The sequence below is a fragment of the Chrysemys picta genome, chromosome 3 (assembly GCF_011386835.1).
Source record: "Chrysemys picta bellii isolate R12L10 chromosome 3, ASM1138683v2, whole genome shotgun sequence".
Classification (NCBI taxonomy): domain Eukaryota; kingdom Metazoa; phylum Chordata; order Testudines; family Emydidae; genus Chrysemys; species Chrysemys picta.
The window spans coordinates 150,154,023-150,298,201 of NC_088793.1; the positions used below are offsets into that span (position 1 = coordinate 150,154,023).

The following is a 144,179-nucleotide window of genomic DNA, read 5'->3' on the forward strand; positions in this document are numbered from 1 at the left end:
ACTGAATGCAAATGAGGATTTGCTAATTAACACAGATCTGAACTGGATTTCCAGATATTGATCCACGACCTGATCTCAGAAGGATCAGCAGAGTTTATATCCCTCAGGCATATATATAGGCAAGACCAAACCACCAGATTAAGAACTGCTTTCCTTACAAAGCATAGCTGTCTTGAGTTTTACTCTGTTCTAATTTGAATGTTAGAGATTTTACATTACATGCCACTTTTCCAATACAAACACCTATAACTGCTTTCCATTTGTTTCTTAACAGAAGACATTAACTTATCTATTGTCAGTGCAAAACTGAAGCGATACCCTCCTCCCATCATAAATCTTAAGAATTTTGAACTAACTCAATATTCCACTCAAGAGGGAAAATATTGCATCTGCCCAAAAGACTTCAATTATTAGATCATATTTCTCAAATAAAACTAGGAAAGGACCACCTCATCTTTCATTTGGATATTTTGATCAATCTTCTGTATCACTTTTCCCAGCACAGCACAATGCATCATCTCTAATGCTTCAGTTGGAGCTCCTCAATAAAGTTATTCTTCTTCCCCTTACAATAATTCTGATGTGGGAGATTAAGTTAAATTTCTAACATTAATAAATCTAACAATAATTGCAGTGAAGCTCTAACAGAAATACCTACTCCCACCCCTTTAGAGATGTCTTTCATCACTGCCTCCCAAAAGATGTTAATTATTGGACAGGTTCCTTACCATTTGTAGGAAAACACCCTCAGTTGTACCATGGTGATTTAAGATACCTGGATTTGTGCAGTATTCTGAAATTGGATAAGGGTTACTTGATGGACATAATAAAATGTAGCTGTTAGTATTTAATGTTTATAAACAATCCTTTTAACTAAGTCAAAACATGTCATCTTTTCTTACACCATCTTCCACATCACTTTCCTATTTTCTCCGTATTTTCCTAAAGGATATCCATTATCCAACAATAAATACTCATAAAATTCCTTTCTCTTTCAAATAACTCATTTATGTAGTCTAAATGCTGACAAATGGAAAAAAATTTACTGTTTCTCCAGCAACACATACCTTATTTGAAAATTAATTTAATTGTAGAGATCCCCTTTTTTCCTAGCTGATGAAAAGATTTTTTTTCTCCAAGTACATGCCACATATATCTCCAAGACCAACCAATACCACATTTATCACATGAGAAATTTTATCAGTATATCTGGAAAACTGGATTATTCCAAAGTGATCTTTTGATGGATATTTTAATTTATTTTAAATGTGTATATACAACAGCAATTGTTTTGTTATTTATAATTTATTAATTTATGTATGTTTATATTGCAGTAGCACTGAGAAGAATCTGGGCCCCATTATGCAAACAATATTCAGAGTTTCCTTGTGAATTCGATTAGTTTTTGAATGCTCTATTCCTTTTCTTTAAAGTAAACCATAGAATCATAGAATATCAGGGTTGGAAGGGACCTCAGGAGGTCATCTAGTCAAACCCCCTGCTCAAAGCAGGACCAATCCCCAACTAAATCAATCTAAATAATCACACCAAACTTGGCTGAGTCGATAATGGTTTCTGCTTCTTCAAGTGATTGCACCCATGTCCACTTCAGGAATGTGTGTGCTCAGAGCACCAAAGCCAGAGATCTTTTTCCCAAATTGGTACCTATTGGGGCGGCACATGCGCCCTCCACACGCTCATCCTGTTAGCCAATAGTATAAAGAGGTGGAGCTGCCCTGACCCTCCCTCAGTTTGTTCTCACCGCCCAGGGACAATAGTTGGAACCTGTGTGCTTACTCGCTCAATCTGTCTTTTCTTCTCTTAGAGAAACTTTATAAAACTTAGTAAATAGTTAGATTAGTTGTTTTAGTGTTAGTTTGGATACCAGTACTCACTTTTTATAATTTTTTGTTTTGATTGTTGGAGTTGTACTTAGCATCATCGACCTTTGATACCGGGGCATACCTAAGTCCCTGGGCTTTATGCACTGTTCTGGTTGTAATAAGTCTGTGCCAGTCAATTACCTTCATTTCCATTGTTTGAAGTGTTTGGGTGAGGGCACATTTGAGATAGGTGTCCAATTTGCAGGGGATTCAAGACTAGGACCAAAAAATTTAGAGAGATGAGCCTTCATCATATACAGATGGAAGCTACCTTGTGACCTCCCTCAGACCTAGCTGCTCAGCGTGCAGACCCATGGGCTCTGCTCCATGAGGGAGCATGTCTGTGGACATTGCTGTTTCCCCATGTCTGAGGGATTCAGAAAGGAGGCATCATTCTTCCTCCACAATACTGCACAAGAGAGAGAAAGAAGTCAAAGAGATCTTCCTCGTCAACAACCCTTGATCCCCAGTGGGTCCTTCCATGAGTAAGTCATGTACAGGAGTAAGGGGCCCAACTCTAGCTAGGTGCTCCCCAGTATCACATACTTCCTCGGCTGCTCAGATAGAGTAGTTCTCTCCAGCACTGTCCTCAGTACCATTGAGACTATCTCCTTTGCCAGGGCTATCTATGACATCATCACTCCAGTATGTGGCATATGGCGCTCTTGATACCGACAACCCTGGAAGCATATGCAGCAGCTAAAGACTTACTTTGCCTTTTAGTCCCAGACTCCCTGATTATACAGGAGGTCAAGTTATCAGTTCCAGCTACTTCTTCAAAAACTCCAGTACTGTTTACATGTCAGTACCAACAATGAGCAAGACCTATGTGCAGGTGCAACCTAATTGTTTGGTACCCTCCCTGGATAAGCCTCTGATGCTTCTCTCTGTACCCACCACATCTGATTACAGATCTCTATCGCCAACCTGTTCTACATAGCCTGGCACTGCACCTCCATAGCCCTCTGACTATCCCTACTCTTCTTTGGAGTCAGAGTTGGGATTGTACACAACCCAGTCCTGTTATAGGAGGTCTCATAATTCACCATCCCCCTTGTGGAGATCTAGATCTCGGTACCAACGCTCTCTCAGGAGCAAGTCTAGAGACAAGGGCCCATAGGATATTTTTAACTGGGGTCCAGTACCTTATCAGTGGACATTCTGGAACCCATGTGGGGCATGTCACCAGCTTCCCATGTTTCCCGGGTACCTCGCTTGGCTAAGTTCCCGCTGAGAAAAGGAGGGATGCGGATTGAGTCCCAGAGCTCTTATGGCCAGATCCAGGCCCAGCTGACCGAGCCTCATTACACCCACCTGTTCAGGACCTTCCTATGAAGCACCCCTGAATTCATCTTCATCCTCTCTGGAACAGGTAAAACTGTCATTTTCAAGTCAGGATGAGTATAAGACATACTGTAAAGGGGTGAGCTACCCTTATGCACCTCGCCATGGCCAAGTGTGGCCCTGTCTCCTCAGAGAATATCCTTCTGGATTACATCCTGTATCTTCTTATGCTATGACACTGCTAAGGTTTCCTCCAACGGACAGCGCTTCAGAACATTCTACAAGAACACACGCATTCTGGGTCAGGTGATATCAGTGATGTTTTCAGGGCTGTAACCTGGTCATTGGTACATACTTTCACTAACAATGTGCTATCTCCCAAGCCTCAAGAGGTGATGCCAGATTTGGGAGAGCTGTCTTGCAGTCCTTGTTTAGGTAGATTCTGAAACCCTCCATCTTGTCAAACTGCTTGGGAGCCACCTGAAGGGGAATGGACATGTGCAGCACATCTCACAGAACAACAGTTACAGCACAGGTTTTTTCTGTCTTCTCAGTCAATGCAAACAGAAGAGGTAATGATAAAAAATTCAGACAGAATAGGTAGGAAAGTTAGATCACCCTTCTGCTAGGTAACTAAACTCTCAAGTCTGCAAAGACTTATACATTGGGACTACTCATGTACGTAAAGTTCAGTTTGTGCCTGAGATTTTGTAGGATCAGAACCGTAGGTCAGGATACAAGTATAACTCCAGTCGTTCATATAATAAACCAGTTTATCACATATACTATAAAAAATTCAGAGCTAACACAGCTATAATGTGATGGCCGCCAACTGAAGACGCCCAATCCAGCCAACGCAAGGACAGGGTTTCTGAACAGAGGGAGATTTGTTTTTACAAGGTGAAGGGGAAACAGCAGGGTCTAAAATAATAATTTATTCTGATGTTTTACAATAAAACGACCGCCCTGGTTAATTAAACGACCCGCCTGGCTTTGCTATGCTCCACCCACGAACCCCACTCTTTGGCTGCGCGCTGGGGAGCCCACGCTAATAAAACCAAGCGGGCCTCCCCAGGCTATTGGATGGACTCGCGGTCTGAGTCCACTGCGCCCCTCCCCTTCATTCAGTAGAGTCAGAGCCAGCCAGACCCCGCTCCGCTCTCAGGCGTGGAGACTCGCGAGCTAAGGGGCGCTGGGGACGCGTGGGCTGGGGGAAGCGGTGCACGCTGTCCTGACAAGCACCGCTGCACAACCTGGGCCGAGAGGCGAGCTACGGGCTCGCCCCCCGCCCCCGGGCTCGCCCCAGGAAAGGCTCCCCCCGCTCCCGCTCCAGCAGCCGCTCAAGTTCAATCAAACTCTGCCGCGCCCCCTGCGGAGCCCGCCCCCCTGCCAGGAGCGCTCTGCCGTGCGGCGGGCCGGGGCTCACTCTGCAGGCGCGCCGCTCCTGTCGCCTGTTCCCCGGCGGCTCCCTGCAGCGGTCCTCCCCCCGCCCTCGCCCCGGCCCGGCCCGGCCCGGCTGGCTGCTGCGGGACATGAGCTTCTCCTCGGCGTCGGCTCCTTTCGCCTTCGCTTTCGTGTTGTTCCTGGCCGCGGGGCAGTCGGTCCCCAGGAGACAGGTGAGTCCGTCCGCGCCCCGGGCAAGGCGCCCCCACCGGCTGGGGCAGGGTGCGCGGGGTTCGCTGGGGGCTGCGGGGGCTCTCGGCGCTCACACGCCCGCTCCCTGCCCCGGGTATTCGGGGACCCAGCTCCTGAGGGAGTCGCTTAGTTAGTTTCTTCCCAGTTGCTTTTGTGGTCCCAGCCTCGGAGCGGCGACTTGCTGGGGGGGATGTGGTGTGTCAGTGGGAACGGGCTGGTGGGGGGCTCTGCTTTCAGTCTGATCCCTTTGCTAAACTGCCTGAGAGTACACAAGGAGTCAAGGGTCCTGCCCTGCATATGGCACCTGATTCCAGCCCAGGGCTGGCCCTAGACCAAATGATGCTTCCCCCTGCCCCATTTGTTAAACTTTTAAATACCTTATTTGTATTGCATTTGTAGCCCATTTCATGACTTTGATGCATGATTTACATGCATATTTTATCTCTGTCATATAAGATGATACATTTCCTTTTTGTCGCTAACAACAAAAACAGCTCCCCGAGCCCAGTGCCCCCACGCGCAGCACCCCAGATGGTCGCCTGCCACTAAATCCAACCCTGTCCCAGCTGCTTGGTGCCTCCTGATTCAAGAGAAGCCACAGTCAAGCCACTTCGTTTCCTTCAGCCGTTGGATGGCAAGGAGACCTGACCCCTCAGCTTCTTAGCTCAGTTCTGTCTTATTCATCACTCCCTTGGTTTGTCCAGAGCTGCCTTTCCATCAAGTTTTGTACATTCTTCCTTGTGACCGTGTGCATTGGGATGTGCCTGGGCTCACTGTCCACAGACCTAAGCATGGCTACTAAGGAATGACTGGGAGGAGGATGGGAAGGTGTGTGTGGAATATTCTGCTCTGTTATCCAGTGGAGGAAAACTTTTAGCTGTCTCGTGGCGCTTGTCTAGCAAATTGGACTTGAAATAATTAAATAAATTGTAATTTGCACCTCTAGTTATTTTGGTGCTAGTCTCCATGTGGACACTCTTATTTCCGATTAAGAATGCCAGCCCTATTTCAGTGTAACTTAAGTAGGTAACAAAATTGATTTAAATTATATTTAGACTTGGAAGGATAATTTTTTATCATCTGTGGTGTTCTAGCCATGTTGGTCCCAGGATATTAGGACTAGTCCACACTGGCAATGATAAAGCACTGCTGCGGCAGCGCTTTACCATGGCTTGTGTAGTTGTGGGAGAGTGCTGGGAGAGGGCTCTCCCAGCGCTCTAAAAAAATCACCTCCATGAGGGGCGTAGCTCCCAGTGCTGGTGCACTGTCTACACTGGCGCTTTACAGCGCTGAAACTTGCTGTGCTCAAGGGGGGAGTTTTTTCACACCCCTGAGCGAGAAAGTTGTGGTGCTGTAAAGTGCCAGTGTAGACAAGCCCTTAGAGAGACAAAGGTGCATGAGGTAATATCTTTACTGGACCAACTTCTGTTGGTGAGAGAGACGAGCTTTCTAAATGCCCCAATAGCAACTATGTAGGGTGAAACCAGACAATCACTATGGTCTCGAATGAACTCACACAGGAAAATGATAAAAGACAAAAACGCCTTGTCACCTGTGGGTGAACACTCTTCACAAAGTGATCACTGTATATCTGACCTATCAATCCTCATCCTCAAAGAAAACCTGCACAGCACTTTCAAAAGACAAACCCGGGAGTTTAAATTCTTACTTTGCTAGATGCTAAAAATCATGGACTGAATAGAGAGACTGGATTTATGGCTTATTACAAAAATCTGTAACCCCCCTAGAAACCCCTCCCAGTTGCTTTCCCCCCCCTTCTTTTCTCCCTAGGACTGGAGGGGTGTTAACAGACCACTTCGCTTTGAATGGTGCCTTGTAATATGTATTAGACTAACTCAAAGCTTAGGTCATTATGTCTAGACTACGGACCTTACAACTGTGCCATTGTAAGGTCTCCCGTGTAGCTGCTCTTTGCTGGCAGGAGAGAGCTCTCCTGCCAGTACAATTAAACCACCCCCAACGAGCAGCGTTAGCTATGTCAGCAGGACAGCCTCTCCTACCAACATAGTGTTGTCCACACACACCAGCACTTTTGTTGGTGAAACTTATGTTTTTTTCACACCCTGACTGACAAGTTTTACTGTAAAGGACTAGTGTAGACAAAGACTTAGGCTTTTACACTGCCAATTGAACAACAAAAGTTCCAGGTGCTTAAGCCCCCCCCCTCCCAAAAGGCAAAAGTTTTGCAGCGGCAAGTAGCAGTGTAAACAGCTCGTTGTCAGCAGACGCGCTCTCTGTCGACAACGTGAACCCCGCTCGTAGGGGGTGGAAGTATTTTGTTGGCAAAAGTGCCGACAAACAGCGTTTACACTGCTTGACTTTTAGCGACGTGAGCATGTCAGCATCGCCATGTCGCTAAAAGCTGTGTAGTGTAGACAAATCCTTAGTTTCCCAGACCTGAAGAAAGCTTGTCTCTCTCACCAGCACAAATTTGTCCAATAAAAGATATTACCTCACCCACTTTATCTCTAAGATTTTTATCAGTAAGCTTCAGTAAACATCGACTTCACCATACACACACACACACACACAGACTGATGAAAATATATTTCTGTAATTATCAAAATGTACAGATAAGAAATAAGTTTAAAAAAAGTAGCTTCAGAACTTATTAGAGTTTGATTTAAGGTTATTTACTTTGCCAACATCACATGCCAAAATACATCATCCATCATTAAATAACTGTTGTCTGGCTCCACAAACAATTTTTGTAACCGTGAAAATGTAAATAGATAAAAATGCTTAAACAGAAGCATTGATATTATCCATTGAAATTTATAAAAGAAATCAAATTCTGCCAAGTCTAATTATATTGTAATAGGTCACTCTTAATCTGATATACAAGTGCCCACACACAGACTTGCACCAAAATAACTAGAGGTATGAATTGCAACCGATCTAATTGTTTCAGTGCTAGGTTGCATGTAGATAAATCCTTAATCTATCTTTATAGGCATAATGTAGTACTCCTATTGTGACATAATTGAAAAATAGCTCCTGCTCAGATTGTAAAGAGGCAGGATAGGAACAAGTGATATCATTACCTTATTTGCACAGTCCCAATGGTGCACTTTACAGATAAAGAAAAAGAAGATCCAGGTCCTGACAAGCTTGCAATCGAAATGGGGTGAAAGAGATGTAACAGAGAAGTAAAATGACCAAGTTAAAATCTTGTTAGTCCCAGAGTAACTCTTTATTCCACCCTACTCCTGGATTAAATATATGTTTATGTTGTGATGTGAGCTAAATTAAACCATTAGCAGGTGATGCATGAGAGCAGGGCTGGATTGATAGCGGTGGAAGGTCCTGAAAGAAGTGAGTTTTACAGAGGGATGTGGTGGAGAATGAGACTGCTTGAGATACTGAAGGGTTTGGAAAATGCAAGTAGGAAACTTTCCCTAATGGTGGCACTGGGCCTGTGATATTTTTTTTTCTTTTTAAAAAAGAGTAGCCATTATGTTAGAGACCTGACAATTTGACCTGATGCAATGTTGTCTTCCTGAGTCTTCAGTCAAATTACTCTAGCTTGTCTTCTGGCAACAGCAAAGTGAAGTGAGTGAAGTTCTATTTGGTTTTGCTGCTGATGTTTAGAACGCTATGTGCAGCTGTGAAAATGACAATCATGTTAATCTCTCTGTTCCGGGGAACAGCTCTGAACAGTAGTCGGGACAGGCTCTGGAGCTAGGCACTGTGGTAGACACAGTGTAGGCAGGAGCTGCGATATGCGAAACTCTGAAAGTATGGATGAGAAATTAATAGGATGCAGAATAAAATGAGGCAAGTGGTGGGACAAGAGAGCAGGAAATAGGGGGTGATATTATTGAAGTGGTGGACAGAGTAGATTACTGCAGCATGTTGAAGGGATGACAGAGCGGGGAGGAGAGGCCGGGGAGAAGAAGGCTACAGTAATTCAGGTGACAGAATGAGGGCATGTTAGCAGTGGGAACATAAGGGATACAGTTGGTAAGGGGTTGGATGGGCGGGAGAGGACATGAAGATGAGATTGTGAGCATTCATGATAGGGAAGAGAGTGGAGAAGAATAGAAGTAAGGAAGATGCTTTGGTATGGAAGATGTATGCATTTACCGCTACTCAAACTAAATGTGGGGCTTTTCTTCAAAGCAAGAACTGAAAGTTCTGTGCAAAATAATTCTCTCGTCACCCCAGCAATTGGATTATCCTGTCCATTATTTAAGATCCCCCTAATGAAAAGCTGTATATAAACACAGAGTGTTATTATGACTTTCCTCTGTAATCTGTAGTAGCAACTGAACTTCAGTTTTCCTCTCTAATCCTCGTACAGTACTTGGCTGCTGCCAGCATGTAGTACAGGATGAGGGAATTTAGTGCATAACTGCAATACTCTGAGAAACTGGAGAACTTGTAGTGCCACAGGGCAAGACTGAGCTTGTGAGCAGGACATAGATGGTAGAGAAGCAAAGTGAAATGTGTGACTCCTGCAGAATGAATCGGAACAAACTCTCATTTGGCTGGAAAGAAATGGGGTCAGTGTGGGAAATGAGGTATCACTGGTTTCCTCTTGGTTGCCCTTCAGTTTTTATCTTAGTAATATTGTCTGTCAAAACATGCATGTTAAAAACTTAAGCCCTATTAGGACAGACCAGATGGAACCCCAGGGCAATGCAGGTTATTTCCTGTTGTACACTTCCTCATGCTGTGTCCAGTTCTAAATGTCCACACCCATATGACTTTCGCTGTTTTCCTTGGCAGACTGTTCCACTTCCTAATATTTTGCTGCCATGAGTCTTTCCTGATTGATATTCAGTGGAAATATTCCCTTTAACTCCATCCCATTACTCAATTATTTTATTTTGGTAGTGCCTAGGCACTGACTGAAAAGGGGTGCCCGTAGAGAGCTAGGCATTGTACAGACACAGAGTAGTAGGCAGTGCCAGTCGCAAAGAGCTTACAATCTAAATGGACAAGACAGACACAGGGTAGGGAGACTGAGCAATGTGATGGTGCAATCATCATGGCAGTGCCATTGTTTATTTTTTAAACTCTTCTTGGTTGGGGTTTTGTTAGGAGGGGATCAGATAAATGACAAGATGAGACAGGAAGGAACAAGGGGGGGTAGCATAGTGGAGAACAGAGAGGAAGCCTGTCCACAACCCTAAACACTTTCTCGCCATCTTATTCTTGAGACCTGTTTGCTTTTTTCTGTGGCATTGAATATAGTGAAACAGTAAGGAGCTGGTACTGAGCTTCTACTGTGAGTGGCCACTTTACTATCACGTACAAACCTGCACCATCTAAAGATCATTGTGGTCTGAGCAGCTTTGTTTTGTTACAGATTCATAAAGTCACAAATAGTTTGTGTCCTGAGTCCTTCAAAGACCTGCTTCTCTCCCCAGATAAAACCAGGTGAAGCCAATGGTCCTTTAGAGGGCTGGGGGCAGGGCATCTTCGGGGAAGTGTCTTTGACTCTGGCACATACTTGTAGATTCACTAGAGCCCAGATTGAGGGGAGGGGGTGGGGACAGGGACGACAGGGCAGGAGTGTTATACTGCAAAACCAGGCTTTTTTAGGGAGGGTCTCGGACCTGGACACTAGTTCCCATTTGTGTGTATTTGCCAGATGCTCTCGATTCTGGGCAGGGCTAGATCAAAGAAATGAAGTGAGAATATTAAGCAAATGTCTTGGGGAAGCAGAAGGGGAAACTGTGGCACTAACATTAATCCTTTCCATTGTCCTTTTCAGTCAGTGATTCTGCACTTCAACCCATCCTGGCATCTGTGTTTGTAACATTTAAATGTGTTGTTTGTAAACTCCTGGAGAGATGCACGTAAACACACAGTGTAGTTCAAGTGAAAGGTTACAAATCTTGTTCTCTTCTCTGCTCTTACTCCTGAGGCTCCTTTATACTGAAACAGGCAGGCCTGCTGCGTTAGTAGTATCAAGCTCCACATTGCCTTAGTAAGTCAAAACAGTGCACATGGTACCTGTTGTTCTGCAGCTCCTGGAATTTCTAAGCCTGATGTCTGGCTTGGAGGCCAGAGCAGCAGCTGCTCAGCATCCGTATGGCTCCATGAAGCGACTGATAGCAGGTGCAGAAGTAGTTAGTGCTTGCCACTCATCCCCCTAAAGACCACCATTGAAACTATGATCCGACAGCTTGCTAACCCAGTGAGCACCATCCATCTCTGCTTTAACTACAGCGTAGGTTTCTAGTAGCAGGTAGGTTTTATGAGCATCCTCTCTCTAAATCATGACATTCCACTGGCAGAGATGCAGCTTTTAATGAAGCTATTTAAAAGTTGCATTGGGATTTGATTTGGGCAACACTCGATGCAAAAATCCCAGTTGTGCACTTGCATGAGTTCCTGTGTTCTGTCACAGTCACATTTACCTTCCCTCCCTGAGAACTGGATGATGGGTCTTCCCTTCTCACTGAGGAGAAGTAAACTTCTCTGATTGCGAGAGACATTCCTGCCTGCTGCTGGCTCCTGGATGGATGAACTAGTCAAAAACCAGTAACAGGGAGTTGGAGTGCATGGGCTGGAGATGGGGGAGGGTTTCCAGGAGCAGGGACAAAGTGCAAGATTTGCTCCTGGCAAGAGCCTTGACCAACCCTGTCTTCCCCCTTGGCCAGAAACACTTCAGTATCTACACTAGTATTTTTCTTCAACTCTCCCACTGCAGCCTCACTAGTGCGAGCAATAGTGAGAGTGCTAGTGTACACAGGTAACCAGTGCCTTCGTTAGTGGGGACTGGTCTACAACTGTGCTTCCCTAGTTGCTACCACCAGTAGAGCTACATGCTGGCAGTGCAACAGTGGGGAAGTTTTGAAGAAAAAGGCTAGTGTGGACCAGGCAGGGTGGATAAAAATGTAATGATTTTAAAAATGTATCTTTTAAAAAAAAAATCAAATTTAAAATTAAATGTAAATACAAGTTTATTTTTTTAAAAATCAACCTTATATAAAGGCCTACATTTATTATAATCTATTAAAATCACTTAAATACAAAAATAATATTAAGCAGTACATGTTTGCTGCCAAGTAATAGAGTCAGACCACTGAACTGATGGAAGTCACTGACTAAGCTCCTGGAACCAGCATTTGTTGAAGTGCTAAACCATTGGTAGCAAATTACGCAGGTACAGGGTATGTTTTCTTCACTTAAGTTTATTCAGCTAGTTCAGTTCAATGGCTAGATCATTCACAATAAGAAACCAATTAAGAGTTGAAAAAGCAGGAAAATTTGTTATCCTCTTCCAATCTATAAATAAAAACTAGGCGTGAGAGGATGAGGTATGCTAGTTCTAAATCTTGAAGGGCATGGTGACCAGAAACAATCAGTTCAATTCACTAATTACAGATAATACTACTTTTGTTTAATAAATCAATTTGTTTTAAATGCAAAATATGTTTTGATAAACATACTTTTTTCTTATATCCAGCACATTTAAGGTAGTTTTAATTAATTTAAACAATGTTTTTTGTGAATATGTAATTGAATTGGAATATATAAATACAGCTTTAGACAAAAATCACAATTTAATCATCATCTAGTAAATAAGAAATGCATCATTTACCATTTTCCAACCCAATACAAAAATGTAAAAATTAAGACTCTGAATAAATGTAAGCGAAGCTATGTAATTGCCCAGATAACTGACTATGATTATAGTGTTTCCTCCTGGCTAGCAAAAAGAAGCTAAAGTGTAGTGTGAAGACTATTTTAGTTATAAACCAATAGATCTGAATGGTTACCAACCAGAGAGAATCCGCCTTTCTTTAGGAAAATAACTACTAGTTCTGATACAAAATGTTATTAAAATCAATTATCTAATTCAGTGTTTCAAGGTCTCTGATACTCTTTACTTTCATATCCTGTTTCTTGCCTATCTCTATCTAAAGCGCCAGTTCCTGGTTGATGTTCCTCCTTGGAACCAGGCACTTTCTTGGGAGTTAAACATTCTTTCGCATCAAAAACGCTTTATAGAACATTTTTAGTCCGCATTAATCCGATGGCACTGTTACTTACAAATGACAAATCCACAAGTGAGTTAATGCATGGCATCCTGAAAGAGGGTTAACTGAAACCTTTATGCTGAACCTTAATGTATTCTGTATCTCACATTTTACAGAAACTATATTTTAGTCATGTTTTGGAGACTTTACAAAACATTACCAACAGTATCTTTGTGCCATGAAGCCAGGTGCTTAAGAACCACAAATTCAATTTGTGTAGGCCTCAAAGAGAAATTATAATTTACGTTTTAGAAATTTCTGAAATTGCCTGAAATAGCTTTTCTATTGTGACTTTTTAAAAAGAAACTCCTGACATCTTGGGTCCTACAAGGATTAGAAACAAGTGCAGCGTTTCCTGTGGGAGATCTCTGAATTGCTCCTTTCTTTTGCTATCTAACTCCTATTTCTAGTCATAATGAGTAGCAAGTTATTGTACTCTAAATTTGTCAGAGGATCAGACCTGTATTTCCCATCCTGCTACTTGGATCTGTGTAATGAGTGAAAGAAGTAGCAAGTGCTTTGTATGTAAATTGACAGGTACTTAAAGCTGTTCAGAGTTGGACATGTTAGAAGTAGTCCTGTTTGAGATGAACTAGTGGGCAAAGTACAGGTTATAAATGTATGTTCTGCAAGGCTCTGCAATGGATTACATAGATATTGCCCTCATATGTAGGAGGTATGTATCTTGGGGAAGGGATTCTTTCTGAATCGCTATGGGGAAATGGAGTTTTGATTGATGAAACCTCCTGCTCTGGGAAGAGGCTGTAGTTTCAGCTGCTGTATAGTTAGGCTAAGCAAACTGAGTCTGAGTTACAGGACATGTGTCGGGGTTGGTTACTGATGGCTGATTACGTTTTAAATGGTACTGTATCACATCCTGTTCCTGTGAGCCAGACTAGCTAAATGAAGCTTTAATTTTCTGTGTTGATGTTATGTCCTCCAAGTAGCTGGCTATTCAGCAGGAGCTGTTATCTCTGACATCACGGCATCTTTATTTGTTTATTGCTCAGGGCAGTCCTTGGAAAAGGGAATGTTTCCTTCTGCAATGTCCTAGGTTGCCAACCCAATGAATTAAAGTATTTCATCTTGTTGTGTTCGGTGTTTATAAACATATAATGGTTTAATAGAGACAGGGGTATGGAAACTTTATTAATAGGGTTGTCTCCATGCGTGTTATCTTGAGGCAAAGTATTAGTTCAATTAGTCTTAGGCTTAATGCAAGTAACTTTACACAGTGCAAATGCCTTGTTGCTAGGAAAACAAGGTGGGTGAGGTAATACCTTTTATTGGACCAAAATCTGGTGGACTAAAATCTGTTGAGAGAGACCCACTTTCAAGCTACACAGAGCTCCTCTTCATGCCTGGGAAAGTACTAAGGGTATGTCTGTGCAGCAAAGAAAAATCCATGGCTGGCCCATGCCAGCCGACTCGGGCTTGTGGGGCTTGGGCTTCAGGGCTATTTCATTGCTGTGTAGACTTCTGGGCTCCAGCCTCTAGGATTCTGTGGGGTGGGAGGGTCCCAGAGATTGGCTTCCAGCCTGAGACCAGAAATCTACATAGCAATGAAACAGCCCTGCGATCCCAAGTCGCCTGGCATGGGCCAGCTGCAGATTTTTCTTTGCTGTGTAGACACAAGAGTGTCACAGCTACATACAAGATTGAACAGATGGAATGTGTGCTAAGTACCTATACTAAACTGAGGGACCATTCAAGGTGAAGTGGCCTGTTAACACCCCAGTAGTTTAGGGAAAAAAGGGGGTTCGTGGGTTATAGATTGTTGTAATAGGGACACTGGATTTTTGGCTTAAGACTGTGACTTTTAGTATCTAGCAAAGTTATGAATTTAAGCTCCCAGGCTTGTCTTTTGAAAGTGTTGTGCAGGTTTCCTTTGAGGGTGTGGACTTCTAGGTCAGATATAGAGAGTGATCACTTTATCAAAAGTGTTCACCCACAGGTGATACAGTGTTTTGGTTTTTTAATCATTTTCCTATGTGAGTTCATTAGTGCTAGGAAAACTAACCTAGTCAACAGCTAACAAAAACTGCATCTCGGAGACATCCAGCGTCACCTGTTAGTGAGTGATGCTGAATTACAGCATCAAATAGAACAGTGTTAAATTCAGCAGCTTTTTCCTAACTCTGCTGCCCAGGGAAAGGCCTAACCTCAAGACTTGCATTCCAGATGCTCTCTGCATATCCCACTTCTAATGTCTTCAATGACCGTACAAGAACACACAAACTTTGCCCAGTCAATAATATTGAAGGTGCTTCTTGCCACAAGTCATACTTACGTTGCATGCAATGGAGTAGATTGCAGCTGCCCTCATTTTAAATACAAATTTGCAACCTGAGATGAGGATAGGTCCTGATGTGATACTCCATCTTGATTGGAACAGCCTCTGCTCAGCGCATGTGCACATGTGTCAGAAACTGTAGGTTGCACATCAAGGTCTAAGTGAGGGCAAATGCAGACCGCACTATAAAACTCTGAGCTGCATTTGGCTCCTAGCTGCACTGCAGCCATCCCTGAGGTAAATATACAGGAGAGGATATAAAGAGTATCATGAATTTTAACAGATGAAAATAAACTTTTAGAATGTGGGTGTGGTACCTTTTTCTATGCACACTGGTTGGGTCGCCTTGCTCTGTATTTCATGTGCTTAGGTTTGGAAAGCTTTGCATTCACATACCCTGAACAAGAAAATTAGGTGACCCCACTTTCAAATGTGCCCCATGGTGTCTTGGTCTGAATCTCCCTGGTCCCTGCCTCACTAGCAAAAGAAACTTCCACCCAACTCTGTGAGGAAAATGTCCAATATTTAATAGTTTGTTGAAAATGGAGCGACCCGTAAAGGTATTGCTTTGAGAGACTGTAATTCTAGTGCTGTAGGTATTCTCCCCGGTAAAGGCAAGCTGACTCTCTCCTCAATTCTCCATTCTCTGGGGTTACTCTCCTGGTTATTTTCTTTCCATCTAGCTGAAGTTTGGTAAGTCCAGATGCAACTCCCTATTAATGTATGTGTTTTGTCTCCATGAAAGTTTTAAAGATGTTACATTTTGAAGTATAGAGCAGCAACAAACACCTAATACAGACTTTTCATTCAAATAGAGCTTACTAGGATGGCCTTGTGAGCTACTCCCCCAAAGTTTAATCTTTCACTTTCATGAAGGTCCTCTGGTTCGGGATAGCGGTTGCACAGTGTAGACATTGACGTACGCTAAAGGGTGATAGTTGTCTGGAGTGTCTGGCCTCCTGCTGGCAAAAATGACCTATAAAATGAAATGCAATTGTCTGTTACATTATCTTTATGCTGGCAATTGAAACATGCCAGAGTCAGGCACTGTGGTTTTGATTGCCTCGTGCTGTTATGCCCAGGTAGCACAGCATCAGGTATTCTACTCGTTCCTTGCGCTATGTTGCAGTCTTGAAACTGAAGCTGCTTCTCTTACTATACCACATATTGCTTTATTTAATTTCAATCCAATTAGTTTAAATTAATCAGATTTTAAATGTAGCCTGAGAATTGTACTGTTTGCTGTCCTGAAAAAAAAGATTTTCATTTATGCACACGACCCCCAAACCCTAATTTGGTTGATCGCACTCCCACAGTGAATGCTACAATGTTCTGGGTGTAAATAGCCTTGGACTCTGCAATGACACTGGGACCAGGGGTCTAGAGGTGGGGGCATACTGAGGTTACTCAATTATGGCAAACTGCAAAGAATGGGGCAGACAATCACCAAAGCTGGTGGTTATTCTAATACTTAGATCCACCCAGTTAGCCCCAAAACAGCTTCTGTAATACCTTACTGGTTATACAGAAGCCAAAACACAGTTCCCTTAAAAGCAGTCTTTGGGCTCCCTCGCAGACAGCCAAGTCAAAGATGAAAGTTCTACCAATCCCAAAGGATCGGACACATTACCTCCCAATCTATTGAATAGTCCAGATTTTACCAAATACCTGCTTATGGACAATTCTTATTAACTAAACTAAAATTTATTTAAAAAAAAAGAGTATTGGTTAAAAGATCAATATACATACAGACATGAGTAAGTTCTGAGATCAGTTTCATAGTAGAGATGGTGAGCTTTGTAGTTACAAAGAGTTCTTTTAGAATTAGTCCATAAATTATAGTCCAATGTTCATATCCGGGGTGATCCAGATGGGACTGGAGATCTCAGTCTTATGACTCAAACTTCCCCTCTATCAAGCAGATCTGAGATAAAAAGGATCAGGACCCAAGCGACTTTTATACAGTTCCAGGCCTTCTCTTGACAGCACAAAGTCCTTAGGCAAACAATAGGCAATCATCTAGACTTTGAAGTAGACCTATTTCCTAAGCATCATCAGTAATTAGCTACATGGATTAACATGAGGCCATTGCCTGTTTTCCGCTATTTGCAGGTGATCTGCTGTATACTTTAAAAAGAAATCAATACAGTGATATGACTATATTTACAGTTCATTTGAATGTTAAGATCTCCTTTTAATCTCCGAATTAACAGAATACAGCATAGACAGTAATTGTTTGATTACATTGTCAATCTCTAATAATATGTAAACACACAAAAACACAAACATCTACCAATATGACTCTAAAGATTGAATTTAGGTAAATTATCCTGCAAGATGGTTAACCCTTTCTGGCCATGTGTCACAGACACTGGTAAGCTGTTTGGGACAATTACTGAAATATTGTAGTGAATACTTATAAGGAAGGGGATGGAAGTATATAACCCTAGACATTAAAGTATATCCTGACCTTTTAGTCACTATGACTGGGTGGGCTAGGCCCAGAGGCCCCTCCCTGGAGGCCTCAGGATCAGTGGTGCTAAGTCCTCCAAGCAGCCTAGAGAGACTGTGCAGGAAGCAGCCAATCAGAGGGTTTCAGGCTAGTATAAAAGGAGCTGCAGTGCAGACCAGAGTCAGTCCTTTGCTGGAGTCAGAGGAGTACAGATGGTACTCCTGGCTGGCCAAAGGAAAGTGTAGCACCATGGACAGCTCAGCACTGGCAGGACCCAGGGGAGTGAGAGAGAGCTCCTGGCTGACTGCTGGGCCTGATTATAGAAGAACCCTGAAGAAAGGGTGGCAGGCCCAGCTTCTGCCCTCTGAGAGACGGCTGCTAAAGCTCTTCCAAGACCCCCTGAGTAGGAAGATAGGTGCAGACCTGTAACTCTTATAAATGGTTCAGTAAGAGAGGTGGTATAACCAAAGAAGCAGCTGCCTAGGGTTCCATCTAAGTGGCTCCTCAGTAACACTGGGGCCATCGAGGCTATTTGCTCGTAAGACCATTTGAATCTCTCTCCTGTTTCCAGCAGCTTCTATCCAATTGGTTTCACCCCACCCCGTCACTGCCCTCAATGAGCAGATAGGGATGTCCTTTCGGGAGGAGGAGATGGTACAGAGAGTGAGGAAGGAAGCAGAGCATGACTGGGGGATTTGTGTGCATGCCAAGTCTCCATCTAATGCCCTAGTTCACTTAGGGCTAGGTCGCATGAGAACACCACTGGAACAGCAGTCCGGTAATGGCAAGAAACTTCAAAGGAGAGGCTCAAGATCCATCCTTGCTCTGCCTGAGCTTCCTGGTACAATGGGATCTGGAGAGTCCTATACTGTTCCGTGACCCTTGCCTAACTGGGCCAAAATTAACTATGTTTCAGCAATATCTGTTTCCTCGTGTTAGAGGGCATGTATTAGACACTTAAAACGTACGCACACACTCAAGGTGACGTTATCACTGCTCCTTCCCTGGTTGGGAGAGGGAGTATGTTGGGTTTTTGTTTTTCTATCCAGCATTAAAAACAAGGGGAGGGATTGCAGGGAGAGAGGACTGAGAGAGAGTGTGTGCGTATGAAAATGTAGAAATCCTGGTGCACTGAAAACCGGATAACACCTTTAGGATGGTGGTGTTGTGCACATTACATAACTGTTCAGTGCTTAGCTACCAAGGTGACAGGTGCCTTAGAAACACCTGATTGCTAGAGCAAGGAAAGCAGAGAGCACTGGGCCGTCCTCTCGCTGAGTCAGAGCAGAGAAAGCTCCTGGCTTGTTTTCTGACATTGCTCCCAACTGTGAAGTCAAACAATTAAAGCGAGTCAAAAAACCTCCAAATCCATGCTCGGGAAGCAGTTCTGAATATTTCACTTTCCCATACAGCATTCAGTGGCACTTCTTTAGTGCAAACCCGTAAACAGAGAAACAACTAATTGCGAAGCACTGCTCCAAATGCGGTTCCCCTTTCTCCCCTCCACTACTGTTATACAAGTTCACAAATATGAAAAACCCTTTGTAGTTCAGAAGGAAAATCCTCTACTGTTGTCTTCACCTCTCTTTTCCTGTTTTGCCCCTTGGCAGTGGATTTTGTTGCAGAGTTCAGCATCTTCTCATGTGGTGGCTCTCTTTGCACTACAGTGTCTAGCTCAATGTTTCTCAAACGTGGCTGCCGGGGCCTTTTTGTGCGGCCACAACAGCCTCCTGGGTGGTGATTGGGTGGGGTGGCGCAGTGGCCCCTCTCCCTCCCTCCTTGTTGCTCCTGGATGGGGCACTCTGCACCGCCTCTGGAGAGAGGTGAGGCAGAGCACTTCAGGAGCAAGGTGAGTTCTTGACCCACGTTGGGAGGGAGGGGGGTTTGAGCGGCAGGCTGCAGCGGCAGAACTTCAGGAACCTGGCCATGCGGCCACAGGCTCCAACCGCAGGGCAGCATGTACTGACCCCCAGCTCTGGCTGCAGAGCTTCAGTCAGCCCCAGTTCCAGCTGTGCAGTGGCGGGAGCTGGCCCCGGGCTCCAACCATGTGGCACTAATCCCCTGTCCCAGCTGCATGGCAGCAGGTGCCAACCCACAGCTCTGTTCCCGAGTCCTGGCTATGTGGTGGCGGGAACTGGCCCTGGCCACGGCCACACGGTGGTGGAAGCTGGCTCCGGCACCCAGCTCCAGGCTCTGGCCATGTGGGAGTAGGCACTAGCCCTGGGCGCTGACCCACAGCTCCAGCTGCATGGCAGTGGGCTCCAATCCCTGGCTCCAGCCATGGCGTTCCTGGCCCCAGCTCTGGTCGCGGGCACTGAGCCCCAGCCCTGGCCTCATGGCAGCAGATACCCCCTCCTCCCGGATCCTGCCCCCTTTCTGGCCTCGCATCCATTCCCCCTATTGCCCAGGCCCCCGCTGCCTCCCCACCATCACCTCTGGCTTGTGCTGCCTCCTGCTTCGGCCTTCCCATTCAGGGCTTAATCTGTCCTGGATCTTGTTGAGAAAAATGATATTAACAAACATGCAAGTATCACTTTTCACAGCACATTTACTTGCTATCTGTGAAAAGTGATACTTGTATGTTTAATATCACTTCTGATCGCCTCCCACATAGCTTCTAAGTGCTGTGATATTTACAAATATACAAATACACTCTTCACAGCAAGCCCCAGGACCCACTAAGCCCTGGATGGGGGTGCCAAAGGGGGAGGCAGCATTATTTTTGTTATTGAGTCTGCCAAAAAACCCTACAAATATACATTACAATGATTTGGATGTGAATCTGTGCATATTTAATTGTTTTTTCCTATAGGTAATTAAATATTTTAGGAAAAAAGTGTCAGTGCGGCCACCAGTGAGAGTTGGTGGCCGCACTCTGAGGCCATCAAAAATTTTGTTGTGAGAACCCCTTTAGCTATCATTTTTCAATCTGTCTGGAACAGTGTAAGCATGCAACAGCTTGTGGTTCAGCCCAGAAGCATTCCTTCTGGTCCTCTTTCATCTAGGATCTCCCATTCTGTCAGGATTGCTTTATGTAATACTTTGCTTAAAAAAGAAAAGTCAGAGCACCTAAAAGCACTTCACAGACAACGAGCCTCCAGCCCTCTGAGGTAGGTACATAGATATCGTACTAACTTTATGGAGAACTAAATGATATCTCTGCTAGTCATTGGCAGAGCTGGAAAGAGTACTTGGGAATCCTGACCTGCGTTACAAGAGAATGTGATCTAGTGCTTGCTCAAGCTGCACCCAGGCAAGATGGTCACTTCCTTGGTGATGCTATTAGGTGACTAGTACAGTGGGATTCTGGTCCTGGAGTAGGGATCCTGAGCTTTACAGTAATACAAATAATGAGAGGAATAATAGTGTTTGCTTTATAACTACATCCTGACTTACCTCTTCTTTCGTCCTGCCCCTTACTGAAATTTTTTGGGGAAAAGCAGCTGTTGGAAGTGAACGCAACAGTTGTTTGTTACACTGTTGAAATTGTGTGCCTGCTCAATGAACAACTGGGATCACCACAGAGGAAAAGTTTTGGTCCTGATTGGAGAAGCTGCTGCCTGCTATACAGTAACTCCTCGCTTAACGCTGTAGTTATGTTCCTGAAAAATGCGACTTTAAGAGAAATGATGTTAAGCGAATCCAATTTCCCCATAAGATTTAATGTAAATGGTGGGGGGGTTATGTTGCAGGGACATTTTTTTCACCAGACAAAAAACTATATATTATATAGACATACACACAGTATACATTTTAAACAAACAATTTAATACTGTTCACAGCTATGATGATTGTGAAGCTTGGTTGAGATGGTGAAGTTAGAGGGTGGAAGAGGGAGGGATATTTCCCAGGGAATGCCTTGCTGCTAAATGATGAACTAGCACTCGGCTGAGCCCTCAATGGTTAACGCTTTGTTGTTAATGTAGCCTCTCACACAAGGCAGCATGAACACGAGGGTGGGGAGACAGCATAGCAGACAGAGACAGACACGCACCTTGTGTGTGGGAGAGAAAGAGAGAGATGCACATTGTCCCTTTAAGTAAGCTGACCCACTCTTAAGTGCATTTTTTTTATAAGTGGATCAGGAAATTGAGACAGCAGCTGCTGCCCCAAGCTCTCTCTGTCTCTCTCCATCCGTGTCCCCTCCCTGCTCTATATGGAGAAAGGGTAAGCGGGGTGCAGGAGCAGGGGGGAGGGGGACACCCTGACAGCCCCCCCTTCTCCTCCTGTACAGCAAGCAGGAGTCTCTGGGAGCAGCTCCAAGGCAGAGGGCAGGAGCAGCACATGGCAGTGGGGGGAGGGACAGCTGAACTGCTGATTGATAGCCTGCTGAGCAGCTGCAGCACAGGGAACTTAGGGGAGCAGGGAGTTGATAGGGGGGCTGCCGGTCCACCCTGGTTCCAAGCCTAGGGTTACCATTCGTCCGGATTCCCCCGGACATGTCCGGCTTTTTAAGCTAAAAATAGCATCCGGGGGGGATTTGTAAATGTCTGGACTTCCCCCCCGCCCCATGCAGAGCACGCGCGGCTAACAGTGCAGCCGGCCGGATGGTGCCACTTACATGGGGCTCCGACACTCAGCCAGAGAGGGCTGCTCCTCCTCCCCGCTGCAGCAGAAATCCCTCCCTCCCTCCCTCCCTGCATTCGCAGATCGCCTCCGGCAGTCTGGAGCTCCTCCCCCACTGCTGCCCAGCCTGCCGGAAGAGCAGCTCCGGACGTTCCTGAGCAAGTTCACCGAGACATTAGGCGAAGGCCAACAAGAAGGGGGCCAGGGGGTCGGAGAAGGGGCAGGGAGGTTTTGGAGGGGGCAGTCAAGAGACCGGGGGGGGGAGTTCGGGAGTTCGGGGGGGCTTTCTGGGGGTGTGGATAAGGTTTTGGGCAGTCAGGGTACAGGTAGGGGGTAGGGTCCTGGGGGGCATTTGGGGGGGGTCTTAGGAGGGGGCAGTTAGGGGACAAGGAACAGGGAGGCTTAGGTAGGGGGCGGGGTTCTGGAGGGCAGTTAGGAACAGGGGTCCCAGGAGGGGGCAGTCATGGGACAAGGAGCGGGGGGGGGGTGTTTGGGTGTTTGGGAGTTCGGGGAGAGGGATTGGAGCAGTCAGGGGACAGGGAGCAGAGGGGTTTAGATGGGTCGGGAGTTTTGGGGGGGGCTGTCAGGGGGTGGAGAATGGTTGGATGGGGTGTGGGAGTCCCAGGGGTCTGTCTGGGGGTGTGGATAAGGGTTGGGGCAGTCAGGGTACAGGTAGGGGGTAGAGTCCTAGGGGGCCAGTTAGGATGGGGGGAGGGTCTCAGGAGCGGGCAGTCAGGGGACAAGAGGCAGGGAGGCTTAGGCTCTCTTAATGGCTCTCCATGCGTCTCTGGACCCTCTCAGCTGTCGGGCTTGGACGGAAACATTGCCTGAGGGTAGTGAGAGAATGGGTTATCGGTGAGGTGGGGGTGGGCGTGAGCCCGGTCAATAGGGGCAACCCCTACCAAGATCTGAGCCTTTTCTCACACGCCCGTTAGAGCTCGACATTATGCTGTTTGGGACCCCTCTTTGAGGAAAGCCTCTGGATTGCAAGTCCAACCGCTACCTCCTCGTGGTGAGAGTCGGTAACTGGCTTGGATAGCCAGGCGGATTGCGGAGGACGAACCCACATCCCACGTTCAGTGGGGTGTGGGACGGGGTTGGGCAGCCCCATATGGTGCCACATGGATGCCCCCCTGGTAAGGGTAGCCTCCCCCAGGTACGGGTTGATTCCCCCTGGTAAGGGTTAGATTCCCCCTGGTAAGGGTAGTCTCCCCCAGGCACGGGTTAGTTTCCCCCTGGAAAGGGTTAGTTTCCCCCTGAGAAGGGTAAATCTTTTAGCTATGGAAAAAAGTAATTTATATTTTTATACCGGATTGGCGCTGGACCGGGTTAATAACGCCCCCGCTGTTGGCTTTGATGCCCCGGCTGACAGTGTTAAATATATTAGGGGTGTGATCAGGGTCGCTGGACCAATGGATAAAATGGTGTGGACTATAATGAAGTCTCATGAGAATGAGAGTGAGAATCAAGTCCTCCCAGTGGAGCATGGAGAGGAGGTAGAGGAGAATGTTTGTGATGATCATGGTGAGGAGATTTTATCTATCTTACCGATGGTTTTTACAAGGGACACTTTTAATGATTTAACTATGGACAGTTTTAATCCAGATTTTAAGTATTGAAGTACATTTGATGATCCATATGTTAGGGAATCAAGTACTGATTTTAATAGGGATCGTAATAAGGATCTTAACAGTATTGGTAGTAATATAAATATATTAGAAAGTAGTTCGTGGAAGGATGGGGTTTTTTATTTAGAGTATCCCGTTGATAGTTTTAATTGTCCAATATGTCCCCAGATATTACCAACATTTGGTAAATGGGCCAAACACATTAATGTGGTTCATAAAAGTAAAGCCATACGAGTTGTATGTAGTAAATGTGGAAAATCTTCTCAATATCATAATATAGCTTGCCACTACCCCAAGTGCATACCCAAGAAGGCGGATACCCCAATGAAGAGCCATATGTGCTCCGTCTGTGGGCTTGGTTTTCATACTAGATCTGGATTGAGCCAACACTGTAGACATAGACACCCTGCTGTGAGGAATGAGCAAAGAAAAGAAGATATGGCTGCTAAAAGTAAGATCAAAGAGGGATCGACTAGATCTCGTATATGGACTAAAGATGAGGTTGCGCAGCTTATACAGTTGGAAAGGAAATATATTGGGAAAAGGAATATAAATAAATGTATTGAGAGCGAGATGAGGACCAAAACGAATAAACAAATATCAGATAAAAGACGAGAATTAGCAAAGAAGAAGTTAGTGGTAACAGGAGATAGGGAGGAAGTGACTGAGGTAGAGGACATTAGAGTAAATATATTAGAAATTCCGCCCCCAAGAGAGAGGATTTTCCCACTAAAAGGACATCCAGAAGTGGATTTAGTGGAGAAAATATGTAAACGGGGAAAACAAAGTAGGGAGGGAAGAGAAATAATAAATAGTTTAGGGGAAATTGAAGGCTTATTAAAGGAGGATTTAACAAAAGCTCTCGGATGGGCAATGTTGGAAAAATTATGTTATTCATTAGTAGAGGGACAGGACCCTAGAAATGAAAGTCAAATAGAGTTGAGGAATAAAGGAAAAGGGAAGATTAGAAAGGAGGGGAGAAGGAAGCAATTTAATGCAATTAGGAGATATGCTACAAAGAAAGCTAAGTATAAATTCTATCAACAATTATTTGATAAGGATAGAAGAAGATTGACTCGCATTATAATGGGAGAGCCAGATAAGGCTAAGTGTGCTATCCCTATGAAAGAAATTGAGGAATACTATGTAAATATTTTGGGAACAATTGGACATGGTAATATGATAGGGTGGCCATCATCCACAGAGAATGCGGATAATGATATATTAATGAGTCCGATCTCTGTGGATGAGATTAGAATAGCTTTAACAGAAATAAGAAAAGATAGTGCTCCTGGCCCAGATAAAGTAAAAGTGAGCAATTTGTGGGATATTTTTAATTTAGACTCCTTAATACTTACAAAAATTTTTAATATATGGTTTCTAAATAGACAGGTACCAGATGAATTTAAGAAAAATAGAACGATTTTAATACCAAAGACACAAGATGAGGAGGAAATGAAGAAGTTAACATCTTGGAGACCATTGACAATTGGGTCAGTTTGGATTAGAATCTATACCAAAATATTAGCAAAAAGACTGGTGGAAACAGTTAAGATATGTAGTAGACAAAAAGGGTTTATATCCGCCCCTGGGTGTGAGGAAAATATTGCTATATTAGATAATTTGATTAAAGGGGCTAAACGAAATGGGAATGAAATTGCAATAGTGTTCGTAGATCTGGCTAAAGCATTTGATTCTGTGGGACACGGACATATAATAGCCGGGTTGAGAAGATTTGGTATAGATGAACATTTTATAGATATTATTAGGGACCTTTATGATAATTGCACAACTAGGGTATGGGTGGGTGATGAAGCTACTGAGTCTATTTTAATTAGGAGGGGGGTCAAGCAGGGTGACCCGTTGTCCCCAATTTTGTTTAATATTGCTATGGATCCCTTTTTAACTAGATTAGAAGTAGAAGGAAGTGGTTTTTATGTTAAGGGTAATAGTGTCACGTCATTGGCTTTTGCCGATGATGTGGCAATTTTAAGTAGCTCATATAAAGGAATGATCAAAAATTTGGGTATCTTAGAGGAGTTTTGTAAAAATACTAATCTCTCTGTTAATGTGAAGAAAACGAAAGGCTTTCATATTTTAACTAAACATAAAACCTATGTAGTTAATCCTAAGGATAATTGGCAGATAGGGTCAGAGAAGATTGAATATGTTCAACCAGGGGATTTTGAAAAATATTTAGGGGCTAGAATAGATCCCTGGATAGGTGTAGGGGGACCGGTACTTAAAGAAAAATTGAAAGATTGGAGTGAGAATTTAATTAAGGCCCCATTAAAACCGGCCCAAAAAATATTAATTTTACAGACATACATCTTACCGAAGCTATTTTATAATCTTCTTTTAATAGAACCCCCTTTTAATCTTTTAGACGATCTTGATGTGTTAGTTAGAAAAATAGTTAAAGAGATTTTACATTTACCTCAGTGTACCACAGATGGGATATTTTATTCTAGAGGTAGGGATGGTGGTTTAGCTCTCACTAAGTTTAGTGTGCAAATCCCAAATATGTTAATTCGTAAATGGAGGAGACATATTGTCTCGAGAGATGATTGGATGGACCTATCTTATCTATATGCAGGAGAAAATCTTGTGGATAAAATATTGTCATTTAGTGCAGTAACATCTCATCCCAAGAAATGGAGGGAAGAGGAATTTTTAAGATGGTCGGAACTGAGATGTCAGGGAATAGGGATAAAATATTTTAAAAATGATTTAATTAGTAATTCGATTTTTAGAAACTCTAGTAAAGTTAAATCGTCAGCGTATATCGCAGCATTGCAGCTTAGGGCAAATATTTATCCTACTAGGGAGACATTAGCAAGAGGAAGAGGAGGTGTGAATGCTCTTTGTAGATGGTGCGGTAAAGTGCGGGAGACTGTTCCCCATATCTCAGGACAATGTTATAAGACTAAGAATGCTAGGATAAAAAGGCATAATAGAGTAGTGTCTGCAGTTGTGGATAAGGTTGGTAAATTAGGGTGGAAGGCAATGATAGAGCCCCATTTGAGAAATAGTAAGGGTGAGTTAAGAAAGCCGGATATTATATTTATAAAAGGAGATACAGCAGTGGTGGTTGATGTTACAGTGCGATGGGAGGATAATGCCGGAAGTTTGGAACAAGCCCACAGTGAGAAGGTGGCTTATTATCTTGAGTTAGAGGAAGAAATTAAAAACTTAACGGGAGGTAAAAATATCCACTTCTTTGGTTTTGTGCTTGGGGCGCGTGGCAAGTGGAGTGAAGGTAATAATGATTTGTTACAATTATTGGGAATGGACAGAAGTAAAAATTTTAAGGAGAGTATATGTAGACTTGTTTTATATTCCACTATTGGTATGATGGCTATATTCAGTGACAGGTAAAGATCCCGGAGTTTCCATTCCGTGTATCTTGCCAAAACTAAATTTTAGCTATTTTGGTTTCCATGCTCTAAATTTTCAAATTTTTAATATTGTTTTGAACATTAACATATTTAGTGTTATTTAATATCTGCCCTTCAATAGAATGGTTTTAACTATATAATAAATACTTATTAATGGATGAAATTCCAATTTAAATCATTAGTTTATTTATTTATTTATTTTAACTACTGGATGTGGATGCGGACTGGCCGCGTATAGTAACCAGGAAAGGGCAGGTAGTCACGCCTGTACATAAATAGGGGGTGGAGTCTGGGGGGCAGTTAGGGGCAGGGGTCCCAGGAGGGGGCAGTCAGGGGACAAGGAGCGGGGGGAGGGGGGGGAAGTGGGAGGGGCAGGGCTAGGGCAGGACAGGGGCGGGGCTCCTCCCGTCCTCTTTTTTGCTTGCCGGATTATGGTAACCCTATCCAAGCCCCCACCAGCTAGCTGCAATGGGCTGCTCTTCCTGCAAGCAGTGGACAAAGCAGGCGGCTGCCAAACAACGTTAGAAGAGAGCATTGCACAACTTTAAACGAGCATGTTCCCTAATTGATCAGCAACGTAACAGTGAAACAATGTTAACCAGGATAACTTTAAGTGAGGAGTTACTGTACTGGGTTCTGAGAGGATCTGAAGGTTGCTGCTACAAACCTTGTTCAGTGTCTGAACACTGTCAAGTACGTGTTGGTAGGAACTGAAATGCTTGGGTTCCAACTATAGCATTAAATCAGCTGTATGGTGCATGCTGTGTGTTTTATGGTGCACATTGGAATAATCTGTACAACCAGGATTGGAAAGTATTACTGTGTGATCTTGAGCAAGCACCTTTACCTCTCTGATTCTTTTTTTCTCCTCCCATCCCTTTTCTGCCTTATTTATTTAGGGTACAGCTGATCATAAACTTTCAAAAAACTTCCAGACTGAAAATAAGGTGTACATTTTTGACTGTGGGTAACTAACCATTGGCAAATTTACCAAGGGTTGTGATGGCTTCTCCATCACTGACTATTTTAAAATCAAGACTGGATGTTTGCCTAAAATCTATGCTCTGGGAATTACTTTGGGTAAGTTCTGTGGCCTGTGCTATATATGAGGTCAGACTTGAGGATCACAATAGTTCCTTCTCGCCTTGGAATCTATGAACAGAGTTATAGAATCATAGAAGGATGGGGTTAGAAGGGGCCTCAAGGGTTATCTAGTATAACCCCCACCAAGATGCAGGATTTGTTGTTAGCCATCTGTCTTGAATGCTTTATCCAGCCTCCTTCTGAAAACCTCCAGTGACAACGCTTCCAGGACTTCCCTAGGCAGTTTGTTCTTACAGTTAGGAAGTTTCTCCTGAGATACTATGCTAACATTTTATGTTGTGTCGTAGTTTGAACCTATTGCCTCTTGTCTTGCCCTCTGTAGCAAGACAGAATAATTTTTCTCCATCTTTTTTAATGGCAGCCTTTCAAGTATCTGAAGGCCTTAATCTCCCCCCCTTAATCTCCCCTCTTCCAAACTAAACATACCTAGTTTCTTCAGCCTTTGCTCATATGGCTTGCAGTCCATCTCTTTGATCATCTGTGTCACTTGCCTCTGGATCCTTTCCAGTTTCTCTATGTCCTTTCTATACAGCAGTGACCAAGCCAGAGGCCTAACCAGTACTATCACTTCCTTCGCTTTCTGTGACTTGCATGCTATGCCTTTGTTAATGAAACTACTCCTGGGGAATTCTACACCAAAAAAATTAAAAATTCTGCGCACAATATTTTAAAATTCTGCACAGTTTATTTGTCAAAATAATACAATCATGCCAGTTTCAATTATTTTGATAATTTATTTAAGCTACAATACAATGGATGGAGAATGGGACTGGGGAGCATTGGAAGAAATCCCCAAACCCCCTTGGCCTAGTAGTAATGTAGCTAGGTTTGACCCTTTATTTCTAGTTATTAGTTAACAAATATATGTAGCCATATGCTCAGTGTTACAACCAACTTAAGAGCAAGTGAGGGCTGAGGAATAAAAATCACAATTTATATTGGCTTACTATCTCCAGAAAGGTAAATACCAAACAGTTCATGGAGCACATTTTCATAGGAATTTTTTTCAGTCCAAAAATTTAGACCTGTTCTAATCACTAAAGCACCATAAGCATTTATAAGGCCATACTGTCCTTTACAGCAGTGATTTTCAAACTGCGGGTCGCGACCCAGTACTGGGTTGCGGAATGTAAGACACTGGGATGTGGTGGCTCTGGTCAGCTAAGGAATGCTAGTCCCTAACTTTTCTGACACCGTGCTGCACCGCAGAAGCAGCAGGTCCGGCTCTGCGTGCTGCTCCGGCCCCGAGCATAGGCTCCGCACTTCCATTGGCCGGTTCCTGGCCAATGGGAGCTGGGGGGCCAGTGCCTGCGGGCGAGAGCCACACAGAGCTGCTTGCGAGCCTCTGCCTAGGAGCCCTACCTGTTGCTGGTCACTTCTGGGGTGCAGCGCGGTCCGTGGTGCCAGGACAGGCAGGAAGCCTGCCATAGTACCCCCGCCGTGCCACTGACCAAGAGCCACCTGAGGTAAGCCTGCGCCCCAATCCCCTGCCCCAGCCCTGAGCCCCCCCTCCTGCACACCAAACCCCTTATCCCCAGCCCCACCCTCCACTCCTTGCCCCTGCACCCCAATCCTCTGCCCCAGCCCTGAGCCCCTCCCAAACCCCTCATCCCCAGCTTCATTGGGTCGCGGGCATCAACAATTTTCTTCAACTGGGTCACCAGAAAAAAAGTTGGAAAACCACTGCTTTACGCCACTCTGGCAACATAAAGGAGCCTTAAAACTTTGAAACCTGTCTTATAGTCCTGGGAGAATTCACAAAGAGAATGGGAACAATTCACTCAGGCAGGCTGCTACAGTCTTCTCTGCCACATGCCTACCTCCTCAGAAACACCCCAAAGCCCAGCCTCTCCACGCCAAGCATGCTGCAATAGCGACAGTGTGTCTCCCTCTCGCACACACAATTGCCCAGCCCCTCCCATCCCATCCTAGTGGTGATTTACATCTCTACCAGCTGCTCTGGGCGCCCGAACCAATCTGCCTGTGCTGCTGAGGAGGGGCACATGACCACTCTTGTGGGCTTCCCTTTGCGTCCCCGTCAGAAGTCATTTATCTGCGGGGAACATTAATTCTGCATGTGTGCGGAGACACAGAATTCCCCGAGGAGTATGAAATCAAAATTGCATTTGCTTCTCTTTTTGCAACAGAATCTTGTTAACTTATGTTGAGGTTGGGGTCCACCACAGTCCCCAAATACTTCTCAGCAGTGCTGCTGCCGAGCTAGTTATCCCCCATTCTGTATCTGTGCATTTGGTTTTTCTTCCCTATGTGTAGCACCTTAAATTTGTCTTTGTTGAATTTCATTTTGTTTATAGCCTAGTTTTCCAATTTATCAAGATCCCTTTGAATTTTAGTTCCATCCCTCAAAGTATTTGAAATTTCTCCTCCCCCCCCCCCCCCCCCGCCAGCTTTGTGTCATTTGCAAATTTGATCAGTATGCTCTCTACTCCCACATCCAGGTAATTAATAAAGATGTTATTTAACATCGACCCAGAACAGATGGCTGTGAAACCCCACTTGAGGCCTCTTTCCAATCTGATGACATTCCATTAATAGTTACTCTTTCTTTGGGGTTGTTTAATCAATTATGTATCCTCTTAATTGTAGTTCCACTGAGCTTGTATTTCTCCAGCTTACTTATTAAAATGTCATGTGGGACTGTGTCAAAAGCCTTGCTAAAGTCCAGGTATGTTATGTCCATCACATTTCCCCTAGACACAAAGCAGTTGCCTTGTCAAAGAATGATATCAAGCTGGTTTGGCAGGATTTGTTCTTAGTAAACCCATGCTGTCCACGAGTGACCACCCCTTCATCCTCCAGGTATTTGCAAATTGAATGTTTTATATATTGCTCTGGTAACTTCCCAGGTATCAAAGTCAGGCTGACTGGTCTATAGATCCCCAGCTCCTCCTTTCCTTCCCCCCCCCCCTTTTTAAGGGGAGTTGGTTCTCTGTTGGAAAATGCTTAGTTACCAGAATAGAAACAATCTTTTATTCCATTAAAAATTGAAACTTTCAGCCAGCCAATAGGCAGGCTGCCTGAGTTCCCCTATCAGCAGGCCTGCTCCCTGCCTGGAATGTTTTGAAAGACTCTAATTCTGTGGGAAACTTCATATTTCTGACTTTTTGTTGCTATTTGGAATGAAAAACGTTTCAGAAATGTCACACTTTGTGCATAAAAGAAATTCCTGTTCCCACACACACACATAATTTAGATATAAGATTTTTAGGGTAGGTACTGATGCTTACTGTGAGTTTGTACAGTGCCTCGCTGTGATTTTACCCAGGGTTGAGACATCTCACTACCACCTGCCCTGACACAAGGAAATTTTGTCTGTGCCTGCCACAAGACAGCTCCCCAACTCCACCAGCCACAGGCAACACAATGTAGAGACCACACCCAAGGGATCCCTGTGTACCTTGGTGCCCGTTGCCACCAAGAGGCGCTTGGATCACACTAGCACAATGAAGTCCTGATCTCAGGGCCTCTAGGCCCAACTGTAATAGTCTTTGTTACTAATAATAAACCATATCCATGATGTGGAAGATTCCAACAGCAGCGTTAACTCAGCATCTTTTCACTTCCAGGCCTTAACTATGCGACCTTATTGTTGCAGTGACATTAGTTTTTGTTGGTTTAATAATATGATCATCATTCTGCTTCATTACTGCTGATATTCTACCAGGATGATCTGAAGAGGGGCTTTTCCATTCAGGGGTTGAAAGCGCATCTTGTTTTTTCTCCCACCTGTTGCTTCCATTGTACATTGTGATCTGGGCTGTAGACTCTGAGGCTCTTGACCACATCTTTCTGTCTCCTGTGCTCGAGGTCTCCTGTAATGTTATCTAAAGCTATGAAGAACATTCAGGGTGTGAAGGAGGATTCCCATGCAGAGACTTTTGTGTGTTACCTTGGAAATATTGGCTCCTTTGTGAATAGTAGGTTGTGTGTTTTGGGTCAGATACCCCTCTCTCTCCCTCTTCCCCCACTGCCCCCATCACACACAAACACACTCTGTTACTGCCTGCATTTCATTCTTAGTGGAATTAGGCCTGGTCCATGAAGTTCAGGACGTCTGTATCTGAATTGCCCCAAAGTTGGTGTAGGTTGGTCCAGATAACCAAATGGTTTCATCTCTAAATGTTAATCCATATAAACTATTATCAAAGCCCTCCCAGGATGAAATGTTTGGGATTTTTCTTTCAAGTTTTAAAGAGATTATGCATAACAAATAGGTCCGGGAATATTCCTGGCTAGCTCTCTGGCTGAAAGCAAAAGTATGGGCTCAGTGAGACACAGAGTAATGGGAGGAAGAGAGAAGCTGTACAAGTGAATAACTTAAAATAAAGCAAACAAAATAAAAGCGCTTTCAATCATATTAAGCAACAGAGGGTCCTGTGGCACCTTTGAGACTAACAGAAGTACTGGGAGCATAAGCTTTCGTGGGTCAGAACCTCACTTCTTCAGATGCAAGTAATGGAAATCTCCAGAGGCAGGTATATATCAGTGTGGAGATAAAGAGGTTAGTTCAATCAGGGAGGGTGAGGTGCTCTGCTAGCAGTTGAGGTGTGAACACCAAGGGAGGAGAAACTGTTTCTGTAGTTGGATAGCCATTCACAGTCTTTGTTTAATCCTGATCTGATGGTGTCAAATTTGCAGATGAACTGAAGCTCAGCAGTTTCTCTTTGGAGTCTGGTCCTGAAGTTTTTTTGCTGTAAGATGGCTACCTTAACATCTGCTATTGTGTGGCCAGGGAGGTTGAAGTGTTCTACAGGTTTTTGTATATTGCCATTCCTGATATCTGACTTGTGTCCATTTATCCTCTTGCGTAGTGACTGTCCAGTTTGGCCAATGTACATAGCAGAGGGGCATTGCTGGCATATGATGGCATATATAACATTGGTGGACGTGCAGGTGAATGAGCCGGTGATGTTGTAGCTGATCTGGTTAGGTCCAGTGATGGTGTTGCTGGTGTAGATATGTGGGCAGAGTTGGCATCGAGGTTTGTTGCATGGGTTGGTTCCTGAGTTAGAGTTGTTATGGTGCGATGCGTGGTTGCTGGTGAGAATATGCTTAAGGTTGGCAGGTTGTCTGTGGGCGAGGACTAGCCTGCCTCCCAAGGTCTGTGAAAGTGAGGGATCATTGTCCAGGATGGGTTGTAGATCACTGATGATGCGTTGGAGAGGTTTAAGCTGAGGACTGTAGGTGATGGCCAGTGGAGTTCTGTTGGTTTCTCTTCTGGGCCTGTCTTGTAGCAGGAGTCTTCTGGGTACACGTCTGGCTCTGTTGATTTGTTTCTTTATTTCCTTGTGTGGGTATCGTAGTTTTGAGAATGCTTGGTGAAGATCTTGTAGGTGTTGGTCTCTGTCTGAGGGGTTGGAGCAGATGCGATTGTACCTCAGTGCTTGGCTGTAGACGATGGATCGTGTGGTGTGACCGGGGTGGAAGCTGGAGGCATGAAGGTAGGCGTAGCGGTCGGTGGGTTTTCGGTATAGGGTGGTGTTAATGTGGCCATCGCTTATTTGTACGGTGGTGTCCAGGAAGTGGACCTCCCGTGTTGATTGGTCCAGGCTGAGGTTGATGGTGGGGTGGAAGCTGTTGAAAGCATGGTGGAATTCTTCCAGGGCCTCCTTCCCATGGGTCTACTTCAATCATATTGCGAGGACATCTCCCAGACAGCTCAGTGCGAATCAGTCTTGAGGCCAGAGTTGGAGAGTGTCAATTTAGGACTAGAGCAAGAGGCATGTGTTTCTGTATATGACACTTATGGAAAAGTTCCCTCCCCCCCTCTCAAAATAATATACGTTGCATATTTATAGCACTCATAAAGGATCTCCGAGTGCTTTGCAATAACCAGTGAAATAATCATCATAACATATGCTAAATATTATTCCCAATATCACAGATATGTATGGAGGAAATGAGGCACAGAGATATAACTTTCTCAGGGTCACACAGTGAATCGGTGATAGAAGTCCTGGCAGACTTCCAGCCTGATGATGGAACCAGTTTCTCAATGTTAATGCTTTTGTGTGAATAGAGCTAATGGCCTCTGCTGTTGTCAGGGTGAATAAAACATGTTGGGTAATTTGGCAACTTAAGTCCTGGAAGTGCCTTGCTGTGCTGGCTAGCAGTAATACCAAATGGAACTTTTGACTAAATCAGCAATATATCTAAAAGTAGGAAGCAGAATCTGCTATTTTTCTTTGGGCAAGAGGGGCTGATTGTCTTCATGGTTAAAGAATGACTTGCATTCTCCAGGTGAAAAGAGGAGGATAGGGACTAGAACATCAATGGTGGAAAAAACTGGGCTGAGGCAGAGGGAAGTGCAAAGAATGTCTCCAAGTCTATATTGCAGCTGTTACAAGCTGAGACTCCCCTCCACCCCCATTGGGACCGCCAAAATGTGCCCAAAGGTGGAAAAGTGCTTTATATTCCAGATTGCCTACAGTCTACCATTGAACATGACACCCCTAACTGTGAGGAGTTGTCATTCAACTTGCTGAGAAGATCTCCTAATCCATGAAAGTTTTTATAGAGGCCCGGACCCAGAGATCATATGTAGGGCCAGTATCACAACATTGTCATTTATAGAATTTCATGTATTCACATCATTGAAAGTACTGGATATACTGAAGGAAACACAAGCTATCATCTGACGATGTAAAACTGAAGGAAGAAAATTAGTGAAATTGAATGGGAGGAAAAATTTTAATATAAAAATGTCAATGATAATTGTGCGTTGTTATAAGAATGCTTTATTAGATGCCCCAGAATTCTGCAATCTCATAAGAAGGCTGTCTAGGTTAAAAACAAAAAACGCAGTCTTTCATTTTTTAAAAAAGGATTTCCAGGTTAAGCAAGGAAGTGATAATAGCAACTAAAATAATTTTACAAACCCAATATAGAACACATTGGCTCTCAGGAGTCTGATTTGTCTTGCGTACCCCCAAAGTTTCACCTCACTTAAAAACTACTTGTTTACAAAATCAGACATAAAATTATGAAAGTGTCGCAGCACACTATTAGTGGAAAAATTGCTTACTTTCTCATTTTACCATAGAATTATAAAATAAATCATTTGGAATATAAATATTGTACTTACATTTCAGTGTATAGTATATAGAGAGGTATAAAATGTCTGTATGACATTTTAGTTTGTACTGATTTAGCTAGTGCTTTTTTATGCGGGATGTTGTAAAACCAGGCAAATATCTATGAGTTGATGTACCCCCTTCAACACCTCTGCATACCCTCAGGTTGAGAACCACTGATAGTGGAAAGATGGGGAAGTTGATAGCAATGAGTACTAATTGGCAGTTAAGAAATGCAGACAATTGATGGCAAAATTGTCAATCGTGATACAGAAAAGGAACAAGTATTTTAATAAATATTTCTGTTCTGTATTTGGAAAGAAGCCAGATGATGTATTCATATCTTACTGTGACAAGATTCTATTCCATCAGTAACTAGAAGGATATTAAACTTCCGCAAAGTGTCAGAATTGGGTAACTTGCACTCAATTCCTGCACAATATCTACATGCTTCACACTGTAGCTGCCTAATCAGATTTAACCTTGCACTGTTCCTTAATAAAGGGACACTTTCCCCTTGATCCGACTTTGTATCACAGTTTCCTCAGCTGTGTGATTACTGAGAGAGGCAGGAGGACATAGGAGCATGGCAAGGGCTCGGGACTCTACTTTGCAGGAATCAATCTGCAGTGTCGCAGTGGATATTATCTTTGGATGATAATGCAACTTGTGCATTGATTGCCAGGATTACTTGACAGGACAGAAATAGGCAGTAATGTCTGTCTATTGTATATGCATGGCTATGGTGCAGTTGTGGTGATTGGTCACTGAGGTAACATCACACAGGAGATTTTTGGGAGTTGGGTTTGCGGGGTAGGTAGCTGACTTTAATACAGTATATTGACAACTGGAGTGTGTCTTTTTGCTGGATTTACACCTCAAAATGAAAGATTTGAGGGGCACTTGTTGCAGAACATGTTGACTCAGGCATTTGTAGCTAGGATGGATGATGTGAGAACTATAGACTTATTGCGTACAACTGCACTGCACAGAAAAACCTGCAGTGTCAATTGACTTGGGCTCATGTGGCTCAGGCTGTAGGATTAAAAATAGTGTTGTAGACATTTGGGCTTGGGTGCAGCCTAGGCTTTGGAGCCTGGTGAGGAGGAAGGGTAATGGAGCCCAGGCTGCAGCCTGAGACTGAATGTCTACACTGCTATGGTTAGCCCTGTGAGCCCGAATCAGTTGACCTGGGCTCTACTACTTGATGCTGTGGGGTTTTTTATTGCTGTGTAGACATACCCAATGTAGGGGCAGCTAGTCACGCTTTCAGGTTGAGCAGATGGTATCCTCCACCCCAGGCCCTCAAAGGCTATAGACCAGTGGTTCCCAAACTGGGGTTCATGAAATGTTACAGGGGGTTCTCAGGAAAAAATTCCCTAATGGTGGACAGAGTTGTCCCTAGGGACCCTGGGCAGCATGGGGTCAGCAGCCTGGAGCGCCTGGACTTCCAAGAGCTAAGCAGATCAAAGCAAGCATATCTATCACACTGAGGAGATTTAAACTTCAAGACTCCTTATAAGTAATGGAAAGGGAGGTGGATATTTTTTGCTATTTTTAAAATTAAATAGGCAGCTAGTATTGATTTTTTTTTTTTTTTTTTTTTAAATTATTATGAAGAACAAGTTTAAGCTTTGTTGTAACGTGCATTGTTTGCCTGGACTGCTCAAGACGTGAATGCTTGAGTAGGAGGAACTCTTTGAGTTGGCTTCTTAAATACCTTCATGCTGTTTCACATCTGATATTCAGACACCAGCAAAACAAGCACGTGCTTGGGGCGGCACAATTCCGGGGATATATTTTTTTTTTTTTGCTCTGAGCTTGAAGCGGCAAAAAAAAACTGCTGATACTCCTTGATGAAACATAGGAGCCTTGTCTTATAACAGGCTTATTCAAAGTGATACAAGCTACAAAAGTGAGATCTTGGAAGAGTGTTGCCGTTTTCATAATGTAATAAAAATACTGTAATGATAATAATTAATAATAGTGTGTAATAAGCATGTCATAAAAACAAATTTAATATTTCCAAGATCACTGCTTTTATAATTTATACTCAGGTAAAGGAGAAAATCCCTGGAAATATTCATTTTTTTTTAGGAGGGGGTTCGCGAGACTTGACATTTTAGTGAAAGGGGTTCACACGTTGTTAAAGTTTGGGAACCACTGCTCTAGACCCACATTGCTTATTGGAAAAAAACATTACTTCACTAAACAGCTACAAAATTTACTAAAACTCTTCTAAAAAAAAAACCCGTAAAATCAAATCAAGAAAACATAATACCAAAGCTAAATTATTAATATTCAACTAAAAATAAAGCCTTGTCAAATGGGAATCTAATCAAGATCAAATCAAGCAGGTGAGTCCCAATGTTAGTTTGGAGTTAAATCATCCAATTAACTAGTCAAATTAATTAAATCGGCAAACTAATACAAAAATAATTCATCCTTAAATTCTTAGATGGATTCTAAAAAGCTGTCTGTCTGTTTGGTAAAACTCTTTAGTTGGGATTTACAACCAAAGTCAATCAACTCTATAACTTAGGCAAATATCTGAATATCGAAACCAAACTATTATCTAATGTCTAAACCACAATCTCAGAGACAGTTATCCAGCTTCCTTCTTAAAATACAATTCTTAATGGTGGCTAACCCTTTCCTCCCTCTCCTGTCCACCCCAAACGGAGGAGGAGGAGGAGATGATGATGATGATATATAGGCTTTAACAGATCATTCCTGATAAGCAAAAGTTTGACAACTTATTTTCCAGAAAATACAGATTACAATCTCAAATTTATCTACTTTAGCCTAGTTCAAAAATAGGATAGATTGAAAACAGATTCCAAGAGAAGCTATCTTGATAGAAAAGTTTTATTTTAAGGCTTATCATTTAAAAGAGTATTTAAATATTCTTTAAGTTCTGTATATACATAAAAGTTTTTCTTCTAACAGTGACTTCAGGGAATTGATGTTGCATTTATCTCTTAAGGAACACACATAAAATAGGGGTTTGGGAATCAGAATTCCCAAATTCCATTCCCACTTCTGTCACTGTGTGATCTTTGGCAATTCCCTTAATGTTTCTATGCCTTAATTTAGCCCTCTATGAAATAGATAAATATTATTCCTATCTGACAAAGGTATTGTGAGGCTTCCCTGTTTGTAAAATGCCTTGAGATAGGAATTCTCACAAGTCCTAAAAGCCCAGGTGGTCCCTGTTATGATGCTGCTGCCCAACACCTGCTGCATGTAAAGTCCCAGAGTGAGGAAAGCCTGTGGGTCCATTCTGACTTATCTATCCTTCCTCTAAGCCACTTTATGCAGCAAGAGGAGCTCTAAGAGGGTGTTGCAGGCTGCAGGGACCATGTAGAAGCTATGAAGCAAACTGGCATAGAGGACTCTTTGTTTTTTAATCCTGATTGAGTTTGCCGCTGTCCTAATTTTGACAAAACAAGTCTTTGGGATGTAGAAACTGTAGCCATGTGGGTTGCATGCTACATAGTGCAATGTATGTGCTGGCTTGTACATTGTAAACACTGCATGCATCCAAACGTGTGAAATCTAGTGAACGTGCTCCAGCATATGCAAAGCCTGGCCAAGAGTCTGCGATGCTGTTCTGCCTTGCTTGCAGGTACAGTAAACCCATGTCACTATATGCTGTAAGGGCTGGCCTGCACTGTTTTTACATTGGGGAGAAGTACAGTGGAAACGTCCAAAGGGATACTTCTCATTAATAGAACCAAGAGTTGGAGATGAGTGTAGTTTGGAGAGTTCTGGTCCTGCAGGCTCAGTTCTCAAGTCTGTCTTGTAATTGCTGTGTTCTTGGCTGAACATTTACAAAGCCACTGCATACAGGCCGTCTTGGGAGAGGGATGGTTAATAGGGGAAAAATTAGTACAGCAGATAACTGGACAGTGGACCTTGAATATGGTGGCAATGAGCTGCTGACGAGTTACTCTGCTACTTGTTAATTAAAACAGCAATAACTAGCTTCCCTCAGCTGGAACTCTTAAAAACTATAGAGAGGTAATCACATTCTTCTCTTGAAATCAGCTGTGATTAGGCGATGCCAGAGCCATGAAATTATGCACCAGAGATTTCTTTAATAGCTTTGTGATTATTATTTTACTGTCTCAAATCACTTGCTTAAATTGGAGACTAAGTTCATAGCAGCATATCTGAGCAAACAGCAACGACAGAGGTAGAATAAAGTGTTCCTATCAAAAGTGGTGACTCAGCTCTGAAGAGTCACTGTTTTTAAGACAAATGTGGGGTGTATATTTAGGTTGGAAGAGAGGTGTTGAGATTTTGATACGTGTGATTCCCTCCCCTCTTCCCCCCCCCCCCCCCCCCCCCCCCCCCCCCCCGGATCACTAGGGCTATAACTGTCCAGAGATAACAGTAAAAGACTGAGACCTGGTTTCTGTTCCTGGATCTGCTGCCACAATCTTGGGCAAATCACTTAACCTCTGTGCATCCCTTTCCTCCGTCTGTCTAAATGGGGATATTGCTTACCTTACAATGGTATTTGTGAGACTTCACTAATGGTCTGTTAGACTGTTTGAGACTCTTGGATGCAAAGCGTTACCAAAGGGCAAAGAGTTAATAAATTGAGGGCCCTTGTTCTGTTAAATCACCTTAGGCATCTGCTGCGTGGCAGCAAGTTCTCAGTTCTTGGAACTGAGATGCACATTGTCTTCTAAAGGAGATGCTCTTTTCTTCTTGAATCTTAAATTTCTTCAAGGAAGCTCCCCCTCTCCCCACACACACCTGATGTCCCAGTTTCATAACTACAGGGGGTGGCCTGCAGCACATCATTATATTTTCCTTATCTGTTCTTGTTTTGCCTAGTCCCTGCTGGCCTGCCTGCCCATATCACTGTACAAATGAACTAATCTGCATAGAGCTTTTCTGTGTCCACGAGTGAGGTGCTTTAAATGTACCTGGTTCAGTAGGGATTGGGTTAGATATTTCCCTGGCGTATGTCCACGGAAGTCATCAGGGGTTTGACTCACTGCATTTTTAAACCATAGCAAAAAGAAACAAAAATCCTACTTGATTAGGTGAATCCTTCTCTCTCTGTATCACATGAAGCTGCTGACCTCTACTTCACAGATCACTGCACTTCACAGTGCCTCTGATGCACCTCATGTGGTTGTCAATCTTTTCCCTTTCTCCCTCTTCCCTTCCCCACCCCTTGAAAGATTCCATGTTCTAACACCCCTTCTTCTGATAGAGGGCTGGGTTCACCTCCCTCTGGTGTTTGTTTGTGAGAGAGACTTAAATTACAGCTCTCCTAACCTCTGACAACCCTTCCACAGTTTTGCTAGAGCTATAGCCTTGGGCCAGAAAAAATATGCAACTCATTTCAAATAAGAATTACAGTGCTGGTAAAGTACTACATAAACTTTGTCTGTGATCGCATTACTGAGCTGCACTTGGCAGTATCATCTAACTTATTTTTTATAGTGAGTCTGTATCATCTTGGTCTCATCCCCCTTGTGAGAGGAGTGCCACAGAATTGTCCCGCACTCTGCTAGAATCATGGGGCTACTTTCTGAATTTGAGTTCTTATAGTTGTGGCTGCATTTTTTTCTCCTGAGCCTCTTTGTCACCAGAGACCCCCAAGGAAGGGGGTTTTCCTTTGTGCCTTTGCTTGGGAACATAGCCGTTTTCTCATGTTGGTTTTGTAACTGACCGAGGCAATAAGTCCTGGGTAGGAACATTTGTCAGAACAGATGAAAGAAGTTGTAATGGAAAGAACATTTGACGGTAACAATGGCTGTCAAACTAAATCTGTGTCAACTTGAGCTGTAAGCATATTGACTATTGGTTCCCACAATGACCAGTGGGCAGAGCTCTATCTTGACCTAAATGCTGGAGGACATTTCAAGGAGCAGGAATAAAGACTGCTGGTAATTCTTCTCCATCCCAGCCCTATCCATCACTGAGGACAGGTGCAATAGACAATGGCACTTCCCCAGTACAAAGCCACGTAGGAGAGGAGAGCCTTCTTACCCCACCTGACCTACCAGAGGAGAAGCATTCCATGCATCGATTGCTAGAGGATCTCTCTTAATTCTAGACTGTGCTGAAACTGAAAGTGCAGTTAACAAGGTAATGCCTTACTGATGTGCCATTCCAGTTAGGGCCCAGCAAACTAGTTCAGGTGTAAAATAAGAACCATGCTGAAAACTGAAACTGAATGTTGGTTTGTTGTTGTTGAGAGCCTTAGCATTCCAGATGTGTTGTCCCTGATCCACCAACTAATCTGGGACCAGGAGATAGATCCCATGGCAAAGGATACCTCATGGAGGCCCAGTGTACTAGGAGAGGGAATAAAAGACTAAGTGCTGGAGAAGTGCTGAGCAGCTGCTGCTGCTCACAGAGAGGCCAAACGGCAGCTATGTGCAGGAAGCTGCTGCAGAAATTTCACAGTAACTCCTGCAGTGCTTTCCCTCCATGTGTTCGTCAGTTACTGCTCCCAACAAGAGAAGGGAGGAAACTTAAAAAGGGAGAACACTGGAAAAAAAAATTAGCTCTCCAGCCCCTGGAGTCATTTTTCCTTGGTCACTAACGAACCAGAAACGTTGTGTAAAATGTTCTTGAAAGCTGGCAATAAAGACTTTTCTCTGAATGAAGGGCTGCTCTGATTCAGCGCTTGCCATTTCCGAGGGGTTTGTCCAGAATGACCCAGCTGCCAACCAAGTAACTTGTAAAATATGAGTTGGGAGGCATAATTAAGGCGAGCTCATTTGATTAGTGAAGCAGTTGCCAAGGCAGGGTAATAATAATTACTTCATCTCAGAGAGGCACTGCATCTTGCCTAAATCAAGAAGACCACATTAAATTGGAGTGAAAATTGAAATTGGGCATCATAACTCCAAGTGGAAAGAAACCTAAAGGAATGTTGTAACTTGGGGAAGAAGGAGAAAAAATAAACAGTGGAAAACAGTTTCTAAAATGAAAATATGCTTTAAAAGTATATGAAAGTATGGAAAACCACAGTTAGACTCACAAATGCCCTTAACTCTGCCCTGTATCATTACCCAAAATGAAGAGACAACGTAGTCCTCAGACAAAGCAGCTCTTCAACACCCAAAATAAGAGCTGCAGGACTGCACTTTATCAATGGAGTGTCCCACAGTGAATTTATATCTGTCTCTATTCACCTTCCGTCTGCAAAAGGAACGTGAAATTTGGCATATAACAAGTCCCCGTGAATGACAGCAAAGTGGTCAAAGTATTGCCCTCCCCAATACCACTTCCAGAAATTCATAGATTCCAAGGCCAGAAGGGATCATTGTGATCATCTGGTCTGACTTCTGGTATGGCACAGGCCATAGAACGTCCCCAAAATAATTCCTAGAAAAACATCCAATCTTGATTTTAAAAAATCAGTGATGGAGAATCCACCATGACCCTTGGTAAATTGGTCCAATGGTTAATTTCTGTCGCTGCTAACAATTTACATCTGATTTCAAGTCTGAATTTGTCTAGCTTCAACTTTCAGCTATTGGATTGTGTTGTACCTTTCTCTACTAGATTGAAGAGCCCATTGTTAAATATTTGTTCCCCATGTAGATACTTATAGACACTAATCAAGTCACCACTTAACCTTCTCTTTGTTAAGTTAAATTGTTCCTAGATGAATACATTTACATTTAAGCTATATTAAAATGCATATTGTTTGCTTGACCCAGTTTACTAAGCGATCTAGATCTCTCTGAATCCGTAACCTGTCCTCTTCATTAATTACTACGCCCCCAATTTTTGTATCTGCAAACTTTATCTCTGAAGATTTTGTTTCTTCCATGTCATTGCCTCTTTTGGTTTTTCTCCGACTTTCAAGACCTATTATACCCTGGCAGAGGAGCCCCCATAACCAATTCTCGTGGATTCTGGGTACCTTTTCATGAAAGGTAAAGATGTGGAGGCAAAATCTACCTTATTACTGAAATTGGAGTTCAGCCTTACCTACGCTGTCACTACAGTGTCTGCAAAAGAACCCAACACCTTGATTTCTCTTTCAGATAAATAGTTTAAAAAATCTTGAGAGAAAAATAATTATCTTCAGGTCTATAAGGGACAACAACACATTAGAGAGAAACTGAGAACTGGGTCAGACTGACTCCGGGAACTAATAATGGCATGCTGACACTTGCTTTCAAACCCCTGAATTTAATCCATTCCATCCCAGTAGTGACTAAAAGCTGTTACCGGCTGGAGGTTGTTTTGTGCTCTGTGTGAAATGAGTTGGAGGGATGTCAGCCCATGTCCTTCTGGGCAGACAGACACATAACAAAATTCCACCACAAGATGGTTCAGTGGGGTGGTCACCCGCTCCTGCCCTGAAGGGCTTAAAACAGCTCTGGGAGAGGACTGTGGCAGGGCAAAGCAGCAAGCCTGGGCTGATTGGGGAAGCAGCCACAGTTGGGCCATGCCCCAATCAGGCCACAACTGGCCCTATAAAGGGGCTGCTAGGCTGGAGCTAAGAGAATCTCCTCTAGCTGTGGAAGGAGATGGACCTAGCTGCTGGGGAGCGTACCAGGGTACCTGAGGTGGAGCAGGGCTGGGGAAAGGCGAGAGGAGCTGGGGAGCTCCTGCCTGGCAACTCCCCAGGCTGTCGGCCTTGTGCAAGGCCAAATAGGTACTGGGGTTGCAGAGGGCAGCCCAAGGGTAGGCGGAGGCAGCCGGTCCAAACCCCCCTTGCCTGTGATGAATGGCTTGTACACTACAGTCTTCCCCAGTGAACGGGGGCTAGATGGTGACTGGCAATAGCCTTATACTGAGGCGAGGTGGGGCTAGTGGGTGGGGGTTCCCCTGGGTGGGGAGACCCAGAAACTGGGGGGGGTACCGCCATGGGGCAGCCCCCAAGAGAAAGGGGGTGCCGGGGTCCGGGAGGGACATGGGGGCTAGGAAAAGGTGAGACACCAGCTGACAGAGGGCGCTCCGGAGGATGGAAAGATAATTCCTTGGATGACCATCAGGGGGCGCCATGCCAGTGAGTCGTTGCTCTGTTACAATGGACACTTACTGTGACAGTTATCTGAGAAGCCATAGACCAAAAAGGACCAGAGGATGAATCACTTTCATGCTCGAAGAAGCAGTGTCCAGGTCTGGGCTGAGGCATATTGCTCTTTGAGGGAAGTTTGCGCTAATGCTGATGTGTCTGAGACTGGTCTGTGGCTTGAGGGACTGTCACTACCAAATTCACTGAAACTTGAGAACTAAAATGAAACCTGAAAACTGCCCTTCCCAGAGAGAGGAGATTCTCACCCCCTGTGGATATAAGGTGATAATTGTTTACAGAGGACTTTCTGGGGTTTCAGTGCTGTACTCTGCTCCTTTAGGGCTATGATCAGAGGACAAAGCTCACTGTTGTAAATTCAAGCCTATATCTGTTATTAATAGAATCAAATTGCCCATCCTGGGAAGTGGAAGCTTCTCTAATGCAGACACTTAGTTTAGAGACCCTTTCATTAGACTCTATTCGGGCCCGTCATTCTCTGCCTCTTCTAAAAACATAACTAGTAATAGGCCAATCTCTAAAAGGCTTTCAGATAAGATCCTCAGTCCCCCCAAGACTGGGATTCTCATCCAGAGCAAAATAGCCTGGAAATTAGGCGTTGCTGGGAACCAGTTTTTCTGACCATTTTACTGTAAGGGTAGTCCTATTATTACTGATTATTATTAGCACTTCACATCTACAAAGAACTGTAGGAGCATAATCCTATATGGATCTACACAACCTCACAGTGACGTAAGTATGGTATTGTACCTGTGTCACAGATAGAGAAAATGAAGTTACTTACCAATGTCACCTGGGGAGTCGCTTTGGGAGTTGGGATTAGAATTTGGCAGTCCTAGCTCCTAGTCTTTGTCATCACAGTTGATTAGATTTCCAGATCCTAAGGGACCATTGTGATAATTTAGTCTGACTTCCTATATAACACAGGCCATAGAACCTACCCACAATAATTCCTAGAGCAGATCTTTTGGAAAAACATCCAATCTTGATTTTAAAATTGTCAGTGATGGAGAATCCACAGTGATCCTTGGTAAGTTGTTCCTATGGTTAATTACATTGTTAAAATTTTACACCTTATTTCCAATCCAAATTTGTCTAGTTTCAGCTTCCAGCCATTGGATCATGTTATAGCAATTGAGTCCTTTGTGATGAATTGGGGACATTACATATACTGGAATGGGACACAACTGAATGGGTTGGGCAAGCTGAGGCCAATGTAGAAGGAGAACTTCTCTTTTCACACACAAGGCTGGGGCAGGGAATGCATGGACAAGAAGGGAAGGGAGCTCAATAGGGTTCTGAGGAAAGGCCCCATTTTTCCAAGCTATATCAGAGACTGGGAGAGAACTTGCCCCATCCCGCAAGATGATGCGTGAGTTCTGTGAAGTTCTGAACAGCCTCTGCTTCCATTGACCTCAATGAGAAATGAAGTTGTTGAGCACCTTGCAGTTTCAGACTCTTGTGTCATGGAATTGCACTTGTGTAGCAAGGATTGCGTTGGGGTCAAATAGATGAAATTACCTGGGTAACCTCCAGGATATAGGAAAATGATAAAAGTGCTTTTTTGTGCAGTGAAAACTACTAAGACAGAGTGTAATCAGGGTAAGGAAATCAAGGTGTCACTGATTTCTAAAGAATTCTTTCCTCAGACTTTTCTGAATGGGATAATTTATCACCAGAGATTAATTGCACTGAATTATATTAGTACAATGAATGGCTCACCGCACTTGTCTCTTTTAATTCTCCTGAATCCATTTCATGCCACCCAAGCTGCCTCCCTGCTTGCCTCCTTTGTGCTTCTCCCACTTGTGCCTCATGCAGCCCCTCATATGCCTTGAAACCCCACCACCTCGACCCAATTTGCCATGCCTCCATCCTCTCCTCCGACTTTCCTCAGTACACATCTCTCCTGCAGGGAGGCTATCTACCTTTTAGTGCTTCTCCTCTCACTGCCCAGTACTCAGCAAAGAACTGAAAATAATAATTGCAAGATGGCGACAAACTAGTGATGAAAATCATGATACTTACACAACATGCTTAACTACACTATTAGTTTGAGTTACTTGTTGCCTGCCATAACTCCTCATCTTGCCTATGGATTGTCCATTTAGGTGTAGGCCCTCTGGAGCAGAGGCCTTGTCATGTTTACCTGTCTATAAAGTGTCTAGCACACTTGACACTATACAAATAATAGTAATCTATTCACTAATTTAGTTTCTCTAGTTTGAGTAATTAATTACATTGCATATCTATAGTGCCAAATAAATAATATTGATTATTGTTCACCTGGTATTAAGTCCCTTTGTAAAAGGGTAAATGGAATGTATACGATTTACATCCAATGACTAATTTGGTATTCACCTGAGTAACAAGAAATGGTATTAAGATTAATCAAATTATAAACTGCTGAGTGCATAGAGCAATAAAAATACTGTACAATCGATTATATTTGATTTTTTTTTTTTTTTTTTTTTTTTTTTTTTTGGCAGCAGGATATTGGTGGTTTTAAAAAAAAAAATCCCCAAATGAGTCCTCTTCACTAAAGAGAACATGTCCGATTATTTTCCTATTTTGCTAATAATAGTTTGCTAATAATTGTATTAGAGTTGCCTTAGCACAGGATGAGAAATCATTGCAGATAGAACATTTACTTCTGATTAAACAGATGGACAGAGATTTCAGTTTGCCCAGTCATTGTTAAAGGCGGTTATTCCTATATGACAATTTAAATCTTTTCAGAAAAAAATGACACTTTTTTTCTTTGCCAGAATTTTTTTTAAACTAGTGTATTCTGGAAAATCTAATGATCCTAATGTGAATAATCTTGGGTTTATATAATTGACTACAGCTAGTTTTTAATTAAAAATTATTTGCACACCTTTTTTCAATACAGTATAAAGAGGTGAATTTGGTTTGCTGTGATTTGGGGGGTCCTATTTAGATGATAACTAAATATTCCATGAAAATTTTTGTGAATCCTAGTAGAGCCATAAATTTAGGGCAAAGGATTATTGTCCAAAAGCTTATCCTGGATGTGCTGCTTTTTTTACTGTTTCTAAAACGTTTCCCGTGCAGTTGGAAAGAGATGGAACAATACCGTGTGACTTAGGTGGCCAAGCATACAAGAAGAATAGTGACTGGTTACAATGAACAACCCGTGAACAACCCATAGTCTGAAAATGACTCATTCAGCAGGTTATTTGGTGAATATTCAGGAACAATTAATCCAATTGAAGAAAATGAGCTCTGGCTTGTGAATGACTTTCTTACCCAATAAAGGAGAAGGCCAGATTTTTCTAACTGTAGGCACCCAAATAAGTGGTGTGGTGTGTTTTGCCTTTTTGTTTTGTTTTCTTCCCCCAGACATCCAGAGCATGTAAGCTCCCTACAGCCTTCTGTGAGGACTATGGGTGAAATCTGACGGGCAATGCAGCCCTCGTTGGCAAGATGCAAAGCACCCTGGTCTGCATCAACTAGACAAAGACTATAACCGCTATTAAAATCTATACTTAAATACAGGCACTTAATAAATGTCCACGTTGTCTTTAGGCAAGTCAGTTCCACTCCTCATTATGCCGCCCGAGAGCATCTTTATGAATGAACATAATGATGATAGCGTTATTGGCTGCTCATTTGGGCTTCTGGGACATTTGTCACAGGAGAGTAACTCATTTGCTCGTCATCAGAAGCTCACCCTGATCAGCGTTTTGCTGGGTTTTGTCCTGAGCTCTGATCTTCACGAACGTTACTAATATGTTAGTCAAGAGCAGAGGAGCAACTGGAAGCATGCATTGGCCAATAAGGTCCCTAGGCCCTCACATAGCTCATGTTTATGAGAGCAATATTGTCATGCTTGTATGTCTGAGCATGGTTGTGATGTGCTCCCATTAGTGACCTCTATTCTGGGTGGGTTAGTTGCTCAAGGCAGAGGCTTGATGCACAAATTTTTCTTCACAAACATTTTAAATGTTTCGAATTATAGGAAGGAGTACAATGCTGGCAGGGGGAACCTTAAAGCTCCATGTTCTAAAAATGTAGGGTCTAATTCTGTTCATGATTACACTAGTGTAAAATGCAAGGCAATTGAATGGGCTTCAGATGAGTCACGTTGATGTAATGGAAAGAATCCAGCCCAGTTTTCTTTAAACTCTTGTATAATTAAAAACGGCTTCTTTTTTTTTTTTCCAGTTTAAAATGATACTGTGCAGGCCCTTGGCTTCTCCCCACCCCCACAAAAAAGATTTAGATATGTGAAGGGATAAAAAACAAAAAGGGCAGTTAAAGCAGCCAGGATAAAATTACAAGGGTTATTTAATCTTCATGCTTCAAAGCATAAACTGATCAACAGCTGGGGTTAGATGACGTTTCCCCCACCCCATGTTAGAGTATTGCACAATTAGGTTCATGCTGCTGGTTTTATGCCTTCTGAAGCATCCATGCTGGGCCATTCTCTGAGACAGGATGCTGGGCTAGATGGACCATTGGTCACTTACAGGATGGTAATTCTTATGTTCATAATTCAGCTTTTGCTAGTTTGATGTTTTTAAAAGACCACAAGGGAAAATGCAGGCAACAAGATGAGCCCGTCAGAGCCACCTAGGATGCCTACTACTTAATTCACTTGGCTTCACTATTGTCACATTAATCACCAGTGACTAAATGTAGAAACTTCTCTTCCTGAAACTCTGAGTAGCTGGCAGTAGGTGTCTGCAATGTGCAGAGGCGCATCCCTGCCTTTTTTTCTCCCCAAGAGAAATGTGCTAGATTTTTGGAGCAGCTGCCACCCACAAGAGACAGTTAGAGGGGAAAGTTCAGCCCCTGCTTTGGAGGAGTGCTTGGACCGTGTCAGCTGAATGCGCTGGGTTCTCTTGGCCTCAATTTTGGGATCACAGAAGCTGCTGTTGGCTAGAAGTCCTTTTCCAAGAAGGCTCACTGATGTCCCTGCTCATTGGAAAAGTTGTTTGGAGGTAATGAGTCAGAAAATGAGCATCACTCGTGACCATGACCTTTTCATGAAAATCTCCATACCATGTCAGACAGGTTGTGTGTTTCGCATTGGCCATCTCCTTGGTTGTCCTGAGACAAACATGCAACAGAGGCTCTTTATGATCATGAAACTCTGTATTTCCTTCTTCCTCTTTATATAGGGGTCTTGACAGGGCTGTTCTAGTACTTGCAGGGTAGATCTAACTGGGCTACAGCTGCGTTTTTATTTATCTAGGCTGTCTGTGAAGCAGGTGGTTTGGCTCTTAAAGTACCTGAGACCTTTCTCTTACAGAGTGCATATGGGTCCCTCTCTGAAGTGATGCAGAAGTGGAAAGAATATCAGCTCCAGTGCCTGAAGTATCTCTATGAGACGCCTCCTCTTGTGGCAGGTAATGCTTGGCAGGAATGGGATGTTTACTTTATAAAACATCTGCTAACTGGGGCAAGGAAACAAAGTCCTCCCTCTCCATAACTCCATTTCCATTCTCTCCAGCCCACTGATTGTGTTGCTTAAAAACCCACATTTTTGCATTGTTGCATCTGAAGCAGTGGGTTTTTTTACCCATGAAAGCTTATGCCCAAATAAATCCCTTAGTTTTTAAGGTGCCACCGGACTCCTCGTTGTTTTTGTGTGATAAAACCATTCATCTCTATGGCCCAAAGTATCTTGCAGTGCCATGGCTCATGTTTGGTTCCAAGGCAGGCGGTATTGTCAGTGCAGCCTGCAGGATGAATGCCACCCATGGAGTTCTGCAATGTGCCCTGCAGCCTTTCATATGGAGGAGCAGCCCAAGGGAGACGATAGGTCCTAGCAAGGAGTGTTCTACAGGGATCTTCAAGGAGAGTTTTGTATTGGACATATAAGGCCATATTCCATTTACGCTCAGTCCCCTTAATATACACCCACTTTAAGGGCCCTTTATCTGTCAGAGTGGTATAAAGGGGCCTTAGTGTAATGAGAATGCAGTTCATGGTCTCTATAGGCTGAAATGTTCTGTTGAAGATAAGGGCAGCTGCAATCTGTTCAGTGTTATGCTTGGCAAATTGCTGGGACTTGCTGACAATGCAGCCCACAATTGGACACGCCGTGGGAGCTCCTAGAGTGCCTCTGTGCTACAGTAAAGCTCTGAAAAGGACCGCACGAGTCTCAAATTACATTTATAAAACACTGTTTTTAAAAATGTTATTCGTTTCCCCATAGCTGCCTCTGTTAGTTGTATTGCTACAATGGAGTGTATAGTGATAGCAGTAGTGGGAGGGAGACCTTCATCTCCCTTTGTTCCATTATGCTCAGAGTGATCACCTCCAAGACTGACGGTTCAATAAATGTGAAGCTGTAGCATTAGCACATTGAATAAGCTGTAATGCTGATCTATGGTAATTTGTGTGGGCATATCAGCAATGTATTAGTTTAGAATTCACAACATCATGACAGCAACCAGTTCTCAGGGAAATATTATATACAGCATCCATAACAAGCATATGAGCTGCTGAGAGAACCAACGTGAGAGACTGGGCTACACAAAGGCAGAGAGATGAGAAGGATACCTGGCACCGGAGCAGGATGGAAGCCTCTGGCTGCAGGTGTTGTGGCACCACGGCATGAGATCTTTGCGATGTCACCTCCGCAATCATCCTGCCCATTTGTTCAGTCAGTGAAAGAGCAGCCTGGGAGGTTCAGTCCCTTCCCTTTATTCTTGTAAGGGGTGAGGATAAATGGTAAAATAAAACCAAACCTTTTACAGTTATATGGTGCAGCTGCTTCACCTTCATTCCTCCTGTTTTCTGATGATTGCTCTTCATAGTGATCATGGTTCAAGGTCAATGCTTGATCCCATTCTCCATCTCTCTGCAGAAGGCAAGTTCTGCAGAAGGACATTGGATGACTATGCCTGCTGGCCTGATGGGCTACCTGGGACCTATGTGAACGTAAGCTGCCCTTGGTATCTTCCTTGGGCCAGCACAGGTAAGGGCCTGTTCTTTCTGGGCAAATCCAACCCCAAATGTGAGATGTTTGTCTTGCAGCAGCCTGTTAAACTTACACAGCTGTTGCAGCTGAGACACTTAAAAGCTTCCAATACAAGGATACTGATCCTAGTCCATCCTAGCTAATTACTTTGTCATTTTCCTTTTGCAGTAGGAGAGGAGGGTGGCATTATGCTCTGATTGGATCATGCGTGCCAATCAGTGTGTGGGTACCTGAATGGCAAGGAGCTAAGAATCAAGTAATATCTTATACTAACCAGAACCAAATGTGATGCCTCTCAGATGCAAATCTAAAAACCTAGATAAAAGCTGTTAAGATGAAAGATAAAGCAACATACAGCAGATAAATTGAAACTGGGGAGAAAGTGTTTTAATGTTCCTTCCTTCATTTTGCATTAATTTCTGGGATTCATTGCTCTCTGGTTTATTAGAATGTGGTCTGTGAAGAGGTTGTCACTGGGAAAATTCTGGCCTTAAAAATCTATGATGGGACCATTATGATTATGTTGTCTCATCTCCTGCATAACTCAGACCATGGAATTTTACCCAGCGATTCTCGTATTGTGCCCAATGAGTTGCAGAGCATATCTCTTTAGAAAGACCTCTAATTCTGATTTAAAGAGCCCAAATGTTGGGAATTTATCACCTTCCTCGATAGTCAGTTCGAATAATTAATTATCCTTTCTGTTGAATTAAGTACGTAGGTAAGATACTAAAAAAATTCAGATTCTGTATGCAGTGGATTGTGGGGAAAGATGGCAGGGAGACTGTTGCATCTCTCTGATTCTCTGTCTAGTTTTAAGCCAGCCCCGGTGGTATTTAGAGTAATTGGGGGATCTGCCTTAAACTCTCTGAATAAGTAAATTCCGACATGGCCATCTACCAGCTGGGAGTTGCAGGGTCATGGCTTGCGCACCTGCTTGTCCCTAGTGTATCCTACACTGGGGCTGCAAGGTGGTGATATAGGAGCTGGCTGCACTGCTATGCACCAGCTTGGGGGACTTCCTCACGCTCTGGGGGAAATCCTCAGCTGGGGAGATACGACCAGTTTCCATTCCATTAGCCTGAACAGCCCAGAGTCACAAATTATTTTTGTTGCCATGTAGTGGGTTGCTGTGGCATACTTGCTCCTCACAAACAGCCTCCAGCATGATGTAAGTCACTCCTGTGTGTGTGTTCTGCAGCCAGCCACTCCTTGGTTCTTAGCAGTCATAAAAGTTATCACAGGGTGACCCCAACACAGTCCTAGTGTCAGATTTCCTGCCCCCCCCCCCCCGCCCCGAAACACATGTCCTGTACTGCCCGGATATGTTAAATCTGTTATTCCTTTAAGGGTATAATATGCGGTTACCCCAAAGGGAGTTACCCAGATATTTCAACTTGAACATACTCGATTGGATAAAACAATAAAACAAATTTATTAACTACAAAGAGACATTTTAAATGAGTACAAGTAATGAGGTGTAAATGTCAGAAATGGTTATAAGAAAAATAAATTAGGCACCAGTAAGCATTTTCTCTTTAACAAATTACATTCGAAACAAAGCCAAGTTTTTTCACCACATGCTTTCAGCAGTGTTACTGACCATATTCTTTGTCAGGACCCCCTCCCGCAGAGTCTAACACCTGCTTCCTTTGTCTCTTCAGGTGCAATGAATGTGATAGGCAGAGAGGGAGTTCCCTTGGGGTGTTTGTCCTTCTTTTTTATAGTGTCAGTTGCCCTCATAGAAAAACATTTCTAGCTGAGAACCAGGAGTCAGAGTCTATGTAGAAGGATATTCCCTGCTGGTGGTGGGGTTTTTATTTATTTATTTATGTATTTTTAATTTTATTTTTTCACTCGTTTGAACTTGCTTTGTGTTCCTTTCCTGCTTGATGATGACTCTGTTTACTGCTTAGATGCAAATTAAGCAGAGCATACATTCCTTTGATTAGGACAGAGCTGTTTGCCAGCTTCTGTTTGGCCAGGGCAGTGGGGTTTGGAACATCAGAAAGGGGACTCTTATAACTTCACATACAATGTTGCCACACCTATTTTACCAGGACTATACTGATCAGCAAATTGAGTTTTCAGATGATACCTTAAAAGGCATACCTTATACCAAGATTATTACAGGAGAGAGATATTCTGTCACAGCTGCTCACTCCTTTTTCCCTTGCTGTCTGCAATGACCCTTACACTTTTCACATTACTCCTTTACCAGTACCTCGCTCACACTAAATATCCATGTTGGAGATAATTTTTTCCAAGTTATTTTGCATTTGTCCAAGGTGAATATCATATTCTTACTCTGTCTAGATCTCTGATTTCCCTACAGTACTTTTTGTATTATTTCTCTGCTGTTGGTAGCAATTGTCAACTTAGTATCATCTGTGAATTAATATGCTGTTTGTTTATCCCCTCCAGATCATTAATAAAGATATTAAACCTTTCAAGCTATTTAAAGATTTTCTTTTACTAATGCACAAAATCAATGTTTACCTTCCAATTACCTGACCTAAAAGCCCTTCAGATGCTCCAGAACTCTTTCCAATAGCTCTAATCTTTTTGGATATCTAATAACCTACTTATAGGATTAAACTCCTTCCCTCCAGCAAACCCATTTATTTTCAATCTTTAAGACACTATGTGCAGTCATTTGATTGCTAACGACACTTGAAACCATCACTGCAAGAGAGAGAGTCAGAATTTAACACAATACTGTGGGGAATAAGTTGTCAGAATGTGCAATATCTTTCATATACTTTTGCAAATAAGTAAAAAATGAATTACTGTGAAAGAGTATTTGAGTGAAAATAATAGCAATGCTTTGGACTTCTATAGAGTATTGCACAGGAGGGTGGCAAAAGCCCTTAGACACAAATTAAGCCTCCCAATCTCCTTCCCTCTTCATTGCTGGTTATACCCCATATCATCCCCATTTGACATAAGGGAGTTGGGGGAAGGAAGGGGAACAATGAAATAACACAAAGTTACTGTGAGAGCTGGAAATATAACCTAGGAGTCTGAATTCCCATGGCCTGATTCATCACTGCACCCTATCCTAAGCACTGCCAAGTGGGGGTAAAATGCTGCCAGATTAGAAGGGTAGTGTGCTTATGCTTGTTTTTCCCTGGAGAAAAATGTTTCAAAAGATGCAGTGCAACAGTGAATTGGCCCTTCAATTCCCTCCTATAACCACTGAACCACACTCATTTTTTATCCTTACATAGCAATGCAGTCCCATAAATCCAAAATAGGCTCCAGCACTGCTGGGTGTGGACCCCTAATTTTCTATTCTACACATGCTGAGAAGGGAGATAATAAAGTTACGAATGAGGCTTTGTTCAGGAAGTATCTCAAAAGGCTCTTTGGTGAGGTCTGATGTTATGGAGTGGGAAGTGAAACCGTTAAACATAGCTTGAGACGTGTGACCTTAAGCTATGTCTTCCCTAGAAATGCTGCTGTGGCACAGCTCTAGCGCTGCAGCTGTGCCCCTGTAGTGCTTCAGGGTAGACACTCACTACAGTGATGGGAGAGGTTTACCCGTCACTATAGTTGATCCTTCTTCCCAGGAGACAGTAGCTAGGTCGACAGAAGAATTCTTCCATCAACCCAGTGCTGTCTACACTGGAGGTAAGGTCCAGCTTAACTACATTGCTCAGGAGTGTGGATTTTTCACACCCCTGGATTGATGTAACTTTTTAGTGTCGACCAGACCTTCAGAATATGCTTGACTTTATGCCTGGGGGTCATCCCATTGATGGAGGTTAGGATAAGCAGGGCCGGCTTTAGCAGGTGCGGGGCCCCACGCTGGGATGTGAATTGTCTCGCGCCCCCGGCCCCACCCCGACTCCGCCCCCTCCCTGCTCCATTGGATTCCTCCACAACGCCCCGCCCTGGCCCCGCCCCCAGCCCCACCCACTCACTGCCCCATTGGATCCCTCTCCAAATCCCCGCCCCGGCCCTGCGTCTTCCCCAAGCACGCCGCTTTCCTCCTCCTCACCCCTCCCTCCCAGGCTTGCGCTGATCAGCTGTATGGTGGCACAAGCGCTGGAGGGAGGGGGGAGAAGCAGGACGCGGCTTTTTTTTCCCCCGCTCCGCCGGCAGCTCCGGATGTTGCGGGGTCCTCTTAGGCATGGGGCCCCATTCCCGGGAATTGGCCGAATTGGCTTAAAGCCGGCCCTGAGGATAAGCCTACACTTAAAATGCTACAGCAGCACAGCTGTGGTGCTTCAGTGTAGACACTCACTACAAGGACAGAAGGGGTTCTCCTGTCACTGTAGTTAATCCCCAGTGTAGACAGTGATAGGTCGAAGGAAGAATTCTTCCATCCTAGCTACCACCTCTCAGGGAGGTGGGTTAAGTCAGTTTAACTAAGTCTTTCAGGGTGTTCCCTCCCCCCCCCCCCCCCGCACCCTGTGAGATGTAGTAATGCCAATGTAACTTTTCAGTTTCGACCACCCCTTAAGAAGTAACTTCTCTTGTCAGCAGCTCAGTCAACTGCAGGATTTTTTGCATCTTCCTCTCAACATCTGCTATTGGCTACTGATCTGGTATAGCAATTCCTATGTTCCCAATTTGTGAAGTGAGGTTGTAGCCATTGCAGATGCGATGGAGAGTGTGAATGCTGCTCCTGCTGGGGATAGAACATAGAAAGCAAAGTAAATGGAAAAAAATTAGCAGTACTATTTGACCTGGATAGTTATCACATTAGGGCTCGGGATATATGTATTTTTTTCAAGTAATTGCTTAATATGATCATTTTGTGTTAAAAGGTAATCAGATTCCATTTAGCCAGTTACATTAACAAGCCTGAACTAGTGCCAGTTGGAGTAGAGGGCTGGAAAAAGACCCCACACTGTGAATGCTTGCAGTGAGAGATTTTTGTAATGCAGGAACTCTTCTTGTTCATACTGCAGACTTGGCCAGCTTTGTATTTGAGCAGCTACTCAGTCTTTCTCATTCACAGGTCCCATTCTCCGTCACTCTGTTCTGGTGGGCTATCAGTCTTAGCACCAGCCTGACTCATGGCTTTGCTGATACATGTAGCTCTGCAGGGTGACTAGCAGGACAGGAAGTTGAAAATTATGTGAAGATTGTTTTTTCATCCACTTAACCATTAGCACAATCCCTGATGCTATCAGCAGTCTCCTCTTCTCTTTGTCTGCAGCCACCGACTTTTCTCAGGGAGGTGTAACTGTGTCCCACAGCATGGTAGCTTCTGAAACTGCCTGCATCAAACTGGTAGCCTATACTATAGTGCCCTGACCAGGGAGGGTCCGAACAGGTCGCTGTTCTATTTTAGAGTAAATAGGGGGAGTCAGAGAAAATTCTCCCATTTTTGAGGGGAGGCAAAGGTCTGCATTTTCAAATCCATGTTCCTAAAATTAGGCACCTAAATCCATATTTAGACATCGAACCATGAACATTCAAAGGAGCTGAAGAGAATTAGGATCCCAGTTCCAGGGAATTAAATAACAATGGCCTGAATCTGAGAAGTGCTAAGCCATACTTCATATCAGCTTTTTGCCCTCTGCCAGACTTAGACCAGCAGTTTCCAGTCCCAAGCTGTCTGGGCTGACATGTCAGTTGATCAGCAAAGGTCCTGGCTGAATCTGCTGTAACCTATAGTGGGGGTTTGTCACTCATGAGCCTGAGACCGGAGGAAGCACGAGGCCCTAGGGTTTAGTGCTAGTCAAGGACTTGGGAGACGTGGGGTCTAGTCTGTGTTCAACCACAGACTTCCTGTGTAACTTTTAAGCAAGTCATGCAGGCCTGGATCCACAAAAGGACTTAATTGTTGTGACACCCAGTATTGCAGTGCCTAGAAGACCACTGGTACAACACTGCAATCTGCAAAGCCTGAGGTTCCTATACAATGAATGGGGAGAAATAGGCAACTAAAAATGCAATCCACCATAGCCAGCATGCTAGGCGGGAAGTCACCTATTCTAGCCAATAGAAGATGCCAACAAGAGGGGTATGTCCCAAGCCCTGGACCTCTTAGGGTTTGGCACCTAAGTCCAAGCCTACCTTTGCTTTCAATCCCAACCAGAAATCGCTCTCCTGGAATCAGGTGGCTTAGGTGTCTAAGTAGTTTTTTGGGAGAAAAAAACCTGCATTGTGCCACACGAAATCGGAGGTGATGCCTGCCTTGTGACTTTTAGCCCAGGGGTTAGCACACTCACCTGGGATGGTGGTGAATCCAGGTTCAGTTCCCTACTGTCTGCCAGAAGTGGGAGAAAGGGTTTGAACAGGGGTCTCCCACACCTGTAATGAGAGCACTTCAACCACTGAACTATGGGATATTCTGATGTGGGAGGTTTAAGTTGGACATTAAGAAAAATTTCCTAACTGTCAGGGTGGTTAAGCACTGGAATGAATTGCCTAGGGAGGTTGTGGAATCGCCATCATTGGAGATTTTTAAGAGCAGGTTAGACAAACACCTGTCATGAATGATCTAGATAATTAGTCCTGCCACGAGTGCAGGGGACTGGACTAGATGACCTCTCGAGGTGCCTTCCAGTCCTGATTCTATGTGGAGCTCCCTCAGTCTCTCCTGTTGAAGCTGCTCCACTTTGGATAAATAATTAGTTACTGGGCCAGACAGAGTGCAAATGACTCTCTAGTTTGGTTGTTAGGGTACCCATCTAGGAGGTGGGAGGCCCAGTTCCTCTGCTCCAGGAACTGTTTAATTATTGATACACAGTGGAACAACTTAAACAAGAGAGTTTGAGCTCTTGAGCTTAGGCGGGAGATAAGTGTCTGGATGCTTAGAGTGAAGCAGCAGTGCACATGTGCATGCTCAGAGGCAGAAACTTAGGCACCTAGGGAATTTCTACAGCAGGAATTTAGGTGCCAAGTGAGTGTAGGCACCTACAGGGTTAGGTGGCAGGTGAGCGGGGGGCATACTGGATCACAGTGGAGCCTAAAACTAGGAGTTAGATGCCTAAGTACCTTTGTGAATCTGGGCTGTAGTGTTTCTGTAGCTCAGTTCCCCATTGGTAAAATGGGGATACTGGTGCTGCCCTACCTCCCAGGACACTTGTGAGGATAAAATGCATTAGATTGTGAGGGGGTCAGATGTGGTGACGGAAGCCATACAAGTACCTTAGCTAGACAGACTGTGGTTTAGAGCAGTTCATGCTTTATTGCATGTTGAGTGGGAGGTGAGCAGCTGCTGTGCACCACATTCTAGCAGAGAGGTTCAGCATCACAGTAGGGATGAGCTGGCCAGCGTATCAGTCACTAAAGTACTACCTTATTCCCGTCTTCATTATATGAAGTACCAAACATCTGCGTCCCCTGGCACTGTGTGTGTACTGCAGTTGTCTAGATAATGTTTCCAAGACTGTGTCTGGCAATGACAGCAAGGCGTACTTTGGAGGATGCTTACCTGTTTTCTTTTCTTCTTGTGGGCAAGTCTCAGGGCATTCTGCTATGGGGAGAATTTGCTGATTGCAGCATTTCAGTCAAAATACTTTAAAGATGATGTGAAATTATGTTTTTCCTGTTGAGACTGTGTAGCAAATGTTCATCTGATTTACATGAAGCACGCCTTTTATATTCCTGCTGCATGAAGCTCAGATTGGGTCACCTGACACGATATTGGAGTCCTTCTACCTAACTGTTTAGTTGCTTTGATAACCCAGGACCATCTCCATTTCCTATCTGTGTTAGGTACTTCTATTTGCTCCATCACCATAGCAGCTGAGCATCTCATGATCTCTAAGGGATTTATCCTCACAATACCACTGTGCTCCAGGGAAATACTATTATCCCCATCTTATACATGAGGAACTGAGGCACAGGGAAGCCAAGGTCACACAGAAAGTCTATAGCAGAGCAGGGAATTGAATCTAGGTATCTCAAGTCCCAGCTTAACACCCTAACTGCTGGACTATCCTTCCTCCTTCCTGTGATTCCTTCTCAGTGCTCGTGGACACGACTTGTTCATTTTCTCAGGAGCCCAGTAACACAGTGCTTAGCGAGCCACTTCAGATAAAATAAAGCCTAACCTGAACTGATGCTCAAAACTTAATCTTCAAAGTCTGAGGACGCTGGGGTAAATTTTTCTGTTTTTTATTTCCATAGTAGCCTCTGCATCTCCTGGCCTCAGACAGGGCTGGGTTGGAAATGTTGAACAAGTGTGAAACAGTTCTCTTGTGGTTTTCCTTAGTCCTGACAGAATGTTCTAGAGGACCTGTTCCCATGAAGGTTCCAGCCCACTTTTAGACCAACTCTAAAGTCCAGAGAAGCCAAGGTAAAAGCTTTCAGTGACTCCAGTAAGCTTTGGATCAGGTCTTTTGCGAACACAAAGGCTTCAGAGAAACTTCTGCCTGAGCCAAAGCTTTTGAGATTTGATCACTAGTAAACCTACAGAGTGACATTTTGCACTCAGTTACATACAAGCAACCCTGCGGAAATCTGGTAACCATAAAACATGGCTGAAGATACTGTGACCTTTTGTATGCACTGAAGTCAATGCATTTGAGGGGGTGCAATTGAGGGCAACTATGTACCTCGACGTACCATCAGTTAGGAAATTTAAAGGAAAATAGCAGTGCCCCTTTGAGAGAAAGCATCCACTTCCAGTTACTGTCACTGGCTATGCATCTCAGTATTGTTACATTTTTAAAAATTTAAGGCCAATTGCCAATAATGCTGTATGGACCTGGAAAGTTTGGAGCAGCTAGTACAATTCATTTTACATTTATGTCCTTTGGGGTTCTGATATTTTATTGTTTAATAGCACTAAATCCTCTTAAATAGAAAATCTTCCAGAGATAGTGGTTCCAAACACGACTTATGTGCACAGTAACCACATCAGTTGTTTTTTATGTATACTGGGGCACATAAAGGTTAGCTGCAGCCTGGTGGAGCATAGCCATGTCTCAGTACCATATGACAGCTAATATGTTCCCTCTCTTCTTATTGTTTCGAGTAGCTCAGAAGTTAGTGGCTGTGGGTGTGTGTCTGTTGATTTAAATTACATTATTTGAAACATAAGCATTAAGTAGATTATAATGAAACACTATGTCCAAGATCTTTAGTTGCTACTGATACACACATTTAGTAGTTATAAATAGAGATGACACCAGCTCACAAAATTCAGATCTGGAGCCAAACTCCCCCGAAGTTTGTGGATGTTTGTATCCAGGGTTTTGCTTCAGGATTCATCCCTAGCTGTGCTGTTCAATTCAGATGACCTCCTAATCTACTGTGATCCTGGATAACTTTCACTTAATTCAGTGGGCTGCCCAGTAGTAGCAGGCTCTGCAGTGGACTTGTAACCAGTCAAGACAGTGGTCCCCAAACTTCTCCTGTCACCCCACCCCCCTTACCAGTAATGGAATCTATCCACGCTCCTGCCCTGCCCCGAGAAGTTTCTTTGGTTTAGGCCTCCACAGCAGTAACATCTCCTTTATTATATAAACAACCTCTAAAAGGAGTTTAATTTAAAATGTGGTATAAAGTAAAGGTGGGTAGAGGGTTCACTACACCCTTTTCCTCTTACACCAAAATTAAGTTTGTAGTAGGCTTTCAAATACGTTAACTTGAGCTCAAAAGGGACCAGATTATCTCCCTAGAAGAGATGTTAATTTGCATTTGCCAACCCTGTAAAGCAATTCAAATTTTAAGTTTCCTTCCCTGGACTAAAAGTTGTCTCATTCTAATCAACAAATTCACTTTGCAAATTATATGAAAACTCACTTACTGACAGGAAGTTTACCTCTGACTTTATCAACCTACATCTGTTTATAAGATGATAAACTCTAGAACATATGCCACTCTTGTTTCAAGGACAGAAATATGGACTGTTGGAATAAACAGTCAGAAATTTCATTATGAGAGATACAATGGAGGGATATATGTGTCGCAGCTCAGGGCAACTGCACCAGCTGCTTGTATGTGTGTGGTGGGGAGGTGTTGAAATGTCAATACTTTCTTATATACTTGGTAGGACTGTGTTGTTAACTGGGATTTTTTTTTTGTCCGAGTGGCCTTTCCAGTTAAAATAAATACAAATATATTATAGTTGTTATTATAGAAGTACAACTCCCCACCAAGATGTTTTTTTCATTAGAAGTCTCAGGTGAAGAAATATATAGCATCTCATTAAGGGGACAATCAACTTTACATCTTTTAATAGAAACAAAGTATGCTCTTGCTAGGTATTGATGAAAGAGAATGTTAATCCAGTCATTAGTTAGTAACTAAGGTTCTGAATTAAGCATTAATCTTGTATAGCAAGTGCTTTGCTGAAAAGGGACTAAGGCTATTATCTAAATGTCCATTTTCCTTATCTGAAAGTTACCAGCTAGTTGGAAGATTCACTTTCCAAGCCCCAAAGACTAGATTCTTTTTTTAATTATGTAAACCTAGTATTTATCAGCAGTGTTTCCCTATTGAATTCTAAGAGTTTGTCTTCCTCTGAGACACACACACACACACACACACACACACACACTCTCGAATTCTGATCTCTTTGGTGTAAATCAGAAGTAATTCCATTGAAATCAGGCAGAGTTATACATGTAAGAACAGAATCAGAGCCCCTATGAATATAGATTGCCAGGATTGAATGAGTTTGGAACTCTTTGCCTTTTTTATTTGTTGTTATTCCTCTTAGTTTTTGGATCCCTTACATATTAGTATATAATATTTATTGAAAAATACAAAGATTTTCTGAGACAAAATCTCACTTTTCGTAGAAAGATGTACACAGACGTATACGTACAGACAGTCTAGGACATCCTAGTAATAGTTTTATTTTATAAAATATATATATTTAAAAATCCATCCCCCTTTATTTCAAAACAGTTTCACAAACACAGTTTTAACTTTAAAAGTGCTAGTCTGTGCAAAATGGCTGCAGTTTTCCTTTAATCTCGCAAACAGACTCTTATTTATCTGCATTGTTACCCTTTCCCTCTAATATTTTGCTGTGAACTTCCCCCTGAGAGTTTTCTGTGATAGGCAAAATCCTCCACCACCACCACCACCCCTCACCCCCCAAGAGATCCTGTCACTTATTCTGGAATTATGACAAATAAAGACTCCTCCTCAAACACACTCCAAATGATGACTTTTAGAATTTATATTCATCACCTTACATTTTGTTTGAAAAAGAAGGAAGTCCTTATGGGTGGCATGTTTATGAGAAAACCCAGTTTTATGGCTTCTTCCATGAAGATAATGACAGTAGTGCTGGCTTGTTGCCAGCCTCATTTTCCCTTTCCAGCGCTAATTTATTCTGCTTTCTGACAATCAGAATAACAAGAGGTGAGTTAGGGAAGAACAGGAGCAAGTGCTCAATCGGCATAATTGGTCTTTCAGCAAAAAACGGCTTGCATATACACAACCTGCTTGATGACTGTCCCTAGAGCTTAGTGAAGTGGGGCAGCAATCTCTGTCAAGTGAATACAAATGCAGAGACTCCTGAGAGATTGTCCTCACCCTCACTGTGGATGAGTGACAACAAGCCCTTCCAAGTTTATACACATGAGCAGTCAACTAGCTGTGGATTTTTGATGTTTAAAGAGAGTATTTTAACCTCAGCAGGAGAAGAGGAGCTCTCAAAGCCATAAAGAGACTTTTTACCTACAGACAGTGAAGAACACATGAGAGGAAAGGCAAAGAATGTGGGATACACTGACTATAGAATCTTGTAGGAGAATCCAACCTTACGATAAGGATATGGGATGGTTTGAGTTTAGTAAAGTTGGGTTGGAAATTAAGTTTGTAATAGATGTGTTAGTACCCATCCATAACTGTAGTCAGTGAAGGTAGCAATACCTACAGTTAAAGCTGCCTGATGCTTCCTAAGATCCTATATTCAATTGTTTATAACTTTGCCAAACTTTAACTGTTCAAGTTGAAATTTTCTGTGCTGAGAGTCTGCATAAAACTGAATTATTTTTGGAAGTTTTAGCCAAAAATCTTCAGCTTCTTCCCAGACTGAGATTAAGGAAAAATGGTGTTTTGCTACTATTAAAAAGAAAATCTGTACAAGCTTTTTGGTCAGAAGCTTTAGCTTTGGCGGCTGGAGTTGAAATTTGGAAAGGGGTATTTTGTCCTGATGTCAGATGTGCTTTTTGCTGATCCTGTGACTGACCATGAGACCTCTGCCTTCTTCCGCACGCATGATGGATGGTATTCTGGGAATTAAATCAGGGGTCAACAAACATGTGGACAAGGGGGATCCAGTGGACATAGTGTACTTAGATTTCCAGAAAGACTTTGACAAGGTCCCTCACCAAAGGCTCCTATGTAAATTAAGCTGCCATGGGATAAAAGGGAAGGTCCTTTCATGGATTGAGAACTGGTTAAAAGACCGGGAACAAAGGGTAGGAATTAATGGTAAATTCTCAGAATGGAGAGGGGTAACTAGTGGTGTTCCCCAAGGGTCAGTCCTCGGACTGATCCTATTCAACTTATTCATAAATGATCTGGAGAAAGGGGTAAACAGTGAGGTGGCAAAGTTTGCAGATGATACTAAACTGCTCAAGATAGTTAAGTCCAAAGCAGACTGTGAAGAACTTCAAAAAGATCTCACAAAACTAAGTGATTGGGCAACAAAATGGCAAATAAAATTTAATGTGGATAACAATGTAAAGTCATGCACATTGGAAAAAATAACCCCAACTATACATACAATATGATGGGGGATAATTTAGCTACAAGAAGTCAGGAAAAAGATCTTGGAGTCATCGTGGATAGTACTCTGAAAATGTCCATGCAGTGTGCAGAGGCGGTCAAAAAAGCAAACAGGATGTTAGGAATCATTAAAAAGGGGTAGAGAATAAGACTGAGAATATATTATTGCCCTTATATAAATCGATGGTACGCCCTCATCTCGAATACTGTGTACAAATGTGGTCTCCTCATCTCAAAAAAGATATACTGGCACTAGAAAAGGTTCAGAAAAGGGCAACTAAAATGATTAGGGGGTTGGAACGGGTCCCATATGAGGAGAGATTAAAGAGGCTAGGACTCTTCAGCTTGGAAAAGAGGAGACTAAGGGGGGATATGATAGAGGTATATAAAATCATGAGTTGTGCAGTGAAGGAGACTGTTGTCTTTAGGACCCTACCTTGTTTACTGCAGAAGTTGGAAGGTGACTAATGAATGAGGCAGGGGAGTGCTGTAAGAGAGAGGACAATCTCATGGTTTAGGCAGTTGAATGCTGCAGTGGAGAACTGGATTCTATCCCTGCCTCTGCCACAAAGTTCCTAGGTGATGCTGGCAAGTCACTTCAGCCAAAATGTTCACAGGTGCCCACTCATTTTCTGGGTACCCAAATGGGGATGAAGATAATGCAACCTCACTTCACTGGGGTATTGTGAAGGTTAATGCATTGATCTTTGTAAAGAACTAAGATACTAAATGAGAGCACCATAAAAAAGTCCATGAGAAAATTACTAATTCTGTGTTCAGTGCAGAGATTGTTTGGGGTGGTTAAATAAGGCCTAGAGCCACACACTGAGTTGTAAGGATACAAGAAATAGGGAATAGCTACCCATTTTGTGAGCACTATTCATCCAGGGCACTGAATGAGGCAGGGAGGGCCTTGTGGAAAAATAGTAATGATCATGTAATTAAAAATCGTATGAAGATATATACGGATAAGGGGGCTGAATTAAAACATTGCATTGTATCAGAGGGGTAGCTGTGTTAGTCTGAATCTGTAAAAAGCAACAGAGGGTCCTATGTCACCTTTAAGACTAACAGAAGTATTGGGAGCTTTTGTGGGTAAGAACCTCACTTCTTCAGATGCAAGAAGTCACATTGCATTGGTGACTTTAATTCTGGCATTTCCTAACTTTGGAGTGCTTGACTTTCTACCTTTAATGTTCTTTTAACGTAGTTTTTGAGTATAATAATAAATATTGTCTGCACATATTAAATACAAGATCCACTGAGAAACTAAAACTGCGTCCCAACATAAAGGGAGTCTGATGCCCCATTTATGGGGAACAGGGTTAGTACAGTTAGAAGCTTACATAGAACAGAGAATGTTCCAGCATGGAGCGCCACAAAACTGTGGCGGAGGCACTGCTGCCTTCCTATCCACAGCAACTGCCTCTTGATTATGCAGCACGATTCCTTTCTGCCTATCACGCACTCCTTTAGAACAGAACTTCACAATACACAGACAGAATAAATAGAATACAAGATTCAAGGGAAAACAAATGCTTACTGGATATTTAAAGCCAGAAATACGTGATGGGAAATTCCTGATCGGTTATATGATCAGTTGCACCTGTGTTGACCAGTGGAAGACTGTTCCTCAGCATCTGTTCAGCCCAGTTTTAAATATCCCTGGTGCAGGAGCTAAGAATATAATTTAGGATACTATGGTGATGAGCCCACTGTAAATATATAGCTGGGTAAATAGGTTTGCAGTAAAAGCTGGAACCCCTCTTCCCCAACAAGTTGAGACGGCTCATGGGTTTCATGCTGCCAGCTGCAGTTTGGACTTCAAAGCCAAATGCAGGATTCCTGGACTTAGTGCGTGTTTATTGCAAAGAAATTCAAGTATGGGAGTGAGACATTTAAACAGTAACTTCCCCAGCAAAGAACTGAGTGCATGTACACATCCAGCGAGCTGTGCACTCATGCCACATTGAACGATAAACTCAGCTAGGAATGAGCCGAGACGAGTTCTTCAAAGGAGGAGAAACTCCTCCATTAAAATGTGTTGTCTTCCCCATTGAAGGTCAAGTCACTTGATCAGGGACCACATCAATCTGTGGCAGCAAATCATTCTGTTGTTACTCATTCACTACAGAGTCACTGCTGCCTTCGAGAGAAAACTGTTACCTTTTCCAGAACACTGGGAATTAATGAAACTGGCAAATTCTAGAATGTCACATTCTTTGTGGAAGTTTAAACATGAAAGGTCTATACTGCAGTTCAGAAGTGTGATTCTCAGCCTGGGTAGGCAGACTCACCTGAGCTCTGCTTGAACTAGTATGCTAAAATTAGCGGTGTGTACATTGTGGCATGAGCGGCCAATCAAGGTAGCCTCCTGAGTTTGGATCCAGGGGTTTGTGTGAGCTTGGATGCAGGCAACTAGCCCATGTCATCACCAGTGCCACCACTCCTATTTTTAGTGTGTTCCCAGCTGCAGTGTAGACATACCCTTGTTGATCTTAAATTCTGTATAATTACAGTACAAAAAACGGATCCTGAAGAAGCAATAAGGTACTGCCATTTAGATCTAACTTTTTTAAAAGATAGTATACTTAGCTTTGGGTCAAGGCTGATCATTACATGCTGGGTCTCATAGTCTCTGTATCCTACAGAGTGTGATATTAAAAACAAGAGGCACCTGGGCCTCTTTGTAGGACTCCTTAGCCTCCTTTGGCCTGTGGATGCATCTTGGTCATCCCACATTTTAACTCCTCATCTTGTAAATGGTTTGGGTAGAGAGTTTTGCAATAAGCCAATGAAGTAGAAACACTGAGGTTAAAGTATGAAGGATTGTATGGTCCAGATGGGCTTATTACTGCGTTTTGTTTTGTAATATTTTAAAGATAAACCTGTAGCATCTTAAAGGTGAACTGCTAAAATGGCCTTTCATTTCAATCCAAGGTTGCTAACACTTTCTGTGTAGATTCAAAGCTTTCCTTTATCTCAGCCATTATTCTGACTTCTGGAGTAGAGTTAGTGGCTCTAACATTAATGTCCTCTGCAGCAATTCACCTGCCTAATGTCATCCACTAAATCTTGAGGAAAATTAACCCTTTCTGTTCACTACTGTTCACCTAACAAGCAATCTCTGGCAATGCAGCAACATCCCCTACAGTTTTCACAGGTTATAAATAAAGGGAGTGGATGATGAAGCATTCAAACAAAGTGGTTAATGAATATGAAATATGTTACATGCACAGGCTGCCTCTCTTTCTTTCTTTCATAGACCCAGAGAGAGACACAGACACACTTACTGAAGAAAATTCTCTACTAGCTTATAATTTTATATTATAATATAACTATAATACTAATAACAAAGTACTAAACACCAATTAACAAGCAAACCAGTTACTAATTTCAATACCAGTTACAATACCAAATGCCCATTAGAATACCAATTACAATACTTATTACAATACCAATTACCAAGGCAATTACCAGTTGCAGTGAAATCACTATATTATATTATTTTGTATTATAAGTTAAAATAATTTTAAACCCTAATTTTAAAATCAAATTTAAAAAGTGAAAATTGAAACATTTTGGTTTTATCAAAATGTTTTGATTAACCCCAAATGATTTGTTTTTGTTAATTTTGTTTTACAGAAAATGTTGACTTTATTTTCCAATTTGGAACTTTCTTTTTTTAAATGTCAGAATTTCCCACAGAACAGAAATTTGGAATTTCGATCAGCTCTAGTTTGTAGTAAGCAGGAAACTGGTTGGCTTGGTATATTGACAACAGGATATAGGCTCAATCTGGATCAGATTGATAGTGAGTCAAAGCTGTAATCAAAAGGCTCCTTGATGACTTATGTAAAATGAATTAATGCTCTCTGGTCAGTTTCTAGTGGGTACATGTCCATGTCGCACTGCTGTCTCAGCAAAGGGCAGGGGCTGAATTGGCCCTGGTGATCAAACTATGGTACCTTCTCAACCAAGAGGTGGTCTAGATTGAGGCTGAGGCATGTTAGCAAGCTACAGTGTTTGGGAAGCAGTTTGCACTGCTGCTGTACCTGTTTTGTGGGTAAGTGGTGTTGAGTCTCCAGCATGTTTTCATACCATAATTAGAGAGTCTGTTCTAAATACATGGCTAAGACTTTTACCAGCACAAAGTTCCCTTTACTACAGTGTATCTGAAAGATCCCCCCCTGTTCCTACTTTTATTTTGATGGTTCAGTATAGTTCTATTTTATTGTATGCCTTTTAATCTTATCTCATAGCAGGAGGCTTCTAACAGCCTCTGAAGGGCTCTTGATTTGTTGTTGGTTTTACTCTCTTTGCATGAGTAAAAAAATCTGTGGGCAGCTTAGAGAGATTTATGGCTCAATTTTTAGAGCAGAGGTTTGGCCAAGCATCCACATTTTTGTGTGCGCATCTTAGTATACCCTTTGAGTGGTCCCTGTTACCACCGTTACTAATTTTGGGATTAGTATAGGCAAAGAGAGGAGGGGATATGTGGTCTTTGTGTTCCTCTATCCCCTGAGCAAATCTGGGTATTTGCTTACATTCCTGGTAAGACAACTTTGTAATGACTCAGCTTGCAGGGAGACTTTGGCAGGAACCTGCACATATGCATACATACTACATATGGGCTTAAGTCACAAAGTTCAGGATCAAACTTTCCTAAAGTTCTGGGGTGTTGAATCTGGGCATTCAGTTTAGATCCATTTTTTTCTCCTAACAAAATACATGCAGTTTCCTCACCAAACAGAGGTTTGTTTTCAGCCACAAACTCTGTGGGTTATTGCTGCTGAACAGTTGGCGCGCTCTTTGGCGTACTCTTTGTAATGTTGTTCTTGGAAGCTGTACACAGTTGGCTGTGAGAATGAATGAATTGAAGTGTTTGTTACAGGAAAGGAACAAGGTGAAGAATAGCTGTAATAAGGCGACAGGTGAGGGGGAGAGGGTAGGCTAAGCTTTGCAGTTGTTCTATTCTTCTTGCCAGTAAGTCTGTGTTCTTTCCCTCCTTGTCGTTGGCAGTGCTCCATGGACAAGTTTACCGCTTCTGCACTCCTGAGGGCACTTGGCTGCTGAAGGAGAATTCCACCCAGCCATGGAAGAACATTTCTGAATGTGAGGCATCAGACGGGGTAAGGAGAAGAGGTTTTGCCTATAAAAAATAGTAATAAGTCAACACTTATGTATTATTCCTACTGAAATTAGCTTTTTCAACCTGATCTCTCTAACTGGCCCCAGTGAGTCTAACAGTAAGAAATTTTAAGGCTCTCCATTTAATCTCGCTTAGTGTTTGGTGTAGGTAAGAGCACTGGAAGAAGTAATGCAGACAAGCACAGTGCTGATCCAGTAAACAGATGCTCAGTTCAGCCTAGCATAATACTGTGATCCACACAATGGTACCAGGAGGGCTGGCTCAAGCATTTCTGCCGCCCCAAGCAAAAAAAAAAAAACTCGTGATCGGCGGCAGCAATTGGAAAAAAAAAAAGCCGCGATCGGCGGCGGCAGTTCAGCGGCAGGTCCTTCCCTCCTAGAGGGAGTGAGGGACCTGCCGCCCCTGAATTGTCGCAGGTGACGCCCCTCTCCCTTGGCCGCCCCAAGCACCTGCTTGTTAAACTGGTGCCTGGAGCCGGCCCTGGGTACCAGGCAAGAAGCTGCAAAGCCTTAGGAGAGAACTGAGTTGCCTTTAGTTTTCTGCACAGGGATGAAATACAGTAGTGTTAACTCACTCTGGTGAAGACATTTAATGTTCATCTCTTTTGTTTTCTTCCCACAAGGGAACGCTGTCAGGGCAAAAATAATGTCCTTCCCTGTGTTGCTAATAACAGCTTGCATGATTAAAATTAACTGAATTGTTAAAAAATAATCCTTTCCGACGTTTACCTTGACAAACGGGAAGGAACGGGTTGAAAATCTGAAGTTGGAAGGCAGCGTGGGTAAAAGTGATCATGAAATGACAGAGTTTATGATTCTAAGGGGAAAACAGGAGAATAAAGACAATGGGCTTCAAGAAGGCAGACTTTAGCAAACTTAGAGAATTGGTTGGTAGGATCCAGTGGGAAGCAAGTCTGAGGGGGGAATAAAAGAGTTCAGGAGAATTAGTAGTTTTTTAAAAAGATGTTATTAAGGGCACAAAAAGCAAATGATACCAATGAATAGGAAAGTTAAGAAGTATGGTAAGAGGCCACCCTGGCTTAACCAGGAGACCTTCAGTGACTTGAAACTTTAAAAAAAGTCATACAAAAAATGGAAACTGGGTCCAAGGATAAATATAAAAAAACAACACAAGCATGTAGGGACAAAATTAGACAGGCCAAGGCAAAAAATGAGATTAAACTAGCTAGGGATATAAAGAGTAAGAAGAAAGCATTTTACAAATCCATGAGAAGCAAGAGGAAGACCAAGGACAGGGTAGGCCCATTGTTTAATGAGGAAAGAAAGACAATAACAGAAAACACAGCAATGCCCAAAGTGTTAAATGCCTTTTTTGTTTCAGTTTTCACTAAAAAAAGTTACCAACAATCAGATGACAAATATAGCAACATCAGTGTAAATGAGGTAGGAGCTGAGGCTAAAATAGGAAATGAACAAGTGAAGAATTACTTAGACAAGTTAATATCTTCAAGCCGGCAGGGCCTGATGAAGTACATCCTAGAATACTTAAGGAACTGGCTGAAGAGATCTCTGAGCCATTAGCCATTATCTTTGAGAACTTTTGAAGGATGAGAGAGATCCCAGAGGACTAGAAAAGGGCAAATATAGTACTTATCTATGAAAAAGGAATAAGGACAACCCAGGGAATTATAAACTGGTCAGTTTAACTTTGGTACCCAGAATGGTAATGGAGCAAATAATCAATCTGTAAGCACCTAGACGAAAATAAAGTAATAAATAGCACTCAACTTGGATTTCTCAAAAACAAATCATGTCAAATCAACCTAATATCCTTCTCTGACTGGGGAACAAGCCTTGTGGATAGGAGGGAAGCAGTAGATGTGATATATCTCAATTTTAGTAAGGCTTTGATACTGTCTCACATTACCTTCTTGTAAACAAACTAGAGAATCATAGCTTAGATGAACCACTGTAAGGTTGGTGAACAACTAGCTGGAAAACTGTACTCAGAGTAGTTATCAATGTGCCACAATTGAGGTAGAAGAGTATATTGAGTTGGGTCCTGCAGGAATCTGTCCTGGGTCTCCTTCTATTCAACATCTTCATAAATGATTTGGATAACAGCATAGCTAGAGATTACACTTATAAAACTGGCAGATGGTACCAGGCTGGAAGGGGTTGCAAGCACTTTGGAGCCCAGGATTAGAATTCAAAATGACCTTGGCAAACTGAAGAAAAGGTGAAATTCAATAAGGACAATAATGCAAAATATTACACTTAGAAAGGAATAATTAATTTTACAAATACAAAATAGGACATGACTGCCTAGAAAGGTGTACTGCACAAAAGGAGTTGGGAATTCTAGTGGATCACAAACTAAATATGAGTCAACAATGTAATACTGTCGCAAAATAAAACCACACCACATCATTCTGCTTTTCAAATATGTTTATGCATTTGTATTAAAGTAGATGGAATATATGGGCTAAAGGTGTTAATATAACCCAGTCACTGTCCAACATTAAACTGTGTTAAAGAAGGTTTGGTTTTGGTTTACAGAGACCTCTGTCTGCTTATTACCCCCGGCAAACATATAATTAAAAATCATGTTAACCTCTTATTGAAGATAAAGAAAAGAAGGAAAAACAATTAAGGCATTTGAAATGTAAAGTATTAAGTAAGGCTTTTATTTTAACAACATCCCTTGTTCCCTTTCTCTGTAGCTGGAGAGTGTTTAGAAGGAAAAACCCTCTTGTTTGACAGACTCTTAGAGAGTATCAGAAATGGTAATAACTGTCCTGGGGAAAAGAGAAGAAGTTAGTTGGGATGGGCTGGAGCTGCTGCTGCTGTTGGGAATCATTAAGAAAGGGATAGATAATAAAACAGAAAATGTCATAGTGCCTCTGTATAAATCCATGGTACGCCCACATCTTGAATATTGCGTGCAGATGTGGTCACCGCATCTCAAAAAAAGATATAATGGAACTGGAAAAGGTTCAGAAAAGGGCAACAAAAATGATTAGGGGTATGGAACGGCTTCCATATGAGGAAAGATTAAAAAGACTGGGACTTTTCAGCTTGGAAAGGAGATGACTAAGTGGGGGATATGATGGAGAGCTATAAAATCATGACTGGTGTGGAGAAAGTAAATAAGGAATTATTTACTCCTTCTCATAACACAAGAACTAGGGGTCACCAAATGAAATTAATAGGCAGCAGGTTTAAAACAAACAAAAGGAAGTATTTCTTCACACAACGCACAACCCTTGGAACTTCTTGCCAGAGAATGTTGTGAAGGACAAGACTATAATAGGGTTCAAAAAAGAACTAGATAAATTCATGGAGGATAGGTCCATCTATGGCTTTTAGCCAGGATGGGCAGGGATGATGTCCCCAGCCTCACTTTTGCCAGAAGCTGGGAATGGGCGACAAGGGATGGATCACTTCATGATTACCGTTCTGTTCATTCCCTCTGAAGCACCTGGCATTGGTCAATACTGGGCTAGATGGACCTTTGGTCTGACCCAGTATGGCCTTTCTTATGGTCTATGTTAAAGTCCGATCCTGTTTCATATCAGATGGTGTTTTGGGACTTAGCTGGAGTTGGTAAGGGTGGCAGTGTCATCTGAGTCCTTCTCTTGAACCCAGTCTGGTCAAGATATCTCTCAGGATCAGGATGATGAAGGCATGGGGTCCCACAAGGTGGTAGGGGGGGCTGATGGTGAACCTCACTCCAGTAACCCATTTTTCTCCCCAAAGTCTCTTAAGGACCCACCAAGGGAATGGTGGGTGGAATAGCCTATCCCCTCATGATTTTGTTCACGAATTAGGCCTAGTTTTCAAAACATGAGTTTTGGTTCACTGATTTTTGGTTCTACCCTTTTCTTGATTACAAGGGATGATCTTAACACAATCCTTGAGTTATATTGGTATGCCTTTTTGTTTGGACTAATCCAGTCTTTCTGTCTCCCTTTCATACCTTTTCCCATCAGTACGTGTTGTTATAGGTTATTGTGACATCTTATGAACTTTTATGTACTTTTTACAGTTGAGCTCACAATTAAGGTAAATGTTTAGGCCCAATTATCACAACATGTATCCAACCACCGAGGGCTTAGTTTGGGTAAAAATCACTGTCATGTTGTGGGCATCCCCCAAACACAAACCCACTAGGAATGTCGGAGGGAGGCTCTGCACAAATATCACAAGCTGATAGTGTTTTGCCATCACCCTAAGGTTTGTTTTAATGTAACATCCTCCAAGATGAGAGAGGAGGCATCATGTCCTTTAAACTTTAAACATCAGTTTGGGCTGCGTTGATGTTTCAAACTGTTGAGTCTCAGAAGTTGTGCCAGGCTGTGACCCTGACAAAGTCTCTCCTCCTGGACTAAGCAGTCTTCAAATCCTTCCTTTTAAAACACTCTTATTCCACAAAATCTGTCAGTGATGGCCTCTGCACTCAGTCTGAACCCTCACATGCTGTGCCATGTGTCTCTGAATGGTTTTATCAATATCTGAAGCAGGGAGAGTGTTTTCTTTTGTACAGCACAGTGCACAACGCTCAGTAATTGTAGTGTCATCAACCCAAAGTGGAGAAATAAAATAGATAAGTCTTGGAAATAGATTTGTGATTAGAGATGATCCAGAATCAGAATTCAGGATCTAAATCCTGCCCCACAACCCAAACATCATGATTCAGGCCTATCTCTAGCTATTGCATGTTCTACAAAAATCTTTTCTCCCCAAGACATGGACCAAAATTTTCAAACTTGGGTATGAAAGAAGCCACTAAATATGGCATTAAGGAACATGGCTTTAGGCATCCCCGCTTGAAAATGCTGTCTTCAGAATTTATATCTGCTATTGCAGAACTGATGTGTTGATGTGTCTGTCTGCATGGCAATATGGGTAGGAAGGACAGTGTCCTTTGGATTTGGAATTCACTCCCTTCTGCCGTGTTCTGTAATAGCCTCGTTTTATTGACTTTCTGGGCTTGCTGCAAAGCTTGTGTATTTGAATGGGAAGTTGGGGTGGGATTTTTGTTTGTTTGGGGAATGGGAAAGGTGGAAGATTCTGATTTGTAATGTGTGCCTCTGAGTACCTAATAAAGGGATGGAAAAATAGTAGGTGTCATCAAAGTAGGGTTGGTGGGAAGGTAATGGGGAGATGGGAGAAGAGAAACAGGTCCAATGAGTGCTGTCTTTTCTTTCCTTTTTATGCTGTCAGGATGCACCAGAGGAACAACTCCTATACGTGTCAGTCATCTACACCATTGGATATGCTCTTTCATTCTCTGCCCTGGTAATAGCAACTGCCATCCTTCTTGGATTCAGGTAATCCTGATGCAGCTCAAAGCAGAGTGGAAGCAACCAGGCTGGTCTCCCAGTCTAAACAGCATCAGACTTCGAAACATTCAGCTTCTCCCTTCTACCATCTCCCCGTTCTGCTCCTTTCATCCTCTCCCCCTTCCCTGCTCCCCTCTGGCACCTTAGCTCTCCCAAACCAATTTAGCTTCTAAACTACTAGGAGTCCTGGTTGAAATATTTTTGACAAAATGAAAATGTATCAAAATACGCTTTTGCTGAAGCGGAAATGCTTTGCGGAGGTGTATTGGTTTTGACAAAATTTTCATTGGAAGGGATGAGAGGACAAACTGACTCTATCATACGCTAGGGTGGTGAGGGGATTGGTATCGGAGGTGGGGAAACCCATGTTCAAGTCCCTGCTCTGCCTGATTCAGAGCAGAGTTTTTCATCCCAGATCAAAATGAGATCAGAATCAGGGACTCGAACCTGCCAGACTAGCCTCCCCACATGAACACCTCAAGGTTTTGATCGGAAAACAGACACTTCAATGCAATTCCATTTTTGCCAAAATATTTGAAAGATTTTTTGTTCCACTGTGGAACAATTTCTCCCCCCCCCCCGCCCCCCGCAACTGCTAACGGTGCCATGAAACAGAATTGCCATCCTCCTGTCAGCTCTATGTATTAGTTTCTTCTAGGTATGACTCCATCAAATTCTGTGGAAGAGCATAGAAATTAACAGAGTCTGGTGACTGAGAAGCCATTGAAAGGACCCTGGAACATATGTTAGATTGCTTAGGTTTGATCAAAAAAATGCTGGCAGCCTGACCTAGACCATACATCTTTCCATAAATGCACCATGCTGCAAGTTCATTGATTCTAGCCTGGTTTGTCTGAATTTTGGGGATACTGAGCAAGCAGATGCAAATATGGGGGCATTCAGAGTGACCTCTAGAAAATGCAGGAAATGCAGATATTTGATCCTGGTCTATTGTATTTTATCTTTTTTCAGCTGAGAAACATGGGACCAGTGACTGCTCTTTGTGTTCCAAAGAGAGCTTAAAATGACTACTGCTGAGTTGAAATTTGTGGGAAACCCAGAAAGACAAGTTCTGCCTCCGTCAATGCCATGGGAGGATTATGATGATTCACACGTTTAGGCATTAGTACATTTTAGGGATTCAGAGTCACTGCTCTCTGGCTACCACTAAATCACCCCCACCAAAGATGACTTCTCCCCAGAATTCATAAAAATACTCCTGAGGAGCAATTTATTTTGCTGTTGAAATGGTGCAGATTGAGCCAACATGGCAGGTGTTTTCAAAATCTTTCTGAAGGAGGATGTTCAAAACTCCCAACCACAGTTCCAGTCTCTCCAGCTGAGCACTGTGTTCTGCTGTCAATCCAAGAACAAATAACTTCAGTTAATGTGCTAAGTGACAAATGTACTTGCCTTTTGCATCATTTATAAAACTTGAGCACTGTAACATAAGAAAATGAAAAATTGAATGTTAGAGGCTTCACAAAAACATAAAAAAGGAGCCGTTTTAAAGTCTTTAAATTTCAAAAAATGTTTGTTCAACTTATTCATAATTATCAGGACAAATTCTAGTTGTCAGAAGGACTTAACCCTAAACGTTTGGAAGCATGATTTTTCTTTTTCCTTGGAATTAACATCCACATGTTGTTGGACTCTGACTGCAGCCTCAGCTTCTAACTATCCACAGCAACCTTGCTTGCTTATAGAGCTGGGAGCAGAAACCCGGTTCCAAACCACAGATTTTCCACCTTGAACTAAAGGAAGATCTCTGTTCGCTATAGACTATCCTTTATATTAATTCTAAGGTGCAACCAGCCAACAGGGGGCAACATGCTCACGAACAAGTAGTGTCCAGTCCTGCTCCCACTGAAGTCAAGGGTAGAAACCTTCTATGCTTAGCAATGGAAACAGGATAGTCCCCGTACCTCCCATTGAAATCAGTGGGAGCAGTATTGGACACCTAAACTACCCACAATGCAGATAATCAGTAACTGTATTTACTTACAAATTATTTTCTTCATTCACATCTCTCTCGCTCTCTCTCTCTCTGTGTGTATATATATAACATGTATAGTTGGTGTATGAATTTTCAAGCAGATTTAAGAATATGGAAAGTTTGAAGGGGTAGCAACAAGCTAGTTTTGAGCTAGAGGGTGACCAAAGTTAAACATGGTTAAACTGTGAAATGACCTGTAACTTAAAAGTGGCTTCATGAATCTTCTTCAAACTTCGCAGAAATATTCTTCTTTGCCTTCTGACGAAATCTAGAAAATTTCAGGCCAAATCTATTTTCCAAGCCAACGTTGCAGAGCTGAAAAATTAGGACTTTAAAATATAGGCGTAACAACTGTTCCTCTATAATATGCTCAGTATATTTTTCAGAAATAAAAAATAATCACTTCCAGCAGAGCGTAGTTTAATATGAATTTTCCAAGTGGCACTGCCTACTTTCTTGATCCTAGTTGTGAGAATGTCTTTGTTTAAATGGAAAAACAAATTAATAGAGTGCCCCCATCTCTCCCCTCTACAGCATGTGTGTTTCTGCTTACATAGAGTTTGTCACAAGGCTGAGGGAGGAAATATTAGTGGGAGAACTTTGGTAAAATATTGACAGCACTTCATTGCCGAGTTTCAATCACACAACTCCCGTTTCCTTTGCCCGCCCAAAACACGTTTTGACAGGTAGCAATTTTGTTGTCTGTACAGCTGGCTATTGAAATTCACGAAGATGATGATCTTCCGTCATTGTTTTTTATCATCACCACAAAGGTGAAAATCGTGTTTCTTTTAGACTCATGGAAGGCGTTTGTGATCCTCTCAGGATGCTGTTGATGAATGTAGTCTTCTCTTGTTGTCTAAGTGATAATTAATATGTATGAGAATTTCCCTGCACGGGGACAGATACTTTAACATAGTCTGCTGCTTTGCTGCACACCAGCACATGAACCCTTCCAAAGTATTCCTGTTGCACTCTTGTTTTCTTTGCTGAAGGATCACTTAAATAGTTTAGACACAGCATTATGTAAAAAGTCCAGTCCTTTAGATCCCTCAGCTGTGATCACTGTAATTAAGGTTGTAAATTGTGTTTCATTATAACTCCCTATTTTTCACACACTCCAATTGTTCTGAAATATTAACCTTTTGGGCGGAAATTTTCCAAGTCAGGCTTCTGCCTAAAGGTGAATATTTCTTACAGAGAGTTTCAGATCCCCGCAGCCATTCGCAAGTAATGAGTTTCCAGTGACTCATCTGCATGGGTATCCACTGATTTTGAACAGAATCTATCAATTCCTCTCTCATTGATACCCATGGTATCATTGCAGCCTACACACAGTCACTGACTCAGGCTTTGCTTTCTTGTTACAGGCATTTGCACTGCACTAGGAATTACATTCACCTGAATCTCTTCACTTCTTTTATCCTACGTGCTGTATCTGTCTTCATTAAGGATTCTGTGGTGAAGTGGATGTACAAAACAGCTACGCCTGAGCACCAGTGGGAAGGACTCCTCTCCTACCAGGTAGGGGCAGGAGTCATGTTGCTTCTGAGGTCAGTGGTCCATCACCTGCATGAAACTTTTGCTTTCTACTGAGGTTTGTCCAAAATATTTTCTTCACTTCCACAGGGTTTTCCTTTGAGTCCCTTGGCACATTTTATACAGTTCTAGTCATGCAATCCAAGTCTTGTTACCTATGAATAATTGCTACCCTGTTGTGTTTCTTGTCCTATTGGAGGTTTGTCCCCATGGGGCAGAGAAAACATCAAGAGCAGGTTTCCCCCTCCCTCCCCCCTGTATTGGTAAATGCTCCATACCTCCCCCCCCCCCCCACTCCACACTCACCATTTCCAGTGATGACAACAGAATATTCTGACAGATGTTCCATTGCAACAGGTGACATTGTCCATCCAGTCAGGTGACCCAGTGAGCTGGTCATTCTTGGGGTACTGTATAGTCCTGCTAACTAGGGTGATTTGATTTGAATGCGAGTCCAAATCTGGGAGGAGCTAAAGTAACATGTCACTTAATCTTTAGTCTGAATATAGAAATTATGTAAATATTCTGTGATGATGCTGAAACCAGAGAACTGCTTTCTCTCCCCCTTGAGAGCTGGTATGTAAAATGTAACCAAGTTGTGGGAGACAGTGATTTGGAAATTAAATGGGAGTAGATACGTATCTGCTGTGATTCTAGGTCATATGCAGCAGGTTAAAGGCACTGGAAAATGGAAAAATCAGGAAGGTTTTTAATCTCTCTTTGAGCACTGTGATAGGAACCTTAGGCATTTTTCACCTTCCACTGAACGGGGATCACCTGTCGGGACCAGATGGGTGCATCCCACACGATAATCAGGGGAGTATACAGAGCAGTAGATGTGTAAAGAAACAAGGGTAAATGTTCTTTTATACAGTTCTCTGCTTTGGAATTCACCTGCTGTGTTTTTGAAGTACAGTAGCTGACCCTCTGTTATCCCAGTGGTTAGGTGTGATCCATTTAGTCAAGATATTTTTTGACTAGGAAGAGGGGTGTATAGTTAATCCTGTACTTCTGTTCATGTTACTAGAACTTCTGGGGGGTTTTTGTCTCCTTTTTTTCACCACCCCTGCTACATTCACTGACCTGTATTTTCTGCTCTCTCAGGAGTCACTCAGCTGCCGCCTGGTTTTTGTGATGATGCAGTATTGTGTGGCTGCAAACTATTACTGGCTGTTGGTGGAAGGCATGTACCTGTACACACTGCTGGTCCTGTCAGTCTTTTCTGAACAGAGAATTTTTCGGCTTTATCTCTGCATTGGCTGGGGTAAGTCAGTCTCTTGTTTTCTTTCTCATATTATCTACTGGTTGCTGAGTGCATTTGCCTACACAGTCACTGTGGTGACTACCCTATCTCACGTTTTGGGACAGGTGAAATAGGAAAAGCTGTCTGTCTACGCATATTCTCTTCTGTACCTGTTGAATTCAAATCCTGCTTCCCATTCCTTTTCTGTTCCTAATATCTGACCTAATGCTTTTAAAATCCTTTATAGATATTACACTATTTTAGTTTCTTATATGAGAGCCTTTAGCTGAAAACAATGACTATGCATAAATCTCGTAAATTCATACATTAGGCTCCATGGGACATCTATATAACTCCATGAACTCACCGAGACCCTGCAAAATTTACTAACACCTACAAACGTCTATAAACTGGATGATGGGCGCACAATGCTTTACCACTGTATGTTAGTTGCTTGACTAATAAGATGGAACAGGGCAATCAAGAATAGCCCTCATGTCAAGCATCTCACTTTACATAACAGCTGTTTGTCATCTGAAGACAGCAGCACTTCCAGGAGGAAATGCTAGCCACTCCTGGGTGCAAGCGAGTGGATTTCCTTGTACGTACAATGTAGGGTTATAGCTCATGCAATCATAGAATCATAGAATATCAGGGTTGGAAGGGACCTCAGGAAGTCATCTAGTCCCATCCCCTGCTCAAAGCAGGACCAATTCCCAACTAAATCATCCCAGCCAGGACTTTGTCAAGCCTGACCTTAGAAACCTCTAAGGAAGGACATCTATGTGGAATATTATTGGGGCTGCTAAATGAAGGTAATGATAGGTCAGCTCTACTGTATGGGCAGAACAAGTGGTTATCTTCTGGAGAGTGATGGAATGTTCAGTGACTATTGTGCATGTGTATGAGAGAGATTAGGGGTTGTGATGAGTTGAATAAGTTTCAGTCCCTTGAGCCCGAGCTGTCTGTAGTAGAAATGCTAAAGCTCTGAATCTTTCACTCTCCAACTAAGCTTCTCTTTGTCAAACTAAATAGATTGAGCTCCTTGTGTCTGGCACTGGTAAGGCATGTTTTCTAATTCTTTAACCATTCTTGTGGCTCTTCTATGAACCCTCTCCAATTTATCAACAGTTTTAATTGTGTTACATAGAACCAAAGGACCGGAAGGGATCTCCTGCGTCCCTGAGTGTAGTCCAGTCCTTTGCTATCACAAGCAGCCCCATCATGTACTCCTGTTCTTAAATTTATCAAGCTCCATCTTAAAACTAATTAGGTTGTTTGCTTCCACAACTGCTGTTGGAAGACTGCGTTCTTTCCCGTTTTCTGTGTTTGCCTTCTGTGAATATGCTAGTAAATGTGTTGACTGGTGAGATTAATATAAATGATCCATTGCAAATTACTAATTTACCTGTATTGAATACACAGAGATATATGAAAGGTGAAAGAGTTCTGGTGTGTTGATGGGAATAAATAAATATGAGGAATAACAAGTCTGTGCTGGAATGTGCTAGCCAAAAAAGTGCTGCTGAATCCCTTTCTTTACATCTTATATAGTGTGCATACCAACAGCACCTACATGCTGTGTAATCATTATTAAAATCATACATAGCTCAAATCCTATGAGCAGCCCTGCCCCTTATAAAACTTATAAGGCATCCAACTCATCAGGGAGCAAAACAGAACAGAAATAAAACCAAAATTATATTCTGCAAAAATGCCAAAAATCCTCTATAAGAAATAGTTGGGGGGGGGTGTATTTTGTCTGAAAAATGTCTGCTTGCAGTTCAGCCTCTGGCAAGAACAAAAGATGAAAATGATGAAGAAAAACGACACAGTCCTGTTTGTTCTCCCTCATCTTTCAACTACTGTCAATTTATTTAATTTTTGAGTTTGTGAAAATTACTGGCAATGCCAGAGTTTGGCATTCAATGTCTAGGCATCATCCACTCCTCCTGCCAGCATTGTTGACTCCTAACCTGCAGAGTACCTTACTATTCCAACCCTGGGTACTTGCACAAAACACTGCCAATGCACCTTCATTCTCAAATATAGCAGCCTCTACTACTCCTATCCTGGGAAGTGCCCTCAGAAGTGTTCATAACTCGTTCCTACATCAGATTTAACGATTGTGAATGTAACTACTGGCAAAATGAAGCAAGAATAGCTTTTCTTCCTGTCTCTCTGCCTTGCTCATTATTCTTTCTTCATGAATATGTAACCCTGGTTCAGGTCTCTTTATGCCATGAATGCTCAGAAGGTCTTCTGAGTAGACTGATTTTTCCCAGTGTAATGTTCATGTTTGCTCCAACGAGACAAGATGTTCCTGTTCTAAGTGAAAGAGTCCTGTAGCTTGACATAGTTTATCAGTTGTTTAAAAAAAATCACCCTAGCAACAGAAAGGAACTAGTGGATTTAAAAAAAAAAATAGAAGTGACGTGTGTTCAGTTGCTAGTGCCTCATGTCATCCATCTAACAATGGGAAGTTATGGACATGGGTCATAGACATGCAAAGGCCTTGAGGACGAAGATTTCAAAGGTTGCCATTATCTAGCAGTACAGTACACATTGCATCTGATGAATCACACCTGATAAAGCTGAACCAAAAAACAAGCACCTGCTGGTTTTTATCAGAGCTGGTTAAATAATTGATTTGCTACTCCACTAATTTGTTCACCACTCGCCATTGTTAAATGAATGTTTTTACCTCAAATTTCGGTTTGTTGTGAATATTTGTTTATTAACTACCTCTCCTTTTTTTTTTTAAGTTATAATTATAATTGAGCCATGTGATTGGTCACAGAAGCCTCACGGTATTGTTTCTGCTTCCTGGTTGGATAACACTAATTATTCTGTTTGTGATCTCATGTATATAGGTTTGAGCTTCTCCCAGACATCCACATGAACAGAACCATTGGAGTGTTTATGAGCAATCACTGAATCCAGCTCGCTGGTTTTGTTCCCCTGAATGTTTGCAAATACTCTTTTTTTGCAGTATTTGCTCTGCTGTAGTTCTTGTGCTTGGCAAGTGCTGTGCATGAAGTCACAGAACAAATAAGAGCTAAATAGGCTAGGCCAAATTCATCCTCATGTATATGAAGATAAATGAATTTACACCCTAGATACATTTGACTGGCACTGTAGGCGCTGATCCTCAGCTAGTGTAAATTGTTGTAGTGGATCTGGCCCAGATTTTAGGCCTAAATGCTGAGCTTTGTTAAAATTTGTCATAAGCTGGGCAGCAGCAGCTGACAAACACACATTGTTCCCGGAGATGTACTTACATGAGTCAGTGATGATTTGAAACCCAGGCAATTTTTGGGTGATAGATAATATAAAGAGGTGGTTGTTAAATCCAAACTACCATGTTTGTTTAGTTTCTGTTCAAAACGTGGGGGGTGAAACTGCTTTCCAAATGGGGCGAAAAAAGCAATCTCAAGGGGTGTTTCTCTGTTGTGCCTCTTGGCAAGTTTAACAAATAGCAGGGAGTAAAATGCTAAATTACAAAATATTTTAAAAGAATTTTCCAAGTACATGTTAGCTAAAGGTTCATAATTGACTATTCTGTAGCTGGATTATTATTTTTACTATTATTATTTATTCGGATATGCTCCATTCACGTCAATGCAGATTTGAGTTTCTTTTTCTTTGGCTGTAGAAATAAGTAATTGATTTTTAAAAATTCTGTTCAGTTTATTTTTATAAAACAAATACCCATATAGCAAAACTGGAAAAAATGTCAAACCTTTCCTGAATGATGTAAGTAAAATAATGCAAGGCAAATTTTCACCCCGTTTCACAAATCGGGAGTCATTTATGTGAACGTCACTTTTATATTCACAGGATTCCACAAGAGTCCCTGGATTTTTTGTCAGGAATCTCCATCTTTTTTATTGCTATGTCCTTGTAGAAAATAGTGGGGGAAAGTGGAATATGTGGAGAGGGCAGTCTTATATTTTTGCTTGTTTCCATGAATGATTATTGTTTGTATTACCTTAGCATCAAGAAGCTCCAGTCATGGACCAGAACCCCATTGTGCTAGGTGCTGTACAAACACAGAACAAAAAGACAGTCCTGACCCCAACGGGCTTATGGTCTGAGTTATGCAAAATGTTTTGTGATTTCACACATGTACTGTATTGTGCATGCTATGTAAACCAAAGCCCCCATCTTCCCCTTGTCGCTGTGCATGTGCAAAGCTGCTAGAAAAATTATACTGTATCCAGAGCAGAAGCAGTAGCAACAACAAAAGAACTCTGATGGGCCATATTGGGCAAATGGCGGGGCAGGTAGATGAGTTACTCCCTTCAGTCTAGAAGGCAGCACGGCTATAGCTAAGCAAAATATTGACTCAGAAGCAGCAGGCTCATTTGCAGTGGAAAAGAGAATGTTGTTGCTGTTTATTTCTGATACCGCCCACAATGAGCTGAATGCTCCACAGACATAAGAGCCCCAAAGCGCTCTTGCTCCACCAGAGACAAAACAGACATGGGATGCAGGGGGAAAGAAACATCAAATGTAAAGTGGTCATGGTGATGATGACACATTGGTATTTTTTGTTTGTTTTTTGTTTCTTAAAATACATAGCTTATTCCTAGTTACAGCATTCAAGGCAGCAAGACCTTGTTCTTTTAGTCCGAGTCTGAGAGAGCAGACACTGAACCCAACTCACCCCGACTAACTACATCAGCACCGTATAAAATAGTCTATGAGAACAGCAGATTACACTTCAACCCATCCATACGCCCACCAGCAGCTACTGGAACAGGGAACTTTTTACATTCAGAAGAGGAGGAAAATGATGATGCCTGAGCAACATCCCACAATTGCAATGTGCAGGGAGAATGACACAACGAGGCAATTAGCAGCACTAAAGACTAACAGGAATATATTAATAAAAAGCCAAACAGATTCTCTGAGCTCCTGCAGCAATTTTACACCCAGCTGTGCTCACAGCAGGAAAGCTGCCATTTAGAAAAGCTGACAACCCAAACCTACTCCAAGGAAGAAAGAGCTGCAGGAATGAAGCTATCAAATACTGGAAGCCAGGCGAGGCTATCAGTGTCTAAAGCCAGATTGCACAGAAGATCAGTTTGGAAGAGATCCAGGAAGAACACTTTCTTTCAAAGTCTTATATAGACTCAGTGTAGCAATTAGATGTGTTTGTTCCATTAGGCATTTCCTTTTTAACTTGCTTCTTCAAGTAAGACTTTGTTAGAACCGGGGATATCAAGAGCCTTATTAAAAATACTGCAGCATTCTACAATAGCGGCCGCAAGCCCTGCAGTACATACCGCTGCTGCATTTTGGACCATTGCTCTTGTTGCTTCAGACTTTCCAAACAGATTAGGGGATTTAGACACACTGAAGTTTTGTGTGTCTAAATCCCCTGGTTGACTTTGAAACTCTCAGCCACTGTTTATTTTTTCTCTACACCGAGTAATTGGAAACTTTTATATCAGAAGGGCCTTTATTTTAGATTAAGGGCATGGCTACACTGAAAAGCCTGCTGTGACCAGGGAAGAGGTGCTATGGCAGAACTGTGTGTGGAGTCCAGGAATAGAATAGCTGGGATGGGTGGGAATGTCAGGCTGAAAGTGCATTGGTGGAACTGTGTGAAAGAAGCTTTCCTAGCTTACAGCGCTTAGCACAATGGTACCTGCTTCGTTACTGGGGTTCCCAGGCTATATTGTAATATAAATAAACAACAATAATACTCAACCCAGTGTTATAAACCCCTCAGTTTCATGAGCAGCAAATTGATGGAAACGGTTCAGAAAGAAAAATTAACTGTCAAATGTGGTTCAAATTATGAGGTCTATTTTTGGAGAAAAACTTTTGGGTCTGTAGCAATGCAGATGTAAAGTGTAACCATGAATCTAATAAAAGATACCATTGATCTTGTTATCTCCTTTTTAATATAATTTGCAGTCATCTTATCCTGTGGCTGCCACTTAAAAAGTCATAACATTAGAGATACCATAGTTTTCCCTCTGAATTGAGAATAGATGGTTGGTAAATGTTGATTTGCTTCCATGGTGTATTGTGATGCATGTAATCTTAGAAATGTGTGGATAGAATTAAAGATCTGCAACTTCTAGATCCCTGATCCCAACGGACATATTGGGGGAAAAGGAGAGGGAGAAAAAGATGTGTTCCCTTTGCTAATATATTACCAAGCCCTGAACTCACTTTGACATCTTTTCTTAGTCTAGCCAAACCACTCTACATATACCAAAATACATCATGGGTTTGTTTGACAAGGAAAACCTCTCCATTGGGTAGAGGTTTCTAAATCATGTGAAGTTAGGATTTCCCTCCTATGAACATGCATTCTTGGTACATTACACAAAAGTTACCCTAGACTGAGTCTTCGAGCAAACCACACATGCTTGGGGCGTGTCTAGACTAACATTCACAATCATGTAAATTAACTCAAGTTAATTAGCAATCAAGACCAGGATCACAAACTCTTGTCCAGACAGAGCCTTTGTGATCTTTGAAAACGAATTCATTTAGGAGATGCTGGAGACAATACTGTTTTTCTGTGCTATAAATCACAAGAGAGGCATTGCTTCAGATTATACAGTCCATTGTAAACCGGATTTATGTGGATTAAGTAATGTCGTGGGGACATACCCTGACTAGATCCCTGACCAGGACGTTGGAACAATAAGAGACTCTATCCCTCATAGCCCTGCTACTCCGAGAGTCTGTCCCAGATTATATACTGAGTTTAGCACCTCCTGGAACAGAACTTTTGAAGTTTGGTCAGCGCTGCATGTATATCCAAGCAGTACAGACAATATCAATTAAAACTCATAAATTTCCACAATACTGTCAAGTCTCAGGGCCTTGGATTAAAGTGCAGTGACATGGGACATGACTGATGTAGCAGCACTGGATAGCAACTGGAAGGAGGAGGAGGAGATGCCAATCACCATGTTACCTTTAATTAATTGAGTACTTTCTAATCAGAATTCTGAAGTGGTTCAGTAATGACAGGCTTTGTCTAGTTTGGCCCTTTTAAAATGTATCACTAATAATTTGAATCTCACTGAATCAAAAAATCAAAATCAAGTAATGCAATTAAATATGGAGAGATTTCTGATGTATCCAAGCTATGAAGATCTCCACAAATCATAGCACTTATCACTCTAAACATCTGTTCCTTTACTGAAATATATCTTGTTCTCTGAGTGTTTGTTTCATCTTGTAAATTTCATATTAGGGTGACTTTTAATCCAGCCTTAATTCCCTGCAAAGTCAAGAAGGGAAAAATTCAAAGTCTAATTTAATAGCTTCCATGAATCAAAGACTCATTTGGGATTGAAAGTGATCTGCAATGGGTCGCCTAAGCCACTTCCTAGGCATCATAGCACAACTGGGGGCTTGTCTATCTGGCCCTGCAGTTCAGACAGTGGGGGTGTTAATTGCATCGCACCCTAGCGTGCGTCATTGTAACTCCCCTATATGAATGCTGTGGGTGCAAACTAACAGGTACCTAACTTACATTAATGCAAACCAGGTACCTTGAGTTTGTGCCCTCAGCGTCCATAAGGGGAAGTTACAGGGCAGCACTTTAGTGCACTCTGTAATTCACCCCCCTGCAGTCTGGGAGGTGCTCTATAGCCCAAACTGTGGGACCACATAGACCGTTCTCACTAGCCCATCCTGATAGATGCCCGCACAATCTCAGGATTGAATACCTCCAGTGATGGTGATTTGGCAACCTCCCCCTGGCCGGCTCACTCCATTGTCCTTATGATTACTCTAGTTATAAAACGCTTCAGGAAGTTTCCTTGCTACTGCTGCTGCCTGTTACTTCTCATTCTGTCCTTACTATCAAGGGAAGGTTTGTCTCTTTGTAACAGCCTGCTCTCCTGGGTGGCTGGGAAAGAATACAGTACAACACAACTAAAAGTTATTACAGCATAGTTCACATTGCAGATACTGTTTTGAGATTTCCAGACCACTGCGGATCACTTTTATTACTCTCCCCCCACACACACCTTTAAATACACTCCATGGATTATACACCACCTTACTTGGCACTAATGTGGGTAAAGAACCTGAAAGGGTGTGCAGGGAGGGACAGATTCACAGAGAAATTATGGAAATGTGACACCTTGTTCATTCTTGGGACCATGTTTCATCCCTCTTTGTCCAGTGAAACATTCCCCCCTTTGCATTGTTTCTGGACATTTCCAGCACTATCAGTTGACAGATGCACTTTTTATGTGTATATTTAGATGTGGGTAAATGTAATGCAAGTGAAAGGTGTTGGATTGATGGCCCTTGAGTCTTAATAACAGCACTGCAAGCTTCCCCAAGAAAACACCTCCCACTCGGTATTCACTCTGACCTAGGGTGACCAGACAGCAAATGTGAAAAATCAGGACAGAGGGTGGGGGGGTAATCGGAGCCTATATAAGAACAAGACCCCAAAATCAGGACTGTCCCTATAAAGTTGGGACATCTGGTCACCCTACTCTGACCTAGCGGGAGCTCCCAAATTCGGTCTCCGTGGCCCATTCAATGAAAGCTGCCAACAAGAGGTCCAAATTAGTGCCAGTTTTGGAGGTGGTTTTTGTCACACGAACACCTGTCCACTCGGAACTAGACTGATTCCCCCTAACTCATTTTATATAAGCCACTAAATAGCTGCACAATGATAACTTAGCAGCATTGCTGACCTGGAACAGTGATGAGTAGGTACACTGGATGGGAGCTGCAACCCTGTCACTGGCTAATTATGTTGCTCTTAAGTCATATGAGGTTTTAGTCCTTCCTGCTCTTCCTTGTTTCTGATTGTCAGTATCTATCTTGTCTCCTCTCTTCTCAGGTGTACCAATGCTGTTTGTTATCCCCTGGGGAATTGTCAAGTACCTCTATGAAGATGAGGGGTTGGTTCAGTTCTAATATCTAGCTGATATTTCATTTGTGGGGCATGTGTGTTGGGGGGGGGTCATTTTTGGTTTGGTTTGATTGCGTTGGCAATGGCTGATGTGCTGAAATCCCATGTAGTTGCTTGTGTTGTGTATGAAGCTCTTGCATAACATTTCTGAAAGGCACACAAGCTCATTCCTGGTCAGAATTCCCCATGTCTGTTTATCTGTTCCTCTGCAGGTCAAAGAGAGGTACATTTGTATCTGTTTTTCAGCAGCTACAATATCCATTGTAGAGGTCGTCATACCTGATCAGACTATCTTTGATAGTCTGCCTCTGGCAATAGCCTCTCCAGGATGCTTCAGAGGAAGGCAAAAACCTCCCACAATGTTCTCTGTGTTATTCCTTCCTGACCCCTGTAGTGATCAGCTTATGCCTTGCAGCAGAGATCTGATTATCCATTCTTGTCTTAGCTTCTATTATTCAGTCCTTTATAAAATACAGCCATGTTGTCTATCTGGCTGCCCTTGCATTGCAGAGAATTGCACAGGTTGACTACATTGCATAAGGAAATGCTGTAGAACTTGAAATACTTGTTTTCTGTTAACTTTCACTGTAGCTGCTGATTTGAAAAATCAGTGGCATCATTTAATTTTACCAAAGTTTATTTCTAGCAACAGGCTAGTAGCAGCTTTCCCCTAATAGGGACTGGCTGGGAGCATGGAAATAATGTGATGCATGGCCAACGTCTTTTGCGCTGATCAACAGTTCTACGCTATTTATTTTTTATTCTGCTTACCACCCTTTGGGCCCTGTTGCCACTCAGTGTACCCTCCCCGCCGCACCTTCCTAGAAAACCTTGTTTAAACACAGTCCTTTGCTAGACAGGTACCAATATGGTGTGAAAATTCACTGTAGTTGGGCCCAACATTGTATCAACTCTCCCCTTTACCGAGTATTCAAGGGATGGGATATCAGGAATCAGTTTTTATTTGTGTCTTTCATAATACAAAATGGTTTGCTCAAGTCACCTCTAACTCTTCTCCTTTCCAGGCTAAAATAATCCTAGGGTTTTCTGACTGTTCTGTCCAGGTCTGTCTCAACTGTATTCTGTAATAAGACCTTGGCTCCAATGATCCGTTGCAAGTTTTGTCCACATGATCAGTATAGCTTTAAAGAACTTGAACGGCCAGCGCTCCTCAGGCCTATCTTTCTGTTGGTGTGGAAAATGTATTCAAAGTGCTCTCCCTCAGCCTTCTGCATTATGCAATGCTCAGAGCTGACTTATGATTTCTATTAAAGAAAACTGTTGCTTGCTGCCTTCAGCAGACCCTAAAAGGGACAATTTTGCATCTTATTAGGTTTTCTAAATCTTGTATAAATATTTGTAAAATACTGCAATAAATCACCTTGTGCAGCTTCCTCTCTGAAGGGCAAGATTTCTATGCCTCGGGCCTCAGCGTGGCATTTGTTAGTGCATCTAGGGATATCTTTCATGCCATTTGCCATAGTGCTGCCACTGTGGATGTGCAGAAGGCTGTAAATTTCATTTGTGACTCAACTATCTCCCCAGTTATGAGGCATAACTCGAAATAAATAAGGTCAGGGCTACAATGGCTCAATGTTCTAGGCAATCCTGAGAATGTAACCACTCAGAATAAAGGATTGTAGCCTGCAAGGACAGGAGATCTACTTGCAAACTGTCTCCTTCCCGCCTGACCAGGATTGCCACAATTGTGGCTACAACTGTGAAGTTCCCCTAAAAACTGCCATTCATTAAAAAGAATTGATCTATTAAAAGAAGACATTTTCAACTCCCGTTTTTTAAAATCTATCTCCGTTTTTGTGGGTCCAATTATATGTGGGTGGAAGTGAAGACAGGTTGTTTCTTAATTATAGGAATGCACCCACAAATCTGGTACATACATTCATCCCACACACCCACATCTGCACCATCAGTTAATTGCGGATGCAAAATGCAGGGACTGGGTTGCAGCTTTTTTAAAAATCAGACTGTTCAGTTGCACCAAACCAAGACAAAAGTGCATTGAAGATTTTTTTTTAGGAATACAAACTTGGGACGCAAAAGCAGAGTTTTTACAGCGATATTCGGTTAATTGGATCACTTCCCCACTAGCGACCGGATGCTGTGAGTTGCTAAACGTGGTCTGAGAGGCGGTGAGCATACTCAGTTGCCAGTGAATAGATCCAAGTCACAATAGATGTTAATGTTTCTATTACTCTAACAACTAGAAAGTACAAATAGACAAGAAATCACGTTCAGATGTCAGTTTTATTTTCTGGACACTTTAATTGTGCTGGTACACTAATTGCACTGTAATGGTGTTTTTATTGCATGAATCTGTATAAATTTAAAAATAGTTAAAGCTGATCTGTGCTGTGGAAACCAATTAATGCACGTATAAATGTAGCAGAGTTAATGTAAAGAACCATATCTCAGTCTTTGTCATTACTAGGAACCTTAAAAATTGTCTCTATCTACTGCAGCTACTCAGAAATTAAAACTCTCATAGACTCATAGACTCATAGACTTTAAGGTCAGAAGGGACCATTATGATCATCTGGTCTGACCCCCTGCATGCTGCAGGCCATAAAACCGTCCCTACCCCTTCCCTGGACTCTGCTGTTGAAGTCTCCAATCCTGTTTTTAGTGACTGCAATCGGCAGAGACCCTCCTGCTAGAGATCCCTGCCCCATGCTGCGGAGGAAGGCGAAAAACCTCCAGAGGCTCAGCCAATCTGCCCTGGAGGAAAATTCCTTCCCGACCCCAAATGTGGCGATCAGTAAGACCCCGAGCATATAGGCAAGAGTCTCCAGCCCGACCCCGTTAGCCATTATACTATTTACCCACCCTTGCTTGGCTTTCCTTGACTACTATGTTTTACCATTAAACCATTCCCTCCATAAACTTATCTAACTTTATCTTAAAACCAGACAGGTCCGTCGCCCCCACCGTTTCCCTCGGTAGGCCGTTCCAATATTTCACCCCTCTGACGGTCAGAAACCTTCGTCTAATTTCAAGTCTGAACTTCCCCACGGCCAGTTTGTATCCATTCGTTCTGGTATCCACGTTCGTACTAAGCTGGAATAATTCTTCTCCCTCCCTTGTATTAATCCCTCTAATATATTTAAAGATAGCAATCATATCCCCTCTCAGCCTTCGCTTTGTCAGACTAAACAACCCAAGCTCCTCTAGTCTCCTTTCGTACGACAGCTTTTCCATTCCTCTGATCATCCTAGTCGCCCTTCTCTGCACCCGTTCCAGTTTGAGTTCATCTTTTTTAAACATGGGAGACCAGAACTGCACGCAGTACTCCAAATGAGGTCTCACCAGCGCCTTGTACAACGGAAGCAGGACCTCCTTATCCCTACTAGATATCCCTCGCCTAATGCATCCCAAGACAGCATTGGCTTTTTTCACCGCCACGTCACATTGTCGACTCATAGTCATCCTGCGGTCTACAAGAACCCCTAGGTCCTTCTCCTCTTCCGTTACTTCTAACCAATGCATCCCCATCTTGTAACTGAAATTGTTATTAGTCATCCCCAAATGCATCACCTTACACTTTTCACTATTAAATTTCATCTTATTTCTGATACTCCAATTCACAAGCTCATTCAAGTCTCCCTGCAGGATATCCCTGTCTTCCTCCGAATTTACAACGCCTCCCACCTTCGTATCATCCGCAAATTTTATCAGCCCATTCCTGCAATCGGTTCCGAGGTCAGTTATAAATAGATTAAATAAAATGGGTCCCAAAACCGAACCTTGAGGCACTCCACTAGTAACCTCCCTCCAACCCGACAGTTCACCCTTTAATACAACCCGCTGCATTCTCCCCAGTAACCAATTCCTTATCCATTTCTGGATTTTCATATCGATCCCCATGTTTTTCAGTTTAACCAATAATTCCTCATGGAACTCTGCTTCCAGCCATGCCTGTTATCTAGCATGTCTCAGAAATATCCACATAAAATTAATTATAAAGGCTACATGAAGTTGGTTCCCACTCACGCATGCCAATGAAGTGGTTCTCCCGTTAACCTAGTTCCAGTTAAGCTGCACTGACTATTCTCAAAATATACACTTGCTATTCATCAGTGGCTAAAGTACTGTAGAACAGGGTCTGGTGGTAGAATATATTTGTGGTGTGCACCAAAATGAAATATAGTTGAAAAACAGCAGAGACCTGTTACACCTGCCAGATACGGACATTTGTGATGCTACAAGCTTAGCTGCTTCACTTTTCTATGTGGTATTTTAAGGTCTCCATCACTGTAACGTCTAGGTGCAACTGCATCTCTTATGGTTTGTTAGGATCTCCAGGGTTAAAGCTGAAGCTAGCTTTCCCATTACAAGTCTCCTTTTCTTACCCCCACTAATACCACCCAAGATGTAATTGGCATGTTCTTATGCCAGGGATAAGTGAAGTGGCTAATGCAGGGTGTACAGATTACTGTAGTTTTTGGCAGATGAGACTTGAAAAGAAATCAAATGTAATGAATCTTTTGGGAAATTTTTTTACTCTCTCTATGGCTTGTCATATCTCAAAAACAGATATGGTGTAGAAACACCGTGTTTTAATCTGTTGGGTTTGATAAGAACTGGTGCCTTTTAATAATGTTGAATGGTTCAATAGGAGATTAATAAAGTTATTGACTCCAGTTTATGCAAATGTTAGGAATCCTGCATGCTACTTGTTCATAACTTTCTCTTTAAAATGTCTTTGGGACTGAAACCTATATACATATATTGAAAGAACTGGATGTGCCCTTTGTCCTGATCTCCATTAAATAGCCCAGGTCGGAGGGCGTGAATAGGCGCTTTTTAAATATACACCTCTACCCGATATAACGTGACCCAATAAAACACAAATTCGGATATAACGCGGTAAAGCAGTTCTCCGGGGGGACAGGGCTGCGTGCTCTGGCGGATCAAAGCAAGTTCGATATAACGCGGTTTCACCTATAATGCAGTAAGATTTTTTTGGCTCCCGAGGACAGCGTTATATCGGGGTAGAGATGTAGATGCTTAATCTTAACACTGAGATGGGGGGAAAGTGAGAGAGAGGCAGGAAATCTGACCAACGCAACGCAGTTCCCTTCTATAGCAGTGGTTCTCAAACTTTTTAGCAACCCGATGGCTGACTTTTTTATTTAATTTTTAATTTTTGCACCCACCCCACCTCTTCACGCCCCCCGCTCACTCCATTCCCCCCTCCCTCCGTCGCTTACTCTCCCCCACCCTCACTCGCTTTCACAAGGCTGGGGCAGGGACTTGGGGTGCAGGAGGGGGTGCAGTCTCTGGGAGGGAATTTGGGTGCAGGAGGGGGTGCGGGCTCTGGGAGGGAATTTGGGTGCAGGAGGGGGTGCGGGCTCTGGGAGGGAGTTTGGGTGCGGGAGGGGGTTTGGGGAGCAGGCTCTAGGAGGGTGTTTGGGTGCAGGCTCTGGCCTAGGGCAGGGGATTGGGATGTGGGCTCCGGCTGGGCGGCGCTTACCTTGGGCAGCTCCCAAAAGTGACCAGCACATCTATCTGACAGTGGCTCCTAGGTGGGGGTCAGGGAGTGTCTGCACACTGCCCCTGCCTGCAGGCACCACCCCCGCAGCTCCCATTGGCTGCAGTTCCCGGCCAATGGGAGCTGTGGAGTTGGCGCTCAGGGTGCAGGCAGTGCGGAGAGAATCCCTACCCCTCGCTACACCCTCCCCACCGGGGCTGCAGAGATATGCCAGCCGCTTCTGGGAGCCACGCGGAGCCAGGGCAGGCAGGAAGCCTGCCTTAGCCCCACTGCGCCATCGGACTTCTAGTGCCTAAAATCGCTGTTTGGCTTCAGTAGCCTCCGGGAGATAGAGGGAGAAGGAGTTGAGGGAGGGAGAGGAGTTGATCAGTGGGGCCACGGACCCCCGTTTGAGATACGCTGTTGTATAGGATATTCATAAACAACCAAGTAACAAGAAGACTTGACTTTGGCACTTTTAAGATTTAATTAAAAAAAGTGTTGAATGGAAAGATGAGGGTAGCTACCATGCAGCAAAATATTTGATTTTTTAACAAATTCCTGCTCAGCCAGATGACCTATTTGGACCATGGATTGAATGCTGTAAATCTTCACAATGATAGAAAATTATGTAGGAGGATTAGTCACCAGAGTGCGAGAGAGACAGGCTAACAGCATCCAGTTGGGTGCTGTAATTTAGTGTGAGGCGTTCAGATGTTTCTAAGAACCACAAGTAGCTGCATCTGTTTCTATGTCAGCATGATGTGCCTTTCTGGTGTCTAGTTCTCATCATCTGCACTGCTGAGACGTGATGAGAGAGAAGAGACTTCATGCATATACTTACCTTTTTGTGTTGTGTTTAACCTCCCTGCTGCCTCTCCAGTTGCTGGACCAGAAACCAAAACATGAATTACTGGCTGATCATCAGACTGCCCATTCTAATCGCCATTGGGGTGAGTGACTAGGAGCAGATACAGGGATTCAGCATACATGTAATGAGACAGAGACCAGAGCATTCAATGCTGGAGGACATACTTTTGCTAACAAAGCTCCTATACAGCAGCTCTGCTCTTCACATGTAATAATGGGGAGGAAACTACAAGGGGGGCGTTGGGAGCCAAAGCTGAGAGATTGTATGGTTGGATGGGTTAATGGTAGAGAAAAAATGTGAGAGTTCATATGAAAGATATACTGGTGATGCCCACTGGTCACTGTCCTATAGGAAAACTGGGGAGTTCTTGGTCCTCACTTCAGTTCAGAAACACGATCATGTGAAACCAATTCTGTTTCTGACCGAAAACACAGTGCCAGACACCTGGCTAGAGCAAAATGACAAATTCCATGGTATTTTAGAAAAATGCCAAATACCTCGGTCACAGAATTGTGGAGACCACAGGGCACGTATTGGGATGAATAGGAGAGTTTATACCACTTAGAACTCCTGATTCCAGCTGTCTGCAGACTCAGGCAGGCATCACTTCTTTGATTTATGCTCAGTTTACATATTAAAGGTGAACTATCCAATTGTAAAAGCTAGAAACAGATTCTGGAGCATGGTTCTGTGGCAAGAGCTGAATTCCATAGCAAATTCTGCAGCTGCAGAATCGTGGAATACACAGGGCCCTGTCTATAGACACCTTGACACAATGTATGTTCATCCATGTCTTGACTTGCACATATACTTCCTGATGACAATGTCAGCTACTTCTTTCTTTTCTCCAGGTGAATTTCCTGATCTTTATCAGAGTTATATGCATCATCATTTCCAAGCTGCAAGCAAATCTGATGTGCAAAACTGACACAAAATGCAGGTAAGTTATTTGGTGAGCTAGCACTTGCTGTTCTTTTTGAAAAGGGAGACACAAGCAGGAGTGGAGTGCCATAGGAGATTAAAGATTTCAGGCACTGGGTGGTATGTAGAAAGCATTGCACATAACTATGATAGTCCAGAACAACTGACCACAGATGAAGCCCACCGGTGGGTACAGAGCTTATGGTAAACCTGCCCTATCAATGCCTTTGTTGTACCTGCTCTATGGATTAAACAGAGGACTTGGTCTTCTGCAGCTGTCAATCCAGAACCTACCATGAGCACGGAGGGAAAAAAAATCCATTAGGCAATTATTTTTAAGAAACATAGAGAAAAACACTGTTGTCCTTGTTTCCATCACTGCTCTTACTTCTCCTCTCCACTAGTTACTGTGCCCTCTTATCATGACCTATGTGTCCTCAATTTTCTGAGCATTTGTGTGACTTTTTGTCTGGTACAGTATGTGAGGCTTACTGCATGAGTTTAATTTTTACCTTGCAGACTTCTTTGCATGTGGACTGTTTGTGGCTCACCTGGACAGCTGTTCACACGACCAACATTCATGGGCATATTCTTCATCCCTTGGTTTCTGTGTCTTTGGGGCTTTGATTCTTCCCCCAGATTAATCTTGGGAAGCACACAAACTTGTCCCACCTAATGATGTGCATATCATGATACAGCATTGGTGCATGACAACTTGGGTCATCACAATACCCCGTGACCCACTGTCGTCATGTTTTGGTGGAACAGTAGGATGTCTTGATGCAGCATCATGACGCTCTATTCAAGGGCCCAAAACAAGGACCCAGCCCCCCACTAGTCTGGATTTGCTCCGGTATGTCACAGACACCTTAATGGTAGGACCCTCACCTCCACTTAGAGAGGACTCTCTAAACATTGATATGATGGGGGCTAAGTCTAGAACCAAGGGAACATTAAAGACCTTGCCCTTTCTAATCACGTTTTGTTCTCTCTGTTATAACAGTTCACCATAGCAATCGCTAATCTCCTTCTGTGCTGCCAACCTGTCTTTGCACATGAAATCATGGCTGTCTAATGGGTATTTGGTGCTCAGCATGGGAGAAGGGACTCATTTTGGAGGGTTAAGAGAGATAAGATGGATTTGGGTCCACATTATCTCTCACTATCACAACCTCTGTGACCCTCATGATAGGGAGGTTTATGGATCCTGAACTTTGATACAGTGGAGCCCTCTCTGAGTGATGTTTGGTTTTGTGGCAACACACCCCAAAAAGCTTCACTATAAGCAGAGTTTCACTCTAACAGGAGAAGACTTGCCTGGCAAAAGATCCCCTCCTCTTCACCCAGGAATACTGAAGTCCTGTAGGCTATCCCTGCAGCTTGAAGGAACATTGACAGTTGTTAGGTGGGAGCCCTGAAAAGTTCCATCTTCACTCCAAGAGCCTAGAAAGATCAGGCTGGCTCCTATGATGAGAACAAGACTGGAGGCCAGGGATTCCTCTTCACTCCTCTCCAAGAAATTAGTGGTAACTTCTCCTTTCTGACGTTTCCTCAGGAGGTGGGGAGGGAGTGAAAGGCATTGATGCAGTCTGAAAGGTCTTGCATTTTTGCTGTGTTCTTTATAGCTGTTGTTTGGTAGTTAAATACACCAAGGCTAGGTGCCCTAGAAATGCACTGGATTAGATTCAAGAGTATTTGGAAAGCAATTGGGCCTATCTGTGCTGTTGTCAAGCAGGATAGGTTCTCCTTGTCTCTCTCAGTACTTTCTCTTTTCTCCTCCCTGCCACCCCTCTTGGTCATGGAGATCTTGATGGCAGCAAATCCCTTTTCCAGTGTGGAGGGGCTGAGGTTGTTGGAAAACTTCTTGCCTACCCTCAGAGAATTTGGGAATCTTGGGAGACTGGCCCTTTATTCCCTGCAAGGGTGTTTCTCCCACTTTTGCAAGACTTCCTAGCTGAGTAGAGCCATGTTGGGACTCCCTTCTGAACCCATTAGCACTGTTGATATGCCAACCAGAGGGGCTGCTGCACAGCCACACGAGGCGCCTCTCCCTTTTCCCCCATGGGTGTCCCAGAGCAAGTTGAGTCTCTGCCATACGAGGAGGCAAGAGGCTGATCCTGGCTTCCTCAGGTGGCAGTGCAGAGCCCTAATTGCAAGGCAAGTGCGGCTGCTAGGAGATTTCCTTTTTAAACCACCCTCTCAGCCACTCCATGGAATCCCTTGCCTAGGTCCATTGGTGCTCCTACATCTCCCACTTGCCTGTAAGTGCACACTGATGTAAATAGCTGCTTTGGTTCTCCATCTCTCTGCTTACATATCACTTTGAAAGAACAGCATCCAGGGTGCCAAACTAATCGAGAGCCTGCGTTCAGTAGACTTTGAGAGCCCTGAGACTCCATTGCAGCCTCTGCTTCCCATTTGCTGGAGGAACAACTTGCATCTGGTCTGCAAATGACAACTCCTCATGAGATGCTGATAACATGTTAGCAGGTTCTCTGGCCCCAGGCAGCCTAGGAATTCCCATCTTAGGGATCTGGCATCTTTCATTACCAGGTTGTGTTGCTCAGTGCCTTACTCCTCTCATCGGTGTTAAGAACCATTGTTTTTGGAAGCATTCTTCTCCTCCTGTGTATTCATATCTCTGCTCATTGCTCTTGCACTGGGAGATGTTTTACTTAGGTTTCTCCCTCACTACCCAGGTCCCTGGTCTTTGGAGCTTGCCTTGTAAGCATCAGCAATCGTTCCCTTTTACTTTAAGTTCACGTCTCTCATTTTACAGAGCTCAGTGACTTACAGTTAATGTTAGCGATAGTGCTTTGAAGATGTAATGTGCTATGTAAGTGTTAAGGAATACTCAATAATCCTTTGGCCTTTGCTGGCGCTTTCAGTCCAGTGAGCTCAAAGCAGTGTACAGTCAGCACTCCTCTCTATACAGTAATGTATAGTATTCTGCATGCCTATAGTGCCTTTGAGCCAACAATCTGAATGTGCTTTACAAACATTATTGAATTAATCCTCACAACCCCATATTGTCATGTGGAAACATTATCCCCGCTGCACATGGGAAAACTCAGGCACACTGTGGTAAAATAACTTGCCTGAGGTCACCTGATGACTCCATGAGTCAGAAACAGAACTAAGGAGTCCTAACTTCCCGATTTCGGTGCTAAATCAGTAGCTGCTATACTGCCTGCTATGACTTCCCTTTCTTTATTACTTTAGATTGGCCAAGTCTACATTGACTCTGATCCCGCTGCTGGGGACCCATGAGGTCATCTTTGCCTTTGTTACTGATGAGCATGCCAGAGGAATGCTACGCTTTGTGAAGCTCTTTTGTGAACTCTCCTTCAACTCCTTCCAGGTAACACCCAGGAAACGCATATTCAACCCAGTTTGTATGTTAAATGCTGCTGGAGACCAGTTTGTCTTTCATGGCAGGTACCCTATGTTTCTCTCCTAATTCAGCTCTGGATGTTAGACGATTATGAACCTAGGAGAAGTAGGGTAGCCAGAGTGCTAAAATCAGGTGGCCAAAGTCCCAGTCCTGGCATTCCACACACACTCCTTTTTAGTGCTTCCTAGATCCCCAGCGGTGATCTGACCCTTGCATCTGCGTGTTAATTTCTGTTTTATATGCTAAACCCAAAAACAAAAATTGTCCATGGTCTCCTGGGAAACTGTAATGGTGTCACCCAGGGCAAATTATATGGCTGCTACAATGCCTTTTTGGAAATCTGACCCTTGAAAGGTACATCTGTAGGACTATAACTGTGCATGTGGAGAGGTAGTTAAGGAGTATGCATAGAAAGGATGTGGGGGATTCTATAATGATTCTTTTTCAGCTGTTGTCTCACATGTGACCACTTTATAGGAATCTCCCCATTTGTGGTGGGTGACCATTATTCTTCTAAACTTCCCACAGCCACCTACAGCCTGCATTTCAATGTCCCCATGAATTGCTGATGTATGGAGTATTATAGGCCACGGTCAGGGAAAGGGTGAGAGTTTTAAGGAGCAAGGACTGGAGAAACCTAAAACGTGCTTGTCCTGTGAGAGCTGTTTGGGGTTATGTCATCAAGATTTTTCTCAGCAGAGAGGAATAAACTCTCATCCACTTTTCTGTTTCTTCCTCTAACTGTGGAGCATTTCTCGTTGGAATGAGATTCTCCTCCCCCTGCAGGTTTGACTAGCAAAACTTGGAGCATTTCTGAGGGCTGTTTTTCTGATTGCTGTTCTGTTGTCTTGTTGGATTTTAGGGACTCATGGTGGCGATTCTCTACTGCTTCATCAACAATGAGGTAAGAGAGACACCAGAGCAGCTCCAGCTTGCCATATCAGCATCCACTGCAGAAAAAAGAAATTAAAAATGGTCTTGAACTATTAACTGTATCAGTTCAGGTTTGTTCTAGGGTTCCTGCATACAGTAATGACCCACTGGAGGAAATTAGAGGGTGATTTCTCATCACACAGACTATGGGAAAGGATTCAGGTGCATAATTCAGGGATAGTTGTGGGCAGAGTCCTGCGAGTTCCTTTGCTGCAACTTTTTCATAGATTCATCTAGTCTGAACTCCTGTATAACACAGGCCATAGAACTTCCCCTAAAACAATTCCCAGAGCAGATCTTTTAGAAAAACATCCAGTCTTGATTTAAAAATTGTCAGTGATGGTGAATCCACCGTGACCATTGGTAAATTGTTCCAGTGGTTAATTTCTGTCACTGTTAAAGATGTATGCCTCATTTCCAATCTGAATTTGTCTAGCTTCAACTGCCAGCCATTGGATTGTGTTGTACCTTTCTCTGCTCGATTGAAGAGCCCATTGTTAAATATTTGTTTCCCGTGTAGTTACTTAAAGACTGTAATCAAATCATCCCTAAACCTTCTCTTTGTTAAGCTACATAGATTGAGCTCCTTGAATCTATAAGTATGGAGCACATTTTCTAATACTTTAATCATTCTTGTGGCTCGTCTCGGAATTCATCAATATCTTTCTTGAAATTTTTCAGAGTAGCAGCCGTGTTAGTCTGTATCCGCAAAAAGAAGAACAGGAGGACTTGTGGCACCTTAGAGACTAACAAATTTATTAGAGCATAAGCTTAGAAGTGGGCTGTAGTCCACGAAAGCTTATGCTCTAATAAATTTGTTAGTCTCTAAGGTGCCACAAGTCCTCCTGTTCTTCTTTTCTTGAAATTGTGGACACCAGAACTGGACACAGTATTCCAGCAGTGATTGCACCAGTGCCAGATATAGAGGTAAAATAACCTGTCTACACCTACTTGAGATTCCTGTTTATGCATTCAAGGATCACATTAGCCCATTTGACCACAGTGTCACACTGGGGAGCTCATGGTCAGCTGATTATCCACCATGACCCCCAAATCTTTTTCAGAGTCACTGCTTCCCTGGATAGTGTCTCCCATCCTGTAAGTATGAGCTACATTCTTTGTTCCTAGATGTGTAGTTTTACATTTAAACACATTAAAACGCACACTGTTTGCTGGCACCCAGCTTACCAAGCAATCCAGATTGCTCTTTATCAGTGACCTGTCCTCTTTATTATTTGCAGCTCTCCCAATTTTTGTGTCATCTACAAACTTTAGCGGTGATAATTTTGTTTTCTGCATTATTGAGAAAAACGTTAAATAGCGTAGGGCCAAGAACCAATCCCTGCAGGATCCCCTAGAAATACAACTATTTGTTTACAGTGACATTTTGAAACTTATCAGTTAGCCAGTTTTTAATCCATTTAATATGTGGCTTATTAATTTTACATCGTTCTAGTTTTTTAATCAAAATGTCTTGTGGCACCAAGTCAAACACCTTACAGAAGTCTTGATATATTACACTGGCACTGTTACTTTTATCAATCATACCTGTAATCTCATCAAAAAAGATATTGTTTGACATGATCTTTTTTTCAGTAACCCCATGTTGATTGGCATTAACTGTATTACTGTCCTTTAATTTTTTATTAATTGAGTCTCATATCAGCGGCCCCATTATCTTCCTCAGGATCAATGTCAGACTGACAGGCCTATAATTATCTGGAACATCCTGTTTACCCTTTTTAAATATGGGCACAACATGAGCTTTCTTTCAGTCTTCTGGAACCCAGTGTTCCAAGACTTATTGAAAATCAGCATTAATGGTCCAGCAAGCTCCTCGGGCAGCTCTTTTAAAACTCTTGGATGCAAGTTATCCAGACCTGCTGATTTTTAAATATCTAACTTTAGTAGTTGCTGTTTAATATCCTCCTGAGATACTAGTGTTTATATGATATGATCACATTGTTTTTTTCCCCTCAAATACAGAACAGAAATATTTATTGAATACTTCTGCCTTTTCTGCATCATTATTGATAATTCTATCATTTTCATCTAGTAATAGATCAATATCATTGTTAGGGTTCTTTTTGTTCCTGTTATATTTAAGGACAATAAGAAGGATGTTTTTAACAATGCTGGCCGTAGATGTCTCCTTGTGTCCCTTTGCTTCCCTTATCGATTTTCTACAATTCCTAGCTTCTGATTTATTATTCATTACTATCAACTTCCCCTTTCTTCCATTTGTTATATATTATTATATAATAATACATAAGAAACCTTGTGGACCTGGTAGAACTCAGTGCTGGAAATTTGTTTGATATCTTTGAAAGAGATTATATCTGACCCCATCAGTTTGCCTTAAACAGTATCTCTGCTTTATTTTGAGGAATTTGGAACCAGAACCATTGCCTTTTAGTTCCAAAAACTCAGTTAAGACGCAGTTGGTAGCTCAGAGAACAACTCTTTTAACTAACCCCTCTAGTAGGTTTCTTATCCTCTCTGTGGCCCAGGCACTAGAGGACAACATGACTCATTCAGACACACTAGTCAAAACTAGTCCATTACAGCAGACATGGGATGGCGAGTTTCATGCACGCTAAGCTTCCACATCTGGATGTGGCATATTCTGGTCTCATGCTTCAATTTAAGATATGACAATTAACTGATGTATGAAGGTACTAGGCACAATGGTTTATTTTGTGCACATAGATTTTTATGCTTAACTGCACTGCATAATCAAAGGTACTGTATAACATCCTTCAATATCTGGTGTAATGCTGTTTGGAAGGACACTGTCAAGCTATCTTTCATCACTGGCATTTTTCTTTGACTCACTATTATTGTCAAGAACCTATTGGAAGCTCAAAACTTAGATTGGGGTTTCTATTGGATTTATCCTTTATTGATGCAATTCTTGAGCCTGCTGTTTGCTGAAGTAAATAGTTGCTCTTTCTTTGCCTTGTGGAATGAACATGTTGAAAATCCAAAGGGACAAATTCATCCAAGATGTAATACCACTTAAATCAATGGAATTACACAGGGATGAATGTAGCCTCAGATCTTTAAGTGTTTTCAGTTATAAAACATGGAAGGAAAGTTAGCTCCTGGTCTACAATACGAACTTATGTCAGTATAACTACATTGCTCAGGAAAATCCACACCCCTTATACCGACCAAACTCCCTGTGTAGACAGTGCTGTGTCAATGGGCTTCTCCCATCGACATAGCTACTGCCTCTCAGGGAGGTGGAGTACCTACGCCAAGGTAGTCTCTTCACTAAGCGCTACAGCGGCGCTGTAAGGGTAGACAAGACCTTGGACACTTTTTTGGCTGTGTTTGCGTTAGGAAAATGTAGTAATTGCTGACAATGGGTATGTGCAACAGTTGCTGCTGAATTGGTGCTAAAAACTAACTGCAAGTGCAGACAGGGTCAGACCGTATTTAGAACAGTTTCAGAACTGCAGCTGAGCACTGCTTGGAGCGAGGTAATATAGCCTAGGCTTGCTGGTGCCCACTGTGTGGCATAAACAGGTTTATTTATAGAGATAAGAGTAAGTGCTGTCATTATTTTACTTATGAAATAATGGTGTGATGGACCAATAAGGTAATTAGGGAGACTATTTGAAGCAATAATAATAAGGGAGCCTTAAAACCTTGCGAGTGTCCTTCAATAATGTGATACATTATATTTTTCCTGTCCCAAAATGGGATTATTTCAAGACTTGATTATTTCTGTATTAAATGCCTTTGTTTCCTTCTTTGCTCGTGTAAGGTTCAGACAGAGTTTCGGAAAAGCTGGGAACGCTGGAGACTGGAACATTTTTATGTCCAGAGAGACAGCAGTATGAAACCACTGAAATGTCCAGCCAACAGCCTAAGCAGTGGAGGCACAGTGGGCAGCAGTGTCTATGCTGCCACTTGCCAAGCCACATTCAGCTAGGATTTCTACAGATGAAAATAGAGATGAGCCAGATTACCCAAACTGAACTGTAGGAGGCACCTGAAGACCCTCAAATACCCAGGCAAGCAGCTTAAAAATGTCGTCTGGACCCAGAGACTTAACCTTCTGTTGCTCATTGCTGCAGGGAGCTGGACAAGGTTTTCTAAGGAAAGCAGTCTGCTAATGTAATCAGCACATCCGAGGATAAATTGAGCATGTCTTAAGTAAATTTAAAGAGTTTGTTCCTGTTAATACAGGAGGCCTCCAGGTCTCCAAAACTTAAGCAATGCATTGATCCAGTCACAAACCACAGGGTCAATGGCTTATTACTGTAGGTGGGCGAGCTGAGATCCACTGATTAAATTACAAGAATACAGAACATGACTATTGACAATAAACTATGTTTGTACTCTTACTGGGAAAGGTGAGGCTGATATTCACTATTTTTAGAAAGAGACATTAGTGGAGTTTGAACATATTTCTTCGTGGCACAGTCACTGGGCCACAACAGTTAAATGGCAAGAGCATCCCAAAATCAAGGTTGGAGGTGTGCTTAACTGCTTGATGCGAAGGGGCAAATATGGGGCATCCATAAAGCCTATAAATAGAAACCGTAATGTACACACTCCTGATTTTTTTTTTTAAGCTTAATTTGGAGAAGTATGTTCTGTGTATATTAGGGGCCTATCCTCCTGTTAATGCTGTTTCTTGGGTGTACAAATATGCAAAAGTTTTATATTGTGGCCATTACACATCTTGCAAAATTTTCTTCACTTTGAAATAATAGAATTCTTAGAGTTCTCTGGTGTACTCTCTTAGTTTCCTTGTCTCTTGCCTTGTTTATTTTCTTTTGGCATGATGTATCTTCAAGGCTCTTTTCTCGTGATGCCAGGAACTAAAATATTGTTAATTGAGTTTATTTAGTAACTACACTTTCAGCACTGAGGACAGCTCCCTGCTGTACTTTCTCTTCTGTGCTGGAGCTATTTAAATTTATGCTCTTAATGAGCCTTTAGAATGTCACCACTTACAATGTTGCAAGACGAAAGGAAATATTTATGTAGACTCAAAGCTTTTTCTAAAAATGAATGAATCCAGCCCAGAGGACCAATCAAGGTGCTAATTGCCCTCAATTCCCGCTGAAGTCTACAGGAGCTGAGAGTGCTCAGTGTTGTGAAGGGCAGAGCATACATGAGAAGAACAGTAAGAGAAGCTAAATAACCCTCGCTCCAGTTGCTTGGGCCAGATCTACACTACACACTTACTTCAGTATAACTACCTTGCTCAGGCATATCACACCTCTGAGCAATGTAATTCTAACAACCTTCACCCCCCCACCCCACCCCCATGTAGGCAGCACTATGTCAGCGGCCGAGCTTTTCCTGCTGACATAGCTACTGCCTCTCGCAGAGGTGGAGTAATTAAGCTGACAGAAGAGCTCTCTCCCATCCGCTTAGAGCATCTTCACCAGAAGTGCTGATGCAGCTGCACCAATGAAAGTCTGGGGTGTAGACCTGCCCTTAGTGTGAAAGGACTTACTCCTGTGGTTCTTATTCAAGCAAACTGCCCAATGAAGTCTGAGAACTTTGTATGTGTAAGGACCAAAGGATCAGGCCCACTTTTATAGGCTTCAAATAGTCTAATGACTTATTTCATGCTGTATTTCTGGCAAAATCCTCCTCCTCTCCCTACATACAACTCTGACTGGTATTTCTCTCTTTGGCTGTAAATAAGCTTTGGTTGTATTAGTTAAGACCAAAACTTTGACTCCTGCCTGCCTCTATTCTCATGTTGTTTACTCCCAGTGGCGTTCAGCCAAGGTACCCAACCTAATATGTATCTCGTGTAAATGTCCTGCAGGTGGCAGGGCCTTCTCAATCTTTGAGCTAGAGTCACAAAGGGGAAAAGTAATAATAGTAGTAGAACCAGCCCCCCCCTAATCTTTATTGCAGTGGTTAGAGCTCCTAGGATGCTGGAGATCCAGGTTCAAGCCCACTCTGCTTAATTGTGAAGCTGAGACTCCTACTTCCCAGGAGCGTGCCTTACCCACTGGGCTATAGAGTCATTCTCTCTCTGGTTCAATGACTATTTATTTAAAAGTGGAACAAGCTTCAACAAGACAAGTTCAGTGGTTAGGGTACTCAGGTGGGAGACTCAAATTCAAATCTCTGCTCCACATCAGGTGGGAGAAAAAAATCAAATCTAAGTCTCCCACTGCCCATCGGTAGCCTGGGAGCATGTGGGGTAGGTAGCTGGGCTCCCGGCAGGGAGCTGAGAGACCGCGCTCTCAGTTCCCCATACTGCCCCTCTGAGGCCAATGGAAGTGCTCTGTCTCTGCTGTTGAAACGGTTCCACTGTGTATAAATACTTAAATATTCATTGAGCCAGAGAGAGAGAAAAAGTGAGAGAATGAAGAGAGAATAAACCAAGGTTGGTTAAGCCATGTCCCTGGCATATAGGTGAGTCAGCTTCAAGACCATGTTCCAATAATATTTAATAATACAAAGTGGAACAGCTTAAGCAGGAGAGATTGACAGAGACCCATCCCAGGATATACAACAGCCTGGTGGTTAGGGCACATACCTACAATGTGGGAGACCTGGGTTCAAGTCCCTGCTTCAAATCAAGCAGGCAGAACGGGATTCAGAGCTGGGTCTCCCACCTCCTTATCAACTGGTCTGTTTAGTATAACGACACCCAAATATGCCTGACAGCCACAACAATGCTTGAACTGTTGGTTCTCTTTTATGCAAGGCCTGAACCAGTAGGCATGCACCTAGTTTGAGAATCCCACCAGAATTAGTCATGAGCTAGGGTGTCAAACACCTCAGCTGTGTCATGATTTAGGGTGTTTTGTACATGCTCACTGGTAGAAATGTAGGTACCATGGGAATTTAGGCACTTACAAGTTTAGATAGCAGCTGAGCAGGAGGTTTGTGAATGCCATTGGCACCTAAAGTAGCAGTTTGTCCTCTGTGCATCTAGCCCTTAGATTCTGGTTTGCAGACAAGCAGAGGGGGAGAGAGAAAGCAGAGTCTGTTGAGCTCAGGACATGCTGGAAGACCCATATATTTGCTCAGACTTTTTCCTGAGGTGGGAGTATTCAAAGGAAGTGGAGGTCTCTCCTGTGGTGAAGATTTTACCAAGTCATGTCATGCAGTTTATAAATGAACATGAATCAAATTATGATTTAGTTTCAGACCCACAGCTGATAAGCACACTTTATATGTCCCAATAATTCAGACTACAACCATGCAGTGAAAAAATAAAATATAGCAAATTTCCAAGGAAAGTTTTAGATTAAGCTGCAACTGTTTCCCTTTACACAGTGACTCTTACTTCCTGTGAATAACAGATTTTTGAAACGTTTTAACATAATGCAAATTTGTATATTAATAAAGTACATACATTTGTTTATATGCATATGGGGAATTTTCATTCAGAAAGAAGAGACTGGACCCTATTTTCATCAGGACAAAAGGTTAACACTGGCATGCCACATGTTTCTATGTGGTAACAATACGTTGTAGTAATGCAATTGTTTGGGTTAGTCAAGATAAACGCATTATTATCAGACCATTGGTTCAGTACAAGCCAATACTAGATGCTCCAGAGAAAAGTGCAAGAAACCTCATATCGAACAACTAAATACTAACTTCCCCAAAGGGGAAGTTTCTTTAGATACCTACAAAAGTGTATGAACGACACTGCCAGCTAGGTGCTTAGGCTTGTTATACAATGAATGGGGTGAGACAGGCACTTCAGATTGGGATTCACAAATAGATTAGGCTGCTCCCTACTTGCTATCTAATAGGTGATGTTGATGACAAGGGTATGGCCTAACCCTTGCTCCTCTTACTGTTAGGCGCCTAAGTCCAGGCTGCAAGGAGGCACTTATCTCTGCTAGCGCTCCACAGCCAGGAACCCCTCTCCTGGAGTCAGCAAAAAGAACAGGGGTACTTGTGGCACCTTAGAGACCAGGCAGTTTAGATGTGCTTAAGGTGCTTCCTGTGAGAATGAGCCAATTACCAGCTGTGAGACAGGCGGGTGGGGTGGGGGTAGAGAGGGGGAGGGTGTCTCTGGTTAAAGCTGTTCTACTGTGGATAAATGAGTGTCATTGATGAGCAAGCTTGGAAGAATGACTGTATCCTGGCGATTAGGATGTCCACCGAAGGCAGTAGAAGACCCAAAGTCTAGTCCCTCCACTCCAATGACACTCTTTATCCATAGTGAAACCGCTTCCACCAAAGAAACCAAGGGATCTGTATCTCCTTTTTCCCCACCCCACTATATTGAAATATATCCTAGCTCAGTTGACTAGGACACTCTCCTGAGAGGTGTAGGAGACCCCCTATTTAAATACTTTCTTCATTTCAAGCATATGGGGAATTGAATTGAGTCTCCTACATACCAGGTTAGTGCACCAACCACTGGGAAAAAAGTTGTAAGTTTGGCTGCTCCTCCTGTTCAGATTCTGAATGGGACCTGATTGGTAGGCAGCCTCTGAGCACATCAAGCCCTGCATGTGACAGATTTGGCCAGATAGCTGCCGGCCTTGGTTTGTGAATTGTTCTGGTGCTTAGGTGGGGAGCTAGGCATCTGGACACCTAGAAGAAAGCAGCAGCATGCCCACCCTGAGGCTGAACCATAGGTGCCTAAAGAACTTAACACATACGCACCAAATGAAGGTATGGCAGGAATTTGGCGGCTTGCACTGGAGCCAAAATTGGGCCTTAGGCACCTTACTATACCTTTGTGAATCTAGCCCTTCCTATTTCCCTTCACATAGGCATTAGCCTACACCATTTTTTTAAAATCTTATCCAATGTAACTGGTTATTCCTACAAAAGCTCAATAGTATCTTGTGAGCATCAGTGTCAATGCATAATTAACCTATATCAGTTTTAAATTTGTTGCCTTTCCATTTCATTGATGGTGTTACACCCCCTCTATCTGCTGTATACCTCTGTCAGGTCCCTATTTTAATTCTCTCAAAACTAAACAATCCCCCATATTTTCAGTCTCTCCTCATACGGAAGGCCCACCATGCCTTATTTCGATCACCCCCTCTAGAAGTCCTGTGCGGAACTTTAGAGACCTAATGAAGGCTCTAATTCGGAAATGTTCCTGTTTATCAAAGCACTTAAGCATGCACTGATTGACATGAAGGCCAAAGCTGTAGGATCCCAGTGAATGGGCAGCATCACAACAGGTAAAATTCATGACTGACAAGTGCAAGATACTGCACTGCTAAAGAAATAATTTAAACTACTCTCATCCATGGCTGGGTTCTAATTTAACTGTTACATCTCATGACAAAACTTGGCTATTATTGTGGACAGCTCAATGAAGCCTTGAGTATATTGTACAGAAGCGATTTAAAAAAAAAAAAGTTGGGACATTTACAGAGTACGATAGAAAAATTGTAGTTAAAAAAATGTTGTAATGCCATGATCTAATTCAATAGTGTACCTTGCCTGGAATAGCATGTTTCCTTCTGGTCAGCTGTCTCAAAAGATACATAGCAAAACTGGAAAGGGTCCAGAGATGGGTGATGAAAGTGATTACAGGCATGCAGAGATTTTTGAGTTTAGCACAAAAGGGTGACAAGAAATGTGCTTTTGTCAGTGACTGAGAACTTGCTCCATCAATTAAGGGTTGAAAGTTTCACAGTCCCTTCTCTTCCTGTTGCCATTAAAGGGAGCATTCCAAAAACCCCAGGAATACCCAAAAGCATGCCTAATACTTCTATGGTAAAACATAAACAAGAAAAATTAATTTTGGAGGAAACTTTCAGGCATCCTCTTATTTGCCATAAAGAAAAAAAGAAAATACAAGCTCTCAATCCTTCACCTCTTGTGCAGATCATCTTTCAGAGGGGAAAAAATAAAAATAAAAAAATCATTGCTGTCAGATACATGAAGTTACAATGAAAAAAAAAATTCTCACGCCAGCCTGGTTCTTAGTGACTCAACATGTCAAAATATTTAGGCTAATTTATTACATCCTGCCTTTGGGAAAAAATAAACATTTTTCAGACAGGGCCTAGAAGATGGTTTTCACACATTTGACCAGCATCTTCAATAAATCCTTTTGCTATCTTCTGTTATGACTGCTGCCTATGCTTCAGAATTTGCAGTACCTTTTTAACCTGCATTTATGAACCACATGAATGTGTATTTTTGTGCCTTGTAGCAACATGCTCACTCACTGTGATTATAATTTATTTCAAAGTGTTTGGAGCCAGACTTCAAATGCACATATAGCGATTATGTAACTAAAGGTTTTTAGTGAGTGAAAACTTTGTCTATTCTTGCTGCTACAAAGAATGTGTACTCTTTCATTAATGTTTAAATGTTAATTTGTATTTGAATGTGATTTCTTCGCATGTAAAAACAGACAGGGAGCTATAGACGATGTATATGTAGACCATATAAGCTCCCTGTGCACATTAAATGGACGTGTAGTTTCCTTATTTTTCCTTGGAATGTAATTCCCTTGTCACATAAATCTGTTGTTACTGGTGTGTATTTGTTTTCTTTCTTTCGGCTACTTTTTACACAGTTCTTGGTGGAATATTTTCAAGGAGAATGTGACACACAAGTTATGATTCACTCAAAGAAATAGAAAAGCCTTTATATAGTGGATATTAAGTCATTTATTGAGAGTGTATGTCCTCAAGCGGTTTGCCTAAAAAACATCTACTTCTGCAGTGTTAGTAACTTTCCTGATCTCTCTTGTAGCAACAGCTACTCTGTTAGAATACATGGTGAACAGTAGGACCCCCACTGGAATCAGATTGGGCATCTAAATTAGTGTTTTGAACAGAAGACTGTGCAAATCAGAAAAGATATTTTACTTGGTATATGTGTTGATACCTCAGTCTCTTAGAAAGAATTACTAAAATTTCTAATCGAATAAGTCTTCTAATTATCAAAGCAAACAATCCAAAACTAGAAGCCTAAGCACTAGCTAGAGAGCTGCATGAAGAGCCTTAGTAGATCAAGCCCGATTGGTATCCTTATTCTTATTGTCCTTCCACTTTGATTAACTCAGTGAGAGCATCTCACTATCTTCCACAAACAAGAATCCTTGAAGCACTTCTCCTCTCTATTCCCTTTCCACCTCCTGCTGGTAACTTGGACTGCAATGGCTCATTTATACTCTCTCTCTCTCTCTCTATAATCTTTATTACACAAAGGGAATAAATTACAATCACACTAAAAACATGTGATTTTCTTTTTTTATGGGTACGGTCCCATTGTGATACTGTGTTTGCCTCGAATGTATTGTAACATTAGTCAGTATTGCAAAGCCATGGCACAGATTATCGGAGTAAACTCTTCCATGGAGATTTGTACTAGAGAAACCTCTCCCAATTTAAGGGATAGTAAGTACAGCATCTGCCAGAGGCAAGGACCTCCAACAATTCAAGTTGAATGCCCAATGATGATAAAAATTGTCTCTGTCCAGCTAGAAACCAAAATGATTTCTTGGAATGGGAGATTATGCATATTTAATAACCAGGACAAAACAGCATTATTGTATTTTTTCCTGTATTAGATCTCACCCACCTACAGTTGTGAACAGCTCAATAACTATACAGATATCACTGCTCATTAAATAGGCAGTCTTGGCAGAGCTTGAAGCTCTAATGGTTATTTTTCATCTCCTGAAGCCTAAATTTTACTTTGAAACCAGAAGTAACTTGGACTGGATTCTAAAGCAGGCTAATTTTATAATAAATCATGTTCCCATAAGATTAAATAAAATGGAAAAAAAAATCCTATGCTACAGGCTGTAAACTTGGCTGAGTGCAGACTATAACCCATCCTCCATGCAGCATTACAAAGGAGGCTAGGTGCCTTTGCATTTGCATGGGCAATCACATGATGTGTGGGGTGCTGGGCTCAATACCTCCTCTGTTGAAGAGTTTATTCCTTAATCTGCATAATTAAGAATATTATAGCAAATTATGGGTACTAAGTCAGCTGACTTTCCCTCACCATCCCGAGTTCTGTGCCTCATTTATCATCATCCCTTAATAAATGGCAGCAATAAGCAGCCTGCCGAAGTGCAATTACAGTGATAAGGGAAGAAGAAAGAGTTATTAATCATACTATTAAAAGCCTAGCTAGAGCTAAATAAATGTCTGTTAATTATCGACCCTGTTTGAGATTCCCCAGCAGCTAAATTTACCGCTTGCTGCAAAACTGTGTTCCCAAATTTCAACTTTCATTTAAAAAACAGATTTGGTTTCTGGCAGAAAGAACCTTGAAAACATGAACTGAATGTAGGGGTACAGAAAGTCTGACAGTAGGTCAGTGGTGTAAACTACCCTATTCATTACAATGAGGGCCCTGGGGGCTCTGCCGTCCTGTCATTTGGAATTTTCCCCACTATATACCACTAAGCATTTTTGCTGTGGAATTTGCTATGCTGTTGCAGCCAGGTGCCCATAGGACATGCCTGCAGCTGCCTCTTGATCTTCAGCTTTCCTCACAACAGAGAAGTAACTGGATTATAGTCCATGTTCCCTGCACTGTCCCATAGAGGAAGGCAACGGGTCAGTCAGCTCCCAGAAGAAGAGTTGAGGCCAGGAGAGTGGGCTCAGGCCCCCTTAATCCCATCCTCTCCCACTGCAGAGCATAATAAAAAAAAAAACTTTCTTAAAAAAAACTGTTGAAAATAGTAAATACAACACATTTTAAATCCCTGAATATTTTCAGCTATGACACATTTATCTGTATGGGGGGGAGAGGGTAAGAAACAAGAATGACGGGTATTTCAGGGGCAGTAGAATTAAGTTAACACTGCTGTGAAATTTGATCTCAGAGCAGATGGGGTCCTGACTTTGAAAGCCAGGCTAGGCATGGATTCTTCATTACGCTGCTTAATATTAAGATGACAATCTTCACAGATTAATTGCTTTCACTAGTGGGCCAGCAGCATAAGAAAATAAAGACAAGGAGGTTCAGACTGCCCTGCCTTCTGAGGTACCAGAAGCCTTAGTGTCCAGAAGTTGTGTATAAGGCGATATCAGTACATTAGAATTGGCACCACTCTGTGGCCATAACTTCAAGCCAGCAGGCGTCAATTAAGGCATTTCACTTGGCACAGCGCTCGCTACTTTCTTATTTGGAGCCACCTCGAATTCACTCCCCTAGCGAGAGGCTCAGGCCGCGAAGAACAGTTCGTTTTGCAGTGCTACGAGGATGGATTTCACACAGGCCCGAGGGGTGCGCCAAGGCACGGCAGCGAGCAGGGGAAGCGCGGACAAAGGGTGGCACCAGCTCCCGGGGGGGAGGCGCGCACACAGCTACTGCTCGTCAGGCTGCGCCCACAGTCCCCTGGCGCCAGCCGCTACCTCCCGGCGGCGGGTCCGTAGAGTAACTCTCGCTCCAGCTGCTCCGCGGTGAGCGTGCCCTGGATGGCCTGACAGCCCGGGTTGAAGACGGAGTAGGCGCTTCTCTCCCCCGGCCGCCTCTCGCCGGGGCCGCGCATGCCGGCGTAGAGCCAGTAGAACAGCGACAGGACGAAGCAGGGCAGCCCGAACTGCAGCTCCGCCGCGAGCCCCAGCAGCACCAGCCAGAGCAGGAACTTCAGCAAGGCCACGTGGGGCAGGAGAGCCCGGGCGCCCCACGGGGCGGCGGCACCGGCAGCCACGTCCTGCGGCGGTCCCGGCCTGCGCGCCTCTCCCTGAGGGGCAAGAGCAAGCGGGGTGTGTGGGGGGGGGAGATCACTGCGCCCTGCGGGGGCTGCCCCGCTCCTCCGCACCCCTCCCCCCAAGCGGCCTCCCATACGCCGCCCGCCCCCCCCCCCCCAGCGCCGGGCCAGAGGGCAGCGCTCACCCGGCTGCAGAGCCCCAGGAGAACGAGCCACGGCACGTGGTACCGGCAGCGCCGCTGGGGTCCCGGCGCCACCCCGCGAGTGGCGGGGCGGAGTGAGTCTAGGCCCTGGCCCCCCCTCACCTGGGCGGGGCGGTCCCGCGGGCCGAGGCCTGCCTCCGGCCCGGCTTTCTGCTCGCTAGGCGGAGCCGCCGCGGGCTGGGGGGCGCTGCGCGCGGCTCGGAACTGCGCCAGCCTCCGCTCCATGGAGACCCGCGCCGGCCGTGGCTGCTCGTCCCGACACAACCCGTCCCTTCGCACACAGGCCCCCTACGTCACTGAGCGCTCGGGGGGAGGAGCCACCCGTCGCCCCGCCCCCCAGCAGTAGGGGGCGGAGCTATGGGCGGGGAGTGGATTCCTTTTCTCTGCCCCTTCACGCTAGGGGGCGGAACCCAGCAGCTGATGGAGAACCAGGACCCAGTCACTGGGGCCCAGAGCCAAGGCTGTTGGCTCAGTCGAGGGCAATTTAAGGCCCAGCCACAAGTGCCCCAATGCATAGGGGTGTGGCACAGATGAAGGACCCTCTCTAGGGGAGGCGGATGGATGTGACCAGAGGTGGGGCCCATCCCCTTCTTCTGCAGGGGCCTGGTTGGCACTCAGCCTCGCACTTTGCAAGGAGGAGGCGGCCCCTGCAGCTCTGATCAGGGTTTGAGTTGGACTAAGGTGTTTGCCTTGTGCCAAAGAGCGAGTGCCAAGGATTTGCTTCAGTTAGGCTTGGCTCTGTAATGAGCTGGTTTCTTTGATGGGTTTTACAGTCGTTGCCTTTCACTGATCGGCCTCCAGCCTTATGGTATGAGACAAGGTATATGGGAGGCTGGCCAAAGCCTTTCTTTTTGTATGGACCAACCAGTTTCAGAGGGAGGGGAGTGGAGATGTTTATACAAACTCCACTTTCTTTTAATAGTTCTAGTTTTGCTGCATTCAACATTGTTACACATAAAAATATTAAAATAATTGAAATTTCTCATGCTTGGTGTTTGGAAAATTAAATACAAATCCATGGTGCTGTTTTTCAGTTATTTTAGGGTAGGGAAAAATTTTATTTTTCAAGTAAGACATTTCTCAGCTACATATTTTACACTCAGTTACAGATCAACTTTGTTTTAAACATTAAGTGTCACATCTGTGCCATGTGGAATCAAAATTTTTGCCTTGTTTAAAAAAAGATGCTCTTCAAATAAAACGCCTAATGTTTTAAAATCGCATGCATAGGACCTTGGTTTGCTGCCTGATGTATCTAATATGCGGGATAAAATGCCCTTCTGGTGCGGATGAACATATCAAATAGAGCACACCTGAAGTCCTGAAGTTTGGACAAAAACATGAGCACTTAAAGAGATGAGTCCACACATACATCAGCAGTAGTTGGTATGAGAAAGACATATATAATTAATCTTTACTATCTGTATATATGACTTATGAGTTTGGTATTAAATTTATAATCCTTTCTTTCAAAGTCTATATATTATATTTCTTATACTGTTTTCTTTTGAGATGGGGCAACCCACTTTTCTGACTGTTAAGGGCAGAGGTAAGATTGCTATGAGAACCTTAACTTTGAATGTCTTAACTTTTGTGCAATTGTAACTTCCTTCTTAATTGTATATTACAAACACACAGACTTAATTCAATCCGTATTAGTGTCAACCCACGCTAAGTGACCATCTCTAAGTATCTCTTCAATGTGACCGAGAACTGCTTAAAAATAGTCCCCATGGCAAAACAACCTGGGCAACCTCTATCCACGACTATGACCACCATATGGCCTGTGTAGCCCAACAAGCCATAACACTGGATCCTCAGGCAGTTTCATTTAAAGCAAGCAGCTGATACGTAGACTCCCATTGTTGCTGGGAGCTTTGTCAGTTTCCATTTAAAGTCCAACATGTTTATAAACATTATCTGATTAGCTGTTCAAGGTAAACTAAACATTTTTAAAAGGCTACTGCCTTAAGAGACTTAAGAATAGTTGCTTAATACTGTATCATTTTCAAAGTATGTTTATGCTATACACACACATATACAAGCATGGCAAGATATGATCAGGCTATGGCAGATTTAGTTCAATGTGAGGCAAATATCTCTTCTTCTTGCTGCAATCAAAGGATCTGCTTTAAACTCAGTTTCTTGGCTCCTGTTCATTTCTTATATCTTTGGTGTATCATTCTTATAGCTACTGTCACATGGACAGACCAGCTCAGGCCATCGCTAAAGGCCAATTCACTTGTATGTGACTATCAAAGGAGTTAAATATATTAGTATATGTTCAGGCCAATTCACTTGTATGTTAATAAGAGCTCAAAGGAGATGTCAATTGTATTGTTTTCACCTATCTATATCCTGTTGTTTACTATTATATTGTATTTACATTATGCATGCCTGGTAACAGGGCCGGCTTTAGCAAGAGCGGGGCCCGATTCCTGGAGGCGGGGCTTGCAGCAACCCCCGCCCCCAGGACCCGAGCCGCGCTGCGGGGGTGGGACGGGACGGGGGGACCCGAGCCGCGCCGCGGGGGGGGAGGACGGGACGGGAGGACCCGAGCCGCGCCGGAGGGGGGGGGGACGGACGGACGGGAGGACCCGAGCCCCGCCGCGCCGCGGGGGGGGACAGGGACGGGGGGATCCGAGCCGCGCCGCGGGGACGGGACGGGGGGACCCAAGCCGTGCTGCGGGGGGGAGACGGGGACGACCCGAGCCGCGCCGCGGGGGGGGACGGGGGGAGCCGCGCCGCGGGGGGGGACAGGGACGGGGGGATCCGAGCCGCGCCGCGGGGACGGGACGGGGGGACCCAAGCCGTGCCGCGGGGGGGAGACGGGGACGACCCGAGCCGCGCCGCGGGGGGGGGGGGACGGGGGGAGCCGAGCCGCGGGGGGGGGAGGGACGGGGGGACCCGAGCCGCGCTGCGGGGGGGGGACGGGGACGGGGGAGCCGAGCCGCGCCGCGGGGACGGGGGGGTGCCGAGCCGCGCCGCGGGGACGGGACGGGGGGACCCGAGCCGTGCTGCGGGGGGGAGATGGGGACGACCCGAGCCGCGCCGCGGGGGGGGACGGGGGGAGCCGAGCCGCGGGGGGGGGAGGGACGGGGGGACCCGAGCTGCGCTGCGGGGGGGGACGGGGACGGGGGAGCCGAGCCGCGCCGCGGGGACGGGGGGGGGGAGCCGAGCCGCGCCGCGGGGGGGACGGGGACGGGGGAGCCGAGCCGCGGGGACCGGGCCGGAGCCGGGCTGGAGCCAAGCCGGGCCAGAGCCGCTGGGGCCTGCGGGAACGGGCTGCGCCTCCCCGGAGCCCTTCTCCCGCCCCCACCCCAGCTTACCTCATGCTGCTGGCCCGCCCCTGCTTCGTCTCAGACTTCCCGCGAATCTCTGATTCGCGGGAAGCAGGGGAGGGGGCGGGGCGTGCAGGGGAGGGGAGGAGGGGGAAGTGAGCTGGGGGCGGGGCGGACAGCTGCAGCGCGGGGCCCTCTTGGCGCGGGGCCCAATTCAGCCGAATCGGCTGAATCAGCCTAAAGCCGGCCCTGCCTGGTAATTAAATAACCCTAGCTCAAAGTGTGTGTTAATGTAAGAGTGTATTCAGGTGTCAGAACTTTGAGAAAACTAATGGAATGTTACTTGTATTGTTTTCACTTATCTATTTCTATTATAATGTAATGGTTGGCATTTCCATTATGTGTATCCCTGTGACTAAATAACTTGTTGGATGCAAATGAAGAGGAGTGCTAAATTCAAAGCAATTGAGTGTTGTGTGGGAACATACACTTGTCAGATTGTTGTCTGTGAAAAGAAACTAGAAATACTGATTCAAAAAGAGATCCTTTATGTCTGGACTGTTTGGGTTTGAACACGGTAGAATAACTGAACAAGAAAACAGAGATCCCTGAAGTTATTCTGGGTAGCCCTGAAAAGACTTTGGGGAAACTGGCAGATTACTCTCCTCATGAGACTGATCTCGAGACAGGGTCCACGGCAGGATCTTTTTGGCCAGCCCAGGACATCTCCGTTACCATTTTGAACTTACAATCTTTGACTTACCTGTTAATGTACCTCCTATAGCCTCTCAATAACTCATTTCTTTTTCTTGGCTAATAAACCTTTAGTTTACTGGAGAATTGGTTGCCAGCATTGTCTTTGGTGTGAGATCTAGAGTACCAATTGATTGGGGGGGTGAGTGACTGGTCCTTTGGGACTGGAAGAAAACTGATGTGGTGTGATTTTTGGGTTATGTGACCATTATCACTAAGTCCAGTTTGGCTGGCAGGATGGGCTGGAGAGTCTAAGGGAACTGTCTATGACTTTATGGTAAAACTGGTATAGTGATCCAGGAGTGAACATTTGTTACTGGCTTGGAGAAATCTAATGATAGATTACACCACCAGTTTAGGGTGTCTGCCCTGTTTTCTGACATCTGACCTGAGATGGTGAGTGGTGAGACACTGCAGAGAACGTTGACAGGTACAATGACAGTCCATCTGCTTTCAAAAACAGGAGTAAGATCATTGTAAGAATTTGGATTTTACTTAGTTTTATGCAGTGGTGAGTGGGAGCCAGTTTGCAGCAGTTCGCAGGAACTGGTTGTTAAATTTACAAGCCCTTTTAGAACCGGTTGTCCCACGCGGGACAACTGGTTCTAAAAGGGCTTTTAAATTTAACAACTGGTAAAGCTCCAGTTCCCAGCCCCCGCTCAACTCTGCTTCCTCGGCTCCTCCCCTGAACGCTCTGCCCCCCTTCTTCTCCCCCTCCCCTGCTTCCCGCAAATCAGATGTTCGCGCGGGAAGCCTGGGAGGGTTCAGAAACAAGCGGCAGCTACGCAAGGTAAGCTGAGGTGGGGGGGCGCGAGGAGGGCTCCAGGGGGGCACGGCACGGCCCAGCCCAGTCCTACTCCAGCCGAGCGGCTCCGGCCCCACGCCCCAGCCCCAGCTCTAGCTCTGGCCAAGTGGCTCGGGCCCGGGCCCGGCCGAGCGCCCCAGCTCCAGCCAAGAGACTTCGGCCCAGCCCTGGCCCCGGCCAAGCGGCTCCGGCTCCGGCCGAGAGACTTCGGTCCGGGCCCGGCCTGACCCTGTGCCCCCGGCTCTGCCTCCAGCGCGGTAAGGGGGCAGGGAGGAGGGAGGGGGTGTTGGAAGAGGGCAGGGGAGTTCGGGGGGGGGGGAGTGGATAGGGGTCGGGGCAGTCAGAGGGCAGGGAACAGGGGGATTGAATAGGGGCAAGTGTCCTGGGGGGGGGGCAGTCAGAAAGGAGCAGGGGTTGGATGGGGTGGTGGGGGGGCAGTCAGGGGCAGGGGAAGTCAGGGGACAGAGAGAAGGAGTGGTTGGATGGGGCAGGGGTCCCGGGGGGCCATCAGGAATGAGAGGAGGGGTTGGATGGGGCGGCGGGGGGCAGTGGCTCTGGGGCTGGACAGGGAGAAGGGATGGTTGTCTCCCACCTCATGCCTAGTTTGAGCGGCGGAACAGGCTGTTGATACACGCCCTCACTTCACGTGAATCTCCCTCAAAGATCTCCAGGAACCTCTCATGGAGATACGAGGCAATCCTCTCCCCCAGGTTCCTCGGCAGAGCTGCTTTGTTTCTTGCCCCATTAACGGTAATTTTCCCATGCCACTCTGCCGTCACGGAGGCGGTGGGGGACTGGGACCATAGCTGCATACAGGCTAGCTTTACAGAGGCCAGGGCAGAAGCCACAGGCTTGGAGAAGACCCTCACTTGATTCCCTACTCATCCTCAGCAGTGAGGTATCTTCCATAATGAACAGGAGCCTAGCTAGGGGGGTTCAGGAGAAGCAGCCGCTTCCCCTCAGCACATTTTTCAAAAGCAGCACCTGCCGGGCCAGCGCTGGGCTCCTGCAGTCAAGGAGGGGGGCAGGCAGCACGGCCAGACTCCGGAGGAGCCATGGCGGGGGGGGCGGCCCTTGCTAATACTGGGCTGCCTGGGTCGAGGGAAGCAGGAAGCTTCCAGGGAGAGGGGATCTGCCCGCCAGCTGCGGAGCGCTCGGCCGCCGAGCCCTGAGCCGCCGCAGGAGGCGGCTGCGGCGATATTGGGGCCACGCTGAGCGTGGGGCGTGATGACCGAGGAGCCAGGCCCTTCGCTCCTCTTGCCACGCCCGCCGCCCCCCCCCCCAATGGCTCCTCCGGAGTCAGGCCGTGCTGCCCGCCCCCCCCTTGCCTGCAGGAGCCCAGCGCCGGCCCGGCAGGCGCCGCTTTTGAAAAAAAATGCTGGCTGCCCAGGCCGAGGGAAGCAGGAAGCTGCCAGGGAGAGGGGATCTCGCCAGCTGCTGCCCGCCCCACTGCTCTGCTCCCCCCAGCCCCTGGGAGAAGCGAGCAGCGCCTGCCCGCCACCCCTTTCCTGCGCCCAGCCCCTCCCGGAACAAACCCCTCCAAGGGGGGGCACAGCATGGCCGCAGCGTGGCCAGAGGATCCAAAGGGGGGGCGTGGCGCAGCTGGAGGAGCCAGCCAAGGGGGAGGGGGGGGCGCGGAGCGGCCAGGGCGGACCCAAGGGAGGCGTGGCCAGAGGAGGAGCCAAGGGTGGGGGCTTTTTTATGTTTGCTCCCCCTGCACTTAGAACCTGGCTATGCCACTGATAATGATCACCTCCTGTGGAAAGTGTGGGGACAGGAATGATTATCAGGCCCCTGCTACAGTGCTAGCTCTCCCCAAGTGCCCAAGAGCCACGTGCCCAGTGTACAGCAGGGTCCGGGAAGAGTGATTTACTCTGCCCCTGCGGCTACTCACCATTCTGGGGGTCTTGTGGCTTGTGTGTACTTACCTGGGGTCAGCCAGTTAGTGACAGGTGTGTGAGGACTGGCTGTGTTTTAAAGCATTGAAACAGTGTTGTTTGTGTTGCAGACAATACTGCTTCTGTAAAATGTTGCATTTAAACTTCACATAGTTGACCTTGGGAGCCCAGCCTCCCTCTTTGTTAGCGGTGGCAGAACGGTTGTGGAGAATTAGAAAGCGTCCAAGAGGAACTAAGGAGGACTTGATGCGTGAGGTTATGATGCACTCCGCTGCCAAGAAAAAGGAATTTAAGGAGTGGCGGGACAGCGAGAAGAGGGAATGAAAGGAGAATGTGGCACACCAGAAAGAAGCCACGGAGCGACTCTTAACAGTTATGGAGTGCCAAGTGGACATGCTCCAGGCAATACTAGCTCTTCAAACCAAGCAGCGCCGCACCCGCCCCTCCCCTGCAGCCACTGTTGCAAAACTCTTTCCCATGCGCCTCCCCCCCCGCCCCCCCCCCCCCCCCCACACCCAACACACTTATCAACCTCCTGGCTTCACTCTCTACCCGTAGCATTCCACTCCTCCCTCCTCACAGTCCAGCAGTGTGGACTCCCAATACCCGCTGCACTTAACACCCATGCATCTGCAGTTTGGCCCTGCTGAAGTACAGCACCCGCTGCATCGTACTCCAAAGGAGAAGGTTGGGTATGATCCCTGGACATACACAAATCTGAAGCCGTCCTGGGACCCCTCCTCCTCTTGAGACTTTCCATTCCCCCATCTCCCTCCCTGCTGATGAATTTTTTCATTTGACTCTCTCCTCTGGTTGTTATGTTAAAGCCCCTTCTTGCATCATGTGCACCAATCACCTCCTACCATTACAAGCACTGCAATCATGAGCATAGCAACAAATATTACTGGCTTTCAGCTTCAAATTGCTGCCTCAAAGCATCCCTGATCCTTACAGATGGGGAAAATAAAGGTGGTAGAGAGGACAGGTGACTTCCAAAACCACAAAGGGAGCGAGCAGCAGAAGAGGCATTAGAATTCAGGAAATTTTGGTTCCAAGCCCCATGTTTAGACCATTAGATCATGTCTCTTCTATGATCCTTGCTGACTCTGGAGACAGTAAATGCTATATATGTGCAAAGTGTTCACATGAAAAAACACTGTAGGTTGAAAACAAAGGGCCGAGCAGCAATGTGGGTTTTATAAAAAAACAACATAATTTTCAGAAGTCTTTTGTTAAAAGGACACCAACTTGAATCTAGTTGTTTTTTTAAATGAGCATTTAATGTACTATATCTGCCCCCTTAGTCCTCCTGCCAATTTTTGTGGGTTGACAGTCAATTTTTACAATTTGTCTATTTTTCCAGTTGATTCAATTGCACAAACATACACTGATCTGCCACTCTAGCATTCTCCTACAACCAGCTCCACGCATACAAGGACCACTATGCAAACCTTCTTGGTAAAAAGACAGGCTCTTGGTTTTTGGGGGAGTGGAACTTCCGAAAGGGATCTGTCTCCGATATGGCAAGACATCGTCCAAGAATATTGTTCTGTCATCATATCACACTCAACATAATCACAGACAAGCAGAAAAGCTGAAGATATAGCCTCAAGCTCCTGCTGATGAATGTAACATTAGCAGTGAACAAAACCAGAACCATTCATGATCTGACTTTGGAAGAAACTCCATATGTTGCTTGCATCATTGAGATCTGGTTTGATGTCATTGTCAGGCTGTCTAGAGTGGCTCACAACGGTGAGAGCCAACCTCAGGTCAGACTGTCAAGAAACAGGGCACAAACCCCAAATGGATTGTATGCTTTAGAATTAGTTGACAGCTCTACTTGGGTTGGTGAAATCTAATTGCAGTTAACTCACGCGATTAACTCAAAAAATTAATCATGATTGAAACAATTAATCACAGTTAAATTAATCTGGCAGGTAAATATTTTGCAACACCGGCTACAACAGTGCCAGGCAAATGCCTGTTCTCACATTCAGGTGACACTGTAAACAAGAAGTGGGCAGCATTATCTCCTGCAAATGTAAACAAACTTGTTTGTCTGTGCAATTGGCTGAACAAGAAGTAGGACTGAGTGGACTTACAGGCTCTAAAATTTTACATTGTTTTATCTTTGAATGCAGTTTCTTTTGTACATAATTCTACATTTGTAACTTCAAGTTTCATGATAAAGAGATTGCACTATAGTACTTGTATTAGGTGAACTGAAAAATATTATTTCTTTTGTTTTTTTACAGTGCAAATACTTGTAATTAAAATAAATATGAAGCGAGCACTGTACACTTTGTATTCTGTGTCGTAATTGAAATCAATATATTTGAAAATGTAGAAAACATCCAAAAATATTTAAATAAATGGTATTCTATTATTGTTTAATGGTGCGATTAATCGTGATTAATTTTTTTAATCACTTGACAGCCCTAATATTTATGTCCTGTATTTGAATAAGTGTGAATTATAATTGTTAAAAGCAAATATTGATCTTAAATATTAAAACTTAAATAAAATTCTATTTTATATTAAAGAAAAACTAAACAGAGTTGTCCCAGTATTATTTCCACTTCATGTTAAAATTTCTTTTTATCGTGTTTCCAGTTTGTTTTGCTAATATACAGTGATATAAAAAGAAAGCAAAATGCAAATTAAAACAAACAGCGAGGGCAAGATTCTCAGCCGGTATGAATTGGTGCAACTCCACGGACATTAGAGGAGCCAATTTACACCCGCTGAGAATCTGGCCCTGACATGTTCTGATTCAGAATTTAGGTTTAAAGCCAAAACAAGACACTGAATTAAACCTGCAGTTGATTCATGACTCTGAAGGAAACTTGCAGATTGAAGAGAATGAACAGCTTCTACTGAATGTCTAACACAGCCATGGTTTACTGTAGGTCATTACCTCGATGATATAAATTCAGAAGAACTGTCCCATGGTCCTCTCCAGAGGTACCAAACTAAATTAATGTAAAATACTACTTTTTTATGAAAGCTTGCAATTGCTCCCCATGTTTTGGCCAGTGGAACATTTAAGCGTGAGCACTATGTATGCAGTTCTTCCTTCTGAGCTTATGTGTAGGAAAAGGTCTGGAAAAATCAGAGCAGAAGTACGGCAATAGTAAAAACAACAAGATCAGGGCCCAGCTGAGCCTCCTCATAACCAAGTCAGCAGCAGTTGTATAAAGTCTTATACAGAAAATAAACTCTTTGAAAGTAAACCTCTGTGGATTGTTTTCCTGCCATCTAGTTCTAATATCTACCTATGTGCAACAAAATACCTTTAGATCTCACAGCTGCTACAATATGTATGTCCACAAGGTGGCAGTGGTGATATATTATTGGCAAGGAAAGTCTAGTTAAGAGAATCTCACAGAATTTCAGAGCCACTTCACCAGACTGAGGAAAAACCGGTTATCTACCTTCTTGTAACTGTTGTTCTTTGAGATGTGTTGCTCATATCCATTCCAATTAGGTGTGTGTGTGCTGCATGCACAGTAACCGGAAAGTTTTTCCCCTCCAAGCACCCGTCGGGTCGGCTATGGAGCACCCTGGAGTCACGCCTTCATGGTGCTGCATATAAGGCCCTGTCGACCCGCCGCCTCTCCAGTTCTTCTTGCGGGATACTCCGACAGAGGGGAAGGTGGGTTTGGAATGGACATGAGCAACACATCTCTCAGAACAACAGTTACGAGAAGGTAGGTAACTTTTTTCTTCTTCGAGTGCTTGCTCATATCGATTCCAATTAGGTGACTCCCAAGCCTTACCTAGGAAGCAGGGTCAGAGTTCACATCATCCCTGGCATACTGGGTGATAGTGTAATGGGAAGTGAAGGTGTGAATCAAGGACCACATTGCAACTCTACATATCTCCTGGGCCAGGAAGGCTGCCGAGGACACCTGAGCTCTGGTGGAGTGTGTGGTCAGAGACCTTTGCCAGGTCGTAAAGTGCCCGGATACAGGATGTGATCCACCATGATATCCTCTGCATGAACACTGGGAGGCCCTTCGTCCTGTCTGCCACCACAACAAACAGCTAGTTCGACTTGTGGAATAGCTTAGTTCGTTCAATATAAAAAGCCAGTACAAGCATGGCCAGGGAGTGGAGTCTTGGCTCGCGGCTATTGGCATGAGGCTTCGGGAAAGAGACTGGAAGGAATAGGTCTTGCTTGGCATAGAAATTTTAGACCACCTTCAGGAGGAATGCCAGGTGAGGTTGCAGTTGCACCTTGTCCCTGTAAAAAGTGGTATATGGAGGGTCTGATGTGAGGGCCTTGAGCTCGGACACCCTCCTGGCTGACGTTATTGCAACCAAGAAAGCCACCTTATAGGAGAGAGAGAGAGAGTAGTGAGCATGTCACTGAGGGCTCAAACGGGGCTCCCCCCCCCCATTAGCCTCGAGAGTACCAGGTTAAGGTCCCAAGCCGGGGTGGGCTGCTGGATCGGAGGATACAGTCTGTCCAACCCCTTGCAGACGTGCCACACCATTTGGTTAGTGAAGATGGAGCAGCCATGTTCTCCTGGGTGAAAAGCTGAGATGGCAGCCAGGTGAACCTTTATCGAGGAGTGAGACAAGCCCTGCTGTTCCAACTTTAGGAGGTAGTCCAAGATAAAGGGAAATGATGATTGTGTTGGAGGGATATGGCTCTGCGAGCACCAAATCGTGAATCTTTTCCACTTGGCCAGGTAAGTAGCTCTGGTTGATGGTTTTCTGCTACCCAAAAGAACTTCCCTAACGGGGTCTGAGCATGAGAGCTCTAGTGGGTTTAACCATGCAGATTTCAAGCCATGAGATGGAGAGATTCAAGATTGGGATGTTGAAGACGGCCGTGATTTTGAGTGATGAGGTCTGGAACTAAATGGTAGAGTATCCACTGACATCTCCAGTAGCATGGTATACCAATGCTGATGTGGCCAGGCTGGTGTGACCAGGATCACTGAGGTTCCATTGCTCTGGATCTTGAGGAGGACCTTATGAACTAGCGGAATAGGAGGGAAGGCATAGAAGAGGTAGACCTTCCATTGAAGAAGAAACGCGTCTGCCAGTGAGCCCTGGCTGTGGTTCAGGAAGGAGCAGAATTGCAGGCACTTCCTGTTGCCCCTTGTGGCAAACAGATTGCTCTGGGGAACTCCCCACCGTTGGAAGATATCGCTTAGTACGTCCGGGTGAATAGACCACTCATGATTGTGAAAAGACTTGCTGAAATGGTCTGCTAGCTCGTTCTGAGACCCGGGAGATAGGACGCTTCCAAGAGTATCTAGTGTGCTATGCAGAACTCCCAGAACTTGAAAGCTTCCTGACATAAGGGAGAGGAGTGTGCTCCCCTCATGTGTTAATATAAAACACTGCTGTTGTATTGTCTGTCAGGACTTATGCATTTGCCCTCCTGGAGAGGCCGAAAAGTCTGACATGCCAGCCGGACCGCCCTGAGCTCCCTGACGTTGATGTGAAGCATCAGTTCCTCTGGAGACCAGAGGCCCAGACTTCTGTGCTCTCCAAACTGCGCCCTCCACCCTATGGCTGAGGCATCGGTGGTCAGACATAGCGAGGGGCTGGGTTTGAAAAATGCAATTCCTGCACACACCCAGTGCAGGGCAAGCCACCAATGAAGAGACTCGAGAACCTCCGGTGGAAGGGTAACTACCTTGTCTAAGCTGTGCCTGCTCGGTCGATACACAGATGCTAACCAAGCCTGGAGAGATCGGAGTCTGAGCCTTGCATATTGCACTACATACATGCAAGATGCCATGTGTCCTAGGAGTTTCAAGCAACTCCGTACCGTGCTTATAGGGAACAGTCTGAGGTCCTATATGATGTCATGAATGGCCTGGAAGCGGGACTGAGGTAGGAACGCTCAGGCCTATCTTGAGTCTAGCCCCACCCCTGTGAACAATATTCTCTGAGAGTAGGGGTGAGTGTTGACTTTTGAGTGTTTAGGAGGAGGCCCAATGCATCTAAGGTGGGTCTTATGAGGGCGACATGTTGATCCACTTGTGTCCTGAAATGGCCCTTGACTAGCCAGTCATCTAGGTATGGAAATACCTGAACCTGCCTTTTCTGCAGAAAGGCAGCCATGACCAACTTACATTTGGTGAACGCCCAAGGTGCCGATGATAGGCTGAACGACAGCACTGCGAATTGGTAGTGGGTGCCCCCAACTACAAACCTCAGGAAGTGCTTGTGAGGCAGGATTATGGAAATGTGGAAATATGTGTCCTTCAAGTCGAGGGTGGCATACCAATCTCCTGGATCCAGGAAAGAGATAATAGTGGCCAAAGAGACCATACGAAACTTTAGTTTCTTCATGAAACTGTTGAGATTGCACAGGTCCAAGATGGGTCTGAGGTCCCCCCTTTGCTTTCGGTATTAGGAAATACCGGGAGTAAAACCCCTTTCCCCTGAGCTCCAGCGGAACCTCCTCCGCAGCCCCTGCCAATAGGAGGGTTTGTACCTCCTGGATGAGAAGTTGCTCGTGAGAAGGGTCCCTGAAGAGGGACGAGGAAGGGGGATGGGAGGAGAGGGGCGCAAAGAGAATTGGAGAGACTATCCCATTTCTACCATGCGGAGGACCCAATGGTATGAGGTGATTTGGGACCATGCCCAGTAGAAATGGGACAGACATGCCAAAAAGGGGAAAGAAGGATCTGATTGGTAGGTTGGTAGAATGCCCTCGGGCACATCCTCAAAAGGTCTACCCACGGCCTGGTGGTTGCCTGGACGATCCAGATCCCTGATTGTTCGGGGGTTGGGGTTAGTGGTGGCGGTTTTGATTTCTGGGTCCCCTGAGGTTCTAGTCCTGTCCAGACTGCCCCTGGTATGGTTGCGACGTGGGCTGAGGCGTAAATTGTCTACTCTGGGTGGCAGGAGTGTGCAGCCCCAGCAATCTCACAGTGGCTCAAGAGTCTTTCAAACTGTAGAGTCTCAAGTCCATTTTCTCTGAAAATAATGTGGTGCCCTCGAACGAGAGATCCTGGATTGTCGGTTGGACCTCCCCGGGGAGGCCCGAGGCCTGCAGCCAGGAGCAACAGCGCATTGTGATGCCTGAGGACATCACTCGCATTGCAGAGTCTGCCAAGTCTAACACCACTTGCAGTGATGTCCTGGCAACCGTCTTGCCCTCACCCACGAGAGCTGAGAATTCCGGCTTGGAGTCTGGTAGGACAAGTCTGAAAATGTGGACATAGCCAATTATAACTTTAAATCATGGGATGCATAGGATCGCCTGCTGGTTTGCAATCTGAAGCTGGAGCCCTCTGATGGAGTACATCTTCCTCCCGAAGAGGTCCAGCTTCTTCACATCCTTAGCTTGAAGGGTAGGCTCTTGCCTCTCCCTCTCATTGACAGCTGCACCCACTAACGAGTCTGGTGGGGGATGGGTGAACAAATATTCCTAGCCCTTGTAGGGCATAAAGTACTTCCTCTCGACCCCTTTAGCTGTAGGGGCCAGAGAGGCTGGCATTTGCCAGAGGGTCTTTGTGTTCTCCTGAATAGTTTTAATCATGGGAAGAGCCACCCTGGTGGGTCCTGCCAAGGATAAAATATCCACCATTGGGTCCGACACCTCGATGACCTCTTCCATCTGTATCCCAAGGTTCTGAGCGACCCGCCTCAGGAGTTCAAGGTCGGACTGATCATAGCACCTGTGCCAGACGCCGTGCCGGTCCTGCTGTTGGTGCCGGGTGTGGTACCGATGGGGACACTAGCAGCGGTAGCAGTGGTCAGTGCTCGAGAGATCCCTGGCCCTGGACGCAGTCCTTCTCTTGGATGGACCCCTGGGACTGACGGTAAGCCCACGGGGTCCAGAAGTTCCTCTGTGCTGGCATCTGGGCTGGTACCTGCTATTGTGCCGGCCACGGCACCGGGGGGAAGGTCTGTGAGTGTCGGCGGCTACAGTGCCTGCTTCTCTGGGACACATAGGAGTCTGTCTCTGATTCAGACTCCTAGGAGTCTGCGCGTGGAGACCATGGCGGCACCGTGCCAGTCGGTGCCGGGGATCGGTGCCAAGGAATGGAGATCGGCGCTGAGTCATAGCCAGCTTTCCCCTGGACTGCACAGGTGGCCTCTGTCTTGCCTGGAGCCTCAGGGCTTCTGCACTCTCACCATGATCAGGAGTATGCAAACCTGTCAGAGTTATCAGGTCCTGGGCCAGTTCGTCAGTCTCAGGTGCAAAGGAAGGTCTAAATACTCCACCTGGGTCTCCTCCAGTGGCACCGGACTCAATGGCCCCTCCTGCGTGCCCGGAGTCAACAGTGCTGGCTGTTGAGCAAGAGAGGTCTGATCCTGCACAGGTTCCCCTCCCTTGTACGGCTCCCATTCTGCTGCTCAGGAGGGGGAGTGCCCCCTGTCCATCTTCCTGTGCTTCTTCCTTGGCACAGGAGACTGATTGGTGCCTTGATTGCTCCCGCGCTGTGGTCTTTGGTACCAGAAAGTGCCGGTGGTCTCTGACCCCAGAGTCCCCCCTGGGCACCTCCTGGATCGGCTGGTGCGCTGTGCACCGATGCTGAGGAGCCTGGTGCCATGTCCAAGGGGCTCGACTTGGACTGAGGGCGCAGGGCTTTTTCCATTAGCAGCAGCTTTAAGCTGTGGTCCCTCTCTTTCTTCGTGCAGGGGCGAAAACTCCTACAGATCTTACACCTGTCCATTTGATGGGACATCCCCTGACACTGTAGACAAGCCACGTGTGGGTTGCCCTTGGGCATAGGCTTTTGGCAAACCCCACATGGTTTAAACCCCTGGGTCCGAGGCACGCCCTGGGCCCTGGAGAAGGACGGGGAAACAGGGGGTGGAGGAAACACCTCCCAGTATCCTGAGTTCAGATACCTAACTAACTACAAAGTACTTTTTAAACTGTCTTTTAACTATTTACAGAGATAGTATACAAGAGGATTACTTGTGAAGATGAGAGACGAAACACTCCAACAACCGTCACTGGCGGTAAGAAAAAACTGGAGAGGCAGCGGGTCGGCAGGGCCCTATATCTGGCGCCATAAAGGTCTGACTCCAGAGGACTCCACAGCCAACCTGACAGGTGCTGCTAGGGGAAAAAGCTTCCAGTGACTGTGCACACAGCATGCACACACCTAATTGGAATCTATACGAGCAAGCACTTGAAGAAGAACCGAAGCATCCAGGCCAAAGTCCTTTTACAAATTTTCAAAGGACGGAATGATGAAGAGTTTTTGGAATGTAAAAGTGATTGTTTAGGTCTACCAGGGTCAAATGCTCCTTTTGCTGGGAAAAGTTTACACAAGGGGAAGTTTCAGTAGAAGTTTTGCATCTTAAGAACCTCCGAATTTCTGCCAAGAAGGGGATTCCCCTTCCTTGGGAAAGAAGTAGTTCATGGGCCATGGCAGGGGCAGTGAATAGGCTTTTGTAACTAGAGACATCTTAAACTCCACAAGGAGACCCTTTCATAGTGTTTTGGGGGGCCTCCAGCCTCACAAAGGGTAAGATCAGCCCAATGAGGCATTTTGGAAAAGATTAATGAAAAGAGCAGGACTGAGCCAGTTCATGTTGCTCTGGAGGCCCATGGTTTCTGCAGAATTTAAGATTTCATTTTAAAATGGTTAGTGTCTAGTCCCTACGGGTGTGAAGATCTTGCTCTGAATTGGACTAGTGACTAGACTGAATCTGCAGACAGGAACAAAAGCTCTAAAGAGCTCTTGGCTCAGCAAAATGGCTATGATTCAACTGTGCAGCATGGGCAGGCAGTGCAGGGGGATTTAGAGGAGTTTAGTGCACAGTTGCCAACTTTCACGCGGTAAATAAGCATCCCAACTTTTACAATAAGACAAAAATCAAGCTAATCCCTTTTCAAAACAAGTCCAAACCTTAAGAATCCCAACACTCTATGTGACTAGATCCCTCTGGCGTGCAGTCTGGGACCATGGTGGGCCCGCCCCGCTGTGCACCCATGACTCTCTCCTCCCTTTGCCCCTACTTGCCCCGAGCTGATTAAAAAAAAAAAAAAGGAGCAGCAACAAACTACAACAAGCAACAAGCCAAAAACTAGCCAACAAGCAACTCACAAGCCAATTAAGCCAAAAACTTGCCCAATTTCTGCATTTCATTTGCAGGTTTGGCATGTCTGGTGTGGTGGCATGGTAAGGGCAATGCCAAGGAGTGGCTGGTTGATCCACAAACCTGATCCACATACCTAACCCTCCCCTCCACCTCTAATAGCACACAGGGGCATAGGAAATTCCCAGCTATTTTTAAAGCTCAATAGAAGCGGTAGTGTGCCAACCTGCTAGGTTACAAATAGGTTGGTGTAATTCACACCCATGCTTCAGCCCCTTAGTCCACCAAGCTGGACTTTTTTAGATCATTTTACCAATTTGCAATTTACACCCCAGATAACCCATCTCTGAATTTGGCCCTTATAGTTTATCAGAGGGTGCCCATAACAAGGGTCCCCATAGGTGTGGGGTTACAAGGAGGAAAAATCTCTCTAGGAGGAAATTTTGAGGCAGGGTCTGAAATTATGGTAGATCCACACCGCCATGTTTAGCCTTAATCTGTCCTCTTGCTTAGTTCAGCCTGTGGGACTTCATGTTTGTCACAGGGAGATGCTCAGTCTCCTGCCAGTGGGAGCAATTTGACTGGTGCTTATGTCTATTTTTCCTAACAGCTTCAGAAGTAAACGATGAGCACAGAGGGTAACTAAGGTTGTAGTGAGGAAAACAGCTGTCCCCAGTGAAAGGCTAAGTGAAAAATGAGACCTCACTCAATTAGTCTAATCTCCTGAGTTCCTCCCTGGGGATGACAAGATTCTCTTTGGTTTATGTCTTTATTTGGGACAATGTACGTTTAGAAGCCTATTTTCTTTGGCATATCAAGGAAACAAGGTATTAAAATTACATTTAAATCAGTATCTCATTTATGCTAGCAGCAGAGCTTATAAATCATATTTATACTGTAATGAACTGGTAGTGAGTGGCTGCCCTCTTTGGGTTAGATTCAGAACTACATAAATGTCAGCCCCTATACTGCAAATAGCTAAGGGAGAGTCTCTTTTTGCTCAAGTGGTATAAATTGGGTTTTGGTGTATACGGTTGATTTGTTTTGAACAGGAGGATCTGAATTCTATTCACCTTGAAGTTACAAGTGGACATGGTAGGCACAGAGGGTCAGTTGTCAAGGCCTAGTAGCAATGTGCTATTCCTATCTTAGATTATTGCTGTTTAGAAATTGCATTTCATTTTCACCATTTTGTGCTGTTTGTTGACATTCTGCCTTCCACTCAGATGGGCAGTATAACTAGTCAGTTCCGCTTTCTGGTGCTTCAGGCCTAGAATCATGTGGTAGTGTTTGTGTTGCATACACTATGGGAAAATGGTTACATTTTACAAAGCTGGGTTGCAGTGCTGATCTTTATTAAATGATCTCTGGTGCCACGTTTTTTTGCTAACTTTTTTTCAGTAAAGATGGGCCAGAGCTTGCATTGTTCAGATTTGGATCTGGGTCCAAAATTCACCAAAGGTCTGGGGATTTTAGGTCCATAGTTCTGGGTTAAGTTAATCTCTGCCTCTTCAGACAGAGATCGTTACAGGCAAGCTGGAACTCAGCAGAGAGATTCAGGAGAGGCTTGGGAGGTGGGGAATTAGAGAGGAAAGAATAAGCTTTTTGAAGCCCAGCGTCATGTAAATCCAGAACTAGCTCCTCAAACTTCATCAACCTTCCAAACAATGTATGAGCCCAACCTGCTCCAAGGGCTTGTCCACACTGGGGATTTTTCCACCAGTGTATTACACTAACATAGCTGCATTAGCGCAACCCCCTAGCATAGTTGCCCTGCACCTGTGTAAAAAGTGACTTGTATGGGTAAGTCATACCAGTGCAAGTGACTTATTACACTGCTGCAGTGCATTTACACTCCGGGGTCACACTAGTGTAGCCACAGTATTGTAGTACACTGGTGCAAAAAATCCCCTGTGTAGGCAAGCCCTGTGTAATATTACTGCTGGTGTGAATTGAAGAAGTGGCAATTTGGGAGAAAACAAGCAAAACTCTTTGTCAACACAAACTAGACCTTTATGGGAATGGGTAAACAATCCTGGAAAACATCTGGAGTCTTTGGGGGGGAAATGTTCATCTACAGAGTAGTTTTGTTCATTCAAAAAGATTCAGAAATGGGATCCTGTCATTCAAATACCTCTTGCTGCCTTCATGATAATTAACAGAGCAATCTGTAAAAATGTGGCTGACTGAATTGTTCCTCAGCACTGATTAATATGCTTAGGACGTTTGGCTAATATCACACTGGATCTCAGTGATGAAAAGGTATCCCAGAATACATTCAATATTGCATTATACTAGTGGTTTTCAATCCTTTTACAGTTGTTGACCCTTAACAAATTTCTAATGGAGGCATGGGCCCCTTTGGAAATCTTAATATAGGTCTGCAGACTGCAGGTTGAAAACCACTGTTCTATGGTAACACCAAACTTTCATGGACTCATTAGATATAGTCTATGTACCCCAGGGGGTCCACAGACTACAGGTTGAAAACCACTGTATTATACTGTTTTAGGATGCTAGGCATGGAATGATTTCCCATCACTATCGTAATATCCTGCAAATAGGGTTGTGCTGTTGAAAGTACGGTTTTCCTCAAAACGATGCATCAACTGTTTGCAAGCGCTATGAAATCTCAAACAGAAACCTCCTTACAATTACAGTTCACACTTTTAGTAGCTTTTCTGTGTCCTGTTTTATAAAAAGCTGAGGCCTGAGTGTTTCCTTTGTTTCTGTGAGTGGACAGAACCCAGACCTGGCACATCTGAGCTGTGTGGAAGAGAGGAATACTTACTCTGTGATCCTCTGGAAACCCCTCTCAGAATGCATTGCAGATTTCAAATTCTAAGGGTGTGGGAATGGCGGCTCTCTGAGCCATTATTCCCCACCTTCACCCCGGCCTTGGTTCTGTGGGGGTAATTTACATAAGATCATGTTGACCCAGACATCATCTTCTTGTATTGTGTCCTATTCTAAATAAATCCACCTGAGGAGGAAATTGGGGGCAGTGATTGTTAGGGACCACCTGAGAGCATGGTTCCTGAAGCAATGATGAGGTACAGGCCCAGTGTCCCAAGCTCTATAGAGGGCAAAAAAGCATCATCACCCTCTCCAATAAAAAGATACGGCGAAAGCCTGTGAATTGAAGCTCATGGAGTTTCCTGTCCCCTATTCAGGTTTTTCTTGTGTAAGGGAGAATTTGACCCCGATCATTAGCACATTTCTTTCAAGTAGGACTAAGACTTTGTACATGTTCTCTGGGATGTTGTCATAATTCTGAAGCACTTTTTGTAATCTCAGTCATGATTTCTTGTTTCTAAATATAAATTCTGGTCGCAGTACAGGGTAGATAAGAACATTTCACTCCAGGTTTGTGTACATTCCAATGTTATTTGTCTTTACTGGTGGGGCAAATAATACTTCACCTAAAAATAAAGTTGTTGTATTTTGTTGAGGTGTCTCTTAGTAACTTGACCTAGCATGTGTTTCAAGGAGTCCCAGAAAAGAATACAATAACTACTGAGCTCTACAAGAAACCAAAGCAGTCACAGATACTTGGTTATGTGACTGTCAGGTCACACTGGGTAGCAACATTTCAGTTTTGTAAAAACAAGATTTTACAAAACCTAAAACTAATAGGAATGTTTTTTTTCATTCCAACAACCTTTTTTTTTTTTAAATAAATCAATGCCCCCTGCAGTATTTGGAACCCAAGCTGTCATAACTATAAAGGGAAGGGTAACAGCCCTCCTGTGTACAATACTATAAAATCCCTCCTGGCCAGAGACTCCAAAATCCTTTTACCTGTAAAGGGTTAAGAAGCTCAGTTAACCTGGCTGACATCTGACCCAAAGGACCAATAAGGGGACAAGATACTTTCAAATCTTGGTGGGAGAAAGGCTTTTGTTTGTGCTCTTTGTTTTTGGGGGTTGTTCGCTCTTGGGACTGAGAGGGACCAGACATCAATCCAGGCTCTCCAAATCTTTCTGAACAAGTCTCTCATATTTCAAACTTGTAAGTAAACAGCCAGGCAAGGCGTGTTAGTTTTTATCTTTGTTTTCTCAACTTGTAAATGTACTTTTTTTGCTAGAGTGTTTATCTCTGTTTGCTGTAACTTTGAACCTGAGGCTAGAGGGGGGTCCTCTGGACTCTAAGTTTGATTACCCTGTAAAGTTATTTTCCATCCTGATTTTACAGAGATGATTTTTACCTTTTTCTTTAATTAAAAGCCTTCTTTTTAAGAACCTGATTGATTTTTCCTTGTTTTTAGATCCAAGGGGGTTGGATCTTGATCCACCAGGAGTTGGTGGGAGAAAGGAGGGGGATGGTTAATTTCTCCTTGTTTTAAGATCCAAGGGGTTTGGATCTGTATTCACCAGGGAATTGGTGAAGAGTCTCTCAAGGCTACCCAGGGAAGGGAATTAGCATTTTGGGAGTGGTGGCAGCGGACCAGATCTAAGCTGGTAGTTAAGCTTAGAAGTTTTCATGCAGGCCCCCACATTTGTACCCTAAAGTTCAAAGTGGAGAAGCAGCCTTGACACAAGCATGGCAACATTGGGTTATATGATGGGGTATATAGTCCCATCCCAGCTCTAAAAGGAGTTAATGTGGGCTGAGAGGCCAATTAACCCTTCTGGCTAAACCTGGAATATGGATCAGCCCCAACTAAAGATGAGTCCCAGCTGGGAGAAGAGCTGTGTGGTTACTGTAAAAGCAGGGAGTCTGGGTCAGAAGCGGGCTATAGGAGGAGAGGGAAGAATTTTACAGTCATGCTCTGGGACTAGTATGTGGAGAGACTTGCGTCAAAGAAGAAGCCTGGGGAAAGTTGGCCCTGGAATCCTCTCCTCCATAGCAAAGTCTGGCAAGAAGCCAGGAGAGTCACGGAGGAGCCGTAGAGAGAGCTCTGGGAGGCAGTCACCTGAGGAATAGAAAGGGATGAAATGGCAAACCTGAGGGGGGCAGAAATTGGTTTATGGTTACACTTTTGATTTGGGATTTATTAGGGGATTCCTAGGGTGAGCCCCATGAGTTCTAGCCCTGAGAGAAGGATGAACTTAGAGACTGTTGGAAAGGCCCCTTCAAAGGGTTGGTAGAAAGGAGGACAGGAAGGTAGCAGCAAGGAGTCTGGTGGAATGAACCTTGACTGCTCATCCTGCAGTCCCTAGTCTGGAACTCAATGCAGAGGGTGGGCCTGGGTTCCCCCAACACCCACTGGTAAGGTGGCATGAAGGGTGTGAAGTCCATGAGGTCCACAATCTGGGTGAAAGATCTTTTGTATGGATGTCAAATTATTTGTTGGACTTTGTTACCCTGGAAGGGCTCAAGGGCTGAGTCATACCACCATGGGATTGGACAGACCGTCTGCAGGGGGTGCTAGAGAGAGGGGCTGCTAGGCCACACCCAGCTATGAGGTAGCATGCCAGTGATGAGTCCACCCTTCTATACGTGAGAACTGGCAAGTGAAACTGAGTAAAGTCTGAACAGAAACAAAACCAACCAGAGAATAGCAAAACAAGAAAATGAAAAAGTAAAGCTTGAGGAGAGAGCACAGTATATGTCTCTCCTGAGAGTCTAGCCTAAACTGAAAAGAAAATGGGAGCTTGTCACAGGTACACAGGTACAAAGGCTTGCCTCTCACAGCCTTTCTGGGAGGGTGCCCCTTTTAGTGATAGGCCTGAGGCCTGCACTTTTTGCAAGGGGGAGTCTGCACTCTGCTACTCTGAGACTGGACCTCTAGCTTCAGCATTCCTGTTTCTTTCTCACCATGGCTCCTCCAGTGAGTCCAAAAGAGCCTGACTCCCTGTTGGAGACTTTACCCCTTTAGAAGCAATGCAATCAGCAGATGTTTGCCGTGATAGAGAACAGTCTTTGTAAAGATGACAGCATTTATTTTAGTCAACTGGAATACAGTATGTAGGTTTCTCTGCTTAGAATGGAAAAGAAAATCTTACATGTGTCTACATGCTGGCAGCACAACTTGCCTCTTTTGCCCCAAAATGTCTAGGATTTAAAAGTCTGCTCACACTTCAGCTCTTTGTTTCAAGTAGCAGTCGCTCTGGTTTCACACATTCTGTCTCTCTTAGCTGGCAGTTGTTAGTGACCAGTCCTTAGTCTTCCATTGTCTCTCCAAGGTACCGCCATGTACATGTTCTTGATAGTTCATACCAACCCATACATGCCTATCTGACAAAACCCCTCTTATTTCCCTGTCCCTGGAAATACATTAACTCCTTCAATCAGAGGCAATGGATGCTTTCTGAAAGTGGGGAACCATGGGTGCCCGAACCATGGCCCTGTTCCCCCATGCCGTGCCGTCCCTTCTCCCTGAGGCCCCACCCTCACACCACCTCCCTCCACACACACACACACACACCTACCTCTCTGCCTTCCCCCGCCCCATCGCTTGCTCTTACGGCCAGTAAAAAGTGATGGGGCCATACCCCTCCAGCCCCCCCAGTTCCAGCACGCCTGTCTTCAATCCCAGTAGGTAAGAATACAAAAGTGAGTGGGTGAAATAGAGTCATGTCTATTTTTCATAAAAATAATACAAATTTTCCCCATGTTCTTCACATAGCCTGTCTCTGCATCAGACCTTCCATCTGAGGATCTCAAAGCACTTTATAAACTAATCTTTCACATTTCTAAAGTGTTCCCAGTGTCACACATTGAGGTGTTGCCAGAATCGGGATCCAGAACCCGATTCCAGTCCCTGTCACTAGACAATTTGCCTTTTTAAAACAAAATGTTGTCATTCATGTAAAAATGCAGGTAAGATTTCAATTATATGCTCTAAGGTAAAAGATATTGAATGTCTCAGTATATATCTGAATATCTAGTGTTGCACTAAAGATCAGAATGTTGCTAGGGGAGACAAGATCAGATATTCAAGATAGCAGCATGCAAAATTCTCAAACCACTACCCCCTAAATCTTCCTAGTAAAATTCTCATGGACTTCAATGCAAGCAGGATTTGATTTCACAAGAAAATAAGTATTTTGGAATTTTCAATCATCTGAATAAAAATAAAATCCCATGTCACTAAAATAATAAGTGTCCTTAATCTAATTATAGTTTAAAAATTAAGTTCAGGCAAAGTCCTCAACATAGAAATACAAAGAGCTTATGCTTTCACAAAGTACTATGGAAAATGAATGTATCACTGCCAAATTCTGCCTTCAAATACACATTGTGCAACTGAAATGAATGGAAAACATTGAATGGGTAAATTACATGGAGCTCAAGAGGTTTACTATCAAGATGGGCAAATGTTGGGCAAGCAAAAAATGACCAAATTACCTTGTGGGGGGGTGGGGTGGGAGGGTTGAGGGGGGAGTTAGAGCAAAGACATAGTAAAACATATGAACAACAGGAACAGGATCAATGCAACAGCACAAAGTTAGAGAAGTTAAAAAAAAAAAAGCGGTGAGATGGGAGGGAGCAGAGAATGATCAATAAAGCCACGAGCAAAAATGATGGAAAGAAAGCAAAACATGTGAAGACAAACAGGATTTTACAATTCTATTGGAACAAAAGGTCTTTGGGAGACTGCTAGAGCCAAGGGGAAAAGGGGAAAAGAGAGGAAGTTGGTCATGGAAGAAGCAGATAATGCTGGGAAACTGAAAAATTTCTTTGCCTCAGTGTTCACTAGGAAGAGTAGGGAAAACTTGCCAGAATCAAAAAGGCATTTTACTAGGACAGAAAATGAAGAATTACTAAAACTAAGGGTCTTACTCACAGCAGGTGAAAAATACATCAGAACAACAAGCGAGAGAGAATTCCCATAGAAAATGGCCTGCATCCCACATGCCTAAAAAAGATGGGAAATGAAGAAACCAAGAGAAGAGATCTATAACTCATCCCTATATGCCTCAGCCCTGATTTGGAGAGAGCACCTTTAGAAACAGAAAATAAGACTGGCAGGGGCCTCCTGGGGCATCCTGCTGTGGCAGCCAATCCTGTCATATGATCACTAAGTACTCAAGGAGCATGCAAGAGATCTGGTTTTTCCTGTGTCCTGTTCCAGCTGGCTGTGCATAACAAGAGCTTCACAGTGCCCTGCTCAGACTCTCTGTCTGGGAAGCTCAGCCTTTAAAGGCACAGTCCCCAATACCACATCTTCCCTTCCAAGCCAAATGTTAATAACAAGAACATTTACAACTCCATATTAATATTGCACATAATTACAAACACTTTTATAACCAGCCCAATAACTAACTACACTAACCACACTCTATTAGCCTTTGAGGTGCCCTGAGCTATTGCGTGGACCTGGAGGGCTGCCCTGGAACCTCAGCGCTACTGCTGTCGGGACGCAGCAAGTCCACTTGTTTTTGTGGTTCCATGTCCCTCCGTTACCGCAACCTGCTGTGGTGGTTGCTTGTCTGAGACCCTCTCAGGCAAAACAGCAGACTCAGTGCCCCTTATCTCCCTCCCTTCTGGGATTTGGAGAAGGTGTCACCTATTCCTCCACAGTATGTCTCTGTCCGGGATGAGAGCCTCATACGGCCACAGGGCAACCTCTTGTGACACCATTGCTGTTAGCAACCATTTTTTACCATCAGAGAGGTACACAGAATCATTTTCATGAAGCGGTGGCAGTTCCTGGGACCCCAAATTCTGTTGTATTTTTTTATTTTGCTTTATCTATCCCTTTATACACCTGAGAGTCCCCAATGACTCCAACATCAGTTTCTAATCGTCCAGGCAATCGTGTGTTTTCAGTTTTCTGTTGAACAAACTGTCAGCGGGTGACAACCCATGTTTCATTGGTGCTGTTCTGTAATTTAACAGTGCTAAATATGGAGCAGGCTCTTACTTGCAGCCTTTTGCAGTAGGTGCTTTATTATTTTGACAGTTTTCTACCAACCCTATTGGATTGGGGATAATGGAGACTCGTGGTTACATGTCTAAACCTGTTCTTCACTGCAAACTGCTTAAACGCATGCCCAATAAACTGTGGCCCATTGTCAGACATCACTATGTCAGGTATCCCATATCTAGCAAAAATAGAGTTGATATGCACAATTACCTGCTTAGCTGTAGTACCTTCTAGTAGGGCTATCTCAGGAAAGTGAGAATAATAGTCTAGGACAGGCACATAGTTTGTTCCAGCCAGTATAAACAAATCTATGGCTACTTGGCTTCTGGGGGCCAATTTTTCCTGTGCCACCAACATGGGCTCTTTCGTTTGACTTATTTTTGGCATATAAAACAACAATGTTGCTTCCTCAATGTCACTGTTCATTTGAGACCGGTATAAAACATTTTGGCCCTTCTCTTAGATTTTTGAATTCCTAATGACCTTGTTAAAAAGGACCTTTTTAACATCCCCCTTAATTGATAATAGGAGCTGGGAATATCTTGTCTCGGCCACCCTATGCTAAAAGCCTTCATTACTGTCTATGGGGACTCATACTGAGCACAGCTCTGGCAATCACAGTCTACATTTCATCTGAGACTGGACTGGTTTTTCCTCAGATTAATATGTACAAAATGTAGCTCTGGACTCCTTGAATGCTCTAGAGTGTGTCTGCAACCCCCAAATCTCTCCCATAGTACCTCTGGACTGAGGTCTCTAACTCCTTCAGTTTCTCTAACTTTTTTAGTATCCCCTGTCCATTGGCCATCTTTGCACAGTAGTGCACTTGGGTTGCTTGTTTGGACAGCTAGATTAGGCACAGATTTCCCTACATGGGTCACCATTCCAAGGAATCTTTGTATTCTTTGCTAGTCTGTTGGGGCAGACATCCTGGTGATGACATTAACCTTAGTGTGATCGTCCTGTACAACTTGCAGTGTTAACTTGTCTCCCAGGTATGGTATTTGCATTGCACAGAATTTTCATTTTTGTTTAAGCATTCCAAAACTGCCCAACTAGGGTGACCTGATGTCCCGATTTTATAGGGACAGTCCCGATTTTTGGGTCTTTTTCTTATATAGGTTCCTATTACTCCCCACCCCCGTCCCGATTTTTCACACTTGCTGTCTGGTCACCCTATGCCCCCAACTACTAAACCCAGAACCTCTGGTATTAGTCTCCTACTATTTTCCCCCAGATCAAAAAGTCATCAGTGTAAACTTTAGTATCCTCTATACTATCCAAAGTCTGTTGTATTTTTCCAGTGAAACCTTAGATGGCAAACAAGCTAAATGGCAGTCTCCAAAAGGGCATGTTGAACGTGTATAAATGTGTGCTCTGGGGTGGTTGTTTTTTTTTGAGCCTGGCACCTGCCAGAAACCTGATGGTGCATCAACCATAGAAAATGCAATGGCAAAAAAATATAGTATCGCACAGTTGAGGTTATTTGGTGGTATGTTGTCTGAGCTGAGGAAAAACTCAAACTTCTGAAAACCAGGAAATGCACAGTTAAGGATGCACTCTTTCAGCAATGCCCCAATACATCCCATTAATACACACACATACCTTTACTCTGCCAAGCCCACAGGTACTGAAATATACAAGCCCTTCATGTTCTTTTACAGCCCATTAACTCTCACCCACAGGATTCCATCCAATATTATTCAAGGACAGAATGGTACAGTCAGTGTGTTAGGTGTACCTACACCAAATGGAGGAGGCAGTAGTTGGGATTGCTTGGTAAAGGTGTCTTTGTGATAGGAGTGTACCAAAATCACGGTCCATTTTCATAAATTTCAGAATCCTAGCATTTTTAAAATGTTGAATTTCATGGTTTCAGATATTTAAATCTTACATTTCATGGTGTTGTAACAAAGCATGAATATGTATTTTAAAATGGTAAAATATAAACATGTAAAGCCCATGACGACCCCCTTCAAAATGACGAACACCCCCCTGCCCTGTACCATGCCACCCTTATTTCCGTGCTGCTGGTGGTGATGGCTCTGCCTTCAGAGCTGGATGGCCTCAGAGCGGCGGCTGCTAGCCAGCTCCCCAGCTCTGTGGAGAGTGCCACCGCCAGCAGTAGCGTAGAAGTAAGGGTGGCAGGGTATGGTATTGCTACCCTTGCTTCTGCACTATTGCTGGCGGCAGCACTGTCTTCAGAGCTGGGCAACTAGCCAGCAGCCGCCGCTCTCTGGCCACCCAGCTCTGAAGGCAGTACAGAAGTAAGGGTGGCAATACCACAACCACCCTAAAATAGCCTACTGACCTCCTTTTGGGTCAGGACCCCCAGTTTGAGGAATGCTGCTATAGGGTAAAAGTACACAAAAGACCAGATTACACAGGGGAGACCAGATTTCATGTGGGAAACCAGATTTTACAGTCAGTGACAGGTTTTTCATGGCCCCAAATTTAATAGGGCCCTAGATGGGGACATGTGCGGATTTCTTTGAGCTTTGTGACAGAGTTGTGATTATGATCTGAGGAGATCTGTAGTTTACACCCTCTGATGTGTGTGAGCAAAGGGAAAAGCTGTATGTGTACCTTCAGAATCTAGTATACAATTCTGCATTAAAATGATTCATATGTTGTACAATCGACAGGGCATAGGGGATTTATTACAAAGGATGTTGTCAGTAGCAAGCTCCCATATGAAAGCAGTCTAAGCATTTATTGTCTCCATGCGCTCCAGGTAAAGTGAGTGTGTTCTGTGTCCAGTACTGAGTAGTGGAGACAGTGGTTAGCTCTACTTGGGTGGAGGTGTGTTTGCAAGATCTGTGGCTTACTTTAAGGTATGTGACAGAGCTGTGACTGTGTGATCTGAGGAGATCTATGTTTTGCACCTCACATGTGTGACAGAAACGAAGAGATGCATGTGTACTTTCAGGATGCAGCACGCATCATTTCTAAATGCAGAATTGTGTAGGCTATGTTGGTAGCAGGGCATAGAGCTTTTATTACAAAGTTTGTTGTCAGCAGTGAGGTGGACTATGAGAAGATTCTAATGCTCTAATGATGGTTAAGTGAAAATGTAGGCTGAGATGGAATCATTTAAATAAGTGCAAGGGGTTGTAAAAGGCTAAGTGGTTCTTAAATGGTACACATGTGGTATTCTTTCTCGGGAGGTGGCTAAGTGGGTGAGGGAGTGTACGTCAGGATCTGGAACCTCCTGAATCTTATAGTGCCAAGGGCCACTGTGACTATGTGCACACTGAGGCAATGCTTGAAGAGGGAAGAGGGAAGGTAGCATGAGCAACCTTTTTTCTCCTTTAATAATGTTAGATGGAAACCTATGGGCAAAAGCAAATGGGATGTAAAAGGAAGTGGAGAGCTTGTGCATGTCAGCAACTATAGCCAGGGCCAGCCCACAAGATTTTGGCACCTGAGGCGGGGAGCTCAAATGACGCCCCCATGCCCCCTCGCTTGGGCCAAAACTTTGAAAGGTCTCAATTCTGCCTTCTTCCTGTTCTACTCCTCTCATGGTACTGCTCTGCTACCTATCTCAAGAAAGGAGAACTAACAACTTTAAATGCCTTGTCCAAAAATTTTAAGTAACACTTAACTTTCAAACACCTGAACAGCAAATGTAAACTTTTCTTGTCTGCATAATAAACACTGGCATTTTTATCTGTTTGAATAATCAAAGTGGTGCTTTCCGTGCCTTCTTGGTTGCAAAGATTTGAACTGCTTCCTGAAGGTCCACAGTCTGGGCCAGCTCATGCTCTTTTGAGATGGTTGCAAGGCCGACCAGCCTCTCCTGTGTCATTGTGGAGCGTAGATGTGTTTTTATTAACTTCACTTGAAGAAACTGCGTTCTCCACTGGCAACTGTTACAGGAAGTGTTAGAAGTATGTGCAGAGCAACAAAAGCATTTGGAAAGAGAGTGGTCATTTTATTTGTGCACATATATTCCAGAACAGCCTTTGGAGTTGATCCTGCTGAAAAGTATTTTGAAAGGGCTTTCAGTTCATCACCTAAAATCACTCGCATCAATATTGCGCATATCATCATGGGTCAACACTGATCTAGTGCCCTGCATTTCTGGTGTAGATCTTCTTCAGGTATAGTGAGGAGTTTTGGAATATCATACAACCCAAATATACATCCCAAATATACTGCTGTGTTCCTTGAGCTGCATGAAACGTTCTTCAACTGACTGTGTTGCACAATCTGGCACCTGGTTAAAGAATTCAACTTTGAATTGTTGTTCGGAGTCTCTTATGAGATTATCCCATGCCTCGTAATCAAAATATCTTCTTCGGTAACTCTTGTATACTTGAATGGGTGGGAAAATAGCTTCAGTGTGAAGTTCCTCTGCCAACTTCTGTGCACTCTTCAGAACATTTTGAAATCCCTCATCTGACCGGTAAAACTGTAGGTATGACTTTGCTTTGTCCAGTTGTTCCATTGCTCCAGATATAGCAAGGTCAACTACTTGGAGTCTCTTGCTTACAACATTTATTTCAAACAGTATGCCCTGCCACAACACTAAGCCACACAGAAATTTGAAGTTATGTATGTTTCTGGTGATTCCGTTTCCCTCTGCCACTGTTCTCCCATGAACAGTTCCTGTCATAGCATTATCCTCCATAATGGCAACTATGGCATCATCTATCTTCCTAATTCGGTGTTTGATAGGCTTTATCGCCGCCACTTGACTTTCCCATCGTGTGGTACTCAGTGGTTTCAGTGTCAGAGAGGATGTTCCCAGATGTTGCTTCAAAATTTGCCATTGATGAGTTGATGCAGAGAAAAATACATAGATGCTTTGAATTACATTAAAAAATTCAGCAGCCTCATTAGAAGCTGATGCTGCATCACTGACCACCATGTTCAATGAATGAGAACTGCATGGGACAAAAAAGCTCGAGGGTTTAACTCTCAGATCCGTGTCTGCACTCCTTTGTTCTTTTCTCTCATGTTGGCACCATTATCGTAGCCCTGACCTCTCGTGTCAGCTATCACTATTCCCGTATCTTCCAGCTTT

At 43.9% G+C, this 144,179-nt stretch overlaps 2 protein-coding genes across 2 annotated transcripts; one reads left to right on the top strand and one right to left on the bottom strand.

Moving 5' to 3' along the window:
• The first annotated feature begins 4,261 nt into the window (after nucleotides 1–4,261).
• On the top strand, nucleotides 4,262–111,926 carry GLP1R (glucagon like peptide 1 receptor). The gene is made up of 13 exons (XM_065589265.1): nucleotides 4,262–4,783; nucleotides 49,662–49,758; nucleotides 51,225–51,335; nucleotides 69,021–69,130; nucleotides 74,337–74,443; nucleotides 77,822–77,975; nucleotides 79,095–79,254; nucleotides 88,076–88,136; nucleotides 94,519–94,588; nucleotides 95,358–95,446; nucleotides 98,650–98,788; nucleotides 99,684–99,725; nucleotides 103,527–111,926. The coding sequence occupies exons 1-13, from the start codon at nucleotides 4,700–4,702 to the stop codon at nucleotides 103,692–103,694; spliced, it is 1,392 nt and encodes a 463-aa protein (XP_065445337.1). The 5' UTR covers nucleotides 4,262–4,699; the 3' UTR covers nucleotides 103,695–111,926.
• SAYSD1 (SAYSVFN motif domain containing 1) lies at nucleotides 110,335–113,892 on the bottom strand. The gene is made up of 2 exons (XM_024111313.3): nucleotides 113,666–113,892; nucleotides 110,335–113,393 (listed from the first exon to the last, which is right to left on the bottom strand). Exons 1-2 carry the CDS (start codon nucleotides 113,786–113,788, stop codon nucleotides 113,058–113,060), a joined length of 459 nt encoding a protein of 152 aa, XP_023967081.2. The 5' UTR covers nucleotides 113,789–113,892; the 3' UTR covers nucleotides 110,335–113,057.
• Between the last annotated feature and the right edge of the window lie 30,287 nt (nucleotides 113,893–144,179).

What these genes read in the sequence shown, in the direction of transcription:
- SAYSD1 (XM_024111313.3), bottom strand. Translation starts at nt 113,788, where the DNA reads ATGGAGCGGAGGCTGGCGCAGTTCCGAGCCGCGCGCAGCGCCCCCCAG. An exon ending in CGCGGGACCGCCCCGCCCAG is followed by an intron (nt 113,394 to 113,665) that starts GTGAGGGGGGGC and finishes CTTGCCCCTCAG; the next exon opens with GGAGAGGCGCGCAGGCCGGG.
- GLP1R (XM_065589265.1), top strand. Translation starts at nt 4,700, where the DNA reads ATGAGCTTCTCCTCGGCGTCGGCTCCTTTCGCCTTCGCTTTCGTGTTG. An exon ending in TCTTCCTTGGGCCAGCACAG is followed by an intron (nt 51,336 to 69,020) that starts GTAAGGGCCTGT and finishes TGTCGTTGGCAG; the next exon opens with TGCTCCATGGACAAGTTTAC. An exon ending in ACTGCTTCATCAACAATGAG is followed by an intron (nt 99,726 to 103,526) that starts GTAAGAGAGACA and finishes TGCTCGTGTAAG; the next exon opens with GTTCAGACAGAGTTTCGGAA.